The sequence below is a fragment of the Homo sapiens genome, chromosome 3, assembly GCF_000001405.40.
Source record: "Homo sapiens chromosome 3, GRCh38.p14 Primary Assembly".
Lineage (NCBI taxonomy): Eukaryota > Metazoa > Chordata > Mammalia > Primates > Hominidae > Homo > Homo sapiens.
This window is the reverse complement of record NC_000003.12, coordinates 146175930-146320108: the sequence shown is the minus strand read 5'-3', so window position 1 is coordinate 146320108 and position 144179 is coordinate 146175930. Positions and strand designations below refer to the sequence as shown.

Sequence of the window (144179 nt, the reverse complement as noted above, 5' to 3'; positions counted from 1 at the left end):
ATTTCTTTTAGATTTCTAGTTTGTATGCATTCAGGTGTTCATACTAGTCTCTGGGTTTTTTTTTTTTTCAATGTATTTCTGTGGGGCCAGTGATTTCTGATTGTGTTTATATGTATCTTCTTTCCTTTTTTAAATTAGACTAGCTAATTGTATATAAATCTTATTTATTCTTTCAAAGAACCAAATTTTGGTTTTGTTTATATTTTGTGTGGATTTTTTGCATCTTAATTGCATTTAGTTCATCTCTAGTTATTTATTTTCTTCTGCTAGCTTCATAGTTGGTTTGCTCTTGTTTTTCTAGTTCCTCTAGGTGTGATGTTAGGTTGTTAGTTTGAGATCTTTCTAATTTGTTGATGTGGGTATTGAGTGCTATAAACTTTCCTCTTAATAAACTTAAGTTTATTATTATTAACTGCTTAATAAAGCAGTTAACTGTTTTAACTGTGTCCCAGAGATTCTGATCTTTGTTTTTATTAGTTTCAAAAAATTTCTTGATTTATACTGTAATTTTATTATTTACCCAAAAGTCATTCATGAGCCAGTTGTTTAATTTTTATGTAATAGTATAGTTTTGAGATATCTTCTTAGTATTTACTTCTATTTTTATTGTGCTGTGGTCCTAGATTGTGATAGGTATAATTTTAGTTTTGTTGAATATTTTGTGAATTATTTTATGGCCAATCATATGGTCAATTTTAGAGTATACTGCAAGTGCAGACGCAAAGAATGTATATTCTGTTGTTGTTGAGTGGACTGTTATGTAGATGTTTGTTATGTCAATTTGCTGAAATGTTGAGTTTAGGTCCTGAATATCTTTGTTAGTTTTTCTGCTTCAAGGCATTCAAGTTCTTCTGTTTACTGTTTGTTTGTTTTTTTTTTCCCCAAACCAGGAAACAACAGCAGGGCAATGAGTTAGTTCTAGTGCCCTATTTTAGTTCTGGTACTCACTATAAATCTTTCTAGAAATAAATAGCAGATTAGACTCTAAGTTCTGATACTAAGCAGTGAAGGTTCAATGTCACCAAAGAACACTTGAAAAAACTGGAAGAGGTGGCTGTCTCCTTAGATGTGTGGCATCCACATAAAGATGCAAGGAATATGAAAACTTGGGGAAATACGACACCATCAAATCTCCAGCACTGGAACCAGAAGAATTGAAGATCTATGAAATGTGAGACAAATAATTCAGAATCATCCTCTTAAAAAAGTTCATGGAGTCACAAGAAAATACAGACAGAAAACTAAGTAAAATTGAGAAAACAATCCAGGAACCATAAGAAATTTGCCCAAGTAAACTAGTTCAACCACTGTGGAACACAGTGTGGCGATTCCTCAGGGATCTAGAACTAGAAATACCATTTGACCCAGCCATCTCATTACTGGGTATGTACCCAAAGAATTATAAGTCATGCTGCTATAAAGACACATGCACACGTATGTTTATTGTAGCACTATTCACAGTAGCAAAGTCTTGGAACCAAGCCAAATGTCCATCAATGATAGACTGGATTAAGAAAATATGGCACATATACATAATGGAATACTATGCAGCCATTAAAAATGATGAGTTCATGTCCTTTGTAGGGACATGGATGAAGCTGGAAACCATCATTCTCAGCAAACTATCGCAGGGACAAAAAAACACCGCGTGTTCTCACTCATAGGTGGGAACTGAACAATGAGAACACTTGGACACAGGAAGGGGAATATCACACACTGGGGCATGTTGTGGGGTTGGGGGAGGGGGGAGGGATAGCATTAGGAGATATACCTAATGTAAATGACAAGTTAATGGGTGCAGCACACCAACATGCCACATGTATACATATGTAACAAACCTGCACATTGTGCACATGTACCCTAGAACTTAAAGTATAATAATAAAAAATAAAATAAATGAATAAATAAAAATAAATCAAGAGAACAGTGAAAAAAAGAAAAAGAAATTTGCCCAATAACTAAGTGCAATTTTCAAAAACCAAATAAAAATTTTAGGAATAAAAAATGCAATAACTGAACAGAAAGATTCATTAGAATTTCAACAGATGACTTGATAAAACAGAGAAAATAATTAACAAGCCTCAAAGTAAAATATAAAATTAATCAGAGGGGAAAAAGAAAAAACATATAAAATAGAGTTAAGAAAACCTACAAGACTCATGGGACGCCATCAAGCAAACTGATAGGGTTTGGCTTTTGTCCCCAGCCAAATCTCATCTTGAATTGTAATCCCCAAATCCCCACATGTCATGGGAGGGATCTGGTGGGAAGTAATTGAATCATGGGGGTGGTTTTCACCATGTTATTCTTGTAATAGCGAGTGAGTTTTCACAAGATCTGATGGTTTTTAAACCAGCTTACCCCTTTGCTTGGCTTGCATTCTTCTCTCTTCTGACACCATGTGAAAAAGGATGTGTTTGCTTCCCCTTCTGCAATGATTGTAAGTTTCTTGAGGCTTCTCTAGCCATGCAGACCTGTGAGTTAATTAGACCTTTCTCCTTTATATATTACCTAGTCTCAGGTATGTCCTTATAGCAGCATGAGAATGAACTAATACAATAAATTGGTACTGGTACCACAGAGAGTGGGGTGCTGCTGTAAAAATACAGGAAAATGTGGCAGCAACTTTGGAACTGGGTAACAGGCTCTGCCTCTGTTGGAACAGTTTGGAGGCCTCAGAAGAAGACAGGAAAATGTGGTAAAGTGTAGAACTTCCTAGAGACTTGTTGAATGGCTTTGACCAAAATGCCAGTACTGATAGGAACAATCAAGTCCAGGCTGAGGTGATCTAGGATGCAAATGAGAAACTTGTTGAGAACTGGAGTAATGGTGACTCTTGCTATGCAAAGAGACTGGTGGCATTTTGACCCTACCCTAGAGATCCATGGAACTTTGAACTTGAGAGAGATAATTTAGGTGAATTCTGGTGAAAATTTCTAAGTGGCGTAGCATTCAAGAGGAAGTAGAGCGTTAAAGTTTGGAAAATTTGAAGGCTTATAATTTGATAGAAAACAAGACCACATTTTCTGGGGTTAAATTCAAGCCAGCTGCAGACATTTGTATAAGTAATGAGGAGCTGAATGCTAATTACCGAGACAATGGGGAAAATGTCTCAAGGCATGTCAGGGACCTTTACAGCAACCCCTCCCATCACAGGCCCAGAGACTTAGAAGGGAAAAATGACTTTGTGGGCAGGCCCAGGATTCCCCAGCTCTATGCAGCCTTGGGACATGGTGCCCTGCATCCCAGCTGCTTCAGCTCCAGATGTGGCTAAAAGGGGCCAACATACAGCTCAGGTTGTTGCTTCAGAGGGTGCAAGCTCCAAGCCTTGGCAGCTTACATGCGGTGTTGGGCCTGCAGGCACACAGAAGTCAAGAATTGAGGTTTGGAAACCTCCACTGTCCTCCAGAGCCCCAAATAGTAGATCCACTGGCAGCTTGTACTGTGCCCCTGGAAAAGCCACAGACACTCAATGCCAGCACATGAAAGCAGCTGAGAGAGGGGCTATACTCTGTAAAGCCAAAACGGTGGCACTGCCCAGGGCCATGGGAACCCACCTCTTGCATCAGTGTAACATGGATGTGAGCCATGGAGACAAAGGAGATCATTTTGGAACTTTAAGATTTACTGACTACCCTTTTGGATTTCAGAATTTTATGGGGCATCTAGCCCCTTTGTTTTGTCCAATTTCTTCCATTTGGATCAGGTGTATTTACCCAATGCCTGTAACCTCATTGTGTCTAGGAAGTAACTAAATAGCTTTTGATTTTTTTTTTCTTTTTTTTTTTTCAGAAGGAGTCTCACTCTGTCACCAGGCTGGAGTGCAGTGGTGCGATCTCGGCTCACTGCAACCTCCCACTCCCTGGTTCAAGTGATTCTCCTGCCTCACCCTCCGGAGTAGCTGGGATTACAGGCACGTATCACCATGCCCAGCTAATTTTTTTACTTTTAGTAGAGATGGAGTTTCACCATGTTGGCCAGGATGGTCTCCATCTCCTGACCTTGTGATCCACCCACCTTGGCCTCTCAAAGTGCTGGGATTACAGTCATGTGCCACCACGCCCAGTCAGTTGCTTTTGATTTTATAGGCTCATAGGTGGAAGGGACTTGCTCTGTCTCAGATGAGACTTTGGACTTGGAATTTTTGGTTAATGCTGGAATGGGCTAAGATTTTGGAGGATTGCTACAAATGGCATGATTGTCTTTTGAAATGTGAAGACATGAGATTAGCGATGGGCCAGGGTCAGAATATGGTTTGGCTGTGTCCCCACCCAGATCTCATCTTGATTCATAATTTCATAATTCCCACGTGTCATGGGAGGGATCTGGTAGAAGGTAATTTAATCATGGGGACAGTTTCCCCATGCTATTCTCATGATAGTAAGTTCTCATGAGATCCGATGGTTTTATGACGGGATTCCCCCTTTGCTTGGCTCTCATTCTTTTCTTTCCTGCTGCCATGTGAAGAAGGACATATTTGCTTCCCATTCTGCCATGATTGCAAGTTTTCTGAAGCCTCACCAGCCATACAGAACTGTTTCCTTTATAAATTACCTAGTCCCAAGTATGTCCTTATAGCAGCATGAGAATGGACCAATACACAGAATAACCTTCACATAATACAAATTTCTGAATGAGATGAGACAGAAAAGCATATTTAAGGAAATAATCGCTGAATATTTCCCAAATCTGGATAAAGATGACACTATTCGGGTACAGAAGGCTCGGAGGTCACCAATTAAATTCAACCCACACACAAATCTCCAGGACACATTATAATCAAATTAGCAAAAAATTAAAGACAAAAAAGAATACTTAAAGGAGCAAAGCAAAGGAACATCACATTTAATGGAACTCCAACAGAGTTTTCAGTGGATTTCTCAGAAGAAACCCAGTAGCTGAGAAGAAACTGTAATGTTATATTCAAAATATTAAAGAAAAAAAGTCAATCAAAAATGCTGTAGCCAGCAAAGCTAACCTTCATACACAGACAGATAAAGCCTTTCCAAGACAAACAAAAGCTGAGGGAATTCATCAATACCAGACATGCCTTAGAAGAAAATGCTAAAGGGAGTTCTTTAATCTGAAATAAATGGACACTAACATTTAGCAAGAAAACAACTGAAGGTATTAGATTTACTGACAAAAGAAAGAAGAAAGAAAAATTCAGAATATCTTAATATTGCAATTGGGTAAGTAAATCATATATATTTAAAGTATGAAGACTGAAAGAAAAACCCATCAAAATCAATAACTATACCAATTAGTCAAGAGAGAGGCAATATAAAAAGATATAAATTGAAATATCCGTAAGTCAAAATGTTGGGGAGATAATGTTATAATGTACAGTTTGATTTTATTACTTTGATTTGTGATCAAAATTAAGCTGTTATCAGTTAAAAATAACCTGTTATAATTATATTTTTTGTAAGCCTTGTGTAACCACAAATCAAAAACTTCTAACAGATACACTTAAAATAAATAACATGAAATCAAAACATATGACTAGATAACATTGCTTAACACCAAGGAAGGTAGTAAGAGAGAAAAATAAAAGAAAGGATTTAAAAAACAAGTAACACAGTAGCAGTAGTACACCCTTACTTATCAATAACAACCTTGATTCTAAACCAAAGTTTGCTTGGATTAAATTTTCCAATTAACAGACAGAGTGACTGAATGAAAGTGAAAGACCAAATTAATGCTGTATTCAAGAAACTCGTAACACCAATAAAGATATGCATAAGCTGAAAGTGTAGAGATGTAAAAAGATATTGCATGCAAATTCAAACCAAAATAATCAGGCATAGCTATACTTAGAAAAAAGAGACTTTAAGTCAAGAATGGTAAAAAGAAAAGAAAAAGAATTCCATTACACAATTATAAAGAGATCAATATAGCAAGATAATATCACAATAGCTACAGAATACAGATTTTTCTTAGCAGTACAATGAAACATTCTCCAAGACAGACCATATGTTCAGTGACAAAATAAGTCCTATCAAATTTGTTTTTTCTGAGATGAAGTCTCACTCTAATTATGACTCACTGCAGTCCTGAACTCCTGGACTCAAGCGAGCTTCCTGCTTCAGCTCACAAGTAGCTGGGACTGCAGCATGCAGCACTACATGTGACTAATATATATTTTTAAAATTTTTGTACAGATGGGATCTCTCTTTGTTGCCCAGGCTAGTCTCAAGCTTCTGACCTCAAGTGATTCTCCTAACTTGGCATCCCAAACTGTTGGGATTACAAGCATGAACCACCACACCCAGCCCAAATTTCAAAGAACATTCCATCCAGTAGCTGCAGAATGCACATTTTTCTTAACAGCACAATGGAACATACTCCAAGACAGATCAGATGTTCAGTCACAAAATAAGTCCTATTACATTTGGTTTTTTTTGTTCGTTTGTTTTGTTTTATTTCGTTTGAGATGAGGTCTCACTCTGTTGTCCAGGCTGGAGCACAGTGGCATGATTATGGCTCATGGCAGTCCTGAATTACTGGGCTGGGATTACAAGCATGAGCTGCCACACCCAGCTCAAATTCTTTAAACATTGGAATTATGTCAAGTATCTGTTCTGACCACAATGGAATAAAACCAAAAATCAATAACAGAAGGAATGTTGGAAACTGTACAAATTCATAAAGATTAAATAACATGCTCCTGAACAATAAATGTGTCAATAAATAAATTAAAAATGAAATATAAAATTCTTTGAGACAAATGAAAGTGGAAATACAACATATCAATACCTATGGGATAGAGCAAAAGTGATTCTAAGAGGAAAGTTTATAGCAAACAGAAACCTATATCAAAAAAGTAGAAAGACTTCAAATAAACAACATAACAATGCACTTCAAAGGATGAGAAAAGCAAGAATAAACCAAACCAAACCCAAAATTAGCAGAAGGAAAGCAAGTCTCATGGAACATATCTGTAGTCTCAGCTACTCAGGAGCCTGAGGCAGGAAGATTGTGAGTTCAAGTTAAGCCTAGGCAAAATAGCAAGAAACTGACTCAAAAAAAAAAAAAAAAAAAACAGATATCAGGATAGATATATAAATAAAATAGAGAAAAAAAAAGATAAATAAAACAAAGTTTATTTTTTAAAAGATAAACAAAATTGAAAACTTTTAGGTAGACTATGGAAAAAAAGAATAAATAAAATTAGACCCAAAAAAGGAGATATTACAACTGATACCCAGAAATACAAAGGATTTTTAGAGACTACTATGAACAACTATACACCAATGAATTGGAAAATCTAGAAAAAATGGACAAATTCCTGTATACCTACAACCTACCAAGACTCAATTATAAAATATAGAAAATCTGAATAGACCAATAGTGAGAAACAAGATTGGAATAGTAATAAAACATCTCTTCTCAGAGTAAAATACAGGAACTGATGGCTTCTGTATTAGTCTGTTTTCACACTGCTCTAAAGAACTACCTGAGACTGGGTAATTTATAAAGAAGAGTTTTAATTGAATCACAGTTCTGCATGACTGGGGATGCCTCAGGAAACTTACAATCATGGTGGAAGGCATAGGGGAAGCAAGGCACATCTTACATGGTGGCGGGAGAGAGAAAGAAATGGGGGAGCTACGATACACTTTTAAACCATCAGATCTCATGAGAACTCACTCACTATCATGAAAGTATCATGAGAAAAACTGCTGCCATAATCTAATCACCTCCCACCAGGTCCCTCCTTTGATATGTGGGGATTACAATTCAAGAAGAGATTTGTGGTGGGGACAGACAACCAAACTATATGAGTCATTCATGAATGCTATCAAACATTTAAAGAACTAATATAAATTCTACTCAAACTATTTCAAAAAATTGAAGGAAGAGGAGAGAATATTTGCAAACTTATTGTACGAGGCCAATATTACCCTCATACCAAAACCAGATAAGGACACAACAACAACAACAACAACAACAACAAAAACTATGGGGAAAAATCTCTGATGAACATAAATGCAAAAATCATCAACAGAATACTAGCGAACTGAATTCAACAATACATTAAAAAGATCATTTCATCATAATCAAGTGGGGTACATCCCAGGGATGCAATACGTTTCAACAAATGTAAATCAATTAATGAGATACATCACATTAACTAATTAAAACCCAAAAACTATGTGATCATTTCAATAGATGCTGAAAATGTGTCCAATAAAATTCAACATATTTTTATGATAAAAACTCTCAACAGATTGCATATAGAAGGAACATACCTCAAAACAATAAATGCCATATGTTACAAACCCACAGCTAACATCATATTGAATGGGGAAAAACGGAAAGCCTTTAAGATATGGAAAAAAATAAGGATGCCCACTTTTACCACTTTCATTCAACATTGTGTGGGAAGTCTTAGCCAGAGCAATTGGGGAAGAGAAAGAAATAGAGGCATCCAAGTTGGAAAGAAAGAAGTCAAATTATCCTTATTTGCAGATGACATGATCCCATATTTAGAAAAACCTAAAGACTCCATCAAAAAAAAATGTTAGAATTGATAAACAAATTCAGTAAACATTCAGGATACAAAATCAACATGCAAATATCAGCAGCATTTCTATATCCCAACAGTAAACAATCTGAAAAACAAATCATGAAAGCAATTCCATTTATAATACTACAAAAATAAAATTAAATACCAAGGAATAAACTTAACCAAAGAAATGAAAGAAATCTACAATAAAAAACTATAAAACAATAATGAAAAAAATTCAAGAGAACATAAAAAAGTGAAAAGATAAACTATGCTCATTGTTTAAAAGAATTAATATTGTTTAAATGTGCATAGTGCCCAAAGCAATCTACAGGTTTCATGCAATTCATATTAAAATACAAATGGTATTTTTCACAGATGTAGGAAACAAATCCTAAAATTTTAATGGAACCAAAAAGATCCTGAATAGCCAGAGGAAATCTTAGCAAAAAGAACAAATCTGGAGGAATCACACTACCAGACTTGAAATATACTACAGAGCTATAGTAACCAAAACAGCATGGTATTGGTACAGAAACAGACATATTGACTAATGGAGCGACATAGAGAACCTGGAAATAAATCCACAAATTTACAGCCAACTCATTTTCAACAAAGGCATCAAGAACATACATTGGGGAAAGGATAGTCTCTTTAATAAATGGTAGTGGGAAACTAGCTAAATATCTATATGCAGAAAAATGTAACTAGATCCCTATTTCTCACCATTTACACAAATCAAATCAAAATGGATTAAAGACTTGAAACTCCTGGAAGAAAACATTAAGAAAGTATTTTAGGCAGTGGTCTGTTAAAAGACTATGTAAGTAAGGCTTCAAAAACACAGACAACAAAAGCAAAAATAGACAAATGGAATAACATCAAGTCAAAAAATTTCTATACAGCAAATGAAACAACTAACAGAATGAAGAGACAACCTACAGAATAGAAGAAAATATCTGCAAACTATTCTTCTGACTAGGTATTAATAAGAAGAATATATAACAAATTCAAACAACTCAATAGCAACAAAAATAAATAATCCAATAAAAATATGGTCAAGTAATCCGAATAGACATTTCACAAAAGAAAACATATATATTGCCAATGGGTATATGAAAAATGTTCAACATTACTAATCAACAGAGAAATGAAAATCAAAACCACAATGAGATGTTGTCTCACACATGTTAGAATGGCTGTTATCAAAAAGACAAGAGAAAAAGTACAAACAAGGATGTAGAATAAAGAAAACCTTATACACAATTGATGGGAAAGTAGATTGGTGCAGTCATTATAGAAATAAAATGGGCACACTTACAAAAATTAAAAATAAAATTACTATATGATCTAGCAACTCCACTTCTTGGTACATATCCAAGAAATGGAAGACAGAACTGCAAAAAGATATCTGCATTCCCCTGTTCTTTGCAGCATTATTCAGAGTAGCCAAGACATGGAAACAGCCTCAATGTCTTTTGATGAATGAATATATAAATAAATGTGGTAAATATACACAATGGAAAGTTATTTAGCCTTTCAAAGGAAGAATATAGTGCCATTTGCAACAGCATGGATGGACATGTAGGACATTATGCTAAGTGAAACAAGCAAGATACAAAAAAAATACAGCAAAATCTCACTTACATGTAGAATCTAAAATAGTCAAACTCATAATAGCATAGAGAACAGTAGTAGTTTCCAGGGTCTGGGTGCAGGGAGAGGAAATGGGATAATGTTGATCAAAATGTACAAAGTTCCAGTTATGTAAGATTAGTAAGTTCTGGAGACCTAATGCACTGCATGATGACAATAGTTAATACAGTATTGTATATTTGAAATTTGCTAAAAGAATAGATCTTAAATTAAATCTTGGCACACACAAATACACACGCACATATGGTAACTGTAGAGGTGACAGACACATTAATTAACTGGATTTTGGTGTTCATTTCACATTATATCTGTATATCAAAGCATCAAGTTGTACAACTTAAATATATACAACTTTTTATGTGTCAGTGATATCTCCATAGAGCTTTTTTTTTTAAAAAAAGAATTTATTGGTCTATATGTTGATATTTGTTTAAAATGGATAAGTGGTACAAAGGGGTTCAGTACACAATTATCCAGATTTTTGGTATATGCTTAACATTTTTCATAATAAAAAGATTGTTTGGAGATTTGCTTGGGATAGGAAAAGCATAGACCAATATTTTAATAATAGATCTTCTGGAATGTAAAATCGAGTAAGTTCATCTTCATTTCAGAGGCATATGCATTGCTGGAATTTATTTCAATAAATGTTATCAATTTTATAATTCAAAAAATGACAGATACACTTTAAATGTTGCCTATAATAGCTGGCTCCCTATAGGATGTGAGTTATTAGACTATAATTAAGGCTTTCTAACCCTGAGGACACACTTAAATTAATGAGGGCAACTTTCATATAACAGCAGTTCAAGTCCCCCCGACTTTCAAAGATTAATTTAATCTCTCTGGATGGAACTCAGACATGGCATTTTTTTAAGTCCCGGAGGTGTTCCTTACATGGAACATAGACTGGGAATCATTGGTTTGTGTTGTCAGTCACCAGCTCCTCATTGTACATTACAATCATGTGAAAAGCTTTGGAAAATCTCCATTCCCTGGCCCCAAAACAGAGCAGTGTCATGAGAAAGTTTGGAGTTCCTCCAGGAAAACTTTTGGTTTCCTGTGATTAAATAACTCAAATACTTTGCCTTCCAAATTTTTGCAATCTCACTTCCTGCAATGCATTCATTACTGTTTCCTGTGCTCCAGTTTAGATAAGGGATGATCCTTATTCCTGAACTTTCCTTCAGTTAGAATGTAGGACGACACATGGCCTGAGGGACAGAGGCCGCAAGAAGAAACAAGGTAAAATAGAGGACATGGGTGCAGAATTTAAAGCCCGGGAAAAATAGCAAATGTAATGAGAGCTATTATTCCTGATCATTTACTATGTGCCAACACAGTTCTAAGTATGTTACATGTATTATGTTATTTCAACATATCAACAGTCTACAATGTAGGTATTTTTGTTATATCCATTTTAGAGATTAAAACACCAATGCATAAAGAAAGAAAAGTACTCATGATGGGGGTTGGACAGAGCTAGCAGTCTGGCTCTTGAATCCTGAGTCAAACTCTGAAGTTTGGCACCAGATCCTGCTTTCTTAACCACTAGACTACTATCTAGAGCAGAATCTGCAATGTCAGAACTGTACTCATAATAATATTAGCATGCTATTTGCCTTTTTCATTCTCATAAGTATACAGTGGAATTTTTCACTGTATATTTAGAAGGTTGACATAATTCAGTGAACCAATATATTCCCCATATCCAATGCACAATGTTACAAAATCACACTTGAGTGAAAGATGGATTCAAAGTGCAAGATAGACCAATGGATTTTATTGAAACAAAGTACAAAAGTTCATTGATAAGAGTTGCAGATTCCACACTGCAATGAATCTTTAAGAATTTAGCATGCATTGAATTTTGATGTGAGATTAAAGAATATCCACAATTAATTGAAACAGCTATGGAAATGCTCTTTTCAATGTATTTAATTGTATGAGGATATTTAATTTTTTTATGAAAAATATTCCCAGATATTATGCTGCATAGAGATAACAGAAGATTTTTAACTTGGAGTTTCTTCTTTGGCCTTTAAAATACCTAATGATAAAGATAAACATATTTTACTACTCTGTTTATTCCAGGAGTACTTACTCTGAAAGTCTTGGAAATATATAAATCCTTCATCCTTTGTGATGATAAAACATAATTTATGCTGCATTCTTTAAGGGTTATACTTTATTCCTGCCCTTTGCTAGATTCCCTGTTAATGGGCTGATTGTGTGCTCCAGGTTCCTATGTGGAAGCCCTAAATTCCAGTATCTCAGAATGTGACTGCATTTGAAGATAGTGCCTTAAAAAAGGTGATTAATTTAAAATGAAGCCAGTAGAGTGGGCTCTAATCCAGTCCGACTGCTGAACTTATAAGAAGAGAAAATTTGGATGCAGAGATGAGGAGAGAGGCCTCAGAAGAAACCAAACCTGCCAAATCCTTGATCTTTGCTCCCAATCTCACCCATCACTGTAAGAAAAGAAATTCTGTCACTTAAGCCACCCAGTCTGTGGTATTTTCTTATGGCAGCCCTAGCAAATTAATATGCCAACCTAAAATATTTGATTGATATAAAATGTCTTATTTTCTAAAGAAAATTTGTGTGTGGTGGCGGGAGGGGTGCGGGGTGTACTTTCCACACTAGTATTCATGGCAGCTTTTATACTAGCATTTAATATCTCACAAGTTTACAACATGTTTTTATAAACACCCGGGTTCCCCATATCAGCTTAAAAGTTAAGATATTACAAATACAAATGAAGTGTTGAATGGCTTTGACCAAAATGCTGATAGTGATATGAATAATGAAGTCCAGGCTGAGGTGGTCTCAGATGGAAATGAGAAACTTGTTGGGAACTGAGGTGAAGGTCACTCTTGCTATGCAAAGAGACTGGCGACATTTTTCCCCTGCCCTAGAGATTTTTGGAACTTTGAACTTGAGAGAGATGATTTAGGGTATCTGGTGGAAGAAATTTCTAAGTGGCAAAGCATTCAAGAGAAAGCAGAGTATAAAAGTTTGGAAAATTTGAAACCTGATGATGTGATAGAAAAAAAAAGACAAAAAACGTTTTCTGGGGAGAAATCCAAGCTGGCTGCAGAAATTTGCGTAAGTAACAAAGAGCCAAATGTTAACCACCAAGATGATGGGTAAAATGTCTCCAGGGCATGTAAGAGACCTTTATGGCAACCCCTCCCATCACAGGCCCAGAGGCCTCGGAGTAAAAAATTGTTTCTTGGGCTGGGCCCAGGGCCCCCCTACTCTATGCAGCCTAGGCACATGGTTCCCTGCATCCCAGCTGCTTCAGCTCCAGCTGTGGATAAAAGGGGCCAATATACAGCTCAGGCCATTGCTTCAGCAGGTGCAAGTCCCAGACTTTGGTGGCATACATGTGGTGCTGGGCCTGCAGGTACACAGAAGTCAAGAATTGAGATTTGGGTGACCTAGATTTCAGAGGGTGTGTGGAAATGCCTGAATGTCCAGGCAGAAGTTTGCTACAGAGGTAGGACCCTCATGGAGAACCTCTGCTATGGCAGTGTGCAAGGGAAAGGTAGGGTCAGAGTCCCCACGTAGAGTTCCCACTGGAGCACTGCCTATTGGAGCTGTGAGAAGAGGGCCACTGTCCTCCAGACCCCAGAATGGTAGATCCACTGATAGCTTGCACCATGCACCTGGAAAAGCTACAGTCAATGCCAGCCCATGAAAGCAGTTGAGAGGAAGCCTGTACCATGCAAAGCAACAGGGGTAGAGCTGCCCAAGGCCATGAAAGTCCACCTCTTACATCAGTGTTACTTGGATGAGAGACATGGAGTCTAAAGAAATCATTTTGAAACTTTCAGGTTTAATGACTGCCCTATTGGATTTCAGACTTGCATAGGGCTGTAGCCTTTTTGTTTTTACCAATCTCTCCCATTTGGAACAGATGTATTCACCCAATGCCTGTAACCATTGTATCTAGGAAGTAATTAACTTACTCTTGATTTTACAGGCTCATAGGCCAAAGGGACTTGCTTTGTCTCAGATGAGACTTTGGACTTGGACTTTTGAGTTAATGCTGGAATGAGTTAAGGCTTTGGGGGACAGTTGGAAAGGCATGATTGTGTTTTGAAATGTGAAGACATGAGGTTTGGGAGGGTCCAGGGGCTGAATGATATGGTTTGACTATGTCCCCACCCAAATCTCATCTTGAATTGTAGTTCCCATAATCCCCACATGTCTTGGGAGGTACCCAATGGGAGGTAATTTAATTATTGAGGTGATTACCCTCATGCTGTTCTCATGATAGCGACTGAGTTCTCACAAGATCTGATGGCGTTATAAATGGCTTTCCCCCACCTTTGCTCAGCACTTCTCCTTCCTGCCATTATGTGAAAAACTACGTGTTTGCTTCCCATTCTGCCATTATTATAAGTTTTCTGAGGCATCCCCAGCCATGCAGAACTGTGAGTCAATCAAACCTGTTTCCTTTATAAATTACCCAGTCTCGGGTAGTTCTTTATAGCAGCATGAGAACAGACTAATACAAATGTCCTGGAGTTTTTCCCAATGTTTTCTTGCAGCAGTTTCATAGTTTGAGGTGTTAGATTCAAGTGTTTACTCCATTTTTACTTTACTTTTGTATATGGTGGGAGATATGTGTCTAGTTTCATTTTTCTGCTATGAATATTCAGTTTTCCCAGCACCATTTATTGAAGGGACTATCTTTTCCCCAGTGTATATTCTTGGCAACTTTGTCAAAAATTAATTCACTGCAGGTGTGAAGATTTGCTTCTTGGTTCTTTATTGTGTTACATAAGTCTATGTATCTGTTTTTATGCCTCTACTGTGCTGTTTTGGTTACTATAACTCTGTAGTATAATTTGAAATCAGGTGATGTGATTCCTCCAATTTTTTTCTTTTTGCTCAAGATAGCTTTGGCTATTCTGGGTCTTTTGTCATTTCTGTAAACTTCAGGATTTCTTTTTTATATTTCTGTGAAGAATGTCATTGGTATTTTGATAGAGATTACATTGAATCTGTAGATTGATTGGGGTAGTATGAACATTTTAACAATATTTATTTTTCCAATTCATCAACATAAAATATTTTCTCATTTTTTCGTGTTTCTCTTCAGTTTCTTTCATCAGTGTTTTAGAGTTTTCATTGTGGAGGTCTTTTACTTCTTTGGTTAAGTTAACTCCTAGGTATTTAATTTTACATGTGGCTATTGTATATAGGATTACTTTTTGATTTCTTTTTCACCTTGTTCCCTGTTGCCATATAGAAATGCTACTGATTTTTGCACTTTGATTTTGTATCCTGCAACTTTACTCAGTTTGTTTATCAGTTCTAATAATTTTCCTGTGAAGTCTTATAGGTTTTTTCCTAAAATAAGATCATATCTGCAAACAAGGATAATTTGATATTCCTTTCCATTTAGGATGCCCTTCCTGTCTTTATGTTGTCTGAATGCTCTAGCTAGGACTTTTATTGACTCTCTGGCCATTCAGAAGCATAGTTTAAAATTTCCATGTATTTGTATAGTTTCCAAAATTTCTCTTGCTATTAATTTCTAGTTTTATTCCATGGTGATCAGAGAAGATGCTTGATATTATTTCATGTTTTTAAACGTTTTAAGACTTGCTTTGTGACCTAGTATATCGTCTATCCTTGAAAATGATCCATGCGCTAAGGAAAATAATGTGTATTCTACAGGTCTTGGATGAAATGTTCCATAAATATCTATTAGATTCATTTGGTCTATAGTGCAGATCAAATCTGATGTTTCTTTGTTGATTTTTTGTCTGGAAGATCTGTTCAATGTTAAATGTAAAATGTCTTCAGCTATTATTTTTGGGGGGCCTATCTTTCTCTTTAGCTCTAAAAATATTTCCTTTATATATCTGGGTGTTCCCATGTTGAGTGCATATATATTTAAAATTGTTATATCCTCTTGCTGAATTGACCCCTTTGTCATTATATAGTGATGTTCTTTGTATCTTCTTAAATTTTTTGTCTTGAAATCTATTTTGTCTGATATATGTATAGTGACTCCTGCTCTCTTTTGGTTTCCATTGACATGGAATATCTTTTTCCATCCCTTTATTTTCAGTCTATGTGTGTCTTTATAGGTGAAGTGCTTTTCCTGTAGGCAACAGATAAATAGGTCTTGTTTTTTCCATGCATTTAGCCAGTCTGTATCTTTTGTTTAAAGAGTTTAGTCCATTTACATTGCAGTTATTATTGATAAGAAGTACTCCTGCCATTTTGTTATTTGTTTTCTGGTTGTTGTGTGGTCTTCTCTTCCTTCTGTCTTTCCTTCGTGTCTTCGTTTAGTGAAGGTAATTTTCTCTGGTAACATGATTTAGTTTCTTCCTCTTTCTTTTTCCTGTATCCATTGTATGTTTTTTGGCTTTAGGTTACCATGAGACTTGCAAATACTATCTTATAACCCATTATTTTAATCTGATAACAACTTAATATTATTTGCATAAACAAACAAGTAAAAACAAAACTAATAAAAACTCTATGCCTTAACTTTATCCCCCAACTTTTTAACTTTTCATTATTTATATTCATATCTTACTGTACTGACTATGTCTTGAAAAATGGTTGTAGCTCTTTATTACTATTGGTTCATGGTTTAGTCCTTCTACTTAGGATAAAAGTAGTTTATATACCACAGTTACAGTGTTATAATATGCTGTATTTTTCTGTTTACTTACTATTACTAATGAGTTTTGTAACTTCAGGTGATTATTTATTGCTCATTAATATTCTTTTCTTTCTGTTTGAAATATTCCCTTTAGCATTTCTTGTAGGACAGGTCTGGCATTGATGAAATCCCTCAGCTTTTTGTCTGGGAAAGTTTTTATTTCTCCTTCATGTTTGAAGGATGTTTTCACTGGATAAACTATTCTGGGTTAAAAGTTATTTTATTTTAGTACTTTAAATATGTCATGCCACTCTCTCCTGGCCTGTAAGGTTCCCACTGAAAAGTCTGTTGTCAGACATATTGGAGCACCATCATTTGTTATTTTTTTCTTCACTCTTGCTGTTTTTAGAACCCTTTCTTTATCCTTTACCTTTGGGAGTTTGATTATTAAATGCCTTGAGGTAGTCTTCTTCGAGTTTATTCTGCTCGGTGTTCTATAACCTTGTACTTGGATATTGATATCTTTCTCCATGTTTGGGAAGCTCTCTGTTATTATCACTTTAAAGAAACTTTCCACCCCTGTCTCTTTCTCTACTTCCTCTTTTAGTCCAATAACTCTTAGATTTGCCCTTTTGAAGCTATTTTTTAGAAGCTGCAGGCAAACTTCATTGGTTTTCATTATTTTTTCTTTTGTCTCTGACTGTGTGTTTTCAGATAGCCTGTCTTCAAGCTCACTATTTTTTCTGCTTGATCCATTCTGCTAATAAAGGAATCTGAAGCATTTTTCAGTATGCCAGTTGTATTTTTCAGATCTAGAATTTATGATTGATTCTATTTCATTGTTTCAATCTCTTTGTTAAATTTATGTGATGGAATTCTGAATTCCTTCTCTATGTAATATTGAATTTCTTTGAGTTTCCTCAACACAGCTATTTTGAAATCTCTGTCTAAAAGGTGTCATATCTCTGTTCGTCCAAAATTGGTCCCTGGCAGCTTATTGAGTTCATTTGGTGAGGTCAATGCTTTCCTGGGTGATGCTGATGCTAGTAGATGTTCTTCGGTGTCTGAGCATTGATGTTAGGTATTTACTGTAGCCTGCTCTATATGGGCTTATTTGTAGCCATCTTTCTTGGGAAGGCTTTCCAGATATTTAAAAGAACTTGGGTGTTATGATGTAAGCTTTATCTTTAGGGAGCACCACAAGCCCAGTAAATTTGTGGTTCTTGCTGACTTGTGGAAGTACCACCCTGATGGTCTAAGAGATCCAGAAGAATTCCCTGGAAAATCAGGTAGAGACTCTTGTTCTCTTCTATTACTTTCTCCCAAACATATAGAGTCTCTACCTCTGTTCTGAGCCACCTAAGGCTGGGGATGGAGTGACACAAGCACCCCTGTGACCACCACTACTATGACTGTGCTGGGTCAGACTTGATGCCAGCACAGTGCTGGGCCTCACCCAAGGTCTGCTAAACTACTCTCTGACTAGGGCTCCACAATCCACAGGTGGGAATGTCAGTCAGGCCTGTGTTCTTCCCTTCAGGGCTGTGAGGTCCCCCAGGCTCTGGTTAGATTCAGAAGTGCTGGCCAGGAGTCAGGGACTATAGTCAAAATCCATATATGTAAGTCTACCTGGTGTTCTATTGTATTGCAGCCAAGCTGGCACTCAAACCACAAGACGCAGTCCTTCACACACTTCCCTTCCTTTTCCAAAGGCAGAGGAGACTTACCCCATAGCCACTGTGCTACCCCAGGCCCAGGACTACTGCCAGCCTACCACTAATGTTCTTTTAAGCCCCAAAGACTCTTAAGTCAGCTTGTCTTAAATGCTGCCTGGCCTGGGACTCACCCTTCAGGACAGTGGACTCCTCTCTGGCCCATGGCTGGCCAGAAATGCCATCCAAGGGTCAAGTCCTGGAATTGGGGACCCCAAGTGCCCACTTGGCACTCTACCCCTCTGTGGCTGTGCTGGCACCTAAGGTGGAAAAAAAAACCCAAAAAACCTTTACTTTTTTTTTCTGCTTTTCTCAAGCAGAAGGAGTTTTTCCTCATAGCCACCACAGCTAGTAATGTGTGAGTCTCACCTGAAGCCAGCAAGTCTCAGAGGCTCACCCAAGGCCCTCGATGTAATACCTGGGCATAGCTACAGGTTATTCAGCATCCAAGGACCCTTCAGTTAGTAGGTGATTAATGCTGCCAGGACTGGGTCCTTTCCTTCATTGCAGTGGGTTCCCTTCTGGCCAGAGTGTGTCTACAAATGTTGTCTAGGAGCTAGGGCCTGGAATCCGGGCTCATGACTCTGACTGGTACCCTATCCTGCTGTGGCTGGGCTGGTATCCTAGATGCAAGACAAAGCCCTCCCCACTCTCTCCTCTGTTCTCCTCAAGCAGAAGGAAGGGGTCTGTTTTGGAGCCATGAGCTGTGCAGCCTGGGGTTAGGGGAGGGGTGATGCCAGCACTCCCTTGGCTGCCCAAGCTGGTTAGTCACATGTCCCCTCAGTGCAGTCTCTCTGGGCCTAGTTCAGCACTGGGACTCACCTAAGAGTTGCAGTCCTTATGGCCTAGACTACCTTTCAAGTTTACTTGGAGGCACAGAGTGCTATAGTCCTTGGTGGTGAGGTCTGTGAGCACTCAAGTTCAGACCATTGTGACTGGTAATTCCCATCTGACTAGGGCTGGTTTAAATGCTCCCTCCATGGGCCAGCATCAGCTGAGTTTAGTCTGGTTTTCCTTTCTGCTCTAACAAGACAACACTGAGTTCAATGCCTCACATTGCCATGTTCTCCCTCACCTGGAGCACAGAGATGCTCTCTGCACCACACCACTGCTGCCATGGGTAGGGGAAGAGGGTAGCACTGGAGATTTGGGGCTTTTTTCCTATCTCTTCAGTGCCTCTTTCAGCTATATGAAGTTAAAACCAGATACTGTGAATGCTCACCTGACTTTTGGTTCTTATGAAGATGTTGTTAACTTGGTGTCCTTGCAGCCATGGATGATCTGTGGAGTTTTCTATTTTGCCATGTTGTTCTGCCTCTCCTGGGGCATATTTCTATATCATTGAATATTCAAGCTTTTAGTAGAAAAAGGTTGGGAAAAAATTGGAGGAATTGATGAAGTATCTTTAATTTAAGTAGGTCTAACAAATGTCTGATTCATGGAACATGTTTTGTTTTAAAGTTATGTCCCATATAAACGGAGTCTAAAACATTAATATTTTACAAACAGTATTGGTATGCGGGTGAGATCTCTATTGTATAAGAGTTATTCATTTTCCTCAGGAGTAAAAAATATTAAATGAATTATTCACAAGAATATAGAATGTGTTTAGGTAATGAAGGCTCCACCCTTATGAATGGATTAATGCCATTCTGAAAGGACTTGATTCTCCCAGCCTTTAGAAATGGAAGAAACAAATTTCTGATTATTATAAATTACCTTGTCTCAGGTATTTTATTATAGCAGTACAAATGGCCTGAGGCAGGGGCAGAATCCAAGAAGTGTGTGTCCTAGATTTCATATCAGTTCAAGGTTAATAATGTAGTGAGAGTATGGCCAATCTGGAGTAAGGTCTCAGTTACAGCTAAATCTATGCAAGCCCTGCTCCTACAGACCCTGCAATTGAGGCATCAACCACACCCTGCTGGTGTTATTATGGAAAATCTTTGAGAACTGAGGCCAAGAGTATTTAGAAGTGTAGCCAAATATGAACTAATTGTTTCTCCTTGGGAGGAGTTTGTTCCATGGATTAAGGGAGAAAGAGCAAAGAAGGAATTTGCGATACGTAAAGTTTTTTGACCTGCATACTCAAAAGAGTTTGTAAACTTCTTGTTTCTCCTGCTGCTGACTCAAGTCGGAACCAGTGTAGTTAATAAATCATGTCATGCATGTTCATTCTAGCCTGTTCATTTTCCACCAAGTGGGAAAAAGGAGACCTGGGAAAAGATGGAAGTTTATTTCCTGGTAACTGTGATTAGAGCAGCCATAGCAGCCTTTAATTAGATTGCTTTCCTTGTCCTTTCTGTTTACCAGGAGTTTCAGTCACCTATAGGTTAGGTGGAAGGGGAACAGAAGGTCTTAGTTAATGCAGATCATTAAAGAGAAAAAAATAACTTGATTCTGATTTGGATAAATTGTGTTCATTGGGTCAATTTCCAATTTGAGGCTCAATAGTAAGTATATACCCCGAAGATCTCATGTCTCAAGCAGCTCTGGCTGATTTCCTGCTTGTTTTTTAATTCACTATTATGTATACAATATCACCCTCTGCTTTCTTGAGAAAATAATGTCAAGCTCCCACAGAGAAACTCCTCATGTGGGTAGGAGCCAAATTGGAATAAAGTAACCCCCATGCTAAATCTCCCATCTGTGTGCTTGTATATCTTTGAGAGCTTTGTTTTAGGACTCATATTAATTAGTGAACTGAACCAGTTAACTCAGGCTCATGACTTATCTGCCACCTGAGACTTTGAAAGTAAGAAAAATGCACAGGGCAGTGTAAGATATCAGGAAGTGACGGGGGAAGGCAGAGGAACTGACAGTGATGCCCAGTCTAATGTCTCTCAAAAACAATCAGACAAACAAACTACTTTGCTGGCCAAATCCTAAATTGTAGTTTGGCGTGATTAGACACAAAAGTCTCCATTTGCAACCATATACAAATAGTGTTGTCTTCCCTATGCACTACTTTTTAGAGGCAAACATCTTATTAATACAAATTAAGAACTTAAAACAATTTATTATAAGCAGAAGTATTTCATCGTGATCAAAGTGGGGAATATGAAAACACTCAATTAGAGTTACATTCCAGCTCTGCCAATTATTAGCTCTGTACGTCACCTTTCTCTTACCAGGTCCATGTTTTGGGCAAGTTGTTTAACCTCCCTATACCCAGTTTTTCCATCTGTAAAATGGAAAAACTACTTACCTATATAAATTGTGAGAATTAAATATTTATTATGTGTAAAGTGCTTATAATTACACCTGGCATATAGAGAGCAAGCATTACAAATGTATTATTATTATATTACTTTTTCTTTTTAAAATGAAAGTCTATTGTTAACTTGATATTTCAGGTTTATATCAGACCTGTATTATTCAATTTTTCAGAAGCTATTCAATTGCATTGCCTTTTAAAAAATACTTAAAACATAATTCTATTTCAATTTTGAATTAACAGAAATAGAAGAAACATATTCATTACAGCTAACCCTTAAGCTAAGGATCTCCCACAGCAGTGATTGTCAAACTTAATTGTACATCAGAATCACCTGGAGCATTGTTCAACTACAAATTGCTGGGCCCATCCTCAGAGTTTCCCATGCAATATGCTTAGGGTAGAGCCAAAAATATTGTATTTCTAAGTATTTCAAATATAATATTAATGCTGCTGCTCTGAGGACCACTCTTGAAAACCATTGTCTTAGTAAATGAAATCTACTGTTTGTTGGGGAAATAATTTTGGAAATTTAAACAGTAAATTTATTCTGTGTATGCATGTCCATATATAAAGTGATTATTTAAAAGATGTGTAAAATTAATAATATGTAATTTGCTATGTAATTACAAAGGTAAGATTTACGTTTACATAAATAAAAATTATGTAAATACAAATATGCAGGAGGTTTAACATCCATGTAACACTTTTAATTACATGTTAAGTGATTTTAAAGCAACCAACAGAAAAATGATTCAACAAGCAGTTACAAATTGTCCTGAAACAGATGAAAAATAGCAAAACAGAAATAGAATTTAGTTAAAGGAAACAAATCGAAATGATAGATCTGAAAAATAACGTAAGATAAATTTTTAAAGCTTGCTAGATTGGCTCAGTAGTAGAATGGAGATGGCAGAGAATAGAATCGTTAAGTTCCAATCTGAATACTGATTTACAGATAGGAAGCAGTTATTCCAATCTGAATAACGGAGAGAAAATAGACTGAAAAAAACATATGAATAGAGTCTCAAGGACCTGTAGAATAATAAACCATCCAACATTTATGACATTAGAGAGGTAGGTTGAAAGAGCATTAAAAAATAATGATGTTTAAAACTTTCCAAATCTGGCAAAATATATAAGCCCACAGATTCAAAACACTGACATGTGTTTACATGGAAAATCCCAAGAAATCTACAAACCAAATAAACAAAACTTCTAAAACTAGTAAATGAGGTTAGCCAGGCCACATGACACATATCAAGGCATGAAAATCAATAGCATTTCTACTAACAATGAGCAGGTAGAAAACAAATTTTAAAGTGCCGTAACATTTATAATCACTCCAAAGAAAATTAAATACTTAGGTATTCATTAAAAAGTCTTAATTTTAGGTAGAATTGTTTCTCTCATTCACTTAAACATGTACAGAATCTGTACGCTGAAAATTATAAAATTCTGGTTAAAGGAATGAAGGAATAAAGGAATGAAGGAAGATAGAAATATAACAATAATTCTTCCCAAATTGATTTCTAAGTTTAATGTAATTCCTGTAAAATCCTCAAAATTGTTTTCTGTAGACCTAGAGCTTATCAGAAAATTTACTTATCATAAAATTATCATAAAATTTATTCTAGGGGCACAGGCCCTAGAATAATTTTTAAAAATGAAAAAAAAGTTAAGAGAGATCTCAGTATACCGAATAGTAACATCTAAGAGTTACAATAATGAGCACTGTGTGATATTGATAGAGGCATAGACATAGAGGTCAATGGGAAAGGGTAGAAAAATAGACCTGCACAAACTTGTTCAACTGATTTTTGACAAAGGTACAAAAGCAATTCGATGAAGGAAAAATTGACTTTTCAACAAATGGTGTGGAAGTAATTAGACATCCAAGGCAAAATTTTACATGGCTTAACCTCACACTTTACACAAAAAAGTTATATGCAAACATGTCAGATATATAAATGTAAAACATAAAATTATAACAATTTAAGAAAAAAATAGGAGAAAATCTTCATGATCTAGGATTAAGCAAAGACTTTATAAACTTGATAACAAAACCACAATACATAAAAGGAAAAAATAATTTGACCGCAACAAAATTTAAAACTTTTTTTTACTCTGCAAAAGGTCCTCTGATGTGAATGAAAAGATAAGCCACAGATTAGGAGAAAATAATTGCCAATTGCATGTAAAAAGTACCCAGAATACAGAGATTGTGGTCAAAATTCAATACCCAAACAAAGAACAACTGTGCATCTAGACTTCCTTATCAAGTGAAAATATGCTTAAACATTGAAGGTAATATAAAGATAATTTGAGGTAAATTAAAATAAAGAATTTGCCACCACCGTACCTGGACTACAAGTAATGCTAAAGAAAGCTTTTCAGGCTGAAGCAAAATTAGACCAACTGCAAACTTCTATGCCTATGAAGAAATAAAGACTTTTTTTAATCTTAATTCCTTTTAATTTTTAAAGCAAAAATTATAGTACAATTATAAACAACAGGGTTTATAACATGTAAAGATGTGCTATACATAAAAACTGTAACACAATGATTGTGCATAGAGTAAATGGACCCATATATTTCAGTCTTTCTACTTTTATAATAATTGGTATAATACTACCTCTAATATGCTGTAAAACATTAAGGATTTATACTATAATCCAGAAAAAAAAAACCCACTAAAAATTATGTAAGCAGTACTGTAGAACAAATGGACTCAATAAATATTTACATAACATTTCTTCCAAAGGCTGCAGAATACAGATTCTTCTCCTCAGCATATGGATTATTCTCAAGGATAGACTACATGTTACATCACAAAACAGATCTTAAAACATTCAAAAAATTGAAATAATATCAAGCATCTTCTCTGAACACAATGCAATAAAACTAGAAATCGAAGAATACTGGAAACTATACAAACACAGGAAGAATAAATATGCTCCTGAATGACCAGTGGGTCAATGAATAAATTAAAAAGAAAACTGAAAAATTTCTTCAAACAAATAATAATGGAAACATACTATTCCAAACCTATGGGATACAGCAAAAGTAGTACCAAAAGGGAAATTTATAGCTATAAGTGATGACATAAAAAAGAAGAAAAACTTGATAAATAATGATACATGTTAAAGAACTAGAAAAGCAAGAGCAAACTGATCATAAAGTTAGTAGAAGAAAATAAATAATAAAGATTAGAGCAGAAATAAATGAATTTGAAATGAATAAACAATACAAAATATCAGTGAAACAAAAAATTTGTTTTTTTGAAAATATCAACAAAATTCACAAACCTTTTATAAGACTAATGAAGAAAATAAGGGAGAAGACCAAAATAAATAAAATAAGAGATGAAAAGGGAGACATTACATTTGATACTGCAGAAATACAAAGGATAATTGGTGGCTATTAAGAGCGACTATATGCCAATAAATTGGAAAATGTGCAAGATATGGATACATTTCTAGACACATGCAACACACCAAGACTGAACCATGAAGAAATCCAAAACCTGAACAAACCAATAACAATTAATGAGATTAAAGCCATTAAATTAAAAAGTCTCTCAATAAAGAAAAGCCTGAGACCCAACTGATTCACTGCTGAATTCTACCAAACATTTAAAGAAGAACTAATACCAATCCTACCCAAACTATTTTTTAAAAAAGAGGATAAAAAAATACTTCCAAATTCATTTACAAGGCCATTGTTACCTTAATATTAAAACCAGACAGACATACCAAAAAAAGAAAACTATAGGCTAATATATCTGATGAATATTAATGCAAAAGTTCTCAATAAAATACTAGCAAACCACATTGAACAATACATTATAAAGATCGTTCATCATGACCAAGGGGGATTTATCCCAGTGATGCAAGAATGGTTCAACAAAAACAAATCAATCAACATGATACATCATATCAGTAGAATGAAGGACAAAAGCCATATGATAATTTAAGTAGATGCTGAAAAGCACTTGATAAAATTCAACATCCCTTCATCATAAAAACCCTCAAAAAACTAGGTATAGAAGTGACATGCCTCAACATAAAAAAAAAAAAAAAAAAAACCTGTATGACAGACCCACAGCTAGTATCATACTGAATGGGGGAAAACTGAAAACATTTCCTCTAAGCTCTTAGAAGATCTGAATGTTATTAATGAACCTAAGCTAATAGATATTTATAGAACACCACACCCAAGAACTATAGAATACATGTTATTTTCAGTTACAAACAGTATGTTCACTAAGATAAACCACATACTAGGCATTAAAACAAGTTTTCATAAATTTAAAAGAATTTGAATCAAGAGGGAGGTTCCAAGATGGCCGAATAGGGACAGCTCCAGTCTGCAGCTCCCAGCGTGAGCAACACAGAAGACGGGTGATTTCTGCATTTCCAACTGAGGTACTGGGTTCATCTCACCAGGACTTGTCAGACAGTGGGTGCAGCCCACAGAGCAGGGTGCAGCATGACCTCATCCAGAAAGTGCAAGGGGTCAGGGAATTGCCTTTCCTAGTAAAGGGAAGCCATGACAGATGGTACCTGGAAAATTGGGACACTCCCACCCTAATACTGCATTTTTCCAACAGCCTTAGAAAATGGCACACCAGGATATTATATCCCACACATGGTTCAGAGGGTCCCATGCCCACAGAGCCTCACTCACTGCTAGCACAGCAGTCTGAGATGGAACTGCAAGGCGGCAGCGAGGCTGGGGGAGGGGCGGCAGCGAGGCTGGGGGAGGGGCGGCAGCCATTGCTGAGACTTGAGTAGGTAAACAAAGCAGCCAGGAAGCTCCAACTGGGTGGAACCCAGCGCAGCTCAAGGAGGCCTGCCTGCCTCTGTAGATGCCACCTCTGGGGTCAGGGCATAGCTGAACAAAATGCAGCAGAAAATTCTGCAAACTTAAACATCCCTTTCTGACAGCTTGGAAGAGAGTAGTGGTTCTCCTAGCACAGAGTTTGAGATCTGAGAACGGACAGACTGCCTCCTCAAATGGGTCCCTGACCCCCGAATAGCCTAACTGGGAGACACCTCCCAGTAGGGACTGACTGACACCTCATACAGCCGGGTGCCCCTCTGAGAAGAAACTTCCAGAGGAAGGATCAGGCAGCAACATCTGCCATTTTGCAATATTTGCTGTTCTGCAGCCTCTGCTGGTGATACCTAGGCAAACAGCCTCTGGAGTGGACCTCCAGCAAACTCTGACAGACCTGCAGCTGAGGGTCCTGACTGTTAGAAGGAAAACTAACAAACAGAAAGGACATCTACACCAAAACCCCATCTGTACGTCACCATTATCAAAGACCAAAGGTAGATACAACCACAAAGATGGGGAGAAAGCAGAGCAGAAAAGCTGAAAATTCTAAAAATCAGAACACCTCTTCACCTCCAAAGGAACGCAGCTCCTCGCCAGCAATGGAACAAAGCTGGATGGAGAATGACTTTGACAAGTTGGGAGAAGAAGGCTTCAGATGATCGGTAATAACAAACATCTCCGAGCTAAAGGAGTATGTTCGAACCCATCGGAAAGAAGCTAAATCCTTGAAAAAAGATTAGACGAATGGCTAACTAGAATAAACAGCATAGAGAAGTCCTTAAATGACCGGATGGGCTGAAAACCATGGCACAAGAACTATGTGACTCATGCACAAGCTTCGGTAGCCAATTTCATCAAGTGGAAGAAAAGGTATCAGTGATTGAAGATCAAATGAATGAAATGAAGCAAGAAGAGAAGTTTAGAGAAAAAAAGAGTAAAAAGAAATGAACAATGCCTCCAAGAAATATGGGACTATGTGAAAAGACCAAATCTACATCTAATTGGTGTACCTGAAAGTGATGGGGAGAATGGAACCAAGTTGAAAAACACTCTGCAGGATATTATCCAGGAGAACTTCCCCAACCTAGCAAGGCAGGCCAGCATTCAAATTCAGGAAATACAGAGAATTCCACAAAGATACTCCTCGAGAAGAGCAACTCCAATACACATAGTTGTCAGATTCACCAAAGTTGAAATGAATGAACAAAAGTTAAGGGCAGCCAGAGAGAAAGGTCAGGTTACCCACAAAGGGAAGCCCATCAGACTAACAGCAGATCTCTCGGCAGAAATTCTACAAGCCAGAAGAGAGTGGGGGCCAATATTCAACATTCTTAAAGAAAAGAATTTTCAACCCAGTAGTTCATATCCAGCCAAATTAAGCTTCATAAGTGAAGGAGAAATAAAATCCTTTACAGACAAACAAATGCTGAGAGATTTTGTCACCACCAGGCCTGCCTTACAAGAGCTCCTGAAGGAAGCACTAAACATGGAAAGGAACAACTGGTAGCTGCCACTGCAAAAACATGCCAAATTGTAAAGACCATCAATGCTAGGAAGAAACTGCATCAACTAACGAGCAAAATAACCAGCTAACATCATAATGACAGGATCAAATTCACACATAACAATATTAACCCTAAATGTAAATTGGCTAAATGCTCCAATTAAAAGACACACACTGGCAAATTTGATAGAGAGTCAAGACCCATCAGTGTGCTGTATTCAGGAAACCCATCTCATGTGCAGGGACACACATAAGCTCAAAATAAAGAGATGGAGGAAGGTCTACCAAGCAAATGGAAAGCAAAACAAAGCAGGGGTTGGAATCCTACTCTCTGATAAAACAGACTTTAAACAAACAAAGATCAAGAGAGACAAAGAAGGCCATTATTAATGGTAAAGGGATCAATTCAACAAGAAGAGCTAACTATCCTAAATATATATGAACCCAATACAGGAGCACCCAGATGCATAGAGCAAGTCCTTGGAGACCTACAAAGAGACTTAGGCTCCCACACAATAATAATGGGAGACTTTAACACCCAACTGTCAACATTAGACAGATCAACGAGACAGAAAGTTAACAAGGATACCCAGGAATTGAACTCAGCTCTGCACCAAGCAGACCTAATAGACATCTACAGAACTCTCCACCCCAAATCAACAGAATACACATTCTTCTCAGCACCACACCGCACTTATTCCAAAATTGACCACATAGTTGGAAGTAAAGCACTCCTCAGCAAGTGTAAAAGGACAGAAATTATAACAAACTGTCTCTCAGACCACAGTGCGATCAAACTAGAACTCAGGATTAAGAAACACTCAAAACTGCTCAACTACATGGAAACTGAACAACCTGCTCCTGAATGACTACTGGCTACATAACGAAATGAAAGCAGAAATAAAGATGTTCTTTCAAACCAATGAGATCAAAGACACAGCATACCAGAATCTCTGGGACACATTCAAAGCAGTGTGTAGAGGGAAATTTATAGCACTAAATGCCCACAAGAGAAAGCAGGAAAGATCTAAAATTGACACCCTAACATCACAATTAAAAGAACTAGAGAAGCAAGAGCAAACACATTCAAAAGCTAGCAGAAGGCAAGAAATAATAAGATCAGAGCAGAACTGAGGGAGATAGAGACACAAAAAAACCCTTCAAAAAATCAATGAATCCAGGAGCTGATTTTTTGAAAAGATCAACAAAATTGATACACTGTTAGCAAGACTAATGAAGAAGAAAAGAGAGAAGAATCAAACAGACACAATAAAAAATGATAAAGGAGATATCATGACTGATCCCACAGAAATAAAAACTACCATCAGAGAATACTGTAAACACCTCTGCGCAAATAAACTAGAAAATCTAGAAGAAATAGATTAATTCCTGGACACATACACCCTCCTAAGACTAAACCAGGAAGAAGTTGAATCCCTGAATAGAACGATAATAGGTTATGAAATTGAGGCAATAAGTAATAGCCTACCAACCAAAAAAAGTCCAGGACCAGATGGATTCACAGCCAAAGTCTACCACTGGTACAAAGAGGAGCTGGTACCATTCCTTCTGAAACTATTCCAATCAGTAGAGAAAGAGGGAATCCTCTCTAACTCATTTTATGAGGCCAACATCATCCTGATACCAAAGCCTGGCAGAGACACAACAAAAAAAGAGAATTTTAGACCAATATCCCTGATGAACATCGATGCAAAAATCCTCAATAAAATACTGGCAAACAGAATCCAGCAGCACATCAAAAAGCTTATCCACCATGATCAAGTCAGCTTCATCCCTGGGATGCAAGGCTGGTTCAACATATGCAAATCAATAAACATAATCCATCATATAAACAAAACAAAGACAAAAACCACATGATTATCTCAATAGATGCAGAAAAGGCCTTCGACAAAATTCAACAGCCCTTCATGCTAAAAACTCTCAATAAACTAGATATTGATGGGACATATCTCAAAATAATAAGAGCTATTTATGGCAAACCCACAGCCAATATCATACTGAATGGGCAAAAACTAGAAGCATTCCCTTTGAAAACTGGCACAAGACAGGGATGTTCTCTCTCACCACTCCTATTCAACATAGTGTTGGAAGTTCTGGCCAGGGCAATCCAGCAAGAGAAAGAAATAAAGACTATTAAATTAGGAAAAGAGGAAGTCAAATTGTCCGTGTTTGCAGATGACATGATTGTTTATTTAGAAAACTCCATCATCTCAGCCCAAAATCTCCTTAAGCTGATAAGCAACTTCAGCAAAGTCTCAGGATACAAAATCAATGTGCAAAAATCACAAGCATTCTTATACACCAATAACAGACAAACAGAGAGCCAAATCATGGGTGAACTCCCATTCACAATTGCTTCAAAGAGAATAAAATACCTAGAAATTCAACTCACAAGGGATGTGAAGGACCTCTTCAAGGAGAACTACAAACGACTGCTCAACCAAATAAAAGAGGACACAAACAAATGGAAGAACATTCAATGCTCGTGGATAGGAAGAATCAATATCATGAAAATGGCCATACTGCCCAAGGTAATTTATAGATTCAATGCCATCCCCATCAAGCTACCAATGACTTTCTTCACAGAATTGGAAAAAACTACTTTAAAGTTCATATGGAACCAAAAAAGAGCCTGCATTGCCAAGACAATCCTAAGCCAAAAGAACAAAGCTGGAGGCATCACGCTACCTGTCTTCAAACTATACTACAAGGCTACAGTAACCAAAACAGCATGGTACTGGTACCAAAACAGACATATAGACCAATGGATCAGAATGGAGCCCTCGGAAATAATACCACACATCTACAACCATCTGCTCTTTGACAAACCTGACAAAAACAAGCAATGGGGAAAGGATTCCCTATTTAATAAATGGTGCTGGGAAAACTGGCTAGCCATATGTAGAAAGCTGAAACAGGATCCCTTCCTTACACCTTACACAAAAATTAAAGATGCATTAAAGACATAAATGTTAGACCTAAAACCATAAAAACCCTAGAAGAAAACCTAGGCAATACCATTCAGGACATAGGTATGGGCAAGGACTTCATGACCAAAACACCAAAAGCAATGGCAACCAAAGCCAAAATTGACAAATGGGATCTAATTAAACTAAAGAGCTTCTGCACAACAAAAGAAACTACCATCAAAGTGAACAGGCAACCTACAGAATGGGAGAAAATTTTTACAATCTACTCATCTGACACAGGGCTAATATCCAGACTCTACAAAGAACTCAAACAAATTTACAAGAAAAAATCCAACAACCCCATCAAAAAATGGGCAAAGGCTATGAACAGACACTTCTCAAAAGAAGACATTTATGCAGCCAACAGACATATGAAAAAAATGCCCATAATCACTGGCCATCAGAGAAATGCAAATCAAAACCACAATGAGATACCATCTCACACCAGTTAGGAAGGCGATCATTAAAAAGTCAGGAAACAATAGGTGCTGGAGAGGATGTAGAGAAATAGGAATGCTTTTACACTGTTGGTGGGACTGTAAACTAGTTCAACCATTGTGGAAGACAGTGTGGCGATTCCTCAAGGATCTAGAACTAGAAATACCATTTGACCCAGCCATTCCATTACTGGGTATATACCCAAAGGATTATAAAAAATCATGCTGCTATAAAGACACATGCACACGTATGTTTATTGCAGCACTCTTCACAATAGCAAAGACTTGGAACCAACCCAAATGTCCATCAACGATAGACTGGATTAAGAAAATGTGGCACATATACACCATGGAATACTATGCAGCCATAAAAAATGATGAGTTCCTGTCCTTTGTAGGGGCATGGATGAAGCTAGAAACCATCATTCTGGGCAAACTATTGCAAGGACGGAAAACCAAACACATGTTCTCACTCACTGGTGGGAACTGAACAATTAGAACACTTGGACACAGCGTGGGGAACATCACACACCGGGGCCTGTCGTGAGTTGGGGTGGGGGGATGGAGGAGGGATAGCATTAAGAGATATACCTAATGTAAATGACGAGTTAACGGGTGCAGCACACCAACATGGCACATGTATACCTATGTACATATGTAACCTGCACATTGTACACATGTACCCTAAAACGTAAAGTATAAAAAAAAATAAAGAATTTGAATCATACAGAGTATGCTGTGTAATTACTATGGAATTAAGTTATAAATTAGTGATAATAAAATATTTTTAAATATTTGGAAATTAAACAACACATTTAATAAATAATCTATGGACAAAATAAGATATCAAAAGAGAATTTGCAAAGAATAATAATGAAAGTGCACAACATATCACAATTTGTGGCTGCATCTGGAGTAGTTCTTAAAGGAAAATTTCTTCCTTAAACCAAAGAAGAATAATGTTCTAAAATGAATCATTAGCGTTGCATCTAATAAATCATTAAAAAATCAGAATAAACCAAATGTATATATAAGAAAGAAAATAAATATAAGCAAAGAACTCAATGAAATATAAACCTCTATACAAAACATCCATAAAATTAATAAGCCTAGCTAGACTTACCAAGAAGAAAAATGGAGAAAAAATAAATTATAGTTATTAGGAATTGAATAAATAAGATAAAATAAATAAATTTACTGAAAGCACAATATGCAACTTGCCAAAAATTGATGCAAGGTAAAACAGAAAACTAAATGGTCCTGTATCTGACACACTATTCAGTTTGCTGTCAAAATCCTATCCATATGGAAATCTCCAGGCCAAGTTTATTAACTAGCAAATGAAATAAATAAATAGTACCGATATTACAAAAACTCTTTGACAAAATATAAAAGGAAGATGCACTTTATAATTGGTTTTACGATGCCGGTATAACTTTAATTTCAAAACCTAACAAAGATATTACTAAAAAAGGAAAATTATATAAACAAAGGAACAAAAAAGACTTTAACACAATACTAGCAATTTTACTATATATATAAGAATACATCTCAATTAAAGGACTTATTCTAAGAATGCATGGCTGGTTTAACATTCACAAGCCAACCAATGTAAGTCACCATATTAACAAAATAAAAGACAGAAACAATGCAATCACTTAAAAAATTATGAAAATAACTTATAAAAATTTATTCATGATAACAATTCTCAGCAAACTAGGAATAGTAAGAAACTTTCTCAACCTGACAAAGGGCGTCTATGAAAAATCTGCTTAATGCAGAAACACTGAGAACTGTTCCTCTGAGATCTGAAAAAAGCCAAGGATACCCACTTCTACCATTTATTTTGAATATTCTACTGAAGGTCCTTGCTAATTGCAGTAAGGGATTAAAAATATTTAGAAGACTAAAGTTATAAAAGAAATGAATAAAACTATGTCTATATATAGATGACATAATTTTTAACAGAAAATTGTAAGGAAAATACAATAAAGATACTGAAAATAATAAATAAGTTCACAGGATACAGGATTAAAATTTAAAACTCAATTGTATTTTCATATATTGACAGAGAAAAATTTAAAACTCAGAGAAATAATTTTACTTATAATGGCATTAAAAACATAAAATATTTTGAAATAAATTTGACACAAAGATATAAACGACATTCACATTGAAAACTATAATATATTGATGAAATGTTAAATAAAAAGGACCTAAATACATGGGGTTCATTTGATAAAGTTCATCAATTTGAAGACCTAATATTTTTAAGACAACAATCCACCCCAAATTGATCTATAGATACAATGCAATCCCAAACAGAATCCCAGCAGGGGATTTTGTAAAATTTGATTCTAAAATTTGTATGGAAATACAAAGGACCTAGAATAGCTAAAGCAATTTTGAAAGAAAAAAAAGAACAAATTTGGAAGACTTACATTATCTAACCCTAATATTTACTGTAAAGCTATAGTAATCAAGATAATATGGTACTGGCATAGGTATTGATAAACAGATCAGCACAATAGAATAAAGTCCAGAAATATAAGCACACATTGATGGTAAATCAAGTTTTGAAAAAGATGCCAAAGGAATCCAATGGAAATAGAAAGTTTTTTCAATAACAGTTCGAGAACAACTGGATAGCTTTATGGGAATCATTAACTTCAAACACTATGTAATACTTTTAGCAAAATAAACATACAGACATAAACATTACAAACAAACCTTTGTAATGAGGCTAAGCAAAAGTTTCCTAGACAGAATTAGAAAGCAGTAATCATAACAGAAAAAAGTCATAAATTGGACTTCACAAAATTAAAAATTTGTCATTGAAAGACAAAAAAAGAATGGAAAAACTAGCAAGAAGTATTTGCAAACATATATCTGACAAACGACTTCTATCCTCAGTATACATATAAAAACTTATTATAACCAAACAGTTAAAAGACAAAATTAATTAAAAGTGAGCAAAATATTTTTACAGATATCTGACAAAGGAAGAGATACAAATAGCCAATAAAGTACACAAAAAACTGCTCAATGTCATTTGGTCCACACAAAAATTAAAGTTAGAAGAAGATACCCACATATGTCACCAGAATGGCTAAAATGAAAAACAATGACATCACTAAGCTTTGGGGAGAATGTAGACCAGTTCTAACTCTCCTACATTGCTGAAGGGAGTATAATATGGTACAACCACATTGGAAAAACTCTGGCAATTTCTTATCAAACCAAACATACATTAATTTTTGACATAGTAATTCAACTCCTAAGTATTCACTCAAGAGAAATGAAAACGCATATCCACAAAATCATTTGTAGAAGAATGTTTATAGCCATTTTACACTCAAGAGAAATGAAAACACATTTCCACAAAATAACTTGTAGAAGAATGTTTATAGCCATTTTATTCATAATGGAACAGCCTACAAACAGTTCATCATTGTCAACAGGACAATGGATTTTTTAAAACTGCAGTATGTCATTCAATGGAACATTTCATAGCAGTACAAGTTCTCCAAAGAGTTCCACAGCCTTCATAAGGATCATCATTCCCGGTGCAAAGGGCAGTGCAATTGAACCAGTTGACATCTGTTTCACATGCAAAGCTTGCACGATAATTTTGAAAAATTGTCAATATTTCAAATAATATATAAACAGAGGAGTTTTCTTGTTTTGATTAGGTTCATTTAATTTAGATTCCATAGGTTTATAACCCACATGTCTCTTGAATCACTGTCCAAAGGTATTCCTTACTTCTAAGCAAGAGTCATCTTTGCTATTGTGCAGATGTTGGGAACACTAGTAAGGGAGTACTGCTTTCTTGGTTTTTATGCAAAAAAAAAAAAAAAAAAGAATGCTAAAATAAATGTGTTTACAACAGCACACACTTCCTGGTCAAATAGGTCCTGTTTACATATATTATCAGTGTGATAATGTATAGAGTGGTCTGGAATGTAATTTTGCCACCACATGAATAAATGTTGTAGATTATGACTTCATGACTATGTATGTATCAGATATACTTGACCATTCTAGATCCCCAGTGTTAGCCTAAGATGTTTGAAATCATCTGTGCAGACCTTCCTTAACTTCCTGTTAATCCATCCACCAATAAACTTATTTGAATTTACATTCATACTTTCTTTTTTTACTTGTCACAAAGAAAAAAGTGTCTTCCTTTCTTCCTGTCACAAAGACAACCAAACCACTGGTGCACTGGTTGCTTCCAGCCTCCCAAAGGACATTGCCTACTCAATTATCCCCTTGTTTTCCTTTATCTCTTATCTCCCTTTCCAGAGCAGAGTGTTACTCAAATGTGGCTTTGAGTCAGTGACATTAACATCATCTGGGAACTTCTACAAAAGGCAAATTCATGGGTCCAACTCTAGACCTACTGGATCAGAAACTCTGGAAATGGGACATAGCAATCTGTGTTGGGAAAAAGGCTTATGGGGTGCTTGTATAAACTGGCCATAAAAATATGGAACAATAAGTTGTGGAAAGCCACAGGAGGCCTCTGAGTAGGAAAGCCTCCTTATTGCCATCATGTTCCCATGATCAGAATGTGACCTGCTCTTATCTATAAACACTGTGCTCAAGGAGAAAGATACTCCTTTGAAGCATTGGAATGTGGCCAGACATACCAGCTCCTAGTTAAGCCCACTCCCCACAGCTGCTCTCCAATAAGTTAAAGAATAACCAACACCAATCTGTGTAATTTAAATTGTCACTGAAGTGTGAGAAACACTATAATTTAACGCAGTGATTCTCAAACTTAGCTGCACATTGGACCAGCTTTAAAAAAAACAATTGGGACCCTTAAAAAACTATTGATGTTTTGTTGTAGGTGACAGGTGCATGGAGGTTAACTATAATGTATTTCAACTTTTCCATGTATTTGGGAAAAGTCAGTATATTGGTCTCATTAGTTATCATTTGCACATTTATTTCATTAGTCAAGTTGAGCACAGACTTCAAAGTAAATTTGATCAAAGAGAACACAGGAGATTTTATTTTTCTTGAGATTTCCAATTTTTTCTTTTTTTCAAAGTTTTTCCCAAATTTTTAATATTGTCTCACTGAACTATAACTATATTTGTTGGCATTATAATTTGCTTAGTTCTGTTTGTTATACAATGGTGGTTATTACATGTGAAATGCAGAGTTGGGAAGAGATATTTGTAATTGACTTTTGTTAGCCTGTGCAAACTGACTACAGCACACCCCTGTTCTGACCTCATAAAACAGGTTGGGAATCATGATTTTTCTTTGAAAGTATTGGTGTAAGATTGGTATTACTGTTTCCTCTTTAAATTTTCTTTAGCATTCACAGGGTTTTGATTGATGGATTTGAACACTGGTGCTATTATTGCTCTTGAAAATCGTATATCCTCAACTAAAAAAAAAAAAAATCGTCTTTTTCTGTGAGGAGTATGGCCCCAATCACATTGTCTTTCAAGAGACACTCTTATTTAAAATGTGACATATTCCAGAAAAAATAAAATCCAACTAAAAAAAAAAAAGAAAAAGAAAATGAAAAGGCAAAAAGAACCTCATGATTCTACTACCTGGCAAGAACATTTGTAGTTGGCTAGATAATTAGCAGCAGTTTTGTCAAATGCTATTGAAGAAGGATTTACGCTAATAGTAGTTCACTTAATCTTCTACTAAAACATTAATTTAATCAGTGGCTTACTTTCTCTTTAGCTAAAGCATTAGCTAAATTGCATTGGGAAAATAAAGCTTAGAGGCAGAAACTAATTGGAAACATTGCTTTTAGGTAATGAAGGACTTACGCATCTATTTTGGAGATTCATTTAGTTTTAGTTTTAGGAAACTTCACGTAACTCACCTGAAAAGCACATAATTTTAATGGAAATATATAAATGCCAAAGTCATTGAATACAGGCAGAGCTCTGTCATTTCATTTTGTTTAACTTCACCAAACACTTCATCAAAATTTTCCAAAATTTTGGTGGCCCAAGAAGATGATCAAGGCAATATTCCACTACTTAAAGAAGTTAGTAGAGGAGCAATACATATAAACCTCTACCAGGTGATGGGGGAATTAAAGAACTTCATATACGCCATTATAGAAATGAAATGAGAGAGCAATACAATCTTTACAGGTAGGATATAAATACATTCTTTTTCTATAACAAAGTCTATAGACATTGTTATTCTCACTCCCTCTCCCTCTCTCTCTTTTTCTCCCTGCCTTCTTCATTCTCTCTCTTCTTCCCTTCTTCTATCAATTCCCACTTGTCTCTCATTTTGAAGATAAATTCTGAGAAGGTTCAAAGTATCCTTTGAGGATTTTAGAAGTCATATTTGTTCCATGTCCTGTGGCTTGCTAGGAGGTGTGCTCAAGCCTAACAAAGAGCATTCTAGACAGCTACAGAAAGACCCAGTGGGGTATCTTCTTTTGGAGAACTCCAGAAGACATCACCATGGATGGAGAGCACTTCAGCAAGTGAGCATGCTGATCCCAGGGTTGTCCAGGAACAACTTTGCTGGTTGCTTACTCTATATTTTTATCACACTGATTACAAACACAGAGACTATTTAAAGAGTTGTCTGTATCTTTTCCAAAAACAGGACTGGCTACATAATTCAGTGAGCCCAGGGCAGACTAAAAATGCTGAGCCCCTTTTAAAAAAATATTAATATCTTCAAGATGAAGATGTAACACATTAAGCCACATGCAACTGCACAACTCCTAGGCCCACAAAGCCAGCCCTGTCCAGAAGGTAATGTCACTTTAAATATTGAAGCCAGCTAAATCTCTCCTATTCTGTCTAGTACTGGATACCATAGGCATTAGAATATAGCAAGTTCAGGTCAGAATCCTAGCTCTATCACATATCAACTATTGGATTTGGGACAAGTTATTTTGAGTTTCATTACTGAAATATAGTTATGCAAATTAAACTTTCATTCACATGCCAACATCACATATAAATTATACTTGTAAGTTCTATTCTTATGAATTTACAAATAATGTTATGTGTTATAAAATAAGAATGTATAAAAATTTGTGGCTTTAAAATTTTGGTATTTGTTTTAGAGTATTAATTACAGATGGCTGTTCATATCCACGGGTTCCTCATCTGTGGATTCAACCAACCATGGATCGAAAATAATCAGAAAAATTAAAATGGATGATTGACTTTGTACTGAACATGTAGATTTTTTTGTCATGATTCCCTAATCAATGCAGTAATACAACTATTTATATGGCATTTAAATTGTATTAGGCATTATAAATAATCTAGAGATGATTTAAAGTACATGGGAGGATGTGCATAGGTTATATGCAAGTACAGCATGAATGTTGTTTTGTTGTAACATTGAAGAGAAAAAAAATCAATTCTTGGCCTGGACCACGTCTGTGTTGAGTTTGCACGTTCTCTCCATGTCTGTGTGGGTTTTCTGCAGGCATTCTGATTTCCTCTCACGTTCCAAAGATGTGCATGTTAGTTTAACTGGCATGTCAAAATGGTCCCATTCTAAGTGAGTGTGGGTGTGTGTGCCTAATTGCTCCCAGCAATGGAATGGTGTCAGCCTTGGCCCTGGGCTGCTGGGATAGGCTCCAGCTACCCGGGATCCTGAACTGGAGTAGTTGGATAAACATTTATCTGATTTGTTTTTTTGAGCCTTTCTTAAAGGTATATATAGCTCACATTTATTTCACTGTTGAATATCAGAAGTGTTTTGGTCTTTAATTAGAAGTTTGGTGATGTTTTTGTGACAAGAAATATGCCATAAGAACTTAATTCTTATTTATGTCAATTAGCCTATGATTAAATAGATTTTGTTATACATTGTTTTACTTAAAGTTGCAGTTTCCAAGAACTTATCAATGATGATGAGAATTTATTGTGCTACAACTTTTTTATATGAGGAGCTTGAGCATCCATAGATTTTGGTAGGGATTCTGGAACCAATCACCCATGGATTCCAAGGAACAACTGTATACTAATTAAAACAGTCTTTTGGAGTTTTTTTTTCTTGCCCCCTTGGCTATCAATTTTATCGCATTCTCAGTTGTGAGCTACTAATCAAAAGTTTGATTCATGATTAAAAATACTTTTAGATGTTTTTAATATTTAAGTAAAAGTTATAAATTTAGGATTAAGAACATAATATAATGCATTATATATGTTGTATATTGTATTCTTCATTATAATCATTCAAAATTAGTTTTTGATACTCATAGGTACATCCATTTAAATTACACCATGCTTAATAATTTTAAAGATTCATTTATTTATGTTTTGTCTTTCAGTCTTATACAGAAAAGCAGGAGTGCTAATTTTGGACTGTGAAGCTCTCTCTCTGGGTGGCCTGGCAACTTTTTTCATTGTCTTCCAGTGCTAGAGAACTGGCTTTTTAAAGTACATCATTAAGAAACTGGCCCCAAAACTGAAAGTGTCTATTACCCTGAGCAAGATCATTGTTATGCTTATTCCATTAAAAAAAAAAAACAAAAAAAGCAGCGAGGGGCAGAATATCTCTGCCAGGACCCAGCTCCATGGTCCAATCACAACTCTCTAGCATATTACAAAAACAAGAGACCCTCATTCCTGCTGACCCTCTGCCTGTGAGTTCTTACGTACATTACGTGATGCTTGCTGCTGTGTGCTGCTCCCGGTCTTTGGAAGAGAAATCTTAGTAAGTCATTGTGGAATAACTGAGGCAAAATTGTAGCTTTACAAAAAAACTGTGGCAAGAACAGTTAATGAGATCTACCTTCTAAACAAATGTGTAAGTTTTAATACAGTATTGTAAACTTTAAGCACAATTTTATACAGCAGATCTAACATCCATCTTACAAAATTGAAACGTTATGCCCATTGAATAGCAACTCCCTATTTCCCCCTCCATCTAGCCCCTGGCAACCATTCTAATCTCTGCTACTATGAGTTGACTATTTTAGTTACCTCATATAAGTGGAATCAGGTCATTGATCTTCTGTCGCTGTCTTATTTCACTTAGCAAAATGTCCCCAGGAATTCTTAACCTTATTTACCAGAGAGAAACATAAAGATGGGTGAAGTGAAATTACCAAGGTCACAAATCTAGTGATCAGCATTAATTGTCATTTGACTTTCCTATTCCAAGATAAATCATCAGTGATGCAGGCTTCTTGAGGGTGGAGGGGAAGCTAACATATTACTTACAGAGCCTCTCACAAGCACTTTTTATGTATTGACACATTTCATTCCATAACAAACCTCTAGGACAGGTACTAATATTACCCCTTTTTTACTGTGGAAGAAACGGAGGCAAAAGGAAGTTTGATAACTTCCTGGAAGTCATCTCCCCTTTAGTGAGTTGTAAAGCTCAAGTTCAAATCCAGATATCCTGGGGCCAGAGTCCATTTTCTTACCCTCTAGCTGTATTGAAACTCACATACTGGCTCAGGAACCCTTTCCTACTGCTAGGAATGCTGTCCAAACATAGCCATTCTGGGTCAAATAACCAGTTCTTTCCCTGAGGCAGGGAAAGGGAAGAATCTCTCCACTGGGAGTCAGGTTGTTGTGCAGGGCATCCGCAGGTAAGCAGAGCCAAGGTTGTGACCCAAGTCACTGGTGGGGTAGGCCAAAGGCAACAGAAATGCAGGGAGATGATGGGATAAATCAATAATCTTAAATCCATCAGATGACAGTTTATGACATATTTTTTCATGTCACCCATTAGGGATTCAAAATCATCAAAGTCACCAACACACTTTTTGTGCAGGACTGCTCTATGTATTGCAGGAGGCCTAATATCTCTGTGCATTGTCCTTTCAATGCTAACAATGTCTGTATCAAAGTGGCACCTACAAATGCTCCCTTGCACACATTCTGCCATGTCCAATATGAATTCTATGACTTGGTTTGTCCTATGCTGAGAATCACCGTGTGAACTCCTGAGGGGCGATCTAGAATCAGGAGTCCCAGGCAAATTATCTGTACCTCACTGCGATGTATCTTGTATCTTAATTTGCTTGGCTTTGCAGTAATTCCCAATTCCTGAGGACATGCCCTAAATTTCTCCCAAACGAGACCTCTACTTTTCCTTCATCTTCAAGAGAGAGTCTGAGTTCATCCATGTGTCTATAGCTTCATCAAGACTGAGTCCAAAGAAACAAAAACTGGAAGCAAAATGTTTGAATGACTTCCTGATGGGAAAACAATCATCTGACTAGAGTGGCAATATCCATGGGTAGATTCTTAGAAAACAAGTAAGGCAGAAGAACTTCCAGAGGTGACCAAAATGAAAGCTCTGGTGAACAATTCTAAGTCAAAGTCCTTAGAAGACTGTCATTAATTAGAGACAAGAGACAAATGCCAAGTCTCCAGGGCAGAAGCAAGTGTTAAATGAAAAATAAAGGATCAAAAGTCAGGAAACAGATGGAAATGGAATTTAAGAATTAGCAGGCCAGGAACATAAGAGTTGGAATGGTCTGGGATGACAGCCAGACTATTGTGTGTCTTGGGCCAGTTACTATTACTCAATGGTAAAGCTTGCACAATTCTGTGAATATAACAAAAACCACTGTATTTACAGTGTGAAAAGGTGAACTTTATACTATATAAATTATGTATCAATAAAGCTGTTATTTTTTACAAGTATATGGTTAGTTGAGATAAATGATAAATCAAGAAGACAGAATGTGGCAGTAATCTGTGAACCTAGTAGTCTCAAGACCTTTAAACTCAAAATCTTTGTGGATACATAGAACTGAGAGAAGCTGAAATACAAATCTCAGCCATGGCTATTAGCAGTCAAAAGTTGTGAGATTAAGATATCATAGATTTGAGAAAGTGACAGAGGGATTAAATTAGTTTCTTGATCTGAACAGTATCCTCTGGTATGTGAATGTAAACTTATTTTCTATTCTGAGGTATTTGGAGTTACCAGGAATATAAAAGGCATTTCCAAAGTATTATATCTTATGAACTTATTAATAGGATTCATATAAAATATTTTCTTTAAACCTTTTTTTTTTTTTTTTTTTTTTTTTTTTTTTTTTTTTTTAGAGACAAGGTCTCAGTCTGTCTCTCAAGCCAGAATACAGTGGTGCAATCATAGCAATCATAGCTCACTAAAACCTCAAACTCCTGGGCTAAAGCAATCCTCCTCTCTTAGCATCCCAAGTAACTGGGACTACAGACATGCTAAACCTTGCCTGGCTAATTTTTAACTTTTTTTTATATAGAGAGAGGGGTCTCCCTACATTGCCTAGGTTGGTCTCAAACTCTTGGCATCAGGTGATACTTCTGCCTGAAACACCCAAAGCGCTGAGATTATAGGCATGAGCCACCATGTCAGGCCTTTCTTTAAATCTTTATTGAAAAGTATTCTTGTTTTATAATTATTTTTATATGTATATGTATTGTAGTTGACAATACATCTTTATTTTCTTTTACCAATATGAAGCTCAGTCACATCTTGATTTATCCAAAGATTTAAATTAATCACTTAAGGCTTGGCTTACACCTAGCATAACAAAATAAATATTAAAATGTAAAATAAACATCTAATGGATATTATTAGACCATGTCTGGCTCATGGCTAATTTAGGGGTAGATGTAATAACATTTAACTTATTTGTTCCTATATCCAAAAACATTCTAATTTTGTTGAAAACCCCCTTAGTGCAAAGGATAGGAATGTATAAACATGGTTAAATAAAACAATAGTTTTACCTCCCTCTTTGGATGTGTACAATAGTAATGGGGAAAAAAATACTATACCAATTGCCATTGGAAGATTTAATTTAAGAAATATGTGTTTAGTGATTGTTAGCTTTCAGGATGTAATTAAAAATATTCTTGGATTTTAATATAATTAAAACAAGGTGAAAATTAGAAAAATGGAACAAACAATATGTCCTTGGCAACAATGTCTGTGCTACTTTTTATTTAATTAACACTCACTAAGTGAATCTTCCAGAATTCTAGTAAAAGATACAATGCCAAGATAGGTATTGAGGCTGGGCATGATTGCTCATGTCTGTAATCCCAGCACTTTGAGAGGCCGAGGTAGGAGGATCACTTGAGGCCAGGAGTTCAACACCAGCCTGGGCAACACAGTGAGACCTTATCTTTATTTTCAAAAAGAAAAAGTTATATATTGAATTCAACCACTATATCTTAGCCACTATGCTAAGAACTGGGGTTTTATAGTTACCAACATAGATGTCATCTTTACTATAGTTTATAGGGAAGATAAACACATACATATACCTACAAAGCTGATTGTACATACCATGTGAGAATGATGATAGGGAGAGCCACTGGTGAACCCATAGAAATATTATTTAACCCAATGAGATGAAGGAAAGATAGTGTATTTATTAGTCCGTTTTCACACGGCTGATAAAGACATACTGAGACTGGGCAATTTATAAAAGAAAGGGGTTTAATTGGACTCACAGTTCCAGGTGGCTGGGAAGGTCTCACAATCACAGCGGAAGGCAAGCAGGAACAAGCCACATCTTACGTGGATGGTGGCAGGCTAAAAAAAGAGTGTGCTTGTGCAGGGACACTCCACCTTATAAAGTTATAAAACTCTGCCTTATGAGACTTATTCACGATCATGAGAACAGCACGGGAAAGACCTGCCTCCATGATTCAATTACCTCCCACCAGGTCCTTCCCACAACACGTGGGGAATTCAAAATGAGATTTGGGTGGAGATATAGCCATACCATATCAGATAGCAAAAAAAGAAAGGGTCAGAAAAGCTTTGGGAGCAAGGCCTAAGCCAAGTCTTATAATAGGAGTTACACAGGTAAAGGGCAGAAATAGGGACTACAAGTAGAAGGGGATTCGAGAAAGAGGAGATGACATGAGAAAAGAAAGAGATACGACAAGCAGCATGGGGCATGGGGCATTTGCTAGCAACTGGGTTTTGATGAACACAGTGTTAGGAAATGTTGAGAGAGAAGGTGACAGACAAGCAGAGGGGCCGCATATACATTCTAAGAGGTTGGGCTTTATCCTGTAGGTGCCAGTGAGACACTGAAGGATTTATTCAGGGTACTAAGTGGTTAGAATTGTATTTTGATTATATCATTATGACTGTCTATAAGATGAAGACAGTTTAAATACCTTAGTGGTATTAAGATGATAAAAGAGGAAAATAATTTGAGAAATATTTGGGAGACAAAATCTATACATATATAAGAATTGATTAGAAGTGGTTAGTAAAGTACAGAGAAGTTTGGGGGAAGAATCCTGGTTTCTAGCTAAGTGGATTACAGTGCTGCCAATCAAGACAAAGAACATACATTAATATATCTGGAATAAAATCAGTTTGTTTCTGAAACTGTTGAATTTAGAATGTCATGTGATAACCAGAAGGAAATGTCCAGTAGCTGGCTGGATTTGTGAGTCTGTAGCTGAGGACAGACATATATGTGGGAATGAGAGGTCTGGGAATTTTTAATACTGGGTAATCACTGAAAACATTTAAAAAGATGAGATTATCCAGTAGGGGTTTGCCAAGTAATGCATCCTGGAGAACATAAACATTTAAGGGTTGTGTAGAAAAGATGTCATGAAAGAGGCAAAGAATTCCAAAAGTATGAGAACCAGAAGGGTATGATGTCAGGGAACAGAGAGCCAGGAAGAGTAAAATAAAGTCTGAATTGTTTCCACTGAGTTTGGAAATTTAGAGGTCACTGGAGAACTATGTCAGAATCATTTCCGCAGAAAAATAAGAGAGCAAGCCAGATTGTAAATAGCTGAGAAATGAATGGGAGATTAAATACAATAATAATCTTGGTAGGGAAGAAGAGAAGAAATAAGATGAAATTTTGAATGTAGGGAGAAGTGGATACAATAGATGAATTATTTTGGATGGGAGAGATAGGCCTTAATTTTGGCTAAGGGAGGAAAACAAAAGGCAACAAGTTCAAGATACAGGAGGTAGACATTTCAAAGGGATAGAAGGGACAGAGGGACTGCCAGGACAAAAGAGAAGGGACATAGAAGGAAGCAGATACTTTCTTGTGCATGTTCTCAATCCACAAATGCAACATCTGTCTGCCCAGGGCCCAAAGGTTGGCACAATATGCTGGTACAGGGTGGTTAATTGAAATGGAGTCGACTCGACCAGGTTGTCATGTCCAACTTTCACATACTGCCAGAATGGGCTTGTATGTTTTGTATTAGACAAATACAATCTTGAAATTAAGAATAAACTGAACTTTCTATCATGTTCTATATTCAAGAAAAGGTTCAAGTGTGTGTGTTTTCACCTGGCAGACCAACTCCCTCTTTTCTGTGCTGTTTGAATTTTCATAAATCATTTTCACAATCAGGAAATATATTGAGTGCTTTGTTTAGTTGTGTTGTGTTTTTTGAGACAGAGTCTCACTCACTCTGTCGCTCATGCTAGAGTGCAGTGGCACGATCTCAGCTTGCTGCAACCTCCGCCTCCCAGGCTCAATGAATTATCTTGCCTCACCCTCCCCAGCTGGGACTACAGGCGCATGCCACCACACTTGGCTAAATTTTTTTTGTAGTTTTAGTAGAGATGGAGTTTCAGCATGTTGCCCAGACTGGTCTCAAATTCCTGACTTCAAGTGATCTGCCCTCCTCGGTCTCCCAAAATGCTGGGATTACAGGTGTGAACCATTATGCCCAGCTAGGAAAAATATTGATATTTTCATTGTGACCATAACAAGGTCAATGGATTAGGTTAGGAAACAGCTGACTAAATTCAATGAATGGGAAATGAATGGAGGATTTTGTTTTGTTTTTTGTTGTTTTTGTAACATTAGTCCAGAAATCATTACATTCAGAAGGTAATATTTATTTACTCAGAAAAAAAGATATACAAACATTGAAAACAAACTAATTCTATATATTCGCTGGAAGTAACAGACTTATTTTTTAAATGCTCTATAATTTTGCATTGTTTATTTTTGGGTCTGTAGACCAACAGATTTCTACTAGTCCTATTTCTCTAAGATTTTACATTCATCATAGTATAATTAGAAAAGAAAGAAATACTATGAAAGTCAGACCAGAAAAAGTAAAAAATAGTTTAACAAAACTTTTTTTTCACTCCTTATGTAGCTATTCATTACACAAATGTTTGAATTAAGAATATAGGTGTGTGGTACAAATAATTAATATTTAGGAAGAGGTTTCAAAACAACATACCTTGTTATATTTGTGATATTCTTCCATACCATTAATATTACATATTTACTCACTATAAATCTCCATTATTCTTATAGGGAGCTATGGACTATATGTGAAATAGAGGTAACAGCAGGAAACATCCTAATCATAGCAACGTGGATTAGCAAAACTTTTGATAATTTTCATATATTTGTGAGTATAGAGCACTAAGTTGCTGACAAAGAAATTAAGTTTTTAAAGCTAATGGACATGGTTTGTAAAATTATTTTTGTATTGAGTCATTGTAAAATAATATTTAGTGGCCCTGTTACTGTGTAAAAGGTAAAATTTTGTATGTAAAATTACACTTCCAATATTTTTTAATTATTCTTGGGCATTTATTTTCCCCCATATATTTGATGATCCTTTTAGTCAATTTTTTAAAAGTTAGGGGTTTTGCAGATTAAAGTAATATGTTAATTACTATGTGTTGATTTTTAATATCTTGGGTATTCTCATCTAAAAGCATTGCCTACATGACCTAGATTTTACAGTATTTATTGATATTTTAGTCTCCTTCATGAAGGCCTAATACATTTTTTACTAAATTTATTTTTAAATTCTAAAATTGTCTCCGCTGTGGGCAGGTTTTTTTACTCTATTATTTTCTATGACTATTGGAGATAATATTGGTTGGGAGAAGCAGAAAATAAATTTAATAAATGCATTCATAAATATATGCATTTTAAATGAGAAAATCGCATATTATTTGAGAAAGAGGGTACAATAATTGCAGAGATCCTGAGATAGGTGAGTAGTCTTGAAGTTTAAGAAACAGAAAGATGCCAGTGTGGCTGGAGTAAAAGCAAGAGAATAAGAGAGGAATGGGAGATGAGGTCAGAGCTACCAAATCATGCAGGTCGATATGAGGACTTCGGGTTCTACTCTGAAAAGACTGATGATAGAATAAAAACAAGCAAGCCAGCTGTTTTTCTCGGAGATACCTGAAGAAAACTCCTCATGATGCAGTCAAATATGCAAATACTCCTATTCGCCTATGCTCTGTAGGAAGGATCTGTGTATGCTTCAGTTTCTTCTTGGCTTCAGTATGTGAATCCTGGCTTTCAGGGTCTCATCCAGTCTGAGTCCATGGTTCTGCATCAGTTGCTCACACCATAGCCACCATAGAACACAGTGCCTCACTTGCACACAGACACCCATGGACATTAATATCCATTTTACTTAGGACTAGCAGACACATATGAGTTAGTGATGAAGGGCAGGGTGACCTTGCAGTCACCACCTTTCTAAAGACTCCTGCTACAAAAACCAAAACTATACACACACACAGACCTCTCTCCCTGCCCCACACACACATGTAAGTATAGACATATATACATACACCTTCGTTTGATTCCACAGTGCTCTCTTCATTTCCACCTTCTCATATCTCAAAGAAAATAATAAAATAAAAAGTCACCAATTAAAATGAAGATATTTCTATATTCCAATAGATAACATTTATGACGCGTATTTATTTCATTTTTTTAAACAATGAACTTTGTGTGATGATGATATTCTTCAAGAAACCATAGTTTAATGTAGACAACTGGCAAAATAGCAATCCCAAAAGTCTTGGCTGGGTACAAAGAAGCTGCAGTTGGGCTCTTTCACAGAGCTACCCTTGATTGTGGATTCACACTTGCTTGAAACAAGCAGCATACGTATAATTTTAAAAATCAACATTTGATATTTTTCCAGCACTTAATATTTACCATGTATTGTGCTAAACTCTTCATATATATATGGTTATCTCCATTCTCAGAACAACTGAGTGTAGTAAACATTACTGATATTTTACTATTCCAGAAGAGGACATATACAGGGGCACACACATGTCAAGGGAAAGAGCTGGTCTTGTCTGACTCCAAATCCAGGAGACCTAACATCTACTCTGTTTACAGAACCACCCCAAAGAGTGAAAATATCCAACCTAAAGAATATAAAGCCTTTGCAAAGATGTAAAGCTATGTTACAAAATCCCCAGTTCCAGTTGACCTGTTGAGCAATTGAAAATGTGCTTTAGTCAGCATCATAAGGGTTTCAGCAGAGAGAGTTGTGAAGGAACAGCTGTCTATTCTAACCTGAATGCTGCAGGATAAGAGTTACAATTTTAGCTCCAGGTCACTCTCTGCCTTAAAGATGTGGCTTCTAAACTGAGGACATTAACTGAAACCTCTGCCTTTTAGTCTGTCTCTTGAACACCAAAGGGTATTTTGAAATAATGAAATGTGTTATACTAATTTCAACTACTCAAAAAGAAGAGGGAGAAAGAGAGTAAATGTACTGTACTCAGCCTCTCAAATGTGAAATTTCATGATTGATATAACTTACCTACATCATCATAACGATTTGTAGACAAGCTCTTTCCATGATTACGCTATTGCGTATGATCTCTTGCGCCAAAAACTGAACCCCTCCATTCTTCCCTTCTCTGGTTAAATTGCTGATGGCTGGGTAGGAACCATGCAGTCTGGAGCCTTCTGTACAACGTATTTCACAGGAGCACTTTGTGTCTGCATGAGGTAGCCCTTTAAAGCTTCTGAAGAGTTCTAATAGTTAGAAAGTAGTATATTAAATGGAAACTGTTGTCCTCGCCTAAAAATTACATTCCTTGTTCTTAGCTCTGACACATTGACATGCAAAGTTACTTTCGAATAGTTCTTCAAGTACTTCATGACAACTAACCCCCTCATCCTCCTTGCTAAATCTTTATTTTTCTGGGCTAAACACGTCCATATCCCCCATTTCAGCTGTTTTTCAAATGAAGCCATATCCACATGCTCTCTTGCTAGAATGGCCATTCTTTAAGATATTTTTAACTTTTTACAACTTCATTTAAGACAAGGCCCAGGAACTAAATGATATTCCAGACACGTTCTTAGCATTGCAGAATATAGTAAAAAGATGTGAGCTTCTTTTCTTGGACACTAGACATTTACTAACATAGATTAAGTTGGTATCAATTTGTTTATCAGCTGCATGAGATAGCTGAATCATACTGGGCATGAAGCTAATGGACTCATTTTTATTTTTTTATTTGTGTTTATTTTGCATGAACATTAGCAGTTTCCTATTTAAGGTGTTGTTCTTTTTAATGGACATCACATTATGTAGTGAAAAGGGAACTGGACTTAAAGTCAGAATATGTAGGTTGAATCTCTATAACAACATTCATAAATTCATTCAACAACATTCCACAAGCTCATAAACTTATTTAACCTCTCACAATTTATGTTTACACATCTTTACTTGATAAAATTTGTTTACTTATGTTGGCCTTAATAAATATTAAAGATAAGTATGTCAAAAGGAGTTTGTAAAGGCCAGTGTGTTATCATTAATTATTGTTTTTTAATAAACCTAAATGAAAATGTTTTCATTAATTACTTTTAATAACATGTGAGATTTACCCAACTATTTCTGTGCCAAGACAGTTTTGCTAAGAAATAGAGTTAGAAATTTAATTTAAGATATACCAAATCAGTATGTGTGTGTATATATCAAATGGTTGGACTATATTAATTATGCTGATCACTAAAAAGTGATTGCGATGGTTAATACTGTCAACTTGATTGAATTGAGGGATGCAAAGTACTGATCCTGGGTGTGTCTGTGAGGGTGTTGCCAAAGGAGATTAACATTTGAGTCAGTGGGCTGGGGAAGGCAGACCCACCCTTAATCTGGGTGGGCACCATCTAATCAGCTGCCAGCAAATATAAAGCACGCAGAAAAATGTGAAAAAGCTAGACTGGCCTAGACTCCTAGCCCACATCTTTCTCCCGTGCTGGATGCTTTCTGCTCTCAAACATTGGACTCCAAGTTCTTCAGTTTGGGACTCGGACTGGCTGTCCTTGCTCCTCAGCTTGCAGACAGCTCATTGTGGGACCTTGTGATCATGTGAGTTAATACTTAGTAAGCTCCCGTTTATATATAATATATAAAATATATATATCCTGTTAATTCTGTCCCTCTAGAGAAGCCTGACTAATACAGTGACTGATGTCTTTCTCATCAAGAAGTAAAGTTGCTTCTTTGTAAACTGTCATGATAATACAGTTTATTTCTATCCCAGTTGTGGAAGAGAGCAATTATCCTGTTTTGGGGGGAAAGGTGGGACGGGTACCTGTTTTAGTCTGGACTACTATAATACAGTACCATAGACTGAGAGGTTTAAAAAAACCAACATTTATTTCTCACAACTCTTAAGGCTGGAAGTCCAAGATCAGGGTTTCAACATGGTCAGGTTCTTGGCAAAGGTCGTCTTCTTGGTTTACAGATGCTTGTCTTCTCTTTGTGTCCTCACGTGGCAGAGAACAGAGGCAGAAGAAGTTTTCTTGTCTCTTCTTCTAAGGACACTAATCCCATTTGTGCAGCTCCACCCTCATGACTTAATTACCTCCCAAAGGCCCCAGCTCCTAACACCGTCATATTGGGAGTTAGAATTTCAACATATGAATTTGGGTGGGTTGAAAGGACACAAACATTAAGTCAATAACACTGACTTTTTAAACAAAAATGCTTCAAAAACAGTTGACGTTTCTTAAGTAAAAATTGATGGAGGGAGGAAAGAGTGAAGGTGTGCCAAACTTGCTCAAAGTTTCAAAGTGTTGTTATCTTCAAAGGGCTGTGATTCTTTTTACCAGTGCATACTGTTCATCATAGCGAAACCCAGTTGTTCTGAGAAGCAGGGACTTGCTGGGAGTGCTAATCTCCTGGGACATGACTACTGCTACCATATCTCAGCATAGGCCACACTGAAGCCAAGGTGAGTATTTTTCCAATGTTCTCAGGAAGCTGCAATTGTGAAAGGGATACTGCTAAAGCCCTCTCTTCTTTGACAAAGCCCATTAGCAGCGGGATGAATGAAGAGATGTAGAGGACAAAGTATTTGTGGTAGCAAAGAAAACCAATTATTAATTTTTTCTAACTAGACAAGTTGTACCTTCAGAAGCCTTAAAAATACAAACTTGACTGCATTTGTAATGATGGGTGAAAAATAAAGAAGAACTAGTTTCAAGAACATAGGGTGGAAGGGGATTAGATTCAGAGTCATAGAGACATCAATAACAAAGCTGATGAAATTCTTGCTTAAAAATCAGCAGGTCCACTCTTTGAACTTAGAAAAGATTTGGGCTTGGTCCATGCTGTACCAGGTCATCAGAAAAGAAAGTCATGTCTCTTTACCATCACCTAACACTCCCACGTCCCCTCCTCCCCACTCCTCTACTGCCTCCCCATGCCCTTCATCAGGCTATTCAACAGCCAAACAGGATCAGGAGCCTAATGCCTGGCACAGAGTGGTGGGTGTATGTGCATAGCAGAAGAAACAAATGTATTCATTAAAAATAATAAATACAATTTAGTCAGCTTAAAGTAAACATAAGAGTTTCATTAGTAAAAATTCAGTTTACCTATCAAATCAAAAATGTAATTAGAGAAGTTTTGTTGAAGTGTTCTGTTTCACATGTCAACATAAGAAGTTAAAGATTCAAGATAGTTTCTCTATTACTGAACACTAATATTACCTTCTCTGAACCTTTTCTGGAAACTGGTGATCTACCATACCCTATATCTTTGTCTACATGTTACTACAAAAGCATTTATGCTTTTACAAGATGATCATCTTTTCTATACACAGTCAATTGGTTCATGGGTTCAGGGACTATTTTCTGTGATGTGAAATCCAAAGCAGAAAACAGCCTTTAATTAATGAACAAACAACAACAATAAAAAATGTAATATATAAAGGTAAGAGATGGAGAGAGATAATTAACTTGGTTGTTGCCAAATACTAGAGCTGGACCCAGTCCTTTGTTTTTGAGCCCCATGCTGTAGCAATTAAACCAGAATCTCTCAGTATGGAACTCACACACTAGTATTTTTCAAAATCTTGCCACATTAGTCTCCAGGACAGCCAGTTTTGAGAACCATGTTTCTAGATAGTTGCTGAGCCCCAAGTGCATTTGCAATGTGGGGCTTGAAAGACAATTTCAGTATCTATCCATTAAATTACTCTGGGTTAATGTAGTTTGTCTGCCAGAATTTTAGAACACATCATGAGTGTCACCCAGAGACATGGCAAAGCAAATCATATTTTAAAAAAGCAGAAATATACCAGTTTAATGCCATTTTACATTTTGATGAGATAGTTCAAAAAGAAATTCATAGCATATTCTTGAAATACAATTCTTTTTTACCAGAGTCATCTTTAAAAAGAGGAAAAAAGGTAAAGGCCTTTAGTTCCACTGTTAAAATACGAAAGACCCTTGGTATCCGTGGAAAATTGGTTCCAGAACCTCCTCCAGGTTTCACACATGCTCAAGTCCTTTATGTACAATGGCATAGTATTTGCACATAATGTACACACATCCTCCTGTGTACTTTAAATCATCTCTAAATTACTTATAATACCAAATACAATGTAATGCTATGTAAATAGTTATTATACTGTATTGTTTTGAGAATAATGACAATAGAAGAAAGTCTGTCCATGTTCAGTACAGATGCAATCTTTTAAAAGAATATTTTCAACCCAAAATTGGTTGATTCCACAGATGCGAAACCCATGGATACAGATGGCTGAGTGTATATGTAATGGCATGGGTTTAATAGCAGTGTCAGTTCCATGCTTTTCAACATTGAGTATAAGAAATTGAAATATTTCCCAGGCTTCTTCCATCAGAGATCAATGCCCACAGTTGCTTCCTAAATGGGATCAGCATTTCCAGATGTTCATGACATGATATTTCTAGCATCTCCATCTGTATTTTTAAAGTAGGAAAAACTGATAAATCTTCTATATTGGAAAGTAGACATGAGGAATTTATGAAATTTTTATCTTTTTTTTTCATCAAAAGTACAATCTTCAAAGTGTTGATTTAGTCAGATTTTCTTGAAAACTTCTTTGGCTCCCTTCCCCCACATCCTTCAAACCCTGGGCCAAATTTGCATTGCTTTTCTCATTCTTGATGAGCTTTTGCATTTTTCTTCTGGCATTTGATCCAGATTTTTACATACATTTCATAGCTAGAATATTCATCCTGGTTTTGACATAATTTATTTTTAATTTTATTTCTGTAAACCACCTTTATTTAACTTGTTACTTAATTCTCAATGTCCAAATTAAAAAAAAAGCAGCTATATCACTCAGCTTTGTTATCTTATTGTCTTTCTAGATCTGCTGTTGCGGAAGAAATATATTTGTAAAAAGCATCTTCACATAGTTTAGATTGTGCTTGTTATGTCCAGAAATTTTCTTGGTCACAGAGTAAACATAGGTATAGGAAATCCAAATAATATAATCCAAACGATAATGAAATATCCAAACTATAATAAAATATCACTATGCTTCCATTCTGAGATGCTGTTGTCCATTTTCCTTATATTCACACAGGATTCACTGTGGAGGCCCACTGTGACTGTGTTTCTGACCACCTGTGTAGCTTAGCAGGTGGTCAGATACACACTTACTCATGCTTAGTACCTACTTAGCAGGTGGTCCTACATACTTGTTATACCTTGAAGTCAGAGTCACAGTTAGTGGCTTTCTTCTTGAAGTGTTATTTTTGCACTTCTTGTTGGTTTGCTAGATTAATTGGTTGTTTTTGTACAGTATATATCAATTCTGTGTAATCTGCCATAATTATAGCAATCAAAATTTGTTCACTCAGATCCCAAGATTTGTTTAGAACTAAACAAGTATGGTTATACAAATTTTACTTCTCTGACCAAAATGTTCTTTCAGTGTACCCTCCTTAGCCTTTGGGTTTTGCCAATATTGTGTCTATTTACCTCAACCTAATTGTTTGTATCACCACATTTATCTCATCTTTCTCTTCCCTCTCTCTTAACTCTGTCTTGCTCTCCATTAGCTGAAATTTTTCTTTTGATGCCATTTAATGTTACAGAAACTTTATAATTATTTGCAAAACTTTCATTTTTTTTCTTCAAGAGATAGAGAACACATTGTTGAAAAGGTGAATAATTCTTTCATTCTAGATTCACTGTTTACAAATAGCCTAGAAGAAGAATGTATTCAAAGTTTAGAGCAAAGAATGTTTTAATGTGCTTTCCTATTGGGAGAAATGTTTTGTGAAAATTTGCAGAAACTGTTGTTTCTATCAGTTCAGAAATGATGGCCAGGTATGAAAAAGTAAAACAAATCATTAATCAAACTGGCAAACTAGAAAGATCAAAGAAAAAAGTATTGTTTACAAAGTTATTAAGAAAGCTTCATTTGAATAAGTATTCAATTGCTCAATGTACAGTAAGTACTTATTAATCACCTACTGTGCCAGGACTGTAATAATCCTTGAGGATTCGGAAGTAAAGACTGCTACTCTCATGGAACTCAGTCTTATCTCTTTTGATCATCAAAAAGATTCTTTGAAGCATTACAGTTGGCATTATTATGCCAACAGTAGATAAGAATGAAGATTCAATGGCTTGTCTTGGTTCAAACAGAAACTTGAATCTCTGTATTCCTTTTTTGCTTGTTTGTTTTTAAACTTGTAATAACTGTAATTTTAAAAAATATTATCAAGACAGTACATAAAATTTAAGAAATAAATTTAAGAAAAAATTTAGGTAGTACCATTCACTTACTGTTCTTTTTAGTTCGAATACTTTATATAGTTGAAATTAATGTAACCTGGTTGCTTATTTCATAGCAAACTCTACACAAACAAGAGGTCCCATTTTAGCTATGGCTGCTCCTCCTTACTTCTTTACTTGGATTCATTCCTTAATTCTGCAAATAATTTAGGGCTAGTTATGTCTCAGGCACTATGCTTGGCTTTTCTCGAACTTCTTCCAAGTTAATGAAAAAAATCAGTACAGACTTTCTGGTGCACAATTTGTTATTCTTTCCATTAAACCTGCTGCCCTTGTTTTTATCTTTTGATGCATCTGACAGATGAAGTCCATTCTAACTGAGCTGAGTAGCATGAGCAATTTTGGATCTACTTTTATTAAACTGTTGTGTTTCTGCTTTTGTGGCATTGTTTTACTTCTCATGCATTAGAATATCTCAATTCTTTCTATTAATATACATTTCTTATCTCAGCTCCACTGTAAAATCATATTTTATTCCCTCCAAAGTCTTTCTCACAAAGTCCAATTAATACATCCATGCACTAACTTAAGTCTCATCAATGAGACTTGCTTTCCTAAAATTGTGTTCTATAATTACATTTCTATGTAAACATAGCCCTGTAGACACTTAACAACTATATACAGCTGGAAAAACTTAAACATTCTTCAGGCTACCCTGTCTCACTCTGACCCTCCATTCCTTGCCCTTCCTCTTTCCTTCTCTACCCAAAGTGTAGCAAGATTAAGGTATTACTGAGAAATGACAGGTAACAGTAATTACAACTCTTTTTTAGTTTTCCTTTCACAGGTCAAGGATTTCTTTGTTTCTAGTTATAAAGTATTTTTTCAATTTCTGCATCCTAATAGGTAGGTGAAAAAGTATTAATATGGAAGAGATAAGATACTGGGACTGCTAATGAGTGTGAATAGCATCCTGTGATAGGTAGGCAGTAATTACATCATTAAGGTCATGAGGAGAATGTCTGTCACCTGTACCCACCCCAGAGTTTCTTTTACACATGGCTTCACAGATATAAGACAGAGACCACAGGCTTCTGAGTCAGTTTATGTTATTCCTTTTGCGTTTTACAGATGCAAGTAAATAACATGTTTTTGGGGTTGTTTTGTGCTTTCAAATGGATGCTTTATTTCACTATTTGTTCCTTATTTTTATTCCCAAGGAATCCAAACAGATAGCTCAGGGTAGATAAGTACTTTAAAAATATCTGTTGAATGAAATAACATAATGCTGTTTTTATGTGTGTTTCAACCCCCTCATCATGTTAAGCTCCAAAGCTAGAATTTACTAGCTTTCCAAATTATGAAAACTGGCTGATATTCTTCTCTGTATAAATTTAGTTTCAAACCTTATTCAAATTTGTTAGGTTTCTAGTTCTAGATTGTTCCTCCTTGCAAAACACCCTGTGGATGCAGCTGAAATTATTTGCATCTCTTATAATTGTATCATGGCCTTATTATGTGTAATAATAACATTTCAGAAAATATCTAGTTGAAATATATATTGAATATAAATCATTATATATCCAGACCCAGTTTAAATTTAAATATACAGGCCACAATTACAAAAGTAATTTGCAGAGAGTAATATCACTTTGGGAATTCCTATGCCAGCAATTAGTTTTATGGGTAAATACAACAGAATTAGGAAGGGCTAGGCAAGGAGTTGCATGGAGAAACATATAAAAGGAGTTGAAATAAAAATAAAATGAATTCATGAACTACATATTATTCTCATGCCACTCTCTCTCCTGCTCCGGCACCACCTATTTTTGTTTTGTTTTGTATTGTTTTGTTCTGTCAGCATACAATATTCCTCCCTCAGGATCTCTATGCTAGTTGTTCTCTATTTCTGGAATACTAGTAAACACCATATGTTTGCCTAGTTGTTTTTTTCTAATCATTTGGCATGAATGTTACTTTCTCCAGTGACCAAGATGCCTTTCCTGAATACTATTTGTAATGTAGTCCCACCTCACCATCTTCCATATCACCTTGCTTTATTACTTCCAAACTACTTTTCATGCTCTAAAATTATTTTGCAATCCACTTCGTTGTTTATTGGCTCTGATCTGACAAGAATGTAAGTTCTAGGAGGGCAGAAACCCTGTCTTATTTTCTACTGAATCTCCAGCACCTAGTATAGAACCAGCTCAAAGTACTCAGTAAATCAGAATGGAGAGGTCATGGAAGGATTCCCAAAGTGGGTGATATTTAAAATGAGTCTGGGAGAATGAATGGAATGTAGCCAGATGGAGAAATGAGGATAAAGCAGTGGCAAAATATTTATGAAGTCATAAACCTCACAGTGTCATGAACCAACATAATACAATGGTGAATTTATATAGATACAGATACAGATATATGTATATAGATAGATAGATATAGTATCTAGCATATCACTAGAACATGGAAAACAGGGAAGTGCTACATGGTGAAGCAAAAAAAAAAAATTAAGCAAATGCAAGAAAATTAGGGCTGTATGTTCTACAATACATATTAAGAGTTTTCTTGAAAACTGTAGGCTTTAAAATGAAAAATCTTCCCTGAAAAATGAAAGACTTTAACCTGGAAGTGACATTATCAGCTTTGTATTTCAGAAGTCTTGAGCAATTTTGTAGAAAAAATAGACTCTTTTCATTACATGTTTAAGACTTTAGTAAATTTTTTAACATTCATTATTTTAAATCACTGACACATACTTGAATAACTCACATTCCTAAATATATACATAAAATGTCAGTAGATCTGATTCAGCCAAAATTCTTTAAATCAGCAAATAATTCACTTTGCATATAGACACTATACAAAAAGAATTTGTTATTTATCGACATTTAAGGACAATGGCAAACTTGTGTGTCTTTAATCACAACTTAAACATTCACACTATTGAATTAAATGCCCTGATGTTATAATAATTATGCAGATTGTGACATACGAGGCTGCCGTGTACAAAATTTGAATTTAAAATACTCTTTTCATCGATATATAGTTAAATTACTTGCCTGACTTCAAGAAATATTTCCTTTTTCTCATTTTTGCTTTTGGGAATGCCAGCCTCAAAAATTTTCTAGTTCCTCAAATTTTTGTTGAACTGCATTAACCATTTTAGGATTTTGTAAAAATATATAAATACGTAATGATCACATGGCCTAGCCATTAGTAAAGTATAAATACTCTAAATTTAAAATAGTTTTAGACATTTCACAGATATATTTGTATTAATCTGTCTGAAGTATACCTAAGATAAAATATTGTTAAATTAAAAAGTAAGATTTAAATATATCTCTATGAATAGACAGAAAAGTTGGTTAATATGCTTTGTGAAAGGAAAAAAGAGATACCCTATAATTAAATTTCAAGGAACAGAGCACGCTTTTGAAAAAGATTGTTTTACTGTCTCTTTCTACATTGAATTGAATATCATAACATTTTAAACAAAGTTTATGACAGTAAGCTTTAGATTCAATACAGACTTTGGTTCAGATCTCAGCTCCATCACTTGTTGGGTCAAGTTACTTATCCTCTCAAGCCACAGTTTTCTCATTTTTTTCCTCTTTCCACTACTGCCACACCCCAGATAACCCATATTTATAAAAGTAGTTTGTTCTTCCATTTTTCCCCATGCTTATGTAATCACATGTAAGCATATCTAGTGTATGCATACATATAAGCATGGCGTATATATCTATATGTAAGTATATATAAAGTTTTTTCCAACAAAATTTAACCATTGTGTTTTTAGAGCAATTTTACTTCAGAAAGATTTAAGATCCTTTTCCATTTGTAAGCAATCATTTCTAAATATGCTTCTCGATGTATTTAAATGATAATTGATAGAAGTTCCGTATGTTCCCCCAAATACTTCAGTTGCTCTTTTACATTCTTTATTCTTGTGTTCTTGGAGATGCAACTCACTTTCTACTCCATGTATCAAGGTCAATTTGACCCAGATAGCATAAATGAGTTCAAGCTTTTAAAATCATATCAACTATAGCCATGGGGACAAAAATCATGAAAATATTGTATTGAAATCACTCTCAATTTTCTTTTCAACATCACAGAATGTGTGAAGATTCAGAAAACTAGTAAAAAGCGAATTGTGTCCCAATTTTCAAGAAAAGAAAATATTGACTTGTAGAAATTACACACAGAAACACTCACACATTTTGTAATAGTTTCCTAGTATTGCCTTAAAAAATTACCACACACGAGATCATTTAAAACAACGGAATTTTATTTTCTCTCAGTTGTGAAGGCCAGAAAACTGAAAATATATATATATATGTTGGTAGGGTTATTTCCTTCTTGCAGACTCAGAAAGAATTTGTTTCATGCCTCTCTCTTAGACTCTAGTGGTTGCTGGCAATCCTTGGTGCTCCTTATCTAGACGCATCACTCTAATCTCTGTCTTTATTGTCACATGGGTTCTCTCTGTGTGTCTGTCTCTGTATCCAAATTTCTCTCTTCTTATAAGGCCACAGTTATTGGATTAGGGTGCACCCTAATACGGTATTGGTTTTCTTTTATTTTGATTACATCTATACAGACAATTTCTAAATAAAATCATATCAAAATATCTTTTTGGGGGACACAACTCAACTAACAACGCATTGTAATGTCAGTTTCAGGCAAATTTATAGTACAGAAGTTGTAAATAATAGCATTTGAGCATTTAACAAAGGCAGTATTGTGTTCTCAATCAAATCTTATAAAATGGACTCATTTCCCCTTCCCTCCTGACTGGTGGAGTAGAGAGATCATGAGCATGTCATAATAAACACTGTTTTTAACACATTAAGCAGAGATTTTAATATTCATTGCTGTGAGCAAGACATTTTAAAATGTGGATTATGTAAAAGGAAAGTCTAAATGGATTTTTAGCTGGTTGAACAATTACAGAAGGTATTGATTACTGAATTTCTGTCATCCTAGAGGTTAATCTCAGAAATGACCTATTAGATTCTTTATCTAACCCAACATTTGTTTCAGTGACATAAATTTAGACATAAAGAAAAAGATTATCAAATTCCATGTGACAAAATCTAAGAAAATGGCTAACATGATAGGTAAACATAATACAGATTCAATTATTAACCTTAATATGCTACATCTGATTTTAGTCACAAGGCTGAGAAGCCAAATGGGCTTAATAAGGAAGATAAAATTATATAGGCACAGTGTGAGTTTCTATTTCTAAAATCAAAAATCAGCTGTCCACACAATAACCATATCTGCAGTTTTAAAAAGCTGGTTAGATGAGAGCCTCCTAAACATGGCTCATCTGATTGTGTTCTTAACTCCCATAACATTTATGTCAAATCCATCTGTGAAGAGCATCTGATAATGAGAAACTATATCCTGAAACACATTGTTGCTGGTGTCCCGTTCCTATCTAATGCTGCACACAAATAGAAATGTTTCCCATTTTTCAAATATTTTTCTCACACTGATTGGTCAGAGGGCAAATTTATTTATCATCTTGGCCTATGTGAAAAGGTATAAAAATTGTGAAACCAATGAAGCACTTTAAATCAAAAAATCATGAGGGTAGTATTGAAAACAGTGGACAATTTGCTTTATATTGTTTACTGGTAAAACCACCAAGCCATTACTTCAGGTGCTAGAAAGAGCCTTTCTCTCACTATACTCCTCTACCTCCACCCACAACATCAGCCGTGGGCTCATTTCTTAACACGTTTGCCTACTTTTTTATTAAAATTATTTGGTTTCCATATCTCTTATCCTTTGCATATAGAACTTATTGGACTAAAGAATTGAGCTCAGGAAATAAAAGCTCATCTATCAGATATTAACAATGATAATATTCTTTCTAGTACACAATGAAAAGACTGACTCTAAGGTAATAATGTTAGGGTTTAATGAACCACAAATATAGTATTACTTATAATACTAGGAGTAAATAATATGCCAATAAAACTAATGCAATTAGGCCTCATTAATAGAGACCTATTGATATATTATTGTATTATCTAAACATCAGATCAAATATTAGAAGGCAATGAATAAACCTAAGGAAGGTAGTCTTAATGTAAGGGATCTGCAATAATGACAAATAGAGACAGCAAAAGGAAATAAGGCTGTTTGGTCTTAGGAAGAAAATACTTAAGGAAAAGTTAATAGCTATTTACAACAATTTACAGCGTTATTATATTAAATAAGTAAGAAAAATATTCTCTTTTGGGATAAAGGATACATGTACATTTAGTTTAATAAAAAAAATTTCTAACAGTTTGGCATGTCTGAAAATAAATTGCTTTCAAAAGTTATGAATTTGTGAGAGTTGGAGCTCCAATGATGATAAGTTAGCTTGGATTGCAATAATCTTTCCCTAGATAACAATAATAAACTCTGGGAAAATATAAAATAAAAACTATTTGAAGGCACTGGAGAACAATCAAAAGCTGACAGAAATTGTAAGGCATCTGACTGGTAATATTGTCTGGATATCTGTCCTCTCCAAATCTCATGTTGAAATGCGATTCCCAATGTTGAAAGTAGGGCTTAGTCGGTGATGATTGGATCATGAGGGTGGGTCGAGGGTAGGTCCCACCTCCTCATGAACGGTTTAGCACCATCTCCTTGATAAGTGTGTACTTACTCAGTTATTTCACATGAGATCTGGTTGTTTAAAAGAGTACGGGACTTCCCCCTTCTCTCTCTTGTTCCCTCATTCACCATGTGATGTGTCTGCCCCCGCTTTGCCTTTTGCCATGAGAAAAGGCTCTGGAGGCCTCACCAGCAGCCAAGAAGATGCAGGCACCATGTTTCCTGTACAGCCTGCAGAACTATGAGCCAATTAAATCTCTTTTCTTTATAATTCAGCCAGCTTCAGATATGTCTTTGGAGCAACACAAAAACATCATGTTGATACAGACTATTGGTCCCAGGAGTGCAGTATTGCTATAAAGATACCTGAAAATGTGGAAATGGCTTTGGAACTAGGTAATGGGCAGAGGCTGGAAGAGTTTAGAGGGTTCAGAACAAGACAGAAAGATGAGGGGAAGTTTGGAACTTCTTAAATGGTGAAATGGCTGTGATCAAAATGCTGATTAAAATATGGACAGTGAAGTCCAGACTGAGGAGGTCTCAGATGGAAATAAGGAATTTATTGGGAACAGGAGTGAAGGTAGCCCCCGTTACGCCCTCGCAAAGAACTTAGCTGCAGTGTGTCCATGACTTAGGGTTCTGTGGAAGTTTGAACTCAAGAGTAATGACCTAGGAGGCTATCTGGTGGAAGAAATTTCTAAGCAGCAAAGCATTCAAGATGTGGTCTGGCTGTTTCTAACAGTTTACCATCAGGTACTGGAGCAAAGAAGTGATTTAAAGTTGGAACTTAAATATAAAAGGGAAGCAAAGTTTAAACATTTGGAAAATTCAGAACCTGGCCATGTGGCTAAAAAGGGAAACGCATTTTCAAGAGAGAAATATATGCAGGTTGCAGAGCAGCAACTTGTTAGAGAGATTAGCATGACTAAAAGGGAACCAAGTGCTAATATCCAAGACAATGAGGAAAAGATCTAGCAGGCATTTGAGAAATCTCTATGGTAGACCCTCCCATCAAAGGTTCAGAGGCCCAGGCAGAAAAAATTGTTTAGTGGAGCAGGCTCATGGCCCTGCTGCCCTGTGCAACCTCTGGACATTGTTCCCCAAATCCTGGCCTCTCCAGCTGCTAGAGTTCAAAGAGCCTCTGGCATAGCTTGAGCCATTGCTTTGGAGGGGATAAGCCATAAGTCTTGGCAGCATCCATGTGGTGTTAAGTATGCAGGCCCATGGTATGCAAGTTTGAAGAAGACTTGGCAGCTTTCCACTCGATTTCAGAGGATGTATAAGAAAGCTTGGCTGCCCGGGCAGGAGCCTGCTACAGGGGCAGAGTCCTCACAGAGAATCTCTACTAGGACAGCACAGAGGGGAAATGTGGGGTTGGAGCCCCAACACAGAGGCCCCACGAGGGCACTACCTAATGGAGCTGTGGGAAATGTGGGGTTGGAGCCCCAACACAGAGTCCCCACGAGGGCACTACCTAATGGAGCTGTGGGGAGGGGGCTGCCAGCCTTCAGACCCCAGAATGGTAGAGCCACTGACAGCTTGCAACCTCATCCTGGAACCAAAACAGGCAACCAACTCCAACCTATGAGAGTAGCCATGGGGGCTACATCCTGGAATGCCACAGGGGTGGAGCTGCCCAAGGTGTTGGGAGCCCACTACTTGCATCAGTGTGCCCTGGATGTGGGACATGGAGTCAAAGGAGATTTTGGAGCTTTGAGATTCAATGACTGCTCTGTTGGGATGCAGACTTGTGTGGGGCCTATTGCCCCTTTCGTTTGGCCAATTTCTCCCTTTTGGAATGGGAATGTTTACCCAATGCCTGTACCACCACAGTATCTTGTAGGTAAATAACTTGATTTTAATCTCACTGTCATAGGTGGAAAAAAAAAACAACTCCATATGAAACTTTGGACTTGTGACTTGGAATTTGGGACTTTTGAGTAATACTGGAAAAAGTTATAACTTTGGGGAACTATTGTGAAGGCAATATTGTATTTTAAAATTTGAAAAGGACATAAGTTTTGAGGGGCAAGGAGTAGAATGATATGGTTTGGATATTTGTCCCCTCAAAATCTCCTGCTGAAATGTGATTCCCAATATTAGAGGTGGGGCCTGGTGGGAGGTGATTACATGATGAGGATGGGTCCCTGATGAATGGTTTAGACCAGCCCCTTACTGATAACTGACTTTTTGCTCAATTAATTCATGTGAGAACTTAAAGACTTTAAAAGAGTCTGGGACCTTTCCCTTTTCCCATGTGACATGCCTACTCCTCCTTTGCCTTCTTCCATGAGTAAGAACTCCCTGAGTCCTCCCCAGAAGCAGACCAGATTTAGGTGCTTCCTGTATAAGCTGCAGAACTGCGAGCCAACTAAATCACTATTCTTTTAAATTACCCAGCCTCAGGTATTTTTTTGTGGTGATGCAAAAATGTCTTAATTCAACTAGTGAAGAAGGGAATTACAATGACTGAGTGAGACCCACGCTTATAGACACTTTCCCTGTGGGTACTCCCAGTTCTCAGATGTAACGTAGCTAGAACTCAAGTAGGATGCATCAGAATTACTGAGTTGTGATATCGGTGTAGAGATTTCAGGCTACCAGGGTGCTTATAAATGAAGAGTAATCCCAGAAAGTAGGGAGACACAGAGACAATAATATTAATACCTGCCAATTAAAAGTCCTCAAATCCTTGACTGACCGTGGAACTGTGTGTCTATTGGGGACGCTCCAATGATGCCAGCAGAAAGGAGAAGGCAGCAGCTGAAAGGACTGGACAGAGATTTCAATTGCTGTATACAGCAAATGAAATACTGTTTGGAATCTGAGTAACACAAAGGATAGAGGAGCCTAGTAAAATCTTCAGGTATTCAATAGTCATGCCTTAAAGTATAAACCAATGGCTCCGGATGTTAAAGGTGATCAGCCCTCAAATGCCTGCCAGAGAATGCTTTCTCCTTAGAGGAAGAAGACATAACTCAGATATATTATTTGCAATGCCCTGTGCATAATAAAAAAGTAATATCCATTGTAAGAAAAAGAAAATCATGACTCATCATCCAAAAAAAAAAAAAAAAAAAAAACCAGCCCATAGAAATACATGACAAGGTGAAATACATGTTGATATAAAGTAGTAAAACAGTATGTTAGGGTGTTCTTGCATTGCTATAAAGGAATACTTGAGACTGAGTAATTTATAAAGAAAAGAGGTTTAATTGGTTCTGCAGGCTGTACAGGAAGCACTTGAGACTGGGTAATTTATAAAGAAAAGAGGTTTAATTGGCTCTGCAGGCTGTACAGGTTTAAATGGTTCTGCAGGCTGCACAGGAAGCACAGTGATACCATCTGCCTCTAGTGAGGCATCAAGAAGCTTACAATCACGGCAGAAAGCAAACGGGGAGCAGGTGTATTAATGGCAAGAGCTGGAGTGAGACAGAGAGGGGAGAGGACACACTCTTTTAAATAACCAGATCTCACAGGAACTACCAGAGCAAGAACACACTCATCACTAAGGCAATGGCACTAAGCCATTCACAGGAGATTCTCCCTTATAATCCAAACACCTCCCAACAGGCCACCTTTAACACTGGGGATTACATTTCAACATGAAATTTGGGAGGGACACAGATCCAAACCTTATCAAACAGTTATTATAAGTTAAAAAGTTAAGAAAATGATGGTCTTAGTGAATGAACAGATGTGAAATCTCATCAAAAGACATGGAAGCTGCACAAATGAACCAAATAGAAATACTAGCACTGAAAAGTGTTAATACTGTAATGGACTTAACAGTAGATTGAAATAAGGGTCAGCATATTTTTGAGACGGATCCATAGAAATTATTTAACTTAAAGAGAAAAAAATCAAAAAAATGTAAATAAAGTCTTGGTGAGCTGTGAGTCAGTATCATATGGTCCAACATACAATTAATTGAACTGAATTTCCAGAAGGAGAAGAGAGAGAAATGGGTATGGTGCAGTAAAGAAATAATGACTGCAAGTTTTTCAAATTTTGTGAATAATATCTACTTATGTATCTGTGAAACTCAGAAAACCACAGTAGAATACAGAAAGAAGCATACATCATAGACTAACTGCAGAAAAACCAATGATAAAAAGTTATTCTTAAAACCAACAATATGCATTCTGTCAGATAAAAATGGAGGTCAAAATTGTTGGGGAATAAAATAAAAAAAATCTGTACACCCAGAATTCTATAACCAGTAAAAATATCATTACAAAATTCATACAAAATAAAAACATTTTTAGATTTAAAAATCTAAAAAGATTTTGTCTGTAGCTGTTCTGCACTACAAGAAATACTAAAGGGACTAGGTATAGTGGCTCACACCTGTATCCCAGCACTTTGGTAGGTCAAGGCAGGCAGACTGCTTGAATCCAGGAGTTTTAGACCAGTCCATGTAACAAAGCCAAATCTTGTCTCCCCCCTCCAAAAAAAAAAAAAAAAATTAGCTGGGCATGGTGGCATGTGCCTGTAATCTCAGCTACTTGGGACGCTGAGGTGGAAGAATCACCTGAGCCCAGGAGGTCGAGGCCGCAGTGGGCTGAGGTTGTGCCACTGTACTCCAGCCTAGGCAACCAGAGTGAGACACTGTCTCAAAAATAACAAGAACTACTATAGGAAAGTCTCTAGCCTGAAGGTAAGTGATAATAGGTGAAATTAAGATCTATAAGAAAAAAAACGAGGAGCACAGGAAATTGTGTATATGTGGAAATATAGAAAAGCTATTTTCTTCTTTTAATTTCTGTAAAAGACAATGCACTAGTTAAGCAAAACTTAAAACATTTTGTTGTGTAAAGTCTATAATTAATGGGTATGTAAAATCTGATAGCATTTGCACATACAATTGAGGAACTGTAAAGTAATTATAAATTTCTTAACTTTATGTGAAGTGGTACATTATTAACTCTAAGTAGACTGTGGTAACCTAAGAACAACCAGTGAAAAGGAAATAACACGAAGAAATACACTTGGAGCAACAGAGCAACTAAAATGGGATTAGTATAAAAAGTAGTTAATTTGTCATCCCTCGAAATGTCCAGGTTGGAAAGTCATCAGATCAGGAAATTTCAGAAAAACAGGAAATTGAGTTCTTCTTCTTCCCCTCGAAAGTTGTGATTTGGGGTATATGACATACTTGATTTTATTTTAATCCCTCAAAGCAATATGTTTCACAAGACATGTTTTGCTCTTGAAATTTTTGGTATCTTCACGTGGCCACTGTGGATGTTTACATTCATAAGCTCAATTACTTGGCCTCTTTCATAAATTTTAAACAAAGGTAACATGCCGAGACCAGCTCAGTCGGGGAGACCCTAACCCAGCGGCGCTAGAGGAATTAAAGACACACACACAGAAATATAGAGGTGTCAAGTGGGAAATCAGGGGTGTCATAGCCTTCAGAGCTGACACCCCCGAACAGAGATTTACCCACGTATTAACAGCAAACCAGTCATTAGCATTGTTTCTATAGATGTTAAATTAACTAAAAGTATCCCTTAAGGGAAACGAAGGGATGGGCCGGATTAACTGCAGCAGGAACACGCCCTTAAGACACAGACCGCTCATGCTCATTGTTTGTGGCTTAACAATGCCTTTAAGCGGTTTTCGCCCTGAGCGGGCCAGGTGTTCCTCACCCTCACTCCCGTAAACCCACAACCTTCCAGCTTGGGCATTAGGGCCATTATGAACATGTTACAGTGCTGCAGAGATTTTGTTTATGGCCAGTCTTGGGGCCAGTTTATGGCCAGATTTTGGGGGGCTTGCTCCCAACAGTAACATATGCTATTATAATTTAGTTTCACCACCAGTTTCTTTGTTTTATGCTTTCAGTAAAACACTATGTCTGCATCTGAGAAATGTTCTGTGCAATTATTACTGAGAAGAACAGTATGAATTTTTTAATCTATTCTCACATGAATATTAACAAATAACACACATACAAAGAAAAATATAAAATTCTAGAACTCCACTCCCACATCCCTTCCCCTTTCCAACCTTCTCCCACAATGGGGTTCTGCCAAGTACTCCTCAGAGCTTAATCAAGCTTACTTCTGTCCAGTTCTGATTCTTTATAAGGTCAGAGGACCTTCAGTTCTCCCACTTCCTGTCAGTGTATTGTGCTTCTCTCCAAGCACCACCACAGAACTGAATCCCATTGGTCTGAAAGAAATATTTGTGCCTAACAGTAATAAGCAAATGGCATTTTTCTCCCAATGTCAGAAAACATGGGCAACCTGCTCCCTTTCCCCTTTATTGGCGTCTCTCCCGCCTTCCCTCCAAGATCAAATTGGCCTCCCCCAATTCTGTGGAAAAGAAAACAGAATTTCTGGGCCCTATGCCCAAGTGTTTCCAGCCAGCACGGCATTGCCAAGGCTAAATCACCAAGCCAAGGACCTGGGGGTGGGCGCAAATGCAAATCAAAAAGGCTCTTGAGGCCGGGTGCAGTGGCTCACGCCTGTAATCCCAGCACTTTTGGAGGCCGAGGCGGGCGGATCACGAGGTCAGGAGATCGAAACCATCCTGGCTAACACGGTGAAACCCCGTCTCTAGTAAAAAATACAAAAAATTAGCCGGGCGTGGTGGCGGGCGCCTGTAGTCCCAGCTGCTAGGGAGGCTGAGGCAGGAGAATGGCCTGAACCTGGGAGGCGGAGCTTGCAGTGAGCCGAGATCGCGCCACTGCACTCCAGCCTGGGCGACAGAGTGAGACTCCGTATCAAAAATAAAAATAAAAAAATAAAAAAGGCTCTTGAGAAAGAGGGGTTTCTTCATTTTCTCTCTAGGCGCAGTAATCTATGAACAAAGCTCCCTTTCCCAGGCCCTGCAACCTGCCCCTCTGATTGGAAGTGACCGTGGGCTGGCTTTTATCTTTTCTTTCACCTCTTATTAGAGTAGTGACAACTTATTTTCTTCATTTCTTCCTCCCCCTCGGCTTTTAGGTTTCAGCGGACTTCAGGGTGCCCCACCTCTTCCAGGAAGACGCTCCCCCGGGCTGGCGGCTCTCCCAGCGCGGGGCGGGGTCCGAGACGGGGAAGCCGCGCGCGGGGAAGGAGGGTCCAGGCGTGCCGGACCCGCCCCCAGAACCCGCGCCTAGCCCTCCCTTCCGCGCGCTTACTTTGTTTATAACTTGAAAAATCCTCTCCGTCTCCCTTCCCTGCCTCCTTTCCTTTCCCTTTCCTCTGCCAGTACAACTAGACCCGGCGTCTGGCGTCCCCGGTGCCCAGCATTCTGCGGGGCAGGCGGTGAGTGGGGCTGGACAGGCGGGCGCAGAGCAGGACAGGGTGGCGCGGGCGCCCGGGCTGCGGGGCCGAGGGCGTCGTCAGGGGAGGCCCGAGGCCGCGGTGCCTGCGGGCAGGCGCGGAGGTTGCGCGGCGTCCTGCGCTAGCAGTTCCCGGACACTGCGCTCGCGTCGCATCCTCAGGTGGTTGCAGAAGTTCCGTGGTGTCGGGCGCGCGTCTGCACTGCAGACGCAGAGGGTTTGGGAGCGAGCAGTTTCCTGCCCAGGGATGGGGGTCCTGGCTGCACTTCACGGGGGCGGCCCTTTCGTTTCGCTCTGCGTGACAGGTCTCGCTTGATTGGGTTTCTCATGGGTCTCTGGCGTTTCTACGGCGCGGCTCTCACGGACTCAGGCCAGGCCACTCGCAGGTAAAAACGCTATTTATAGTAACTTTTTAATTGCTCAGCGAGTGGAGGCGGTGACAGGAGAGAATCCCTCTCTCTTATTTCCAATTCTGGCAAACTGGGGCGATTTGGGGCTGTGCTTGATTTGTTTTTAAAAACGTTCATATTTAAAGACTTAGGATTTTATTTTGTGGCCTTATCTTCTCTTAGGATCTACAATTTAGTTTTTAATTTTATACTGCATTTAGAATGGAGCCACCAAAATAAGTACTTGTGAAGATATAATGCACCAAACTTGATACTGCTTAAAGGGGAATAGATTGCCTAATTTAAATTGCATTCTCCTGTAATAGTAATAGAACACAACCTCCATCTGTCTATCTGCTCTCATGGATAGCTGTGAAATACTAGCAGCATTTCCATTAAATTTGAAAAAGACAAGAATGCTAATCATTACACTCTGTGACATGGTTGTGAATTCTATGGGCGAGTGACAACAGGTAGGGGAACATATTATCACTTTATGCATGATGTGAGTGTATACCTTAATGTCCATAGGAAACACTGAAATTTGATGGGAAGCATAAGTGAATTTATCAAAGTTTCCAATTGCATCATACTTAATTTATAGAAGTCAGTTGATGTTTATACATAAACTAGATAATACAGTAAAATAAAGTAAAATTCAGTTTGGCATGAAATAACACACAATTGAGAAATTATTTTTAAGAAGATATAAAAAGGTATGTATGAGAATCCAATAAAATACATAACATTCTTCTAGGTAAAGATATCATTTCTCTAAAACAACGTATAAGTAGAATCCTAACTGAATATTTTTGTTACTGTTTTTAACTGTACTGTTTAGCTCATGTGGAAGAACAAACATATTAACGTTATGTATAATATATTACAAATAATAAAATACAAAATATATAATTATGTCTTATTTTATATATTATATATGATTTTAACATTTAATATTATACATACACACATATATATAGTGGAGACTTCTTCATATAATAAAAGGTGTTACAAAACTGTGGTGATTAAAAGACAGTGCAGTAGACCTACTACCAGATGTGTAAATGAAACTGAAGAGACATGGAAGAATAAAAGGAAAGCTGGCATTTGATAAGCATACATTTTAAATCACTGGGTGGGAAGAAGAAATAACATTTAATTGAATGTACTTGGACAAGCAGGAATTTGTTTGGGAAACCTAATAATAAAACTGGAACTTTTCCTCACTGTTAATAGACAAATGTAGTCTAGATGGCTTACTAGTTTAAATCTAAACATATGCAGCCTAAAAAGGGAAAAAGAAAGCCTGAATAGATATTTGTGCACATTGCATGTGGGAAAAGCATTTCTAAGCATAATACAAAAACCTAGACCCATTTAGGGACATGATTTTTATTAACATTTGCATCCCCCAAAAAAGATACAAACTGCGGACATTGTTAATAGAAAAAAAAAGATAATTTTGCTAATATACCTAGAAATCTTATTAATGACCTTCAAAATCAATGACCCAGTTAAGGATAAAAAGAGTCAACTCAAAGCAAAAGAAATGCAAATAATAAGCAGAGTGAATACTGTTAGCCACACTAATTATCCAAAACATATATGAAGTAAGACATCAATTTTTGCATTAATTTTACAAATTTTGAAAGTCTGATAACTTTAGGTGTTGTTGAAAATGCAGTGAGGAAAATATAATTTTACAAACTTTTAGTGGAAATGTGAATTGGTGAAGCTGTTTTAGGGTTAAAGCTGTTCAGATTTACAAATGTTCATTTACTTAACTGGAATTTATCCAGCAAAACATGCTCCCAAGTGTACAAATAAAAATCTCTGTCAAAGATGTTTAAAGTAGGATTGTTTACAATGTAGAAAACATGGATACAGCTCTGTAGCCATTGATTGGGAATTGGTTACATAATGTATGGTATATTCAAAGGTGGAATAATATACAGTTTAAAACATTGTAGCTCTAAATGTTCTAACTTGGAAATATGTCCAAAACATAAAGTTAAAACACAAAATGAAACAACAAGTTGAAACACTGTGTGTGTGTGTGTGTGTCTGTGTGTGTGTAGTGTAGTAATTATATTTTTGTAAATAATTTGGAATATAGGCTGAATTATATTGTGAGTAGTGATGTTTTACACACAGCCGAATTATATTATTATGAGTAGTGATGTTGTTTTACACATTTCTATAATGTATGCGTGTGTATAAGGAAAAATTGATAGTGATAGTAATTTATACAGAACATTGCCTTCTTGAATATATTAGCTGTCATTTACTACAGAAGAAATATATTTCACAAAACCTTTCATATTGTCTCATTTTTTTTCTTTTATAAGTGTCCTCTTTCAGCTGCTTCCTTTAAAATCCCCTTCCTTAATATTGATGTTTATGATGTTTATTGCAAGAACAGCAGTGAAGAATTTTGCTTGAGGGATTTCACAACCAGTTAACTTTTATAAACAAAAAATACAGCAATGTTCATACTCATATGTTCACCAGCATTGTGCTAAAATTCATTTTTATAGTACTCATTCTTCAGGATGAAAGAGATAGATATGCTAGTCCTTAAAAAGAAAAACATCTAAAGTTGGAAAAAAATTGTTTTTAATTGCATGGTAAGGCTGGGTGGCGGTAGCTCACGCCCGTTATCACAGTACTTTGAGAGGCAGGGGTGGGCAGATTGTTTTAGCCCAGGAGTTTGAGAGCAGCCTGGGAAACATGGCGATACCCCACCTCTAAAAAAATTTAAAAATTAGCCAGGCATGGTGGCACCCACCTGTAGTGCCAGCTGCTCAGGAGGCTGAGGTAGGACAATTGATTGAGCCTGGGAGGTCAAGGCTGCAGTGAGCCATTATCATGCCACTGCACTCCAGCATGGGCAACAGAAAGAGACCCTGCCTCAAAAATAAAACTGCATGACAAAAATGCAGTGAAGACAAATGATAAGTTTTGAAAAGATAATTTTAATATAAAATTTTAATACCTTTCATATAAAGAAGACAAATGAAAAGCTAACAAAAATGAACAAATGACAAACAGGCAGTTCACAGAAATAGAGTTGCAAATTGCTTTCAAACAAATAATAAAAGTGGCTCAGCCTCCTCATTATGAGATATATGGAAAATAAAACCAATTTTTTTTTTTTATATATCAGATTGACTACTACAAAAATGTTGATAAAATACTGTATTAGGAATGTAACTTTTTGTCTGGGGTCTAAATTGATTCAAATTCTTTAGAGTGCAGTTTGATAGTATCTTTAAAAATGTACAAAACTTTGATCCATCAGTTCTGCTTCCAATAATTTAATGCACAGATCCACAGGAAGAAAATATTTTTTTCAGCATTTTTGGTAATAGCCTAAATTTGGAAACGATTTAACTTGTTGTCATTAGGCAGCCAGTTAAATACATTATGTTGCAGCCATTAAAAAGAATGAGGTTATATGGACTGAAATGTAATTAACATCAAGACATTTTAATAAATGAAAAGAAAAAGACACAGAAAAGTATATAGATGATTGCCATTTTATAAAAACTGTGTGTATTAGTTTATATATGCTTAGAAAATCTATTGGAGGAAAAAAAATCTAATGTCTGTGGTTGCCTTTTCAAATGGGAAATGGGAATTGGAGTAGGTGGGATTTTTTTGTATAAATGTATTGTGTAAATGTATGCACTGCCGACTCCTTGAATTATATTTGTGTTTGTTTGCACATAACATCTGTTTTTTAAAAGTCTGTTTTCATAAATGTAAAGTTTCTTATCAAAGTGACTTAACTGTATGCAACATGACATCTTGTTTTACTACAATTTTAAATACTAAAAGACTAGCTGTAAAATGACACAATGAGGCGTTCTTGGTAATCATAGTTGGCATGGTAATGTTTCCTTAATGTCTTATATAAACATCATGAGAATATTGTTCTGATATTTTTCTACTCTAAATAACAAAAACATTTCCCTTTTGAAAGCTAAAAAGGAGACACCTGATATTCTCTTTAAACAATTTGAACTAAATTAATATATTTAATAAAGGTTATGTATGGACTGTGGCTATCAATTTGCTTTCATTTAATCTTATCTTTTATTTTATATTAAAGCCAAATAGCTAACCTCCAAGATCCTTCACACTTGCTAAAAAGAATGAAATATTCTACCATACACTTTTTCTTTTGAAGGAGTCATGATGTTAATAAAATAATAAATATATTGATATAGGTTATAAAAACAACACAATAAAAATCTTAGGTTTTGCCCTTGTAATTTGTTGAACATTAATCACTCCCTAAGTTTCTTCTAGAATTGATTTTATGCAAAGATACAATTAAATACATATATGTTAACATGTAATTATAATGAAGATACTGTGTATCTATGGGACATTCCTGCTGCAGCATATTTTATCAACATGGACCTAGGTTTATCTTTTGTGCAAGCCTGGAATTCGTTTCTCTAATTTCAGCCCATGTGACAGAAACTTACTAAGTTTACAAGATGTCTACAGAAATGACTGAATCCTTCAGTCATTGGACTTTAATCCACTCATATTGAGCCCACTGAACTATCCAGTTCCCTATAGCCAAGAAACCCATAAAAGTAATTAACACAGTCCACCATAGGAGCCAAGAAATTTGGCTTAAAGTCTATAAAGAGGATTGTACTTGGAAAGGTGTGCATAATATTTCCTCTTTGATGAACATGCAGGTCTTTTTAGTTACAGATTCACTACAAGAGAGTACATTGTCAGGTTTTAAAAATTATTTTAAAAACTCAGTTTATATAATTTATTATACATTTATTGTAGAAAATTTAAAGAGGAAATGTTTATATCTTAGCATGTTTCCTCCAGTTTCCATATTTTTTAAAAACATTGCTATCATTATAATTATCCAGATTATATGTTTAACATTTGAATGTAAACATTTAATGATTTTTACAAAACTGTTACTATATTTTTAAAGGAAAATTATTTTATCATAATGTTTCATGATAATGTGTTTACTTAACAATTGTGCTTGATATTTATGTAGTTTACAATCACTACTATTTTCGTTTTGCATTCCTTCTGTGAAAATGAGAATGTATCACTTAAAAATATTATATGGCATATTTTGGATTTATTTTGAATTTGGTATAGAGGAAATTTACTTGGGTTTACAAATGAGATTTGAGAAAAAATAGATATGTCTTATATTGGTAAACTGAACATTTGATTGAATGTATTATGATTCCTACAGCAGATAGGTTTTTATCTGAATGGGGTAAAATTTCATAGATCTGTAACTGAGGGGGTGTGTGTTGGGGCCAGGAGGGGATATATTAAAATCATCTGGGAAATGGCTTCCATTTTCTTTCCTTATCCATAGAAGCAATGATCCTTTTAAGCTTTATCATGAGACTGCAACAATTCGGTAACATCTTCATGCTTCACTTCTAACTCTTAGTTCTCTTGCTATTCTCTCACATCTGCAGGTACTTCATCCAATGAAGTCTTGAACCACGCAAAATCATCCAGGAGGGTTGGAATCAACTTCTTCCAAGCTCCTGTTAATATTTATATTTTGACTTCCTCCCATGAATAACAAAAGTTCTTAGTGGTATCTAAAATGGTGAATCCTTTTTAGAAAGTTTTCAATTTACGTTGCCTAGATTCATCAGAGGAATCTAGGCCTAGCTTTTGGCCTGTCTTTGCTTTCAGCATGCCTTCCTCATTAAGCTTAATCTTTTCCAGCTTTTTGACTTAAAGTGAGAGATGCACGAACCTTCTTTTCACTTGAATATTTAGAGGCATTTGTAGGCTTATTAATTGGCCTAATTTCAATATTGTTTTGTCTCAGGGAATAGGGAGGTCCTAGAATAAGGGGAGAGATGGGAGAATAGTTGCTCTGTGGAGCAGTCACAACAACACTTACTAAGTTCACCATCTTATATAGGCATGGTTCATGGGGTCCCAAAACAATTATAATAGTAACATCAAAGATCACTGATCATAGATCACCATAACAGATTGTTATGAAAAAGTCTGAAATATTGTGAGAATTACCAAAATTTGACAAAGAGACAAACTGAGAAGTTGCTGTTCTGCAAAATGGCACTGATAGACTCCTTGATACAAGGATGCCACAAACCCTCAATTTGTTTAAAAAAATGGAGTATCTGTGAATCACAGTATAGCAAAGCACAGTAAAACAAGGCATGCATGTACATAATGAGGTATCTTGAGAATGGGACCCAAGTAAACATGAAATTCATGTTCCATTATGTTTTAAACATATAGCCTGAAGATAATTTTATACAATATTTTTGATAATGTTGTGTATGAAACGTTTACGTACGTTGAACCATCAGAAAGCAAAGGTATCAGTATCTCAATCACCCATGTGGACAATCTGTGGTTATTTGACGTCACCATCATTCCTGACTCTAAATTCATTATGCTACTGATAAGTAATCATTTTCTTACATTACTCACAAATAAGTGCTTAACAGTAAAAAATAGGATGTATCATTAGTACAGTGAAAAGAGAATGCGTTCAGGGTAACTAAGCAGCACAGTAGTATCTCCAGAATGCCTGTGTCGGAAAGCCACCAATAAGCAATGGCAGGCTTTCATTCTTTACCTACAATGCTGTATTTTGATTACAAGGTTATCATTCACTGAATTTTATTATTTTAAGTGAGAAGAAATATCAGAAGTAGCCAAGTGACCAGCAAGTGTTTTCTCTACAAATGAGGAAGCATTCTGATGGATGACTTTTCAGAATGTTTCCTCTGGAGTCCGCTGTCTCATTAACAATGGTTTTTGTCTTAGAAGTCTCTGTTGATTTTACAGACTGACACAATTTCTTATTCTGTGATGAATGAATGCTCTTAGAGTCCTTCAGTAAACCCATCACATATTTTCACCATGTCATCTATAGGCACTTTGCAGTTTTAACAGTGTCCTCATCATCTTTCACTTGTGACATCATGTTGGTGCTGAAAGTTTTGGATTTTTGAGCATTTCAGATTTTGGACTTTTGGATTAGGGTTGCTTAGTCTATACAGCATTTTATGTGCCCGAACTCTGCATGAATATTATAATCTTTTCTTAAAGTTAGAGATTGGTTCATCCTTTTTGTTCATTTCTTTGTTTTCAAGAATAAATGACAACACAGTTTTTGTTTTGCTTTCTATTTTTTTGTTTTTCAAGAGTTTTGGAGCATAGTCAGGATCATGATGATAAGAAAGAGATGTATATATGTAACAAACCTGCATGTTGTGCACATGTACCCTAAAACTTAAAGTATAATAAAAAAAAAGATGTATACAGTTGGTAGAGCATATTGTTAGCAGGAGTTTGAGAAGAGGGGTTTCAGTCAATTGAGAGATCCCCATGGAAGAAGCAGGATGAAATACAGATAACAGAACTAATTCTTACAAATTTTTTTTCTGAAAATGGTCCAAGTGTCAATTAGGAACTTTCCAGGTTTGATTTGAAACCCCCACCACAGAATTTGTTTTTCCTCCCTGAGAGATTGATGGGTTACTGTTTTGGGATTAAAGCCTTTGGGGGCTTTCTCTGGTGGAGAAATAGTTCAGACAAAAGGTAGTGGATCCATTAGATGGCTAATATAAAAGTGGACAATGTATTTTCCAGTTGCATGAGTGTTTACCATAAAGGCAGACATCTTGGGGCATAGGGTTCTTTATTTTGGGATCCTCTTGGGCCCTGTAGCCTTTACAACTGTAAAGACATAAACCTGTTTGCCTTTCGTAAGGAATTTTCCCACTGTAGCCATTCTAAGTTACTTTTGCTAAGGTTCTCCCATTCGTCTCGAAAAGCACAGGTTCTGGGTCTCTGGTTTTTATACATGAAGTTGGCTAGAATTCCAGAGGGCGAAGCTCTAGCAACCTTTGACCAGATAAACCCATGATTCTATGTCTTTTATTAACCTTTCCTACCTACTAACTGAGTTGAGTTTATGTCTGACCCAGTCAAATACCTGAGGCCTCCCTACTGGGCCCAGTCCTGTTGTTGGCATGACTTTGAAACCCAGTGTAGATCAAAAATGCTCAAACTCAGCTCAAATCAGAAGTTCATGAAGCTTAGATTCAAAAATCTCACCCATGACCCCAGTTGCTGCGAAAGAGCAGTGAGTACACTGGGCATGCTGGGTACCTTAACTTGGTCACTCAGTGCTCCTGGGATCACTGGAAGTTTGCTTCAAGATCTGACTTCTCATGTGAAACTCTTAAAAGAAAAACTTTAGGCAAATTCAGCAGAGTTTATCTGAGCGAAAAACGATTCATGAATCAGGCAGCCCTCAGAACCAGAAGAGTTTCAGAGAGCTCCACCGAGCAACATGGGCAGGCAGTATTCATAAACAGAGGAAAGAAGTGACGTACATAAATCAGTTGATTGGATCCAGCCTGGTATTTGCTTTATTTGGTCATGGTGTGATGAGGCATTTGCCTTCAACGGACATGGTCTGATCAGTTGACAGCCCGTGATTGGCTGAAGCTCCACTACCATCATTGGCTGAGACTCAGCTACTTGTTACAAGAATACAACCTCAAATCAAGTTGCAGTCTGCTATTTACAGAGGCAGCTTTAGGCCCAATTTAATTTATCAGGTTATGATTTAGATTACGTAGAAATGTGTTGTTTTATTTTTATGTGGTTAGAGAATTTCCTGTTATCTTGCGGTTAGTAATTCCTAGCTCATTACATTATGGTCGGAGAACAAGCTGTATTATTTTAATTTTTTTGTAATATTTTAAGATTTGTTTTATGAGCCAGAATGTGGTCTGTCTGGGTGAATGTTCCGTACGTTGAAAATAATGGTTATTCTAATGCTGTTGGGTGGGTGTCCTACAAATGTCAGTGTTGGTTGATGATGCTGTCTAGTTGTGCCAATATCATTGCTGATTTTTCCTCTGCTTGTTCTTGTAGATTACTAAGAATGGAGTGTAAAAGTCCTCAACTGTAACTGTGGATTTCTCTTTATTTTTTTCAATTTTGCCAGTTTTTCCTTCATGTATTTTGAAGCTCCATTGTTAGGATCAGTCATGCTTAGGATTGCTGTATCTTGTTAAGAAATTGTCTCTTACTTTTAAGTGATAGCCCTTCTTATCTCTGGTAATTTTCTTTGCTCTGAAATCTACTTGTGAGATATTAGTATAACCACTCCAGCTTTCTTTTTCTCTGTAATGACTTTGTTGAGACATAATTCACATACCATAAAATTCACCCATTCAAAGTGTACAGTTGAGTGATTTTTAGTATATTCAGAGTTGTGAAGCTATCACCACAATCTAATGTTAGAATAATTTCATAATTCCAAAAAGAAACCCATGCCCAATAACAGTCATTTCCCATCTTCTTGAAGCCACAAATCTACTTTATGCCTTTATAAACTTGCCTATTCTGGATAGTTCACATCAGTAGAATCATGTACTATATGGTTTTTTTGGTGACTGACTTCTTTCTAGTAGTGTAATGTTTTCAAGGTTCATCCAGGATATAGCATGTATAGCCATACAAAATTACTTTGTATGGCTGAGTCATATTTCATTGTAGGGATATTTAAAAATTGATCAGTTTACCGATTGATGGATATTTGAATTGTTTCTATTTGTTGGCTATTATGTGTAATGCTATTATGAACATGTTTTTGTGAAGGCATTTATTTTCATTTCTCTTAGGTATATACCTAGAAAGAAATTACTAGAGGACATGGTTAACTGTATTAACCATAATGAAACTCTATGTTTAATCTTTTGAGGAACTGCCAGACTGATTTTCAAAGCAGCTTTAACATTTTACATTCCTCAGCGACATATGAAGGTTTCGATATCTACATATCTCTCCTAAAACGTGTTGTTATATTTTTTATTATAGTCATCTTACTAGGTGTGAAGAGTATCTAATTGTAGTTTTGTTGTTATTTTTCAAGAGACAGGATCTTGCTCTGTCACCCAGGCCAGTATGCAGACACAGTCATAGCTCAGTGCAGCCTCGAACTCCTGGTCTCAAGAAATCCTCCCACATCAGCCTCTCCTGTAGCTGGGACTACGGGTACATGCCACCTTGCTCAGCTAATGTTTATTTTTTCGTAGAGACGGGGTCTCATGATGTTACCCGGGTTTCTAACTCCTAACCTTAAGGAATCCTCCCACCTTGGCCTCCCAAAGTGTTGAGATTACAGGCATGAGCCACTATGACCGGCCTTAATGCCTTAATTAGTTTTGATCCGCATTTTTTTTAATGATCAGTGATATTGAGAATATTTTTATGTGCTTATTGGCTATTCATATATCTTCTTTGGAGAAATGTGCAAATTCTTTGGCCATTTTTCAATTGAGATGTCTTTATTTTTGAGTTGGAGTATTCTTTATTTTGGACAAAAGTCTCTCAGATAAATGGTTTGAAAATATTTTATCTCATTCTGTGGGTTCTGTTTTCATTTTCTTGATGATGTCCTTTGAATTACAAACCTTTTAAATTTTTATGAGTCCAATTTATTTATTTATTTATTTTTGTTGCTTTTACTATTGATGTCATATCAATGAAACCATTGCCTAACCCAATGTCATGAAGATTTACTCCTGCGTTTTCTTCTAACATTTATTAGCTTTATCTTTTGCATTTAAGTATTTTTTTTTTCTTTTTTTGAGATAGAGTTTCACTCTTGTTGCCCAGGCTGGAGTGCAATGGTGCAATCTCGGCTCAGAGCAACCCCCACCTCCCGGGTTCAAGTGATTCTCCTGCCTCAGCCTCCCAAGTAGCTGGGATTACAGGCATGTGCCACCATGCCCAGCTGTTTTTGTATTTTTAGTAGAAGTGGGGTTTCTCCGTGTTGGTCAGGCTGGTCTCGAACTCCCAACCTCAGGTGATTCTCCTGCCTTGGCCTCCCAAAGTGCTGGGATTACAGGCATTAGCCACCGCATCTGGCCTGCATTTAAGTTTATAATATACTTTGATTAATTATTTGTATTGGGTATTGTAGGGGTCCAAGTTTTTTTTTTTTTTTTTTTTGTATGTGGATGTACAATTGTCTCAGCACTATTTGTTGAAAAGACATTTCCTTCCCCTGTTGGTATCCTTGTCAAAAATCAATTACCCATAAATGCAAAGATTTGTTTCTGGATTCTCATTTCTGTTCCTTTGGTCTATATGTCTATTCTTTGGACCAATGCCATACTGTTTTGATTGCAGTACATTTGTAGTAAGTTTTGAAAGCAGGAAGTCTGAGTTTTCCATTTTTCATTTGCTTCCAAGATTGTTTTGGCCTTTATGGGACCCTTTTATTTCTATAAGAACTTTGTATTCAGCTTGTTAGTTTCTGGAAAAAGGCAACTTGTATTTTGATAGTGATTTTGTTTCATCTGTAGATAAATTTGGGGAGTATTGCTATTTTAACAATATTAAGATGAACTTGGGATATCTTTTATTTAGATCTTCTTTAATTCTTTCAACATTTCATGGTTTTCAGTGTACAAGCCTTGCACTTTTTAATTAAATTTATTTCTAGGTGTTTTATTATTTTTGGTACTATTATAAATGTAATTGATTTCCTGCATTGTTCATTGCCAGGGTATAGAAATACAATTGATCTTTGTATAATGGTCTTGTATCCTGCTGCATTGATGAACTTGTTTATGCTTCCTTTTTAATGAATTCCTTAGAAACTTTGATATGACTTTAAAAATGTCACATTATTTCTATTTCAGATGGCTTTATTTCTTTTTTCTAACCTAATCACTCTGGGTAGAACATCCAGTACAATGTTGAAAAGAAATAGTAACAGTACATACTCTTGTCTTGTTTTGGTCTTAAGGGAAAGCATTTAGTCTTTCTCTGTTGAGTATGACATTAGCTGTGGAGTGCTTCACAAGTTTCTTACGAGATCAAGAAAGTTCTATATTTCTAGATTGTTGAGTATTTATTGTTTTTATCAATAAAGAGTAGTGGATTCTTTTGAATATTTTTTCTGTCATCTATTGAGATTACATAGTTTTTGTCCTTTATTTTATTACCATGATATATTCATTGATTGAGGTTTTTTTTGTTTGATAAACCATTTTATTACTACAATAAATCCCACTTGGTCATGGTGTATTGTGGTATATTGTGGATTCAGTTTTCAAGTATTTTGTTGAGAATTTTTGTGTCAGTATTCTTCATGGTTATTAGTGTAGTTTTGTTGTGTTGTCTTTACCTAATTTTGATATAAGGGTCATACTGAAATAAAATAAGTTTTAGAAGAGTTTGCGAAGGGTTGATATTCATTCCTTATTAAGTATTTGGTAGAATGCACAAGTAAATCATCTGTACCTGGGTTTTTTTTTTTGTGGGAAGTTTTTTTGGTTACTAATTTAGCCTCTTATTACAGTTCTATTCAGGTTTCCTGTTTCTTCTTGAGTCAGTTTTGGTAGTGTCTGTCTTCTAGGAATTTGTCCATTTCATCTACTGTATCTAATTGGCATATGGTAGTTTGTAGTATTCCCCTATAATCCTTTTTTCTTTTCAATGTAAGGTTAGTATTAATATGGCTCTTTTCATTCATTATTTTGGTAATTTGAATCTTTTCTCTTTTTCTTTATTAGTGTATCCAAAAGTTTGTCAGTTTTGATCTTTTCAAAGCAACAATTTTTAGCTTTTTTGATTTTCTTTTTTATTCTCTATTTTATTTATTCCTACTCTAATCTTTATTTCTTTCCTTTTTCTTGCTTTGGTTTTAATTTGCTCTTTAAGACATATTTTACAGAGAAAGATTATGTTATTTATTTAAGAGCTTTATTCTTTAAAATTATTTTTATTTACAACTATAAATTTGCCTCAAAACATTGCTTTGGCTGTACTTCATAAGTTTGTGGCCTTTTGTCTTTTCATTGTGAATTTTCATTGTGATTTTTTTGCCAACCCATTGCTTATTAAAGAGACTTGTTTAATATCCACATATTTTGAATTTCCTCAACTTTTTTCTATTGTTGATTTATAATTTAGTTTTCCATTGTGTTCAGATAATATTTTATATGATTTCAGTTTTTAAAAATTTATTGAGGCTCATGTTATAGCCTAATGAATGTTATATCTTGGAGAATGTTTCATATGCACTTGAAAATCAGGTATTCTGCTATTGTCAGTTACAGTGTTACATAGATAATTATAGATCTAATTGGTTCATAATGTATGTGTATTTCCCATCAATTTCATCAGTTTTTGATTGTGTATTTTCAGGCTGTATTGTGATGTGCACATAAGTATGTAATTGTTATATCTTCCTGATAGATTAATTTTTTCTTCTCTTTATGAAATATTCTTCTTAGTCTTCAGTAATAGTTTTTGTCTTAAAGTTTTATTTGTATAAGATTAGTATAGCCACTGCAGCTCTTCTTTGGTTAACACAAAGTACACCTCTTTCCTTTTTCGACCTGTTTGTCTTTATAAATTGTGTCTCTTGTATATGACGTATAGTTGGATCATGTTTTCTCTCTTTTTTTTCTTTTCTTTTTTTAATCCATTCTGCCAGTCTCTACCTTTTGATTGGATTGTTTAATCCATTTACATTTAAGGTAATTACTGGTAAGGTAGGAACTATATCAGATGTTTTACTACTTGTTTTCTATATGTCTTACATTCTTTCTTCTTATTAGTGTATACATGGTATATCTTTCTTAGCCTTTCTTCTTTAACCCTTTTCTCTTTCATCTTTCTCTACCTTATCATTTCATTTGAAGTTAGTTTCTTTTAGAGAGCATGTAATTGAGTCTGTATTAGTCCATTTTCACGCTGCTGATAAAGACATACCTGAGATGGGGCAATTTACAAAAGAAAGCGGTTTAACGGTCTTACGGTTCCACATGACTGGGGAGACCTCACAATCATGGTGAAGGCAAGGAGGAGCAAGTCACATCTTATGTGGATGGTGGCAGGCCAAGAGAAGAGCTTGTGCAGGGAAACTTCCCCTTATGAAACCATCAAATCTCATAAGACTTACTCATTATCAGAAAAGCAGCACAGAAAAGACCTGCCCCCACGATTCAGTTACCTCCCACTGGGTCCCTCCCACAACACCTGGGAATTCAATATGAAATTTCGGTGGGGACACAGCCAAACAATATCAGAGTCATTTAAAAAAATATGCATTTAACTATTCTGTTAACCTCAGTCTCTTTGTTTATACGCTTAGTACATGATTTTAAATGTAAATATTGATATGTTTGAATTTTTGCATGCTTGCTCTCCTTTCTGTTCTTCTTTATCTCATTTTGATTTTATTGATGACTCTGGGGACCTCCTAAACCTCCAGTCCTATGATGGAAGGGGCTGCCTCAAAGGTCTCTGAGATGCCTTCAAGGCATTTTTTCCCATTGTCTTGGCTAGTAGCAATTTCCTTCCTTCTAGTTATGAAATTTCTCAAGATTGCTTGAATTCCTCCCCTGAAAATGGTTTTTTTTTCTACCACATGGCTGGGCTGCAAATTTTCCAAACTTTCATGCTCTGCTTCCCTTTTAAATATAAGTTCCAGTTTTAGGTCATTTCTTTGCTCACACGTATGAGCACAGGTTATTAGAAGCAGCCAGGCCACATCTTGATGTTTTGCTGCTTAGAAATTTCTTCTGCTAGTTACCCGAAATCATCATTCCCGAGTTCAAAGTCTCACAGATCTCTAGGGCAGGGGCACAGTGCAGCCAATTGCTTTGTTAAGGAACAGAAGTACCTTTGCTCTAGTTGCCAATAAGAAGTCTGTCATTTCCCTCTGAGACTGCATCATCCTGGACTTCATTGTCCATATCACTATCAACAATTTGGTCACAACAATTTAACAAGTCTCTAGGAAGTTTCAATATTTCCCTCATCTTCTTCTTTTCTTCTGAGCCCTCCAAGCTGTTTCAACCTCTGCCTGTTACCCAGTTCCAAAGCTGCTTACACATTTTCAGGTATCTTTATAGCAGTGCCCCACTCCTCGGTACCCATTTTCTGTATTAGTCCATTCTTGCACTGCTGTAAAAAAATACCTGAGACTGGGTAATTTACAAAGAAAAAGAGTTTAATTGGTTCACACTTCCACAAGCTGTACAGGAAGCATGATGCTGGCAATCTGCTTGTCTTCTGGGGAGGCCTCAGGAAACTTACAGTCATGGCAGAAGGCAAATGGGGAGCCAGAACTTCACATGGCTGGAGCAGGTGGAAAAGAGAGATGGGAGAGGTACCATACACTTTTAAACAACTAGATGTCACGAGAACTCATCACAAGAACAGCACTAGGGAGATGGTGCTAAACCATTAGAAAGCACCCCCATCACCCAGTCACCTCCCACCAGGCCCAACCTCCAGCATTGAGGATGACATTTCAACATGAGATTTGGGTGGGGACACAGAGCTGAACCATATCATCATCTTTGGATTTTCTTTTTCCACATCAGTGGAGGTTTTTCTGGTTCTTTCTGAACTATAATTCTATATTGTGTTGTAGTCATTTTGCATATTATTTTATGAGATTCTGAGTATTACCGAAATGCCATGGAGCTAATTGATTTTCTTATTGTTTTGGCAGGCAGTTGATCCACTTGGATTGAGGCCAAAAGTTCTGGCCAGCCTTTTGTGAGTTATGATTTCAATGTCAGTTAGTTTAATATTCAAAGTCTTTGCCATGATATTTAGATCTCTTTAGTGTGTGCACAACCCTTGGCCAGTCTGAGACCTGAGCAGTCATCTCTTTTGTATCAGTTTTAAAGTCTTTGTTAGGATCAGATGCTTAGGATCAGATCCATGCATTCATTTCTCCTGGATTAGCTGAGGAGTTCATAAACAACTTTATAGGGACAATCCCAAGCTGCATCTTCTCCATGATCTCCTTGCTACTTACCCATTTTCTGGGTCTCTCCTATTTTGTTTTTCAGCCAGAAAAAAAATGAGGTTTTATTTACCCTTTTCATCTCTGTGTGTCCCCCAAATTCATTTGCATTCAAGGCCAAGTCACAGGAAGGCAGAGAGAAAAAAAAGGGAACAGGGTGTACCCCATTCTTTTGGAGTCACAGCTGCTTGTGTCAAGAGGTAGATTTCTTTCCTTTAGTGTTTTCCACACCTGTGGGCCTTCTCTGATAAAATTACTGCTTTCTCCACAGTGAGACTTCCAGGATCTGGGACATGACAGAATGGAGAAAATAAAAAAAATTTTTTAAAAACTGTGAATTTTCCAGCTGTTTTTGAGCTTTAGGGATGCTCATTCCCCTGCTCAAGCCAGAAGTAGAGGGCTTCTCCTGGAGCTGTCTCTGCATCTAGTGTCTACTACTATGTTTCAGGATGCCTTGAACCAGTATTGGGCCAGGGATACCAGAGAAAAATGTGAAGCTTACTCTGGTTTGATTGTACTTTTTCTGGTCTTCTGTTTCATGTTCTTTCTACTTTTTAATTTCCAGGGTCTTCAAATAGCTGTTCATTCATTCTGTTTAGGTTAATTGTATTTAGTGGGAGAGACAGGTTGGTATCAGTTTACTGCATGTTATCCATAACTGGAACATATGACCTATTATGTTTTTTGGGTTTTTTAGTTCATGGGTAATTTCTCTTCGAACTATATTTCAAAACCCTTACCGAGTGGAATTTGAAAAAGAACACAGCAGAACAGCCTACTTTCCCATTATAGGGTATAGTAGTGAGGTGTGCTTGATAGTTTGAAAGCAACAGGAGGGTGATGGGGTATGAAGGAGAAGGCAGCAACTATATAGAAGGTAATTTTCAGTAGGGTTTGTTTTGTAGAATACTAAGTTGGCCTCTGATGCTGGTTTTTTGAACTGTAGTTTCCAGGTTATAGAGCTATAACCTTGAACAGATTGCTTAAACTCTGTGGGCTTCTGTTTCCTGGCCTGTATAATGAAACCATAATATTCACCTCTGTCAGCATATATGAAGTTCCTGACACATCATAGATGTTTACTAATTCATATCTAAAACTTAAAGAAACTGAGAGTTTAAAATATAGCAGGTCATTTGGAGTCATAATCAGTAGGTAATCCTTAACATCTTTATAGCCAGCTGCTCCTTTAAAAAATGCCTTAAAACTTCTCTAAAAAATATTAGAAATTTTCATTTATAAGAATCCCCATTTTCCGTGGGGCCCCATTCAAGTTAGCTTTAAATTGAAATGTAACAACAGTTATCTGTTCAAAAATTTTGAAATATGACTGTTTTACCTACCTTTTCTAGTGTTGTGGTTTGGTGATATGTTAAAAATAATTTAACATATTAAATAACATTGTGATATGTTAAAAATAATTTAACATATCCAGTTATTTCTACATAGCAGGGTTCCCAATATAGTATGTGGCCGAGAGAATTATATTTTGTAATCTATATTATTAGCAGAACAATGAAATAATATAGATAAATGCAAAAATGACAAAATTTGTAAATTCAAAGGAACTATCTCCCATGTAAATTCACTAATGATAAAAAAGCTTTTAAAGAATTGAAACTTAAAAATATAAAGCATTGTTTTTGTCAAAGAAATTGATGTATGTAAACTTCATCAGTCTTGTGGTACATCATCATCCAGAATTTATAGGTAGTCAAATACAGGGAAACAAAAGTATGTCCAGAGATGTGGAAGCATAATTCAAGCTTGTAATGTAGATTTTCTTAAAGGATGTAGTATAAGTTTGCACACAGTAAAAAACCTCTTTAGGCAATGTTTATTGGGTACCTACTATATGCAGACATGACTCTATGTACTCCAAATTGGAAGAGAGGAAGTCAAACTATCTTCACAGATCATATGATTCTGTACCTAGAAACTGCCATGGTCTTTGCCCAAAGGCTCCTAGAACTGATAAACAACTTCAATAAAGTTTCAGGATACAAAATCAGTGTAAAACAATCAGTAGCATTTCTATACACCAGTAATGGCCAAACCAGGAACCAAATCAAGAATGCAATACCATTCACAATAGCTACAAAAAGAACAAAATATCTAGGAATACAGCTAACTGCGGAGGTGAAAGATTTCTACAGTGAGAATTACAAAACACTGCTGAAAGAAATCAGAGATAACATAAAAACATGGAGAAACATTCCATGCCCATGGATAGGAAGAATCAATACCATTAAAATGGCTCTACTGCCCAAAGCAATGTACAGATTCAATGGTATTCCTATCAAACTACCAATGTCATTTTTCACAGAATTAGAAAGATATGATTCTGAAATTCATATGGAACAAAAGGAGTGCAAATAGCCAAAGCGATCCTAAACAAAAAGAAGAAAGCCAGAGGCGTCACACTATCTGACTTCAAACTGTATTATAAAGCCACAGTAACTAAAACAACATGGTTCTAGTACAAAAACAGACATATGGAACAACAGAATAGAAATAAAGCTGCACACTTACAACCATCTGATTTTTAACAAAGTCAACAATACCAAGCAATGGGGAAAGACTTCCTGTTCAATAAAAGGTGCAGGGATAACTGGCTAGCCATATGCAGAAGACTGTAACTGTACACCGTCCTTTCATCATATACAAAAATCAACTCAAAATGGATTAAAGACTTAAATGTAAGACCTAAAACTATAAAATCCCTAGAAGAAAACCTAGGACATACCATTCTGGATGTAGGCCTTGGCAAACATTTTGTGATTAAGTCTCCAAAAGCAATTGCAACTAAAACAAAAATAGACAAGTGGCACCTAATTAAACTAAAGAGCTTTTACAGAGTAAAAGAAACTATCAACAGAGTAAATAGACAACCTACAGAATAGGAGAAAATATACAAACTGCACATCTGACAAAGGTCGAATATTCAGAATCTGTAAGGAATTTAAACAAATCAACAAGTGAAAAACAACCCCATTAAAAAATGGGCAAAGGTTATGAATAGACATTTTTTAAAAGAAGACATAAACATGGTCAACAGGCATAAGAAAACAGGGTCAGCATCAGTAATCATCAGAGAAATGCATATCAAAACCACAATGATATACTATCTCATAGCAGTCAGAATGGCTATTATTAAAATGTCAGAAAATAATAGATGTTGGTGAAGTTACAGAGAAAAAGGAATGCTTATATACTGCTGGTGGGAATGTCAATTAGTTCATCCACTATGGAAAGCAGTTTGGAGATTCTAATAGAATTGAAAACGGAACTAGCATTTGACCCAGAAGTCCCATCACTGGGTACATACCAAAAGGAATGTAAATTGTTCTACCAAAAAGATACATACACTTCTATATTCATTGCAGCACAATAGCAACAACATGAAGTCAACCTAGTTGCCCATCAGTGATGTACTGGATAAAGAATATATGGTACATATACTCCTTGGAATACTATGCAGCCTTAAAAAAGAAGGGAATCATGTCCTATATAGCAACATGGATGCAGTTGGAGGCCATCATCCTAAGGGAATTAACACAAGAACAGAAAACCAAATACTGTATCTTCTCATTTATAGTGGGAGCTAAACATTGAGTACACATGGAAACAATGAGGAGAACAATAGACACCAATGCCTTCTGGAGGGCAGAAGGTGGGAGGAGGGTAAGGGTTAAAAAACTACCTGTCAGTTACTGTGCTCATTACATATGTGATGAAGTCATTTGTACACCAAACCCTATTGACACGTAATTTAGCCATGTTACAAACCTGCACTTGTTCACCCTGAACCTAAAATAAAAGTTAAAAAAGGAAAAATAATAACAAAGGACTACACCATTAAAACATGTCTTAAATTTCTTCCTTTATGGAGCTTATCTTCTAGCTGAAGCGTCCATCCAATTTAATTCTCTTTAAGGTTCTTACCTCTTTAAAACTGTTTACCCTTTTACTGCTGCGAATTTTCTTCCTCCTGTCCCTCTCCTTTCCCTCTCTCATTGTCCTTACCAGGAGGCTCCCTCTCCACTTTCCCACCTCTTCTGCTCCTCCTCGCTCTCTCTGTTACACAGCAACATGTCCAAGCAACAAAGAGACAATAGTATTTCCTTTTTGGTCCAGTGACTTTGTTGGGCCATAGTAGGATGGCAAAGACCCCAACACTCCCTTTCATAAATATGATCTCCCCTTGAGCCACTTTCCAGGGAGGAATGTGATCAGTTCACAATATGTTTTTAAGAATTTTTATTATTATCCCTGCATGCATACACATAGAAACACAAACCTGCACAGACACACATAGGAAATCCACCAAAATTTTAAGAATAGTTATTTTGAGAAAGTTGAATTAAGGGTATAGTCACATTTTTATACTTTTATTTCTTGATTTTCTAAAAAGGAAAACATACTACTTTTGTAATCAGAAATATGTATGTATGTGTATGTACCGTTGTAACCATTACACAATTACTATTATTATTATTTTTTAGCAATCTAAGTACAGTATTGCAATTCAGTCTGACTCTAAACACCCAGAATTTGCAACTCCACAGGCTTAGGGGCCTACTTCCTAACAAGACTGCCTTCACTTCAGACAGGTTTGAGGATTTCCAGGCCACTCACACTTCTGACCAACTAGCTACAAATTCATATGTTCTCATCAACCCCTCAGGTATGATCATTTCCTAGAATGACTCACAGAACTCAAGAAAGTGCTCTACTTACAATTAACATTTTATTATAAAGGATAAAAATTGGCTAGGTGCAGTGGCTCATGCCTGTAATCCCAGCACTTTGGGAGGCTGAGGCGGGTGGATCACGAGGTCAGGAGATCGAGACCATCCTGGCTAACATGGTGAAACCCCATCTCTACTAAATATGCAAAAAATTAGCCAGGCGTGGTGGCGGGCGCCTGTAGTTCCAGCTACTTGGGAGGCTGAGGCAGGAGAATGGCGTGGACCCGGGAGGCGGAGCTTGCAGTGAGCCAAGATTGCACCACTGCACTCCAGCCTGGGTGACAGAGCGAGACTCCATCTCATAAATAAATAAATAAATAAATAAATAAATAAATAAATAAATAAATAAATGAAAAATAAAATGATAAAAATCAGGACCAGTCAGTTGTGGAGATCCATGGGATGAGACCTAGGAGGGTCATGAACACAAAGCTTTCATGCCTTCTCTCTGTGGGGTTAGGATTCATCACATTCCCAGCACATTGATGTGTTTACCAACCAGGAAGCTAACTAGAGTCAGGTTTTTTATGGGGATTTTATTATACTGGCATGACTACTTGAATTATTGGCTTCATGGATTGAACTCAGTCTCAAGGCCCCCACCCCCCTGGAGGTCAGGCAAATATGATGTTACTCAAAGCTCCAATTCTCTAATCACATCATGATTCTTTCTGGCATGATCGGCCTCCCTATTATGTTGCCACCTTAGCAAAATCTCAGGTAAGGTCCAAGGGCCCACCAAGGAAAACAGAAACACTGCTATTACTTGCAAATTCCAAGAGTTTAGAAATTGCTTTCCCGGAACCCAGGGCAAAGACCAGAATAATTCTCTATTATGCAATACTAAGTTATATGTAACAACTAAAATTGATTAGCTTTTACTTTCTATGGAGATAGAAGAAAATAGTTAATACATCAGACATTTAGGAACATCTAGTAGATACCTCTTTTTAAAGCAAGGTGTATACATTTTCTTAGACCTATTAGCACTTATATTCACCCAGCCTAGGTACTTGTGATATATTAGAGGGTTTATAAAATTTAAACATTTAAAGAATATTTATATTTTTATTTAATTTCATAAAGACTTTCTTATAAATAAAATGTTTTATTCTAATCACTTACACATATATTAGTTCAGTTGCATCTTATACCATGAAGTACTGTACTAATACAGACAAATACTCAATTTTTGTAGTACAAAATTATGAAAACTCAATATTTATATGTTGATAGAATGAACACTATATTCTTTTAATTTTTGGAATATGTCATTAATATAATCTTAATTTTCTGATCTTTTTAAAGTTTACTACAAGATACATCCATCATCTGAATAATATAAGTATTGTCACTATCCTGAACTGAAAGCAAATTTTTTAGCCTCTTAAGGTGTACCCTAGCTCATTTGTCTTTCATTTAGCTGCAAATAGGAAAACCCCTTTGGCAATGTCTCCGTTTTTTTTTTCTCCCCACTCCTTCCACTTTGAAATTCATACAAACAATGCTCATGAAATCCCATTTGCTAGAACATTACTGGATATAGAAGATGGGAATTAGTGGTGTCAGCTCAGAACCCAGAGTAGAATCTTACATATGGATGCTCAGTAATACATGCTGAGTTGCTGACTGGCAGACAGATTTTTAAAAATACTGCTGTTAAACACACACATTTATTCTTGGTCTCTTCATCAGTATGTCTTACTAGTGAAATAGTAGTAATAATGCAAGTTTATTGAGGATTTTTTATATGGCAGGCACTGTTTTAAGTGCTATACAAATGTAATTGTTTTAGTCTTCACAGTATTTCTATGAGGTTGATCCAGCCATCATCATCCCCATGATTAACAGGATAACCTAAGAACAGACCAGTCATTCAGGATTACACAGCCATCAGAGAAAGATCTGAGATTTGAACCCACTCTGGACCACTGTCCATACTGTCTGAAGTGTGTCAGAATACACTATTTAATAGTCACACAATCTTCTGCTTTTCTCCAGGTATTCTTAAAGGAAGATTAAGATGGACAAAGAATATAATCTCCTATCAGTTACATAATAAACACAAAAGGGATATCATGGTAGCTGGTGTAGGACTTTGCAGGAGCGAGCTATTTTTCTTGCCTCTGCTAAGAAGCAGAAGGAATTGCTCATTGACCTGCTTTCTGTTCTCTTCTCTCAGGGTTAAAGGCACTGGAGACAGACAGGACCCAGAGTTTTAGAATGCATATGCTGCTTCCAAGCCTTGTGCCTGCAGATTCTCACTGCCCAGAGCCTCCCTTGTGGAGAGGCCAGGATAGCTTCCAGTAAATACTCTACTCTAAGAGCTAATCCTGTTGAGTTTTGTGATTGAATTTCCAAATATCCCTGGTGTGAGTTCTAGAATTTGTGGTTTTATCAGGTTCTGAGAGTTTGTCACTGTTTACAGTGGTGAAATTGAAAAGCTTGCATATAACACAGCTGCGCTTGTTGGGTGCTGCGGTGATATCCATATAATAGCATATAATAAGATACAGCACTCTTGCTGTAGGATGCAATTTAAGATAACAGGGCTGCCTTGCAAGGCAGCAAACCTCAATCTCAGCAACCTTGTCCTGTCTAGCCCATGTCTCCTTTCTCTCTTAATTACATTCCAGGCAGCCCAGATTCCCCTGTATGCATATCATGCCCCCAAAATACCAAGGCCTCTGCAATTAACAGCTCTCCAGACTTTGTAATACTAACCTGTTATGGAGACACAGCTCAGTTTTCCAGTCTGGTTTCTGACAGATATGAAGCCAAAAATCAATTTTTTCAAGATACGGCACTTTTTGCTGTTGCTAAGTGATAGGGAAATCTGAAGCAGTTCACTGAATATTAAAGGAGGATTAAGTTAACAACATTCATGCTTCTACTAACTGGAAATTATCCTGCCTTGCACAATATTTTGGCTAAAACTATATTGTAAAATTTTATAAGAAAGGGAATAGAATATAGGGTGGTGAGAAAAAAATACTAGCAGCTCAAAGGAGATGGAAGGTAAACAGACTTCGAGTATCTGAAACTTGTGAGGCAATATGTAGCTAGTTTTCTTTTCTTTAAACTCATTGAGATTAGTTGCTTTGTAATACTTTAAATATTTCTAAAATTTTATTTATTTTTTCAAGTTATCATTCAATTACTTGAATTAGATTTGAATGCTTAATAATGCCTGGCATGGTTGAGAACTGTTACTTTTCTTTACATTGAATTAGTCTCAGACATGCCTGATCATAAGGATCACCTGGAACTGTGTTAAAAGTAGAGATTTCCAGGCCTGGACCCCAGAGGTGCTACTTCAGGTTTGGAGTCCAGAATTCTATATTTTTTCCAAGTTTTATTTTGAAATTAAATATTTAAAAATTAATATTCAAATGTATTTCTGCACTGAGATTCAGCAGTTGTTAAAAGTTTGCCACTATAGATAGCTAGATAGATGATAGGCGGACAGACACATAGATATAATAATTTGGCCTCTTTTCACTAAGACATTAAATAATCTGTTGTAATTAGTTTCCACTCTGGCTCCTTGATAGTTTGCAATCCCAAGAACTTAACATATAATCAAACAACAGACCATTAGTTAGAAGAAGGTCACACTCAACATATAACTGTCAAATGGTTCTTGTTTATTGTGAAATAATGCAATGCATATAAATATGCATATTTAAACATGTACATACCTTTTAAAAACTAATGACAAGACATTAGCCTTGTTCTTATCACCCTAATAGAATTTTAATGTTGGCAGGAACTTAGGGTTCCTTGTGGGCCACAGCTAAACAGCCACCCCTCATCACTTCTTTACACATAACCCTTTTCTGAAATTTTGTGTTTTTAATTCCCTAGCATTTCTTTAAAGCTTTCCTCTATATATTTATCAGATGAAGTATTTTGTTTAGAATTCCTGCTACTGAACATTCTTACGTGGAATCATACTGCGAGGTGACAGTGTGCTGGCAGTCCTCAGAGCCCTCGCTCTCGGCACCTCCTCTGCCTGGGCTCCCACTTCGGCGGCATTTGAGGAGCCCTTCAGCCCACCACTGCACTGTGGGAGCCCCTTTCTGGGCTGGCCAAGGCTGGAGCCCACTCCCTCAGCTTGCAGGGAGGTGTGGAGGGAGAGGCGCCAGCGGCAACCGCGTGCGGCGCTTGCGGGCCAGCTGGAGTTCCGGGTGGGCGTCGGCTTGGCGGGCCCCACACTCGGAGCAGTCGGCCAGCCCTGCTGGCCCCGGGCAATGAGGGACTTAGCTCCTGGGCCAGTGGCTGCGGAGGGTGTAGTGAGTCCTCCAGCAGTGCCAGCCCACCGGTGCTGTGCTCGATTTCTCACCAAGCCTTAGCTGCCTTCCTGCGGGGCGGGGCTCGGGACCTGCTGCCTGCCATGCCTGAGCCTCCCACCCCCTCCATGGGCTCCTGTGCGGCCCGAGCCTCCCCGACGAGCACCACCCCCTGCTCCACCGCACCCAGTCCCATCGACCACCCAAGGGCTGAGGAGTGCAAGCGCATGGCACGGGACTGGCAGGCAGCTCCACCTGCAGCCCTGCTGCGGGATCCACTAGGTGAAGCCAGCTGTGCTCCTGAGTCTGGTGGGGAAGTGGAGAGTCTTTATGTCTAGCTCAGGGATTATAAATACACCAATCAGCACCCTGTGTTTAGCTGAAGGTTTGTGAGTGCACCAATGGACACTCTGTAACTAGCTGCTCTGGTGGGGCCTTGGAGAACCTTTATGTCTAGCTCAGGGATTGTAAATACACCAATCAGCACCCTGTGTTTAGCTCAAGGTTTGTGAGTGCACCAATGGACACTCTGTATCTAGCTGCTTTGGTGGGGCCTTGGAGAACCTTTATGTCTATCTCAGGGATTGTAAATACACCAATTGGCACTCTGTATTTAGCTCAAGGTTTGTAAATACACCAATCAGCACCCTGTGTTTAGCTCAAGGTTTGTGAGTGCACCAATCGACACTCTGTATCTAGCTGCTCTGGTGGGGCCTTGGAGAACCTTTGTGTCCATACTCTGTATCTAACTAATCTGATGGGGACGTGGAGAACCTTTGTGTCCATACTCTGTATCTAACTAATCTGATGGGGACGTGGAGAACCTTTGTATCTAGCGCAGGGATTGTAAATGCACCAATCAGTACCCTGTCAAAACAGGCCACTCGGCTCTACCAATCAGCAGGGTGTGGGTGGGGCCAGATAAGAGAATAAAAGCAGGCTGCCCGAGCCAGCATTGGCAACCCGCTCGGGTCCCCTTCCACACTGTGGAAGCTTTTTTTCTTTTGCTGTTTGCAATAAATCTTGCTGCTGCTCACTGTTTGGGTCCACACTGCTTTTATGAGCTGTAACACTCACCGCGAAGGTCTGCAGCTTCACTCCTGAGCCAGCGAGACCACGAACCCACCAGAAGGAAGAAACTCCGAATACATCGGAACATAAGAAGGAACAAACTCCAGATGCGCCACCTTAAGAGCTGTAACACTCACCGCGAGGGTCCGCGGCTTCGTTCTTGAAGTCAGTGAGACCAAGAACCCACCAATTCTGGACACAATACTACATGTATTCTCCAGTGATTTGCTTTTTCTGTTGTGCTATAATTTTGAGATACATCTCTGTCCACGTGCACAGCTATAATTTGTTTTCACTACAGGATATTATTGTATCATGTGAATGTACCAGAATTTATTTATTCAGTCTACCATTGATGGACATTAGGCAAGTTTTCATTCTTTTAAATATGAATAGTGTTATCAAGAACATTCTTGTCTATATCCTGTGTGCATGTGCAAGAGTCACTTCCAGGTACATAACTAGGAGTGTCTAAATTTCTAGAAAGCTGTAGTCATTTTCCTTAACAACAGGGATTACCATCATTAAGGAATATGACTAACCCCTTGAACTCCTTTTACTGGCCCAGAATTGGGTCTGACTTTTTGGTATGCCCCAGAATAAATAAATAAATAAATAAATATTTATTATTTATAATTATTATATATTTGTATTATTTTATATTTAAATATTAATATATTTAAAATATAAATGTAAAAATATATAATATATATTAAATATATATTTAAAACATTTTTACATAATATATATTATATAAAAGTAAATATATATGTTTTAAAATATATTTATATGTATTTTTTAAGCTTGGAGACACATAGGGCACCGTACAACAAACTCCAGCTCCAGAGGTGAGTGGAGATGGTCCAAGACTGGTTAAACTTTCACCCGTCTTGGCAAGACAATCATTTCAGCTGGGAATCTGCATACTGGCTCGTACCATGGCAGTTTTCATTGAGTCAGCTCAGTGTCCATATTGATGACTCACTAATACGTTGTTTGAATGCTTTTTTGACCTACTCTAACTTGATACTTTTTTACTCCACTTGGACAACGCAAATGACTGTATTCTTATGAACATGATCACATATTGAAAAGTACATAGGCTTAGGATTTAGAAGCACTTGCCTTTAGCAGGGTTGGCCATTTACACATTAGAGAGTTGTTATAATCAGAGATATGTGAAAAGAATTGGGCCCTTTGCCTAACACTTGATAAGCATTCAGTAAATTATAGCCTTTGTTGATACTCTTTTTGTTATTTGTCATTACTCAGAACTCAGAAATTCAGATATATTGAAATTCCCTTCTCAAATAATAGCCTTTTTTTTGCCTGACTGAATTCAGAAAAATTTACCTTCACCCTCATTCCTTGTTTCAAATCTCGTCTCAACTTCTAGTCTTCTTCTTTGAGTTATTCTCATAATGTTCCCATACATATTTTTAATTTAAATGTTTAACTTCTTTTAGTCTCTTCTTAAACATGCCCCAGTCTAAACTTTCAATTCTTACCCTCCTCCATCCCCACTATTCCCCCACTATCCTCCTCTCTAGTTTTGTTAATAGGATCACCGTCAACTCAGTTACCTTGGGCTATGACTCAGAACCCTCTTCCACTCCTCTCTTTACCTTAGTCCATCAGCGACTCCTGGAGGCCCTGCTTCCAAACCGTATCATGCCTCTGAACACTCCTAACCTGCAGTGTCACCTCCCCCATCTAAGCTGGTGTCAGCTCTCACCTGGATTGCTGCTGCCATCCCTCACTGCTCCCTGCTTCTACTCTTGCTCTCATTGTATGATGTCGGTCAGATCTGATCACTCCACCGACTGAATCCTCCAGACTTCCCAGTTGCAAATACCAAAAATGCCAAACCCCTTGCCATGGCCTTCAGATGAGATCAGACCTTTATCTGCATGTCTTACCTCAGTTCGCTTCACTCACTGTGGCCCAGTCACTCCTAAACCACTTTCTCTTTTCCTCCCTTCAGTATCCCATGCTCACTGCCATCTCTGACCCTTTGCACTAATTTCCTATCTTCCTGGAACTCTCTTCCCACAATTGTAGTGTGATGTTTATTTTTCATAGTTGAAACAGCTCAAAGGTCACTTCCTGAGACAGGCTTTCCCTGACTCTCCTAGAACTTACCATCCGTGTTTCTCTTAAGCTTGTTACATTGTTTTCCTCATAACTGTACTATCTAACGTTAAACTTTAACATTTCTTGACTTTTTTTAAATCTCATTCTACTACAATATAAACTGCAGCACAGTAGGTGGCAGAGTGTCTGTCTGCTTCATTGCTGTACTCTCAACATCTGTATTAGTGCCTCGTACATAATAGGTGCTCAATAAGTATTTTTTTAATTAATGAAGGGACAAATGTAAGGTAACTGGAGGTTAAAAAAATTACAGAAATCCTTACCTGTGTTACTGAGTAGCAATACTATTTATTATGTATGTATTTTAAAGGCATTAACATTTTTTATTTTTCAGGATTAATTGGAATTCTTCAAAATGTCAGGTAAGTTTTTGTGAATAAATTTGAATATGCTTTATTTTCAAATGTGAATTTTGTGATTATTTTCCCTAAAGGGGGACTTTATTTCGATTTTTTTTTGTTTAACATTTGGCAAATATAAATACGTGTGTGTGTTTGCATATATATATGTATGTATATATTTGTTATTTATGTATATAGACATTCCTATCATTGTCAGAAAAAGATTAAAAAGGGACTTACAGTGGGACACATATCTACTGAATAATCTTTGAAGTTTGTGGGGAAAATTAGGTAATAAAAAAAGCAAGATTTGCAAAGCAGTTCTGCAAAGAGAGGTTGTAGTAATAAAGAGCCTGTGGCAAGGTCCTGCCTTGGTAGAGGAGGATGAAAGTAGGCCTTGTATTTTCTAGTAACTTACATAAAGAGAGAAAAACCACATTTATGGGATTTTTGTTTGCTAGGAGATAAAAGTCAACTGGTTGTTTAGGAAACTCAGCTTTTTTTTGTAGTAAGCAGAGAGAGAAATTAGTCTCTAATCTCAATAAGAAGACAAGGTACAACATCATGAAACTGACTTCAGTACCTCCCTTGCAGCAATTACTGTGACCTAGATTGCTTTTAGAAAGAATACAGTGAAAATGTGAGTCACTGGAGATGTAGACTAAACTATTGCTAATTCAGTTGTGTGTGACACCACTGTTTATTAAACCATTATTTGTTTATGGTGTTATGTTGTGAATCTTTTTAGACAGCACTTTCCAAAAATAATTAGGAAAAAAAATCAACTTCACTCTATAAATGCTTGTGTTCTCCATATTATGTAAAGGGAAAAATAATTTTTGCTATTATGCCAGGAATTTACTTTGTAGATAAGAGTTAGCATCGGGGCAGTTGAACCACTAGTATGAAAGCTCATTGCTTTGATCACAAGCATAATATAATTGTTTAGTTCTATTTTTAAATCTATGTTCAGTTTGAAAATTCATGAAATTTATTAATAGTGTCTAATATATGATGAATTCTTTCTTTAAAAAATATAGGAGTGTATTTTCCAGTTGATTATATTTCTTGATGCATTCCCATAAGAAAGGAAAAAGAATACATTTTGTCATTATATTATTGTTTCCTTTGTAAGTCATGTTCCCTGTCTTCCCCTGAAGGTGTGGTACCCACAGCCCCTGAACAGCCTGCAGGTGAAATGGAAAATCAAACAAAACCACCAGATCCAAGGCCTGATGCTCCTCCTGAATACAATTCTCATTTTTTACCAGGTGGGTTAAATATTCATAAAAGATATTCTCCTTTGCTAAAAACCATACTAATGATTAAAATTGCTTTTTAAGCGAACAAATTAATTGACTGATTTAATAAGTAAATAAATATTGGATGCCAATAGGGTGCCACATAGTTTACTATATGTCAGTTAGAATATATTCCTGTAGCCATAGGATTTACAGGCTTTTAGATGGAAGTTGTGCAAATATTGATGACATTCTCTCCATTCTATATGGAGATATGAAGAGAGTGTTGTAAGGACACAGAAGACAGTATTTGACATTGCCAGGGATTTGAGGAAAGCCCTGACTAAGGAGGTCAAGTTTTGCTGTCATGATAAAAATTTCACAAGCAAAGAAAAGGGGGAAAGGACTATCCTTAGCAGAAAGAATCATATGTCCGTAAGTACAGGGTCATGAAAATCTGGTATGAGGCATGCATGAGACACATGGAAGATGTGCAGAGAAATGGAAGTGAATGGCCATGGGTGCTGATTAAGGAGCTTATCTTTCTGGCAAATATTTTTGTAAGTCTGAGTGCACTACTGGTGATGTCTTGGGAGAATGAATACTTTATACAGTGCTAGTGTGAATTTGAGATATTATGATTGTTAGAAAACAATTTGGCCAAGTTTAAAATTTTAAAAATTAAAAGTGCCCTTACTTTTGGCCAAGGAAATAGTTAGTATTGTCTTTAAACACATTTTAATGACTTACATAATGATGTAGACACTGTAGTAATATTTTTTTAAAATACATATTTAAGCGTATATTTAGAAGTAGAAACCATTGTGTTATGCTCTGAAGGGGGAAAAGAAACCCTGCTATGTACAAGATAATGGCACAAGATAATGGCAAAAGTTTTTTTTTTGAGATGGAGTTTCAGTCTTGTTGCCCAGGCTGGAGTGCAATGGTGCGATCTTGGCTCACCACAACCTCCACCTCCCAGGTTCAAGTGATTCTCCTGCATCAGCTTTCGGAGTAGCTGGGATCACAGGCATGCACCACCACGCCCGGCTAATTTTTGTTTTTTATTTTTTGTTCTTTGTTTTTTGTTTGTAGAGACAAGGTTTTTCCATGTTGGTCAGGCTGGTCTCGAAGTCCCGACCTCAGGTGATCCACCTGCCTCAGTGTCCCAAAGTGCTGGGATTACAGGTGTGAGCCACCGTGCCCGGCCAAAGGTTTTTTTTGGCTCTAGGCATATGATCCATACAGCTCAGGTGGCTTCTGCACCTACAGTGTTTTCTGAAAGCATCAGGATTTCCTTTTTTCTCTTCCTAATGTGTATGTGTGTTATGAGGATAAAATGCATTATAACATACTGCATTAATAGCGCAACCTTTCCTAAATCCAAGGTATTAAAAATTAAATTATTAAATTATAATCATGCTTTATCTATCGTTTCTCTATATGTCACTTCAGTGACTTCCAACATGATATACAAGATCTATCTTATATTTACCAATTACTCTATATCCAAAAACCTAGACCCTACTAGAACAGAAACTTCACCATTTCTGAGAAAAACCTTGGTTATACATCATGTTCTCATCTGATAAAGCGTATGTCTATTCTTCTGTATATCAATAATTCAGCAAGAGAGTAGGCTACATCCTTCAAATTAAATGACAAGGTAAGTTGTAAAAATATTATAGTGCAGACCACACAACTAATGAATTTTCAGTTATAAAATATAGCAAAATTTCGCTCTGATCGCCACCTGGTGGCTGGACTATAAACTTACGAAGACTGACAAAAATTGTCTCTGTGACTCAAATTAAGAATCTTGAAATCTGTACTTGAATTATGTAGTGTTAATGAATTTATCCCAATTTCTTTACATAATTCCAATTTGCATTATGGTGTTGGATATGTGTTCCCACAAAAATAATTTTATCCACTATTCTTGTTTAAGAGAATAAAGAAACCTTTGTTATATTTAGTATATTTAAAGAGAAAATGGCATGATTTCCTGATGTTCAAAATAACTAAAAAAACTCAAATCCTATCAGACAGTGTGTCTTACACCAGTATTGGTAGGACAACGCTCCGTAACAGAGGTCTTTATTTACGTAAGTCTGAGATGCTATAGTTACACAAAGTTAAACATATTTTGTTTTGTTTTGCTTTGTTTTCCTGCAGAAGCAATCAGAACTCTTATGAAAACTTCAAAGCTTAGAAGAAAGTATAATATACCAATTTCCCACATATAATTTCATCATATGTTTTCCTTCTTTTATCTCTGGATAATACATACTTATAACAAAAATTGTTCAATTACATAAATATGTATTTAATTTTAAAATAAATATAAATTTAATTTTAAAAAATATAATCTCTATACGAATAGCCTCAAAATCTAAATGGCAATTTTTTTCTGATTTATTGATCTTCAAATTTTATAACATGAGGTGCTTTTATATTAAAAGTACATGGTAAATTAATCATTAACTCATTGAAGTGATATAATGATTAATATTCTTGAGATAATTCATATGATTTTTAGTTACATTGTTATTTTTAATAATAGTTAAAAAAAGAAGGTATGGATATCTGATTTCTAGTCCAATTCGGGTACTCTTAAATACAATTCTTAAAGGAATTAAAGTATATTCTTCATAACAAACTTAAATACATACTTACCTTCACTTTTTTCCAAATACGTTATACTTTTTTTCTCACTTAACTCTCATTTGACATTGTTTCCTGTTACCATTATTTTCCCTTTAGTCTGCTTACTGTCAGTTTCTGTCAAAAACTGTGTCCCTACTCTTAAAAAGTGCTGTTCTCAAAATTATTTGGTCTACTCCCCTGGTTTTCCCTGCCCTTCCCCATCTCCTTCTCTCTCCTCTCCCAGTCACCCTTCCTTTTACACACTCTTCTAAGTGATCTTGTTAATACTGAAGGTTTCCTTTTCCTTCATCACTTATGAAATACATATCCACAGATCATGTCAGTCTGATAGTCTCTAAACTTGCACTTCCAACCACCTATAGACTGCTTCTCATGAAAGACCATTGAATCTCAAACTCAATGATCACCAGCCCAACTTTGTTATCTTGCTTCTAAACTCTATTTTCTTTCTCCATTCTTCCCATACACTGGAGGCCTGTAGGATCCCAAGCCAGAAACTTGAGAATCTTTTCTCATATCCAGTCCACTTCAAAGTCAATGTTGTATCTTAAATGTCAATTACCATTTCTCCACTCTCTGCTCCTTTCACCAAAATCAGCCTTCCTTGCCTTCTAGCCAGACCCTTGCAAGTACTTCCTGCCTAATCTGACCTCATATATAAAGAATTCTAAATGTAAAATGAATCACTTTACTTTCCATTTGATTGGCATAAAGTTCAAGGTCTTTCATAATCTTCATCCTATCTTTCTAGCCTTGTCTGCTAAATCTCCACACACAGCAGTTCGTCCTGCAGTAGTGAGCCTCCTCTATGCACCTGCCTGTTCTTGTCCGTTTGCCTGTAAAACCTTTCCCCATCATGGAGATGCTGGCTAGGTCTAGTGTGTTAGCATCTATATCGTAGTATACCTTCTCTGCATAGGTTAGGTACCCCTCCTGTCTAATCCCTTAACATGCTATGCATCTACCTATGATTATGTCAATTACTTGCTTCGTGACAACCATTCACCTTTTCTTATACATCTTTGTAGCCTCCACAGAACTTGCTGCCCTTGGAGACAGGCATGCATTTGAATGTCTTTCTGTCTTATATTTCTAGCAGCAAGCACAGAAGCTGGTCCTTGAAATGGGCTTGAGGAATATTTCATAGATAAAAGAATCTTTGATTTATCTCATGGCCTTGTTTTCAGATAGTATTAGGAGAATTTCATGATTCATGACTATTATGAGTGGCATTTTTATGAGTAACCAAAATGTCTTAGACTTCATCACCTTCAAAGGCGACTGGCTTTTGCATTATTGGTTGACCCCAGACCACTGCATTGTCCCATGATGTCCCATGGAGGTGAAAGGGTAGAACTTAAGGACTTAAAAATAGCTGCTAGCTAGAGATGCCAATCCAGTGTATAGGCCCAAAGCCCTCCATAGAATCACGCCTGGGGTGCTCTTCTTCCTTGTCTCTGATCTAGGGGGAGTATTAGCATGATGTATTTAAGGACGTTTCTGCAGTCAGAATGCTGGAATTCTAATTCTACTCCTGATACGTCAGCTAATGACTTTCACCAAGTTACTTAACCTCCTTATGCCTCAGTTTTATTCTCTATAAATTAAGGATAATAATAGTATCTACTATATATGGTTGATGTAAAGATTACAAGGTTTAGTACTTGTAACGTTGTTAGAGTAAGGGCTGGAATATGATGAGAGCTCAATAAGTTTTAGTTATTATCTTTCTTTTTATTTTTTTTTAATCAACATAGCTTTCTCTAACAGGACTTTCTTCCAGATCTGGGTAGTATCCAGGACCCAGTTATTTGGGGGCTCTGAGAGAGACCATAATCTCCACCTTATCACATTTAAGTGAATTTTTCATTATGCAAGAGTGACCTTTTCAAAAACTGGCTGCCTATGGGACTGTCTACATTTTTGTTTGTTTGTTTGTTTGTTTTTGAGACAGAATGCTGCCGTGTTGCCCAGGCTGGAGTACAGTGATGCAATCTCGGCTAACTGTAACCTCCGCTTCCCGGGTTCTAAATGATTCTCCTGCATCAGCCTTCAGAGTAGCTGGGATTACAGGCATGCACCACCACGCCCGGATAATTTTGTATTTTCGGTAGAGACGGGGTTTCACCATGTTGGCCAGGCTGGTCTCAAACTCCTGACCTCAGGTGATCCACTCACCTCGGCCTCCTAAAATGCTGGGATTACAGGCGTGAGCCACAGTGCCCAGCCGGGACTGTCTGCATTTTTCAGGAGATGTCAATCCCTTCCCTACAAAGCTATGTGGCATTGCTCTTTGATTACAAAAGACAGAAAATTTGCTAGTCCTGTAGACCTACAGTTCCCAAAACTGTGTTTACTTAGGGAGACATAACACCATTTGTGGAGCTTTAACAACACAGCCCAAATTGGGCTTCTACTGTTCTAGCCTTGTTCATTTTTGCACACTTATGTGGACATGAGGTGAATCTCAGCTTCTAACATCTTTCAGCTGTCATCTGAACTGAAAATCCAACAATTTTTGGGCAGAAACACAAAAAAAACATATACATACATATACACACATTACAAGGAAAAGCAGTAATTTTCAGAAAGAAACTACAGTTTAACCTATATTTAGGTAAAAATTATTTTTTTCTTCAAGGTGGAAATCTACAGAGAAAAATCTCCAACCATAGTAAAAACAAGAATTTACATGATTATACATTGCAGTGTTGCAACATTGATTCCATCTTTTTCATTTCAGAATAGAATCTTTGCTGTCCTTATATTAGTTAAATAAAAGGATCTTTAAATCATTGGCTTTCAAATATTCTTGATGATAATCTAATATAACACATAGTGAATAATACATACATATATATTCAATATATTTATGTATAAGTAACACGAGTTTCACCAGACAATACTGAATATAAAGTGAGTAGATAGTATACTAATAATACAGTTTCATATTTTCTATTTTATTCTTCTCTAGTTGACTATATTTTCAAAAATTAATATTTGAATTATTAAATTGATTTTAATACTCTGAATATATCTTCAGTTTGTAAAATGCTGTATCAAAACAGAGTTTCTCAAACTTAGTAGTTGATAAGAATTGATGAAATATCAGACAAAACATACTTTGAGGAAAAAATTATTACTAGAGATAATGGTCATTTTATAATAATAAAAGTGTCAGTCATCAAGACAGAATGAGTGTATTCATATATACACATAAAAACAATGCTCCAAAATATATGAAGTAAAACTGGTAGAATTGAAGGGTGAAATAGATAATACAATAAATAATAGTTGGAGACTGTTATACCCCACTTACAATAATAGATAGAACAACTAAGCAGAAGATCAAAAAGGAAAGATCTGAACAGCACTATAAACCAAACTGGGCACAACAGACAATCTACAACAGACACTCTAGACGTAATAGCATAATAGAACACTCTACCCAACAACAGCATAATACACATTCTTCTTGAAACATATGGCATTCTACAGTATTGTGGTTAGGTCATGAAACAAGTCTCAACAAATTTAAAACAATTAAAATCATGTAGAGTATATTCTTCTACCCCAGTGGTAGAAGAATACTTTTAAATGACACTAGGGGCAAAAAAAACATCACACACAGGGAAATTAGAACATACTTTGAGATGAATGAAAACGAAACACAGTATGCCAAAACATATGAGCTAAAGAAGTGCTTAGAGGAAAATTTATAGCTATAAACACCTCCATTAAAAAAAAAGGAAGAGGGCCGGGCGCGGTGGCTCACGCCTGTAATCCCAGCACTTTGGGAGGCCAAGGCGGGCGGATCACGAGGTCAGGAGATCGAGACCATCCCGGCTAAAAAACGGTGAAACCCCGTCTCTACTAAAAATACAAAAAATTAGCCGGGCGTAGTGGCGGGCGCCTGTAGTCCCAGCTACTTGGGAGGCTGAGGCAGGAGAATGGCGTGAACCCGGGAGGCGGAGCTTGCAGTGAGCCGAGATCCCGCCACTGCACTCCAGCCTGGGCGACAGAGCGAGACTCCGTCTCAAAAAAAAAAAAAAAAAAAAAAGGAAGATATCAAATCAGTAATCAAACTTTCCACCTTAAGGGAAAACCAAGCCAAGAGGTAGGAAATAATAAAGATTAGAGCATAAATAAATGAAATAGAAAAAAGAACAATAAACAAAATCAACAAAACCAAAAATTTGTTATTTGAGAGGATCAACAAAATTAAGAAACCTTAAGTCAAACTAACCAAAAATAAAAATAAAAATAAAACACCTCATATTACTAAAATCAGGAATGAAAGTGAGGCTTTTACCATAGAGAAATTGAAAAGTATCTTAAGGGAATAACATGAACAATTGTGTGTACAATTTATTGTATGCTAATAGGAAACCTAGACAAATGGACAAGTTCCTAGAAAGATACAAACAATTGAAATTGACTCAAGAAGAAACAGAAACCTTAACAGACTTATATAACAAGTAAAGAGATTAAATTCGTCATTTAAAACTTTTCCACAAAATAAAGCTAAGGCCCAAATGGCTTCAATAGTGAATTTGGCCGGGTGCTGTGGTTCACGCCTGTAATCCCAGCACTTTGGGAATCCGAGGCGGGTGGATCACCTGAGGTCAGGAATTTGAGACCAGCCTGACCAACATGGCGAAATCCCATCTCTACTAAAAATACAAAAATTAGCTGACAGGTGCCTGTAATCCCAGCTACTTGGGACACTGAGACAGGAGAATGGCTTGATCCCGGGATGCAGAAGTTGCAGTAAGCAAAGATCACACCACTGTACTCCAGCCTGGGTGACAGTTGAGACTACATCACAAAAAAAAAAAAAAAAGGAAATTTTACTAAATGCTGCATGAAGGTTTTAATACCAGTCATTTACAATGTCTTCCATAGAAATGAAAGAAGAATGAATTCTTCCTAGCTAATTCTAGAGGCCAGTATTACCCAATTAGCAAAATCTGACATAGATGTTACAAGAAAAGAAAACTAAAGATCATATCCCTAATAAATATAGAATCGGACTTTCTCAACAAATTACTAGCAAACCAGATTTAGGAACATAAAAAAGGATTAAACACCATGACCAAGTGGGATTTATCCCATGGATAAAAGATTGGTTTATCACATTAAATATCATATTAAAACACATCAATGTATGTACTATATTAATAAAATATAGTACAAACACCACATGACCACATCAGTAAGCACAGAAATCACACTTGACAAAATACAACATCCTCCATGATAAAAACACTTAAGAAACTAGAAATAGGAGGAACTCCCTCAATCTGATAAAAGAGTACCTATGAAAAACTCACACCAAACATTATGTTTAGGAGTAAAGACTGAAAACGTTCATTTCATCTAAGATCAAGAATGAGACAGGGTATCTTTCTTGCCACTTCTATTCAGCATTGTACTGGAAGTTCTAGCCAGAGCAATTAGTCAAGAAAAAGAAAGAAAATTCATCCAGATTGAAAGAAAGAAACAAAACCATCTCCATTTGCAGAAGACATGAGCCTATATATGTAAAAAGTCTAAGCTGGGTGCAGTGGTACACTCCTGTACTCCTGTAGTCCCAGTTACCTGGAGGCTAGGGTAGAAGGATCAATTGAGTCCAGGGATTTGAGACTGCAGTGAACTATGATCATACTACTGCACTTCAGCCTGGGTGACAGACTGAGACCCTGTCTAAAAAAAAAAAAACCCAAAAAACAAAAAAAAACAAAACAAAAAAACCCATATATACCCACAAACAGCACAATAAACAAGTTCAGCAGTGTGTTAGGATATAAGATCATAATACAGAAATCCAAAAGTATTTCTATATATTAACAATGAAAAATGTAAAAAGAAATTAAAATTATAATTCCACATACAATAACATTAAAAATAACATACCCAGAAGTAACTTTAATAAAAGGAGTAAAATATCTTTCATATTGAAAACTATAAAACGTTGAAAGAAATTAAAGAAGACTACGTAAGTGGAAAGGCATTTTACAGATTTGAAAAGTAAATATTGTTAAATGGAAATGCTCCTTAAATTGATCTACAGATTCAACACAATTCTTATCACAGTGGAATTTTTAAATTGACAGGCTATTCCTCAAATACATATGGAAATGTAAAGGATTCAGAATAGCCTAAACAATCTTGAAAAAAAATTGGAGGACTCACAATTCCCAATTTCCAATTTACTATAAAGCTACAGAAGTCAATACCACAGTACTAGCATAAAGATAGACATATAGACCAATGAGATAGAATTGAGAGTCTAAGAAATAAACCCAAACATCTGTAGCCAACTGATTTTTTACAAGCATGTCAAAATAATTCAATAGGGAAAGAATACTCTTTTCAACAAAGGATCTGAGACAAATGAATATCAACATACAAAAGAATGATTTGAAACTGTCTCACCCTAAACACAAAAACTCTAAATGAATCAAAGATCTATGTGTTTGAAAGACCTATGTCTAAGAGTGAAAACTATAAAACTTTTACAAGATATAGATGTAAGTATTTATGTCCTTGGATTAGGCAATAGTTTCTTAGATATGATATGACACTCTAAAGCACAAACAACCAACAAAAAATAAATTGGACTTCATAACAATTAAAAAGTTTTGTATATCTAAGGACACTATCAAAGAGAAAAGACAACCTACACAATGAGAGAAAACACTTGCAAACTATCTGGCAAGAGACTTTTATCTTGAATATATAAAGAACATTTATAATGCAACAATAAAAAGACAAATGATTCAGTTTTAAAGTAGGCAAAAGATTTAATAGATAGTTCTCCAAAGGAGATATACAAATGGCCAATAAGCACATGAAAAGATGCTGAACATCATTAGTAATCAGAAAAATGCAAATAAAAATCACAATAAGATACAACTTCATACCCACTAAGATGACTAAAATAAAAACAGACAATAACAAGTATTGGTGGAGGATGTGGAGAAAGTAGAACTCTCATATTTGCAAGTGGACATGAAATTGTAAAGCCACTTTGGAAAACAGTTTGGCAGTTAATAATGGAGTTACTAAATATTTCAGCTAATTTCACTCATAGCTAGAGAACTGAAAACATGTCCACACTAAAACTTGTACATGGAGGATCACAGCAGTGTTATTTATAATAGCCCAGAGTGAAAGCAACCTAAATGTCCATTGACTGATTAAACAATACCTAAAATGTGATATATCCACACAATAGAATACTACTCAGCCATAAAATGGAATTAAGTACTTATATGTGCTACAACATGGATGAACCTTGAAAACATGCCAAGTGTAAAAAAAAAAACAGACATAAAGGCCTATTGTATGTTTTCATTTACATGAAAAGTGTAGATTAGGCAAATCCACAGATAGTAGTGGTTTTCAGGGACTGTGGGGAAGAGGAGATGGAAATTGCTGCTAATGGGTATGGGTGTTCTTTCTGGTATGATGAAAATTCTGGGTTTAGGTAGCAGTGATGGTTGCACAACTTTGAGAATATACTTAAAACCACTACATTGTACATTTTAAAAAAGGATCAATGAAATAAAATGTTTTGTTAATCTCAAGTTTTGCCATAGAGATCCTGTTGCAATAGATTGGAATGAGGCTCAGAATCTGGAATTTTACTAAGAACTCCAGATTATCTTGAAGGACTTGGTATATTGAGCCACAATTTAAGAAACAATATGTTGAGGTGATTTTTTTCTCTAAATTTAAACATCTGCCTTTGAAAATCTGAAAAATCTAGTTCCATTTTTAAAAATTGCCTTCATGTCTTGTCACTAAGGCTTCAGATTTTACAGTTCAAGTCTTAGCTGGTATTCCCTGCTCATAAAAAGTTGTTTTTATTTAATTTAAACTAAAATAGATCCACAGTTGGACCCCTATATTTGTGAATTCTTCATCCATGGATTCAAAAAAGTGTGGATTAAAAATATTTTAAAAGCACAATTAAAAATGACAATAAAAATTATACAATAAAAATAACACAAAAACAATTTATATTAGCATTTACATTGTGTTAGCTATTGTAAGTAATCTAGACATCATTTAAAGTATATGGGAGGCTGTGAGTAGGTTACATGTAAATACTACACCATTTTATATAAGGGACTTAAGCATTTGTAGGTTTTGGTATTTGAGGGAGTCCTGGAACCAATCCTTTATGAATATCAAGGGACGACTATACTGAAATCTTAACATAAAATATCTTGACTTACATAACTTATTTTGTTTTCAACCACAGGACATTATTCCTTAAATTCTCTCTTAAAGGAGAAAAACCTTTCTTTATCTGAGCCTGGCCTTCCTGACAGTTCAGACAACATCACTTGTGGGCTGCTTGTGGCTCTACTACTCACAGGATTTCAGTTAGAGCTACAAGACCTTAGCAATAAGTTAGGGTCTGTTGCATATTTCTGGGTAGACAACCAAGACCCAGTTATTTATAAATTTTAATTAATTAATCTTAAAAACTTGGAAAGTGAAACAAAAATAAATTAGTAATGATCAAAGTTATTCAAAAAATTCCTGGTAACCAGACCTAGATAGATATGCAGTAATGGCATTCTCATACTTATTGTTGGCAATTCTTTGACTTTAAAAAAACATAGTGAAATGCAAAGTTACCACTGCTTATCTTAAGAGACCTTGATAAAAAAATTCCTAAAGTCAAACATTAGCTGTTGTGTGCTTATTCATTTTTATGAGTACTCTTTTTAAAAAATATTTTATTTCCATAGGATTTTGGGGAACAGGTGGTATTTGGTTATATGAGTAAGTTCTTTAGTGGTGATATTTTGTGAGATTCTAGTGCACCCACCACCCAAGCAGTATACACTGAACCCAATTTGTAGCCTTTTATCCCTCACCCCCTTCCCATCATTACCCCTGAGCCCCCAAAGTCCATTCCATTGTATCATTTCTATGCCTTTGCATCCTCATAGCTTAGCTCCCACTTACGTGTGAGAACATACAATATTTGGTTTTCCATTCCTGAATTACTTTCCTTAGAATAATAGTCTCCAATCGCATCCAGGTTGCTGTGAATGCCATTAATTCATTCCTTTTTATGGCTGAGTAGTATTCCATCATATATATATGTAATCCCACATTTTTCTTTATCCACTCGTAGATTGATGGGCATTTGGGCTAGTTCCGTATTATAGCAGTGAATTGCGCTGCTATAAACATGCATATGCAAGTATCTTTTTTTGACTTCTTTTCCCCTGGATAAATACCCCAGTAGTGGGATTGCTGGATCAAATGGTAGTTCTACTTTTAGTTCTTTAAGGAATCTCCACACTGTTTTCCATAGTGGCTATACTAGTTTACATTCCCACCAGCAGTGTAGAAGTGTTCCCTGTTCTCCGTACATGTCAACATCTGTTATTTTTTGAGTTTTTGATTATGGCCATTCTTGCAGGAATAAGGGGTTATTACATTGTGGTTTTGATTTACATTTCCCTGATCATTAGTGATGCTGAGTATTTTTTCATACAATTGTTGGCCATTTGTGTATCTTCTTTTGAGAATTGTCTATTCATGTCCTTATCCCACTTTTTGATGGGATTGTTTGTATTTTCTTGCTAATTTGTTTGAGTTCGTTACAGATTCTGGATATTAGTCCTTTGTCAGATGTATAGATTGTGTTTGGGTTGTCTGTTTACTCTGCTGACTGTTGTTTTTGCTGTGCAAAAGCTCTTTAGTTTAATTAAGTCCCACCTACTTATCATTGCTTTTGTTGCATTTGCTTTTGGGTTTTTGGTCATGAAGTCTTTGCCTAAGCCAATATCTAGAAGGGTTTTTCTGATATTATCTTCTAGAATTTTTATAGTTTCAGGTCTTAGATTTAAGTGCTTGATCCATCTTGCGTTGATTTTTATATAAGGTGAGAGATGAGCATCCAGTTTCATTCTCATACATGTGGCTAGCCAATTATCCCAGTACCATTTGTTGAATAGGGTGTCCTTTCCCCACTTTGTGTTTTGTTTGCTTTGTCAAAGATCAGTTGGCTGTATTTGGGTTTATTTTTGGGTTCCCTATTCTGTTCCATTGGTCTATGTGCCTATTTTTATACCAGTACCATCTTGTTTTGGTGACTATGTCCTTATAGTATCATTTGAAATCAAGTAATGTGATGCCTCCAGATTTGTTCTTTTCACTTACTTAGTTTTGCTTTGGCTATGCAGGCTCTTTTTTGGTTGCATATGAATTTTAGGATTGTTTTTTCTAGTTCTGTGAAGAACGGTGATAGTATTTTGATGGGAATTGCATTGAATATGTAGACTGTGCTCTTAAAGCATGATAAAATCTTGTATCCATTTAAGGAAATCTAGGTTCCTTGATGGACTTATAATGACAAAGATAATTCATCAGATCTCTGATTGAAGGTGGAATGGGGAGAAATGATAGAGGGATAAGTGCTGTGGGCTGAATGTTTATATCCCTCCCAAATTCACATATTGAAGTCCCATTTCCCAATGTGATGTTACTTGGAAGTGGGGCCTTTCAGAGAAAATTAAATCAAAAGAGTGGAGCCCTCATGATGGCACTCATACCCTATAAGAGGAGACATGAGAGGGATTCTGTCTTTCTGTCTCTCTCTCTCCCCCTTCACTCTGTGAGCATATAGCAAGAAGGTGAACATCTGCAAACCAGGAAAGGCTCTCACCAGGTTTGACCATGCTAACATTTATCTTTGAACTTCCCAGCCTCCAGAACTATAAGAAAGAAATGCTTGTTGTTTAAGCCACTCAGTTTGTGCTTATTTTGTTATAGCAGCATAACTACTAAGAAAATAACTTTAAGAAATTGAATCTAAAAGAGGTCAGGATTGGGGACCAGTCTGAGAACTCGATGATGAAGATATGTACAAGCGATTGGGTCAAGGCAACCTAAAATATTCATTAAAAGCACTCCTTTGAAATGAAGTAGACATTATTTATGTAACCACAAACAATAACAATAGACATAATAACAAAAATTTGCAGGAGTAATTATATGTTAGTAATTATACGTTAGTAATTAATACGTTAGTAATTAATCCCACTACAACCTCATTAGGTAAGTTTATTATCTCCAAGGAGGAACCTAATTTATTAAGAAGCTAACATGTTTCTTCTAATGTTTCAAAACTTATTTTTGTACCATTGAAATGGGAATAATTATCTTATAAGCTTTAAGAGGATTAAATGAATTAATATGTAAATAAGTCTCCCTAATACATCGTTGGGTCATATGCAACCATGATCTGCATAAAGTGTGAATCAAAAATGGAACAAGTTGTTATATTTAAGTGGATGTCGTGTGATCTATTTCATCGCATGTAAAAAGTTATGCTAACTTTAGTGTTAATAATATATAACACTTTGATTTCTTTTGAACACAGGACCCCCTGGAACAGCTGTCCCTCCACCTACTGGCTACCCAGGAGGCTTGCCTATGGGATACTACAGTCCACAGCAACCCAGTACCTTCCCTTTGTACCAGCCAGTTGGTGGTATCCATCCTGTCCGGTATCAGCCTGGCAAATATCCTATGCCAAATCAGTCTGTTCCAATAACATGGATGCCAGGGCCAACTCCTATGGCAAACTGCCCTCCTGGTCTGGAATACTTAGTTCAGGTACTCCATGAAAATACAAATTATTTTCTTATGAAATGTGACCATAGGGATCCAACAAAGAGAGAAAAAAAGCAGACCAGAGTGAATAAAGGAGATGGGTCAGTGATGACAGATGCCATTTGTGAAACTATAAGAACAGTGATACCAGTTTCAGAAATATGAAGGGGAAACAGCAAGTACAAGGATGTTTATAGTGGGATGAGTATGTTTTTCATAAGGATTTATGTTGAACTTCAAGGCATTCAAGATGTTTTCTTGAAAGAATTGTACAAATGGAAATAGAAAAACTATCATAGAGGATAGTTGTGTTATTTGCTTAGAAGTAAACAGTTAACATCAAAAAAAGCACAAAAGAGAACAAAACACAATACAGTGGGTAAATTACTGAGTGCCTTAGCCCATTGCTTTTTACCACCACCCATCATTTTCATTAGCTACTCTTGTCACCCCCAAAAACAAACAATATAAATAAAAATAATGGACCCTACAAAGAATATTGCTTCAGGCCAAGTTCCAGAGACCCCCTTCATACAACACAATAACTCCCTAATTAACATCTATGTAGATATTCTGCTGCCACCAGGACATGCAGATCAAAAACTGGGGTAATATGGGAAGTTTGTGCACAAATAGTTTTGTTTAAAAACCCATGTCTGAAACTAAAAAACCTGCTTAATGAAAATAAGATAAAGCTGGCAGAGTAGACGCCTTTTATTTGTGGCGTTGATTCCTGCGGTTTCAGTTACCAATGGTCAACCAGGTTCCAAAAATATTAAATGGAAAATTCTAGAAATAAACCATTCATAAATTTTAAATTTATTCTGAGTAGCATGATGAAATCTTGCACAGTCCTGCTGTGTTCTGCCTGGCACATATATCATTCCTTTGTCCAGTGTATCCACGCTGTAGATGTTATCCATAGTATACAGACCCAGAGTCACATCTTGGTTATCAGATTGACTTACAGTATCACAGTGCTTGCATTGAAGTAACTTATTTTACTTAATTATGTCTCCAAAGCACAAGAGTAGTAATGCTGGGAATTTGGATATGTCAAGGAAAGACCAAAGAGAGGCCATAAGGTCTTCCTTTCCATGTAAAGGTGAAGGTTTTTTACTTAATAATAAAAAAATTCCTATGCTAAGGTTACTAAGATCTATAGTAAAATTAATATGTCCATGAAATTGTAAAGAAGAAAAGAAAAATTTGTGCATAGTATATACAGGATTTGGTACAATCTGTGGTTTCAGGTATCCACTGAGGGCTTGGAAAGTATCCCCTGAGGATAAGAGGGAGACTACTTTATTGGAGATTCCATAGAACCTTCTGAATCTTTTTTGTTGTTGTTTATAGAAAAAGGAAGTGCTGAAATACATTATAAAGAAGAAACTTCCCAATTTAATACTTACCTCCCCAGGTCAACAGCCAAGTATTTCCTCGAGTTCTGTCATTTCTCTTTTCAATTCTGTATATTGACAGGGACCCTGATAATCTTGTGTGCTGAAAACTATTTGTATAATATTATAACATTGGTGTATAGAAGTCAATACAGTTGGATCAGGAAAATTTGGATTTTACAAAAGCCAAAATTTATCCTAAATTATTATTTGGACAAAATTTTGACAAAATGCAAAACTCATTCAGGTGAAGTGCTAGAGTAAACATCTACATTATTTCAGAAGATAATAAAATGTTTGTAGCTTATCAAGTTTAGAAAGTCTCATTTCTATACTTGGTGATAAATACAGAAGTTGTTCTTGGGAATCTAACATCTTCTACAGTCAATTCTCTTTTCAAATTGTATAGCTTTGTTTATTTAAATATTAAAAACTTGTTTCTTAATTTCTTTTATGATTCTGACAGAGGTTAATTTAACGTATTTTATGAGTTTTCCCTTTTAGGAATATTTAGAGTTAAAGAAATAAGTGAAAAAATAAACAAAACACAGGTTTGGACCCAGGCAAACCTGGTTTTTTAATTCTGTCCTACTCTCTAGTAACTCAAAAACTTTGATAAAATTTCTAACCTCTTGCTGCTTGAATTTTATCATCTATAAAATAGTATTATCAATACCTACCTTACCAGATTGTTAGGAGAATTTTTAATGAGATAAGGGTCACAATGTGCCTAATATTTTTGACATAAAGGGCCGTCCCAATGGATGAAAGCTATGTGGCTGTTATTAGCTTAAATACCTTCTTATGTGTGAATGCAAGACATAGAGCCAATCTTTTTCCTCTATCTACCCTAGTCTTTTTGAGATCTCACATGAAGATTACATGAATCTTTATCAAGGTTCCCAAGAATCCTAAAACATCCAAATTAGCACGATTATATTATTTTCAGAGTCTTGGCTTTACCAGTGACTTTACCAATTTGTCAAAGAACTACCCCTTAACAGACACATATTATTGAGTTCCAGGAAGGGACACAATAATATTGAAATTAGGCCAGTTAATAATCCTGTGATGGCCTCTGAGTGTTCAAGTGAAAGAAACAATTGCACATCTCTCACTGTAAATAAGAAAGCTGGAAATGATTTAGCTTAATGAGGAAGGCATGTTGAAAGTTGAGATAGGCCAAAAGCTAGTCTTCTAGCACCAGTTAGCCAAGCTGTGAATGCAAAGGAAAAGTTCTTGAAGGAAATTGAAAGTGATATTACTCCAATGAACATATGAATGGTGAAAAGTAAAAGAGCCTAATTGCTGATATGGAGAAAGTTTTAGTGGTCTAGAAAGAAGATCAAACCAGTCACAACATTTCCTTAAGCCAAAGCATAATTCAGAGCAAAGCCCTATCTCTCCTAAATTCTATGTAGGCTGAGAAAGGTGAGGAAGCTACAGAAAAAAAAAGTTTGAAGCTGGCAGAGGTTGGCTCACAAGGCTTAAGGGGGGAAAAAAGGCACTTTTGTAACATAGAAGTGCAAGGTGAAGCAGCAAGTCCTGATGTAGAAGCTGCAGTAAGTTTTTCAGAAGATCCTAACTATAACAAGATCATTGATGAAGGTGACTCTGCTAAACAACAGATTTTGAATATAGATGCAACAGCCTTCTGTTGGAAGAAGATGCCTTCTAGGACTTTCATAGCTAAAAAGTAGAAGTCAACGCCTGACGTGAAAACTTCAAAGGACAGACTGACTTCCCTGTTAGGGTCTCTTGCAAAACATTACTACTCACTGACAACACATCTGGTCACCCAAGAGCTCTGATGGAGACGTATAAGGAGATTAATGTTGTTTTAATGCCTGCTAACACAACATCCATTCTGCAGCCCATGGGTCAAAGTATAATTTCAATTTACAAGTCTTATTGTTAAAAAAATGAATTTCGTTAGGCTATAGTTGCCATAGATGGTGTCATTTCTCAGACAGATCTGGGCAAAATAAATTGAAAACCATGTGGAAAGGATTCACCATTCTAGATGCCAATAAGGACATTCATGATTCATGGGAAGAGGTCAAAATATCAGCATTAACAGGTGTTTGGGAGAAGCTGATTGCCACTTTTATGATGATTTTGAAGGGTTCAAGATTTCAGTGGAGGAAGTAATTTCAGATATGATGGAAACAGCAAGAGAACTAGAATTTGAAGTGGAACCTGCAGATGTGACTGAATTACTGTAACTCATGATACAACTTTAACAGATGAGCACTTGCTTCTTATGTATAAGCAAAGAAAGTGCTTCCTTGAGATGAAATTTACTCCTGGTGAGAATTCTGTGAACATTGTTGAAATGACAAAGGTTTTAGAATACTACACAAATATAATTGATAAAGCAGTGGCAGTTTTTAGGTGGATTGACTCCAATTTTGAAGGAAGTTCTACTGTGGTAAAGTACTAAAAAGAACATCATGTGCTACAAGGAAATCTTTCATGCAGAGAAGAGTCAGTCAATTGATATGGCAAACTTCATTATCTTTTGTTAAGAAATTGCTGCCGCCAACCTGGGCTTCAGCAATCACCACCCTGACCATTTAGCAATCATTAACATAGAGACAAGACCCTCTACCAGCAAGAGGATTGTGACTAGCTGAAGTCTCAGATGATTGTTAGCAGTTTTTAGCAATAAAGTTTTTTAAAATTAAGATATATACTTCTTTTAGATTAATACTCTTACACACACTGTAGACTACATTATAGTGTAAACATAATTTTAGATTCAATAAGAAAATAAAACATTCATGTCACTCACTTTCTTACAATAATTGCTTTATTGCCTTGGTCTGGAACCAAACTTGTAGTATCTTCAGAGTATGCCTGTAGTTTATATTTTTACTTTTCACTTCTAGATTTTAATACCCTACTTTTCTAAAATGGACTATAAACCATTTTAGTAGTCACTTTTGGTATTTTATGAGGCATATTTATGTCTCCTTATGTCATTGTGTTTTTATGTAAGAAAAAGGTTTTAATTAAGCATAGATTGTGCCCTTTGTACCCTCCTGTAATTAATCACACCATAAAACATTCGTGTTTAGGTACATTATTTTAATTTCATGTATTACTGCATTCATATATTCTTCATTAATTAATGTACTTAACCAATGTTTGGTGAAATATGGCACTTCAGGCAGTGTTCTGGGCTCAGGGATTAGGAATGGTCTAATGGTCTAAATGATGTAAAATTATACAAATATAATCAGTGTGTCCTCAAGAAGGTTTCTTTTCTTCTGCTAGAATGTTCTCACATGTAACAGATAATGTGCCCATCAAACTGCTCATCTTTAGAATGATTCCTAAGATAGAAATTTCTCTAATGGTATATACCCAGCCGTCCTTTTCATGGGTTGCCATCTAACAATGTTTCCTTTCTCTTCCCCTAATCCTGTTCACATGCTTCCTAGTGTAATAGACCCTTCCCTTATTAAAGTGTGCACTTGGGGAAGACCCTGGCCTTTGTAGATCAAGTGAATGCAAGTCAGTTTATAAACCTCTGCTGGAGGTACCTGTAAAATAATATAAAATGGGGACACTCCATGTGAGGTTCACCCTGGCTTGTTTGTTCTCCTTAAGCCACTGAGAGACTTCCCTTTTCTATGGCTGGTCCGTGTTAATCGTTCTGAACTTAACTAAACAACTACAGGCTATGGATGACATGTAGAGAGACCAGTGAGTAGGGACTTATCTAGGAACAATCTATAAGCACAGCTTCTTCTGATGTGATTACTACAGCAAGTAGATGTTTTGTTTTTCTGATATAGCAGACAACTTTTTTAAAGTGGTACTGAAAGAAAGTGTTTTTCTAATATGGACAACTCTGCTAATATCCATCCGATCAGATGCAGATAAGCTAATTTCAGTTGGTAAAATTTTTTTGATTCTATTGACTTTCAAAAATATATTTTGGTATCAATTGATGCATTTTAATATCTATTTCATCAGTTTATTTTACAGTGGTATTTTAGTTCTGTTATTTCTGTCTTCTGATTGCTTTGTTTTATCCCAACAGTTGGACAACATACATGTTCTTCAGCATTTTGAGCCTCTGGAAAGTATGTATAATTTTTGTAGTGCTCAGCAGTATTTTAATCAGATGGAAATTTGCATTATCCAATATCTAGTTCCTTCTTTATATTGATCATGTTTTAGTGGCTCAAAGAAAAAAAAACTGCTCTATTACCCTATCTTCAAGAAAGTAATAAAGTGAATTATTTTGTATAATTTTATCCTTCTATACATCATATAATCATAAGCTCTTAGATTTGAAAAGGGCTTACATTTTATCTGGTCAATAGCCCTACACTTTACCCATTGTTCCTACTCCACATTTACCTTTCAAAGATGAGTAAAAAAAGGAGCCAAGAGACTAAATGAGTTAGCCAGGGACACCACAGTCAGCTAATCACCTCCAGATCAGGAAATAGCATTTAAACCACAGTCAGCTAATCAGTGGCAGAGCTGGAAATAGAATCCAAATCTGCCAAATCGTAGTGCAGTGCCCTCGCTTTGGAAGTAAGAAGAAAAGATCTCAGTCAAAATGATGCCTGTTCTCAGTTCATCCTACAAGAGTACTGACCCTCACTAAACCAGCTGTGCACATTCATTTGGCCACCACATAGGGCCTTTGACTTTTCTTGGTTTGTTCTCTTGTTTGTAATTAGTAATGACCCTACTCCTCCAAGCATGTTTCGTGAACTGATTAATTAATGGTCAAATGTATAATTTTTTTAAATGGTTTTATAATTAAAGTTTTCTGAATTCAGATACTCCAGGAATTGAAACAAAAGGGTTGTTTCAATCTTTTCTTTTATGTAAAATTTTTTTAATGTTTACACTGAACTTCTTAAAAGAAATGTTTTAAATTTTCACAATTGCTTAAATACTTTTAGATAATATGATTTTTGGGGTACTCTAATCAATTCTACATATTTCACCTGAAACTTTAAAAAAGCTATGTTGCTTTAAGCCCTTAAGAAATACTAAACAAGGACTTTCTGAGGCCCATTTTAAATGTTTCTAATATAGACTTACTCATTTTATTTTTTAGTGATGACATGTTTTGAAACTAATAATAGATATGATATTAAAAACAACTCAGACCAGATGGTTTACATTGTAACCGAAGACACAGATGACTTTACCAGGAATGCCTATCGGACACTAAGGCCCTTCGTCCTCCGGGTCACTGATTGTATGGGCCGAGAAATCATGACAATGCAGAGACCCTTCAGATGCACCTGCTGTTGCTTCTGTTGCCCCTCTGCCAGACAAGAGGTCAGAGAATGGAAGTCTGATCCACAGCTTGCTTCTGATCTAACTCTTCATGGCATAGTGTGCTCCTTCCACTACATAGGGAGGATATTCCCTGGCCCTGCCAGCCAGAATGGAAGAAGATAGTGGGGAGGGAGGAAACCAAATTGTCTCGCCTAAGGAAAATCATAGAGGATTTTTTCTTTTTGGTTACTACTTTTTAGTGCTTAAATAAGTGGGTCAAGCACAATTGACATATGTGTAGTCAATAATTATGATTCCATCAGTTGCATCTACTTAATTAGAAATTTACCTACCACATTTATCTAAATGTACGTACCTATCACTAGATAAAGCAATGCTAAAGATAAACATATGCTTTTAGAATTGGAAGGGACTTAAATATGTTTAGAGTACCCATCACAACGCATACCTTGCCACAGATAAAGAGTGGCTCAAAATTACTAAATGGCTGAGGTGTTACATTTGGCTAAGGACAGGGCTGGAACTAGAATACAGATGTGCTGAGTTACAGTGTGGTTACTCATTATCTTGCATTTCTAAGCAAGTTATTTTCTGTAGGGAAAAGAGAAGCGGTTTTGGAGAGAAACCAAACAGAGTCTGAATTCTAGATATGTCACCTACTTAAATCTGTAAAATTTAATTAACCTGTTTGAGCCTTAGTGTTCTTATACATAAACTGGGTAGTATAATACATCATAGGATTACTGAAATACTTAAATGATCTGTTAAATAACATCCTTTACTAAATATTAATTTTTTACAACCGTCTCCAGGCCTTATTTACCTGTAAAATGGAAATATTAATAGTACCTATCGGATAGGATGATCATTTTAGGGATTAAGTCAATTCTTCTGCACAGTTCCTAGCAAATAGTATAGTACTCAATGAATATTTTCTCTTTTCAGAAATCTTACTCCTTTGTTATTATTGTCTTTGTGATAACAGCCTTATATGTGAAGTGAATACCTATTATCCTTGATCCTTTTGGATATAGTAGGCATTTATCTTCATATTTATGAGTTAGATTTTTTTTTAATCAAAGCCTATAGATACAGCCTTCTGAAATTATAGGAAGCCAGAATAAAGGAAAGCAAATCAAAATTACAGCTGGGCAGGATGGTTTACACCTGTAATTCCAACACTTTGAGAGGCTGAGGTGGGAGGATCACTTGAGGCCAGGAGTTTGAGATCAGCCTGGGCAACATGGTAAAACCCCATCTCTACAAAAATAAAAAATAAAAAAATTAGCCAGGCCTGGTGATGTGTGTCTGTGGTCCCAGCTACTTGGGTGACTAAGGTAGGAGGATCACTTGAGCCCAGGATATCGAGGCTGCAGTGACCTGTGATTACACCACTTCACTCCAGCCTGGGTGACAGAGAAAGACCCTTACTCCTAAAAAAAATTACAAGCCTAGTCCAATTTATGACACTTTTGTCTCATAACTTTACCTAGGTTTTTCTTCAGATTTCTCCAGTTTTACTTGTATTAATTTGTGTGTGTGTGTATACATTTAGTTTGTGCAGTTTTATCATTTGTGTAGATTCCTGTTTCCATCAGCACAATACAAATCCCAAACAGTTCCATCATCACCAAAGTCCTCTTTTATTACCATATCCACATTCCTCCCTCCTCTTTGTCCCTAGCCCTTCAGAACCACTAATCTGTTCTCTATGTTTATAATCTTGTCATTTCGAGAGTGTTATTTTAGCAGAATCATATAGTATGTAACTTTTCAGGATTGGTCTTTTTCATCCACAGTAATTAACTGGAGATTCGTACAAGCTGTTACCACTAGTTCATTCCCTTTTATGGCTGAGTAGTATACCATGGTATGAATTTTTAAGGAATTTATTTTTGTACATTTTTATTTTTATCTCATAGGTTTAAACTTATATGAGAGCTCTATGATACTCTCAAATTTATATATTTGTATATAGGTGTGAATTTATACATATGAACAATAATACCTTAATTTAATAATTTATGAAGCTGTGCAGTCCTGTTCCATGTCCTGGGTAATCCTTTCCCCAAATTCTTATGAAAGTACATGTAACACCAGAGAAATAGTCAATAAAATTTTCACTTTGGGCTTTTACCAAATAATTTAATCTTTATGACTCATTATTATTAAACAGGAAGATCTTAATTATTCACAAAATAATATTGTTGAAGATAAATAGCTAAAAACAGGGTAGTGGACAATATTTTAAAACTTTTAAAAAATGGCTTTATAAACCCATGTACACATTTTGTTGTTTTCACAATATATAATTTTCAAAATGCCTCTTTTTTGTTTTCTGTTATAATTTTCATGTCTGAGATTTGATTTTACCCAATTTCAAATCTAAAAAGTCAGCTTAACTGTTTAATAGACTGAGTCAGAAGAAATGAGACTCCTAGGAAGGAGACAGAGGACCGTTTTACAGCACAGCAAGCAGCATAAGTGTGTAGGTTCCCCTCATCTCCAAGTTCTGAGGTTGACTTGGAGAAGCCCATTGCTTCCTCATTGTAAGCCTTTTATTTTTTACTTATCCTGAGAAAATTGTTCTTTCTGATGGAGAAGCAGTGTAGTGTAGTATCAACAGTAAGCCTTGAAACCAAGCCAACTTATCTCTGTGCCACTTCCTAGTTCCATGTTTTAGAAAGTGTTTAACACTTGCAAGCCTCAGTTTCCTCATCTGTAAAATGGAGATTAAAATACTTATATTTTTCAGAGTTATAAATATCAGCTGTTTATGCAGCTTGCCAACACTGAACTTGGACAACTGGCCATTATGTAACAAGCCCTAATTAAGCCTGCTGTCTATCCCAGAGGCAAACATGACCTCATCCGTTAAAGCTTTTCACTGAAATCCAACCTGAAGAATGGCCTGGGTGAGATGGAAGGCTGTCACTCCCAACAATAATTTCCCTAGTCTTTGAATGAGTGAGGACACATCTAGATTGTGTATGTGCGTATGTGTAAGTGTATGTGTATGCATGTAGCATCCTAACTTCTGTCACTGTTTTGTTTGCAGCTGGAGGTGCAGTGTCCTCCTGGTGTCACCATTGGCTTTGTTGCGGAACATTGGAACCTGTGCAGGGCGGTGTACAGCATCCAAAATGAGAAGAAAGAAAATGTGATGAGAGTTCGTGGGCCATGCTCAACCTATGGCTGTGGTTCAGATTCTGTTTTTGAGGTGAAACTATGTAAAAATAGTGTTTCTGATATTTTTCCTACTCATATTAACAGACCATGGAAAGATCTGGTTGTAGACATTTTTTTTTAATGTGAATGAATAACATAGTGTTAGGAAAGAGTTAATTAACCAGTTGACATCAAAAGATTTTAAAGTTATTGTGAGTAGATTGAGGTTTTCCAAAATGAAAGCTTTTTTTATGACTTCAGTACTTGATAAAAATAAAAAGAAATCATTTAATACATTAAATATTCTGAGAGTAAATAGCTTGACCTAATTCATCTATTCTATTGTTGGCTATATGTAATTAACCATTTTTTTCCCTAGATTTCTAGGCTGGGAATATAGGCTCTAAGTAATGCAAGTGCCCAACATGTCACAGAACATACCAAGTACTCCTTAGGCTGTGGAAATACTTATTTGCAGGATACAAGTCTGTCAGCATCCTCAAGAAATCGGATAACACTAACAATATGGATAAAACTTATAATAGTTTTAACATTTTTTTCAATAAAAAGAAAAATTATTTTGTTTTGCCTTTATCTCACTGGCTACAAAATGCTGGTTCATTACCCTACGAGTCTGACACAGGAAATTCCTAGAAATATTTCCTAGGCTTCTTAAAGAATATTTTTTGAATGCCTTGCAATTAGGCAAGATTCATCATCTTCAAAACTGCTTGCTCATATGTTTCCTATGATACTCAAGAAACTTTCCTTAGTTCTTATTTTCTATTACTGTATCGTTAAGCATTGCTTATTTATTAAAAGAGCAATGTAGATAAGCCAGATTGCTAGGGCAGGGTGTGTGTGATCATTCCCATTGCCAAGTGACATTAGAAGTTAGTATTTGGATATTTTCCCTGTGACAAGTGCCAGGTTTCCCCTTTTAGAAACTGAAGCTCGTTGGTATCTGGCCGTATATTAAGAAGACAAGGTGAATTTCACTCACAAAAACTTAAGTGATGTGAAGTGAACAGTACTTGTTTCCCGGTTTTTGCTCATAGGTTTCCCTAGTTTGGAAGTGACTCTCTCCCAATTCCCACCCTTTACTATGTTGAGAAGAATTTCATAATCAGTTCAAATCATACCTCTTCTTAAAAGGTCCCTTAATAACTCATTTGAAGATGAAGAAAGAGCAGCAGTCTGAGACTTTTAAGAATACCCTAGCTCAGTTATTAACCAGTTGCAAGGCAGTTAACCCTTTTTGGCCATTATTTTCTCATTTCAAATTATATAATTACATAGTCTTTTTCTGCATTGTATTTATGTTATCTGAACATAAGCAGAACATTAAAACATGCTTCAATGCGTTTCAATCATCATAAAGGCACATTCTTGTCATTCCAGGTCAAATCCCTTGATGGCATATCCAACATCGGCAGTATTATCCGGAAGTGGAATGGTTTGTTATCAGCAATGGCAGATGCTGACCATTTTGACATTCACTTCCCACTAGACCTGGATGTGAAGATGAAAGCCATGATTTTTGGAGCTTGCTTCCTCATTGTAAGCCTTCTATTTTTGAGTTATCCTGAGAGAGTTGTTCTTTCTGATGGAGAAGCAGTATAGTGTAGTATAAAGAATAAGCCTTGAAACCAATCCAACTTATCTCTGTGCCACTTACTAGTTACATGGTTTAGAAAGTGTTTACACTTGAAAGCCTCAGTTTCCTCATCTGTAAAATGGAGATTAAAATACTTATAATTTTCAGGGTTATGAATGTTAGCTATCATGGTAAAATGACCAGGGGAGTACTTAGATAACATTAGGTATCCATTGGGTATAATTATCATCATTGCATGTTATTTGTCATTGTCACTACTTAAAAATGCCTAGCCTATGATTTCTTAGTGAAATAACTCTAAAGTGGATGTCCCATTCCTCCTTCCTTTCTGCCTGTCACTGTACTCTTTGGGGTTGTCCAATCCTGAGATTATGAAGTTTTTCCTCTTTTTAATGATGAGATTCAGTTAATTGGCACTTCAAATGGAAAACTAACAGTTCCAAATTTGTAACTGCTGCTCTTCACAGTAGGTGCTCTTCATAAATATTTCCCTAAATTTATGTATTTTAACTGGAATGGGGGAATCCCCTAATAAATTACAAAGGATAATACCGCATGCATTATACCTAATTATCTATATATCTACATATAATTCTTTTTCCAATTTCAGGACTTCATGTATTTTGAAAGATCTCCACCACAACGTTCAAGATAGAGAGACACAGCAAGCCATCAACTATGGTTAATTTTGAAAAATGGAAAAGTTGGATTGGGCTTACAGTCAGCACTCAGTTATTTGCAAGTGTATTTCTTTGCTTTGTAGAGTATTTTTATTGGGTGTTAACTTTGACAGCTGAGAGTGGGCTTGCAAGAACACAATCTAAAAGTGTGTTTCAATTGAGTATCTCTCTAGTAGAATAGGAGTTCATCCTGAAAAGCTGTGACTCATTAACCCAGTAAACATATACAAAGTAAGCTTAAAACACTATAAACATGAGATAAGGGAAAATGAATCCAGAGTTCTCATATTAATAGGTAGTGAAACAATAAGGCTTTTTAGAGCAGACTTTGTTGGCATAAAATAACCTGGCTTCTATCCCTAACCCTTTCCTACCTTTCCTCTCCGTCAACATGTCCTCATACTGAAGACAAACTTGTTTCAATGATAGTCTTCATTTTTAAAAACAAAAAGGCAGGCAGACAGAAATAATGATGTTTTCTTGCACTAAGAAGGTACTACTTGTACACATATATCAAAACCTCATTCTGCAAAGTTTTTGAAGGTTTCAATGGGAAATTTGATTTTATTACAAAATAAAACATTTTTTAATGTTAAAGTTTATATATTCCATGCTTGTTTTCTCATTCACTGGCATGGATGATCAGGAGCTGCCTATATATGAAGGCAGAATCAGACTATCAGGAAAGGAGCTGGCCAGGGCCACAGCCAGTCAAGATCTCTGAGCAACTTAGAGACATTGGTGTCATTATATGAAGCTTGCATTTAATACATTTATACATAATACATTTGTACATTTAATTCATAACGTCTCTTGGTCACAGATGCCTTATATATAAAATAAGTTGCCAGATCTCTAAGATTGCCTAGTACACCTTTGTATCTCATTTGATGTGATACCCAGAAGAGATCATTGTTTTTTGTTTTTGTTTTTGTTTTTTTCAAGAAGATCCTTCGTGATCACCATGCTGTTCTCATGGTAAGAACTGGAGTTATGTTTTTAAATTTGGAAATATGACATTTTATGTAGCACTTTATAAAAAGTGAAAGCGACAAATTCCACCGCTGCTTAATACTGCTTTGCTTCTTTTTATTGACATGATAGATAAATATGTATCTACACAGAGTAATAATAATAAAACACAGTAAACATTCTATTTCTCTATGGTCTACAGCATGCCAGTAAATAATATGTAGGACCAATAATAAATTATCAATTACACATTTTTGTGTTAACTAATTAAAAGCATAGTGTATAAGTGAGTACACTCTAATTAACTTGCTTCTGTTGCACTTTAGTTTTCTACCTGCATATGGACTGCATTTTTTTTTTTTAACACAGTCAGTATGTAGAATGGGATGTATTCTTCTGCTGCTGCTTATTAAATAAAGAAAGCCTGAGTGTTCTTAGATGGGGTTATTCTGAGATGAGGGTCTTAGCCTACAGTTCTTTTTGAAATGAAAGGTGCTTTGTTTTTTAATTATATTCATCTTTTCAGGGTAAATTTGTTTTTCTGAGTTTCTCGTAATGCTCATTTTTACATGCTGCTACTAGCTTTTTTTTTTAAAAAAAGTAAAAGTTGCTGCTTTCTAAAATATTAATTGCCTTATATTTGAAAGTGCCATTGCAATCGTAAGTAGACTATGTATTTCCTATAATGATGTCTGATATTTAAATAGGAAATCAGACAAACAATATTCAGAAAGTTTAAGCATATAAACTTTTTATTTTTAACTTGCCTAAATCCCTGTATTCCAAAACCTGCTGCATCATAATAAATATATCTATATATATTTAGCATAAGACGTGATATTTTTAATTTCTTTTTTAAAAAATTATATTTGTCTCTTAGAGTTAAAATTTTCTTTATATAATATTGTCATATGTCATAGTTTTAATACAATTCACATGATTTCTATGTTTCTTAATGATATTTTGTTGTGTAAAATTGATCGGATTGATTAAAAAACAAATTCTCTGGAATTTGTGCGTTCATGCTTTTTCGTATTCTTTATGGCTTTTAAATAAATATACAATGGTTAATAGTAAAACACTGTTTTATTTTTTGACTTTGAATCTTCAAATACTTTTTTCACAGGGATTTTGAAGTAATTTTTATTGATTATTAGGTTTATTCAAGGCCCTTGCTTTCTAATATAAATTTTAAATTATTTTTAATTTATATATTTAATATATATTTAATTTATATATTTTTAATTATATATATTTATATATAATATATATAATTTATATATAATATATATTATATATATTTTTATAATATATAAAAATATAATTTATATATTTTTAATTTAATAAATTTTAAATTATTAAAGTCAGCCGGGCACGGTGGCTCACACCTGTAATCCCAGCACTTTGGGAGGCCGAGGCGGGCGGATCACGAGGTCAGGAGATCGAGACCACGGTGAAACCCCGTCTCTACTAAAAAAAATACAAAAAAAAATTAGCCGGGCGCGGTGGCGGGCGCCTGTAGTTCCAGCTACTCGGGAGGCTGAGGCAGGAGAATGGCGTGAACGCAGGAGGCGGAGCTTGCAGTGAGCCGAGATCGCGCCACTGCACTCCAGCCTGGGCGACAGAGCAAGACTCCGTCTCAAAAAAAAAAAAAAAAAAAAAAAAAAAAAAAAAATATATATATATATATATATATATATATATATATAAAAAGTCATTTCTGTAGTGTTGCTTAGTGGTAACTAGCTTTCTTATATGACCAAGTTATTTGTAAATGCTTATTTCTAATCCTCCTAAGATACATTTAAATTTCAAGTATAATTTCAATGTCAGTATATCATGAAGGAAAATTGCTAGAATTTGTAACCATCAGTGAAGAATGCATTTTAAACATTTTTTCTAAATGACCATTTTTTCCAGAAATTATACAAAAATCAGGTTACAAGACTTATTTTTTCTGACCAACTAGATATTAAATCAAATTCAGGTATAGAATAATCAGAGTGATTCTAGAGTATGGTATATTGATCCTGTTGGAGCAGCTGGCTGCTTTTCAGTCTTTTTTTCCCCCAGTGTTCAAGGTCGGATTTAATTTATATTGAAAGAAGCAAGCTTGGAAAACCCATAAGAAGTCTGGATTTAATAAACTAATATCAAACTCATCTGTTTGGCTAGTGATAGCTAATGTTAAAAATGGATCTTTTTCCATAACTTCACAGAATGCATTTCCCATTTTCCTCTAGGCCTCTTAAATTGTAAATCTCAAAAAAGAGAAAAGCAGAGTGATACACTCCAAATCAGTCCAAGTGAGGCAGAATAATATACTATGTGATAATACTTGGCATGGTTAATAATAGCACATGGTAGGTATTTACTCAGTGTCTGCTAAATGAATTAAAATATAGTAAGTAGATATATATTTGAAATATTTGCTATAGTTGTCAGTAAAACTTCTTGTCATCCTTACCACTATTTCATTCCATCAATACTTTACTGAACATTTACTAAATTCAGACACTGAGCTATTTCTTAAGGCAGAGAGAAATACAAAGGTTAAAATATATAATTAATACTCTCAGGGGCTCACAGGCTAGTGGGCAAGATAGACTTTTAACTTCTTTTTTTTTTTTAGACAAAATCTAGCTCTTGTCCCCCAGGCTGGAGTGCAATGGTGCAATCTCAGCTCACTGCAACCTCCGCCTCCCGAGTTCAAGCGATTCTCCTGCCTCAGCCTCCTGAGTAGCTGGTATTACAAGGGCCCGCCCCACGCCCGGCTAATTTTTGTATTTTTAGTACAGACAGGGTTTCACCATGTTGGCCAGGCTGGTCTTGAACTCCTGACCTCAGGTGGTCTGCCCACTTCAGCCTCCCAAAGTGTTGGGATTACAGGCGTGAGCCACCGCACCGGGCCAGGATAGACTTTAAAACAAACAAAACACACATTTTTTAGGACAACAATGAACACATACTCAGTGGAATGTTGGCACACTCAATAAAGGCCATGTCATTAGCACCATCTCAAGTGCTGCATAATATATTTTTGTCCCATTTAATGAGACAGTTAAGGCAGGCTGTGCCATATGTCCAGCGGAACTTCCTGTTCCTGCTGGAGGTAAGTAAGATGCACTTTATAGCTATGTCTGCAAGCTGAATGCATGGTGGGTGTAACTGAAAATGTCAGTCTTTCTAATTTCATCAAGCAAAGCAGGGATCGATTGCTTATTATGGTAAACCATGAGTACAGGGCAGTGTCTGGTATATCTAAGATGCTCAATAAATATTGGTGAATGAATGAAAAAAATTCAAATATGTGTATGACACGGTGCTAGGTGTTCAAGAAGATAGAAAGGAACATGCAGTCTATCCCTCAGCAAGGATAAAGCAAGTAGATAAATAATTGTAGCACAAAGCTAAGTAATTATTACATAAAATAGTGTTTTTTTTTTTAAATGTGTATTACTGGATTCTCACAACTGTATCATGAGGTAAACATCAATCTCATTTTTCAGAGGAAGAGTAAACCTCATCAAGAGGTGATAGTACCAAGAAGATGAAATGCTATAAGGAGTCCCTGCTATAATTGTAATGAAAGAAAACCAAAGGGTTGGATAAAAGGTGAGATACACGAAATCTCCTAGAGCTAGAGGAGCTACTTCCACCTAGCGGTGGAACTTAGTTAATGCAAGAATTTCTAGAGCTGCGCAGTCTCAAGGTTCCAACCAGAAATCTGATGAGGCCAATCGTTGTAATCCTGTGTCCCAGCTGCCCAGAGCAGGTTCGTGGTGAGTGTTCACTAGTGTGTGTAATGAGGGTGGGGAAGGTGCTAGAGCTGGGGAGATGGTAATGCCTTTGCACATAGTATCTAAACAAAAAACTTAAATTGCAAATTCTGAAAACATGTACTGCCATTAGCTAGCTTAATAGTTGCCTATTACATTTCTTGCCGTTCTTACTTGTACTGCTCCTCAGCAAAGAAGCCAGTTGTGAAATCATGTAATTTGGGGATATATAATTGCTATCTTTACCCAAAGATTTAATTCTAGGCCAGATGTTGGACATTCATCTGGGGCACATGGAGAAAAAGCAACCTAATCATGAGATAGGTGGGATGATGCAACTACCTATAATAACAATAGTGAAAATGATGAAGACTATAAAACCAGCCAGCTCTATTTAATGCTTCCTACAAACCAGACGCTGTTCTAGTTCTAAAGACTTTCCATATATTAACCCATTTAATTCTCATAACCCTATGAGTTAGATTACTATAATGATTCCCATTTTACAAAATAGAAAATGAAGATTTAGGTATCTTGCACAAGGCCACTCAGCTAGCTGTATATCCACAAAGCCGTTATGTGACTGCCCAAAGCACTGAGAAGCAAAAAGAATAAAGCTGGAGGCATTACATAACCTGACTTCAAATTATATTACAAAGCTGTAGTAACCAAAACATCATAGTACCGGTATAAACATCCAGAGGCTACACTCCAAATTTTTATGCCCTGTTTTTCTTTCATCTCTGTGTAATATTTGGTTTCTTTGTCTGTTAACCCAGAAATACAGGGAAACAGAAATAGAGGAGAAAGGTGGCATGCTACTTCATGTGTTTTAAAATTTAGGACTATGACCGGGAAACGCAAGAGACTCAGAAGTCTTGTCTGAGGGTAGCTGTCTCCAGAGAGGCTTACCTTTGCTCCTATTGGTGCCTCAGTGGTGTTGCCAGCTGATGACCATTTTTTTATATTATTTCTTCAGTTTGGTGTTTCCCAAGTCATGTATGTATTTCAAATATGAACCCCTAAATGATGTGGACATATCCTGGTTTATGAATTCTCAGGGAACAAATTTTCCCTACCTGTAGCAGAGGTCAAAACAATCAAGCTTTCTCTTAATTTCTATTTGCCAATTTTTCTATCTCACTTTTTACACTGGAGTGTGTCCCTTTGAGACTTTCCACTTTACTGGGGGTCTCTCTTCTAATATCAACCCTTGCCTAAGCCCAAGACCTCACTTCCAGCCTCATGGTGGTGGGTAAAATCAAAGCCCCTTCCTAATAAACGTTGGTGACTCCTTCCATTTGAGAAGCCAAAGAAAATGCCAGACTAAGCTTAATAGTCAGACGTTTCCAATTTTTCTTTATTTTTAACTTCTGCTAAAATCTTGTACTCTCCCAAAATCTACACTTTGCATCTAAAAGCCCTTTGGTTATATTTCAGCCACACTTTATATATTCTATGGAAAGAGGGGTTTTAAGATTATCTAATTTGCAACATTGCTAGCAATGTGAGTGACCTATTTTTTTAAACTGCACATGATTTTTATGTGAAATATTCAGAGGAAAATTCTTTAACATAAATATAATCATATAATATTGAAACTTGCAACTTATTACTATTTGTTATACCTAACTTACAACTAAATATTTTCTCTTTGAGATGAGTTATCTATCATCATATTATTGAGTTCCAGATTCTCTTAAAATGTTTAATATTTCTAGTACTACTGTTAAGTAAAAGACATTTATTTAAAATTGTGTCAGCTCTTCTATGACCCAGGCTTAGGCAAATTTATTTTAGGAAATTATAGGAGCAATCTTTTCCTTAAACAGTTTTGAAAACATGTTGCTCAAATTGTCTTAGTTAACAATCACTAAACATAGTTTACATGAGTTTTAACTTTTTTCATTATAACAGATAAAAGATAACATAGTTAGAAATCAAACCATTTTAAAACCTCTTGATTTTACAGAAATAAACAAGTAGAGAGTGCCAGGGAGAAGCAAGTAGAGTGACAAAATATTTATCTCGCTTTGCTGCCTTTCCCCGCTCCATGTCAGAAAGCTGAATAAAACAAGCTACAATAGGGGGCAGCACCAGCTCATGGATTTTTTTGTTAAACTATGCTCATTTTTTAATCCAAGAATTTATCAGTACCAATCTATAAATTTTAATGAATAGTATCAGTGGATTTTAAAATCAGAAGAAGTGTTAAGGACCATCTGCTCTACATTCTAATATACAAATGAAGGAAGTGGGAGAGGCCCAGATTATGTGTCTAAAATTACATTGAGAATTAACTAGTAATCAAACCAGAACTAAAAACACAGATCGCCATTTTTATTCCAGTTTCCGTGCCGCCACAGCAAAAATTTAGCAGAGATTTAAAACATTTTAAAGCAACATCTTTCATAACATTGAGATTTTAAGCATGAAAAAAATAAAACCCAGTTTCAAATTATTCTAATGTTCAAAATCTTTTTTAAGCACATACTCATGGTGTCTACCTCAATAAATCAGATTAATTTCAGAGGTTTTCTAACTATAAAGGAGAAATGAAATTACTATGTTATAAAAACAACAACAAAACATTTAAAATGTGTATGTCCTAGGTAACATAGAGTATTTTTTATTTATTCCTCCACTCACACACTGATATACCTTTATCTTCTTCCGTAGTCACCATGCACATCTGAGTTCAATTTCTTTATTAAAATATGTATTTTTACATTTTTTGTTAAAAACTATTAATTGATAGATTTTCCTGCTTTGAAGGGATGTAATTGATAGTTAAAATGAGAATGTCAGATGGGCACAGACAGAATCAAGCCATTATTTGAATAGGAAAAGGAAAATATGGCTAATGGGCATGGAATACAATCTGCCCACATATGACCCAGGCTGCCTACTGGCCTGATAGATGACATCGAATGGACAATATGGCTGGGGATGTGGGGATATTTTTTCAAAAGTCTGGCAAATCAGATGACAGCCATGAAGATTTTTCCTGGCCATGTTCAGGGTTCATTTTATTCCTTTGAATTACTTAGATATTACTGTTTTTTTCTAATATTTATAACATTTCTATTTTTTTTTCTGTTTGTTGTGTTTGTGTATCTCTCTTAATTCTATATGGCTTTATGCATTTCTGTTTACAGAGTAGTCATGCTACCTGTTTGAGTTACAATCAGAGGGCCTGCCTGGACATAGAAATCAGGGAGAGATTATATCGTTTACTTCAATGATAGCTCTGTAACTTTCAAAAGGAAACTATGTTTATATTGCTGGTATTTTGAGAGATTACTTTGTCAGTGAAATCCATTGAGAAATAGGTATCGGAGGAAAACAGAAATCATTTTTATCCTGATAAGGCTGTTATAAGGATATGCCATATATTCTGGCAACAATAGGTTTGCAGAATGATATAGAATCAGTTACCCTCCCTGTCTCAGGCAGAGGTGGAAAAACAGAGGGGTTCCTGGTAGAGGCTTGTCTCTCTAATACTACCCCATGGAGTAGGTAGGACTATGTGTGCCCTTCAGACAGGCTGCCTCCCCAAAGAGAGGCAAAAAGAAGGAATTGAACTACTCATGCTCAGTTTTTTCTTTCAGAGGGCAGAGAATGGCCAGGAGTGTTCTGTAATGTCACTATCTCACATGGGAATGTCAGGAGTGGGGAATGATTGTGGGAGAGGTGTGCTTGTCTGTTGAAGTCTTCCCTAATGTTATAGCTTCTGATTTCATTGATTCACATTGAAGCCTGGAATAAACACAGTATTTCCTTTCAGCTAGGTGTAGAAACATGGCAAAGTTCTGGCCCATTAAAAGTGAAGTGTGGCAACTTCTTTAAAAGATAAGTGGTGTGTATCTTTTGCTGCTATTTATTCTTTCCTGCTTCTTGTGGACTCCAGTGTCAATGTGAAGGCTGGCAGCAAAACACCTTTCTTGGACCATGAGCTGATCTTGGGAATGTGAACCATGAATAGTAGAACAACACGATAGAAGAAACTTGGGTTGCTGAGGATTTCTCAGATAAAGTAATGTTACCACAGAGCTGCCATATGATTCCTAGACTGTTTTCACTTAAGGAATAAAATGTTTAAATAAAATTTTTTGGAGGGGCCTCTCTTATCTGCATCTAAACCCAATAATAAAATACTTATCTCCCAACATACAAGCTTTTAAAATATGTAAGCCCTAAGTCAGATGTTCATTTTAAAAAATGTATCTAAGGGTTGATAAATTTAACCTAATTGATTGTTACAATTTTTCTATCTATGACACATTCTTTTCAGAGTATAAGCATATAATTCTCCATATTTTGGTAAATGATTAAAAATTTTGGTAAATGATTAAAAATAATTAAAAAGTTAAAAATAGATCAAGGTTTTAATAGCAGATACCTCTAGAAAGTAGATTTTGGGAGTTCATATTTATTTTAGATTTTTCCACATTGCTTGAATTTATAAGAAAAATATTAATTTCATAATTTAAAAAATTAAACTTTTTGAGATATATTATAACTAGAAATGACATTTCTATACCTGGAAAGGCCATGGGATGCCATTTTTAGGCTACAATTTAGGGCTCTCTAATGAAGAAACATTAAAATTTACTGAAAACTTTATACTAATAGCAATACAAGGGTCTTGCCTGTAGACATTGATTTAATTGTTCTTGGTGGGATCTGGGCATGGGTATACTTAAAAGTTCCCCAGATGTTTGTTACATGTAGGGAAAGTTAAGAAGCACTGGACATCAGTCACCAGCTCCTCACTGTTGTACATGAGTCACCTGGAATACTTTGAAAAAAAATCCCACACCCTGGCAGAATTCCAGAGCCACTGCACTGGCATCTGGAGTTCTTCAGGTGATTCTAATGTCGAGACAAGTTTGGGAACAGCTGTTACTGCCTGAAAGCCTCCAGGAAACTTTCCCTCAATTTGCATGTAAGCCAATAAAATAAACTCTCTTGCTTTTATCTGTGTTTTTAGCCAAGTTGCTAGATAAAATACAGGTTCCTATTAAATGTAAATTTCAGACATCAATTTTTAGTAAAAGAATGTCATATTTTTAAGACACACAGAATTTAAGACACACAGAAAAATTATTCATTGTTTATCTGAATGTCCTTGAATGCGATCAAATTTAATTGGGGTGGGTACTTCCTGTATTTCCCAATATTTTTATGTGTCAAATCTGGCAACCCTACAAACAAAACACAGCAGTACTCTAAAAATCACTAAAGATCAATGTAAATTTTCTCTGTATGTAAAGGAGTGTTAAGGAGACTGAACACTGAGGAGAAAGCAAAGAGGAATCACCTTGCTAATGCCCAGTAATACCTCCTAGAAGTCTTCATTCATCTCCTTTCCTGAATAGTCTTAAGCTTTATTATAACAACTGGCTTAGTTTCTTTGCTGTATGCCCTCACTCAACTCAATAAGTAGGCAACTCCCAAACTCCACTTTTATTACTTCCATCCCTACCCTCACACCTTCCTCCTTTTGATCAATTCAACCTATTACAGTTTTTGCTAATATTTTTTTCCTGAACCACTCAAAAAGGTTGCAAAGCAAGAAAATGCACATATAGACTAGCTGGTATAGGTTTGCAGAACTATTGTGACCCCTTTTCCATGTATCATACCACTTTTATTGATGTGGAAATGTAAGCTTTAGAGGATAGTGAAATTCAAGTAAATTTATCTCCTATGCAGAAGCTCTTTAGTTTAATTAGATCCCATTTGTCAATTTTGGCTTTTGTTGCCATTGCTTTTGGTGTTTTAGACATGAAGTCCTTGCTCATGCCTATGTCCTGAATGGTATTGCCTAGGTTTTCTTCTAGGGTTTTTATGGTTTTAGGTCTAACATGTGAGTCTTTAATCCATCTTGAATTAATTTTTGTATAAGGAGTAAGGAAGGGATCCAGTTTCAGCTTTCTACATATGGCTAGCCAGTTTTCTCAGCACCATTTATTAAATAGGGAATCCTTTCCCCATTTCTTGTGGTTTTCAGGTTTGTCAAAGATCAGATGGTCGTAGATACGTGGCATTATTTCTGAGGGCTCTGTTCTGTTCCATTGATCTATATCTCTGTTTTGGTACCAGTACCATGCGGTTTTGGTTACTGTAGCCTTGTAGTATAGTTTGAAGTCAGGTAGCGTGATGCCTCCGGCTTTGTTCTTTTGGCTTAGGATTGACTTGGTGATGCGGGCTCTGTTTTGGTTCCATATGAACTTTAAAGTCGTTTTTTCCAATTCTTTGAAGAAAGTCATTGGTAGCTTGATGGGGATGGCATTGAATCTACAAATTACCTTGGGCAGTATGGCCATTTTCACGATGTTGATTCTTCCTACCCATGAGCATGGAATGTTCTTCCATTTGTTTGTATCCTCTTTTATTTCCTTGAGCAGTGGTTTGTAGTTCTCTTTGAAGAGGTCCTTCACATCCCTTGTAAGTTGGATTCCTAGGTAAGAGCTTCTGCACAGCAAAAGAAACTACCATCAGAGTGAACAGGCAACCTACAAAATGGGAGAAAATGTTCGCAACCTACTCATCTGACAAAGGGCTAATATCCAGAATCTGCAATGAACTCAAACAAATTTACAAGAAAAAAAACAAACAACCCCATCAAAAAGTGGGCAAAGGATATGAACAGACACTTCTCAAAAGAAGACATTTATGCAGCCAAAAGACACAGGAAAAAATGCTCATCATCACTGGCCATCAGAGAAATGCAAATCAAAAGCACAATGAGATACCATCTCACAGCAGTTAGAATGGCGATGATTAAAAAGTCAGGAAACAATAGGTGCTGGAGAGGATGTGGAGAAATAGGAACACTTTTACACTGTTGGTGGGACTGTAAACTAGTTCAACCATTGTGGAAGTCAGTGTGGCGATTCCTCAGGGATCCAGAACTAGAAATACCATTTGACCCAGCCATCCCATTACTGGGTATATACCCAAAGGACTATAAATCATGCTGCTATAAAGACACATGCACAGGTATGTTTATTGCGGCACTATTCACAATAGCAAAGACTTAGAACCAACCCAAATGTCCAACGATAGACTGCATTAAGAAAATGTGGCACATATATACCATGGAATACTATGCAGCCATAAAAAAGATGACTTCATGTCCTTTGTAGGGACATGGATGAAACTGGAAATCATCATTCTCAGCAAACTATCGCAAGGACAAAAAACCAAACACCACATGTTCTCAGTCATAGGTGGGAATTGAATAATGAGAACACATGGACACAGGAAGGGGAACATCACACTCTGGGGACTGTTGTGGGGTCGGGGGAGGGGGGAGGGATAGCATTAGGAGATATGCCTAATGCTAAATGATGAGTTAATGGGTGCAGCACACCAACATGGCACATGTATACATATGTAACAAACCTGCACATTGTGCACATGTACCCTTAAACTTAAAGTATAATAATAATAAAATAAAATAAATTTATCTCCTAACTGCTGTTTTCAGTGCCATTTTCAAATATAAACCACAGAGTCTCTTTCCATAATGGTCTAGAGAGAGAAGGAAGGACTATTATCTCTAACAACTGTTACACTTCATTTTCTGGAATTCTCTATCAACCACACAAACTGTGATGATAGATAACAAATATACAATAAGAGCACGTCAAACACTTAAGTTATAAGTGTCTAATACTCATCTTGGGGTAGGAAATAATATATAAAGTTTGGGATGTGTTCTACAGAAACATTGTGATGTATTAAACTGTACTAAATTTTGTGGGGCCCAGACATTGGCTTGAGTGTAGCAGCCAGCCTTACTAATAACCTTAGGCAGGACACGAAGCTCTGTGCTCTTCCACTTTTGCATCTGTAAATTAAAGCCATAATGCCTGAATTGTTTTGATAACAGTGTGATTGTGAGAACTAAAATGAGATAATGTATGTGGATAAGGCTGGCCCTTGGAAACATTAGCATTTTTACTAAGTAAAAGCAAAGAAGGAAGTGTAGGAACTGGTCTAGTTTTGCTCTATACAAGGTAACTTAGGCTCTTGGATAGGCTTTTATGAGCTATCAAGGCAAATGGACCCAGAAATATCCTCAAGGGATAAAAGAAATGTTTGGTTAGCAGGCCACATGTAAGCAATGATTTTTTTTTTTTTTAAGTAAAAAGAAAAAATGAAAAATGCCAGGCCACAAGATTAGCCCTCTTAGAGGCTCCTGGCATCGTAACTGGGGATCATGGATATGTTAAATAATCATGTTCGCTTCCCTTGATTAGATGGAAGCATTAAGTCATCTGAAACTAAAACTGAGTCACAGACAAACTTACGGGAAGAAACCCAAAGTCTGAGTGGTAAACGAAATGGTGAAAAAAATGTGTATGGATTCTATGTTTCCGTATGTCCATGTTAGCAAGACTTCCCCTAGTGAATCATGACCCATTTCTGTTTTTAGAGTTCAGGTGACTGCCTTACCTTGGGCCCCTCTGTTTGAATGTGATCATTTGGACAAACTCTAGACTCTATATGCCATTAAAGTTTTCATGAGGAATTTTTTAAAAAATCAAACATCATATTTAACCCTCCAAGAAAGAAAAGAAAAGCAATGTGAGTAGCCAAGTTATCTAGCTACAGATAACTCATTTGTTTGGGTTTTAAACACACTGAATTGTTTGCAAACCTATCTGCCCTCATGTGTGTGTGTAACAAAATATTCTTTGTCAGGACTTTAGTTGTGGTGAGAGCCTGGTGAGCATAATTTCCTAAGGTCTCTTTTGTTAACACAGTTTTGGAACTCATCTTTTAGAAATGACCCCCTATTCTGCAAACTACAAAACAGAATTCGTGTCATAAACTCTATGCTTCAGTTGAAACACTCACCATATTCACTCACTTATGTTAAACCCATCTTTACCAAATTAAATTACTCCATTCTGAAAACCACCAGTGGCTTTCCATTTACTCACAAAGCTTTGTTTCCCAGAAGGGTCCTAGATCATTCTTACGTCTTCAGGTAGCTTACCCCTTTTCTTCATGTCACCACCTCAGGAAGACATGCCCAGACCCATCCAGTCCCTCACGTCATTCTCTCTTCTTGGCAGGTAACACCATCAGAAATATTACTTGTTCTACTTTTAGTTCTATAAGGAATTGCCAAACTGTTTTCCGCAGTGGCTGTACTAGTTTACATTCCCACCAGCAGTAACGTGTTCCCTGTTCGCCGTCTCCACACCAATATCTACTGTTTTTTATTTTTTGATTATGGCCATTCTTGCAAGAGTAAGGTGGTATCACATTGTGGTTTGATTTGCATTTCCCTGATCATTAGTGATGTTGAGCATTTTTTCATATGTTTGTTGACCATTTGTATATCTTATTTTCAGAATTGTCTATTTATGTCCTTAGCCAACTTTTTGATGGGATTGTTTCTTTCTTTCTTACTGATTTGTTTGATTCAGCAATCCCACTATTGGGTATCTACCCAGAAGAAAATAAGTCATTATTCAAAAAAGATACTTGCACATGCATGTTTATAGCAGCACAATTCGCAATTGCAAAATTGTGGAACCAACCCAAATACCCATCAGTCAACGAGTGGATAAAGAAACCATGGTATGTATATACCATGGAATACTACACAGCCATAAAAAGAATGAATTAACAGCATTCGTGGTGACCTGGGTGAGATTGGAGACTATTATTCTAAGTGATGTAACTCAGGAATAGGAAGCCAAATATCATATATTCTCACTGATATGTGGGAGCTAAGCTATAAGGACACAAAGGCATAAGAATGATACGATGGACTTTAGGGACTTGGGGGGAAGAGTGGGAGGGGGACGAGGGATAAAAGACTACAAATATGGTACACTGTACACTGCTTGGGTGATGGGTGCACCAAAATCTCACAAATCACCAATAAAGAAGTTACTCATGTAACCAAATGCCACCTGTACCCCAATAAGTTATGGAAAAAAAGAAATATAATTTGTTTGCTTGTTTATAAGTTCTGAAAAGGCAGAGATACTGTGTGTTATGTTTGCCCTATATCCTCACTGCCTATAGCAGTAACTAACAAGAAGTAGGGACGAAACAAATGTTGAATAAATGCCATTGAGTATAAGCAAAATAATATGATCATCTCTATAAAGATAACTTCACATGACACATTTAGAAGGCTGTGGATAAGAATAGCATCATTAGAATTATTGTGTTCCCAGTCATGATAGTTACTTTAAAGCAGACACTAGTTATTTGGAAATATCCATTGGCCAAAAGAAAAAAAAAGGCATTTTTGTTTAAAAATGCAACACGTTCTATATTCAGCTTGACTCTCTCTTCTTATGCTTTTCTAAGCCTTTTAGCAAGAGATATTTAACACCTGGCTAAAGTTTTGTCCTCTGATAAAAATCTAGGAATAATTTTTCTCCTCACTCAATTGCTCTGCAGTTCCTGCTTTCAGAAGGGGTTAGGAGGTTAGGGATGGAGCAAGCGTTAGGAATAGAGCAGGGGGTTAGGAGGTTAGGAATGGAGCGAGTGTCTCAGAAGTCAACACAGGAAGCTTGGGAGCTGTTAATTGGCCTTGTTTCTATCTCATAACAATCGGTTGCTGGTAAATGAGGGTACCAGTTGAGGGGATGGGAGTCAATTATATTGTTTTAGGCATTTGTTACAAGGAGAAAACCACCTAAGACCTTAGGTGGCCAAATATGTAACCTGGGTCCTTCTCAATATTTCTGGAAGCGATGAGCAATGATTGCAGTAGCAGTTTGGTTTGTGTTTGTTTATTTGCTTGTAATCTTTGCTGTTGCTGTTGCTTCTGCACCAGGAATGGTGCATTGGTGCAAGATGGCAGAGTCTGCTTTATAAGGCAGAAACTTTGTTATTTAATATATTAGAGGCTTTGGCCCTTAGGTTTATGGACAGGAGTAATTAATGACTTTGTTCCTTTCTTGGTTGGAAAGCCTTTTTCAAATTGGTAAATACTTAAAACACCAATAACAACAAAAACTCAGTGGCAAGTTGTTGGCAATGGACAGAGAAACTTAGGCACACAGGAACTCTATCAAGACTAACTTAGCTGATTTAGCAGAAGTGAACAGAACTGAAATGTAAATCTGTTCAGGGTGGGATGCCAATGAGAAGTAAGCCAATTCTTGAGTTGAAAGATGGGACATAAAATTGTTTATATGGTATGATTGCAATGTTGCTTCACATGCATGTTCTTTCTTGCTTACATACACACAACATAAATCATAAATATACATATATTGCAGACACAACACTAAAAGAAACACATCAGAATGTAAAGACCAGTTACTTCTGGGGAGTTGGATTCTGAGTGATTTTGTTTTCTTTATTCTCTGTTCTCCCATTTTCCTTGCCAAGCTTCCGCATTCGGTCTCTTCATATCCAGCTCTGCTACCAAAGAAACTCTGATGCTTCTCCAGCCCAAGTCAGCCAAGTCCTGAAGTATCCAAGTTAACCTCTGACTTCCTGGGCTCAGAAATGTTTTGTTGCTTCTGTTTGTTCTCCGTCCCTGGGTCCACGCTCACGGGATTAAATTGTTCTTCACATTAAACTCCACTTAATAGTTTCCTTGTCTAGCACTCAGGTAGTTTTAAAACGTGGCCAAAAATTATTTGACACTACTCCTAGCGAGAGATGGGGTCTTTGTCCCCTCCCCTTGAATATGGGTAGTCTTGTGATTGTGAATGTTTCAACCAGGTGAGTGTGGTGGGAATGACACTGTGTGGCTTATGAAGCTGGGACATGAGGGGAAGTGCAGTTTCGAGTTTGTTTCTGGAACACTCACTCTTGGAGTTCTAAGCCACCATATAAAGTCTGACTACCTTGAAGCTGTCTGCTGTGAATTAGCTCAGGCTCCCTGGAGAGACTGTGCATAGGCACTGAGCCCAACAGTGAGTGAATGAGCCTTCAGATGATTCCAGCTCTTTCAGTTTTCTCTCAGCCTTTGAATCTTCCTGGCTGACACCACAGACAAGGAGAAGCAGGGTGAAGCTGTTTTTACTGTGCATTTTCTGAATTTCTGAGGCCAGAATCTGTGAGCTTAATAAAATGGTGGTTGTAAGTGGCACTGCCAGATTTTGGGGTGATTTGTTACACAGCAATTGTAACCAGAACAGGAAATTTGAATCCAACTTGCGCCAGACTTCTTACAAAGGACTGAAGTCAGCTGTTTTCTTTCTATGGCCCAGGAGCTAAATGCAACTATTCTCCCATGCTAACATCATGCTCTTCCCAAATGTTCCATTAACTCAAGCAGCCTGAAAGAGAAACTCTGCTTCCTATCACAAATATGTCCGAGGAGCCCCTATACATAGTTAGAGATTTCTCTTAATAAGTCATATCCTTCCCTTAGTAAGTCATATCCTTCACCTGTGAAACTTCTGGATCCTGGGATTAAATGACTCAATTTGCTTTGCTTTCCACGTTCTAGAAATTGTCTCACTTCCTAAAAAGCATGAATGAAGTTGTCTTCTGGTCCAATTTGGATTTAGCTGAAGATTCTAACCTGAACGTTTTCTTCAGTCAGGACCTAAGGACACATTTACCCTGAATGTCAGATCCCAGAAGAGAGGACAAAGTAAAGGTATAGAGAACATGAATATAAATTGAAAGCACAGGAGAAAATCAGAACTAAAAGGACATTTTAAAAAACAAAGCAAAACCGTCATTCTTGGTCATTTACTGTGTGCCATTATGTTACATGTATTATGTCATCTCAACATAACAACAGTTCTAATGATGTAGATATTTTATTATACCCATGATAAATGGAGGCATGTATCTTTCCTAAGGTGGGCAGAGCTTATAGTTGTACATATTAGTCTGACACCAGATCCTGCTCTCTTAATCACTAGGCCCTACAGTCTGGAAACAATCAACATTATTTTTATACTAATATTAAAGTGTTATTTGCCTTTTTTCACTTTCATTATCTCATGAGTATGTGGGGGAATTTTCCAATGTATATTTGGAAGCTCTGTATAACTAAGTGAGCCAATATATTGGAAACATTTGATGCACAAAGTTACAAAATCATACATGGGTAAAAGATCCATTCAAATAGCAAGATACATGAATTGATTTTAATTTTTAATATAACAGAATACCAAACAAAGATTTCACATCACAACCAACCTTTCAGAAATTGCCATTTTTCAAATTTTGGTAAGTCATCAAAGAAGACTATCCACACTTATCTGAAAAGGCTATTAAGATAATCTTGTCTTTTTTTTTTGCTACATATTTGTATGAGGCTAGATTTCTTCATGTACTTCAAAAACCCCATGAGGAATTAAATGCAGAAGACATGAGTATAGCTGTGTCCTCCTAACCCAAGTATTAAAGAAATTTGCCATTCTTTTAACTAAATGTTTTGTTATAAAATATAGTTATTTTTGACATGTTATTGATGTTACCTAGTTAACATTGTTATTTTAAAATGAATAAATATTATTTAAATATCTGTTTTAACTTTGAATACAGTACTTTGAATACAGTAACTTTGAATACAGTAAATATCAATGAATATAACCCTTACAAATAAAAGGTCTTTGGGGCCTTTAATAATTTTTAGGGATGGAAAGTATTTCTGAGACCAAAATGTTTGAGAATCTCTGGCCTAGAAATTTGGTAGATGAATATGTAGGGCCAAAGAAATGAGCCTATTACTTTTATTATGATA

At 36.2% G+C, this 144179-nt stretch overlaps 1 protein-coding gene and 1 long non-coding RNA gene across 13 annotated transcripts, besides 2 other annotated features; both read left to right on the top strand.

Annotated features, from left to right (window-relative positions):
• Positions 61911 to 62899: an enhancer, noted in NCBI's record as "OCT4-NANOG-H3K27ac-H3K4me1 hESC enhancer chr3:145974997-145975985 (GRCh37/hg19 assembly coordinates)". NCBI's record gives its function as "activates a minimal SCP1, AML or CMV promoter by ChIP-STARR-seq in naive H9 embryonic stem cells {active_cell/tissue: H9 hESC(naive)}" and the evidence as "EXISTENCE:reporter gene assay evidence [ECO:0000049][PMID:30033119]".
• Positions 62900 to 63889: an enhancer, noted in NCBI's record as "OCT4-NANOG-H3K27ac-H3K4me1 hESC enhancer chr3:145974007-145974996 (GRCh37/hg19 assembly coordinates)". NCBI's record gives its function as "activates a minimal SCP1, AML or CMV promoter by ChIP-STARR-seq in naive H9 embryonic stem cells {active_cell/tissue: H9 hESC(naive)}" and the evidence as "EXISTENCE:reporter gene assay evidence [ECO:0000049][PMID:30033119]".
• PLSCR4 (phospholipid scramblase 4) lies at positions 69004 to 127774 on the top strand. Of its 12 annotated transcripts, NM_001128304.2 has the most exons (11): positions 69004 to 69149; positions 69472 to 69552; positions 96332 to 96376; positions 98017 to 98044; positions 99184 to 99294; positions 113348 to 113583; positions 119032 to 119074; positions 120070 to 120296; positions 123316 to 123477; positions 124827 to 124985; positions 125654 to 127774. In NM_001128304.2, exons 4-11 carry the CDS (start codon positions 98038 to 98040, stop codon positions 125696 to 125698), a joined length of 990 nt encoding a protein of 329 aa, NP_001121776.1. In that variant the 5' UTR covers positions 69004 to 69149; positions 69472 to 69552; positions 96332 to 96376; positions 98017 to 98037; the 3' UTR covers positions 125699 to 127774. The 12 variants fall into 12 exon arrangements, with proteins under 12 accessions (NP_001121776.1, XP_005247712.1, XP_005247711.1 ...); XM_005247655.3 differs by lacking the exon at positions 69472 to 69552; XM_005247654.3 differs by lacking the exon at positions 96332 to 96376.
• A 1796-nt stretch (positions 127775 to 129570) lies between these two features.
• LOC105374145 (uncharacterized) lies at positions 129571 to 143968 on the top strand. Its single transcript, XR_001740949.2, has 2 exons — positions 129571 to 130310; positions 142929 to 143968. It is a non-coding gene; the product is annotated as an uncharacterized LOC105374145 (long non-coding RNA).
• Positions 143969 to 144179: the final 211 nt, after the last annotated feature.

Excerpts from the sequence above, each read along its gene's own strand:
- PLSCR4 (NM_020353.3), top strand. Across the intron at positions 113,584-119,031 it reads GTCTGGAATACTTAGTTCAG|TTGGACAACATACATGTTCT; the intron begins GTACTCCATGAA and ends TTATCCCAACAG. Across the intron at positions 120,297-123,315 it reads GCCCCTCTGCCAGACAAGAG|CTGGAGGTGCAGTGTCCTCC; the intron begins GTCAGAGAATGG and ends TTTTGTTTGCAG.